The sequence below is a fragment of the Vulpes vulpes genome, chromosome 8 (genome assembly GCF_048418805.1).
Source record: "Vulpes vulpes isolate BD-2025 chromosome 8, VulVul3, whole genome shotgun sequence".
In the NCBI taxonomy this organism is placed as follows: Eukaryota; Metazoa; Chordata; class Mammalia; order Carnivora; family Canidae; genus Vulpes; species Vulpes vulpes.
In genome coordinates, this window is record NC_132787.1 from 95,602,725 (window position 1) to 95,746,903 (window position 144,179).

The 144,179-nt window shown below is 38.8% G+C and overlaps 1 long non-coding RNA gene across 2 annotated transcripts; it reads left to right on the forward strand.

Moving 5' to 3' along the window:
• The first annotated feature begins 22,153 nt into the window (after nt 1–22,153).
• LOC140600025 (uncharacterized) lies at nt 22,154–110,701 on the forward strand. 2 transcript variants are annotated; one of them, XR_012003213.1, is made up of 5 exons: nt 22,154–22,319; nt 28,319–28,402; nt 98,372–98,483; nt 103,148–103,197; nt 105,112–105,933. It is a non-coding gene; the product is annotated as an uncharacterized lncRNA (long non-coding RNA). The 2 variants fall into 2 exon arrangements; XR_012003214.1 differs by lacking the exons at nt 22,154–22,319; nt 28,319–28,402; nt 103,148–103,197 and adding an exon at nt 108,112–110,701 and having other exon boundaries at nt 105,112–105,163.
• Nucleotides 110,702–144,179: the final 33,478 nt, after the last annotated feature.

Below are 144,179 nucleotides of genomic sequence, written 5' to 3' on the forward strand. Positions count from 1 at the left end.
TATGTATGAAATCTATACTCAATGTTTATGTAAGAGACAAAATTCATCATCCTAGACTTGACAAAATCCAGCTATATACTGTTTTCATGAAACACTGAAAACTCGACTTGCTTTTGGTGGCAATTTTGTAATGTATTTAAATACCAAATTACTATGTTGTACGTCTGAAACTAATATAATATTCTAAGTCAATTATTCTTCAATTAAAAAAGAAACCTAAAGTTCTTTGGATGTACAAAATCGACAAACCTTTGGCAAAAATAATCATGAAACAAAAGGAAAGAAGACAAATAACTAACATTAGTATATAAATTACAACAATGCAACAGGAGAGATTTTAACAGGTAGTAGTCTATTGCGAATTCTGTGTGTGAAAGAAATTGAAAATTTAAATTAGATGGAAGCATTCTAAGGAAAGTACAAATTACAAAATCTTACCTAAGAAGATGATTTAGGTTTGAATGATTCTTTAAATGTTAACAAAATTCTCAAGTAAACAAAAATAAATAAATAAAGCCATGAGGCTTTCATGGGTTTAGAGACAAGTTCTCATAAAATGTCAAAGAACAGATAAGAGTAACAAAGATACTTCTGTATTTTTACACATTTTCAAAGAACACACACAAAAAACTCCCCAACTTGTTATGAGGTTAGTAAAATCCTGACATCAAATCAGACAACAACACAAAAAGGAAAAATCCACAAGCTGACTTCATTTATGTAATTAAATGCAAATTCCTAAATATATACCAAGTTCAGCAATGGATTAAAAAATATATAATACACTGGGCAGCCCCGGTGGCTCAGCAGTTTAGCCCTGCCTTTGGCCCAGGGTATGATCTTAAAGACCCAGGATCAAGTCCCACATCGGGCTCCCTGCATGGAGCCTGCTTCTCCCTCTGCCTGTGTCTCTGCCTCTCTCTCTCTCTCTCTGTGTCTCTCATGAATAAATAAATAAATAATCTTAATATATACATATATATATTACACTATGATAAAATAGGGGACATCCAGAAAAGTAATTTTAAAAAATTATTAATGTAATTGCTACACAATCACATTAAAGAAGAAAATTCATATATAATCTCAAATGCCAAATTATATTCAGAAAAATTTAATGCACACTCCTCATAATAAAAACAATGTTTAGGGAACTATGAATGAAAGAAACCTCCCTATCCTGACTATCCCTAAAACCTTTAAACAATGAAATAGTGAAGAATTCCTTTTTAAAAGGCAGGAGAAAAACAAGAATACTTACTACTGCCCTTTTCAACCAACAACTTCAACTTTGGTTGCAGTAAGACAGAAAGAAACTACAGAAATAGACAAAAGAAAAATATATCATTATTGTAGATCATATTGCTGTCACATAGAAAGCCCAAAAGAATCTAGAGACAAACTATTAGTATAAATAAGAGAGACCATTATTAATTATGTTTCTGGACACAAGATAGATATATAAAAATCTGTGCACTTTTGTATGACAACAGTAAACAGAAAATGCAAATTTCACAAAGATCTCCTTTTAAAATAGCAACCAAAATACAGGGTACATGGGAATAAATCCAACACAAGATTATGAATTCTTTACATAGAAATTTATAAAACAGTTTTAAAAACTATAAAAAACTTATGTAAGTAAAGATAAATGACATATTCATGAATTAAAAAGTGTGAAGATTTTGCCCAAATTGATCTATAGCTGCACTGTAATTCTACTCAAATTTTCAACAAAGACCCCCAAAATAAAATATACACACTTATGAAAAGAGCATATATGAATTGGGATTGCTCTTCAATTGGATAGGATAGATATTTCTATTAATTTTGTTAGGAGGGGATCCCTGGGTGGCTCAGTGGTTTGGCGCCTGCCTTTGGCCCAGGGCACGATCCTGGGATCCCGGAATCAAGTCTCACGTCAGGCTCCCGGCATGGAGCCTGTTTCTCTCTCTCTTCTCTCTCTCTCTCTCGCTCTCTCTCTCTATCATGAAAAAATAAATAAAATATTTTAAAAAATAATAATTTTGTTAGGAAAACTGTATTCAAAAAAAAAAAAGGAAAACTGTATTCCCATATATTCAAAAAGTAAATCCCTACTTTTTGTCATACCCTGATAAGTTAAAATATTTAAACGTAAAATATGAAACTTTAAATTATTTAGAAGACTAGTAATAAAAATAGTAGAGGCCATTTTTAGGAAACAGGCTTGACTGATGATGAAATGTAGAAAGGCCCACAGAGACTCCCTGGCTGACCAGACAGCCCCAGCAGATGACCCACCTCAAAATAGCCATAAGCTCTAACTAACCAATGGGCTACTTACCACTAGGAAGAGTCACCAAAAAAGGGAAGATTCCATACATCTCCTACCTCCTCTTTCCCCTTTAAAAACAGTCCCCACCCACTGCCTAGGGGCAGACAGCTTCTTCTCTGCTGTCTTGCCCACAGCCTCTTTGCACTATATTCAATAAACTGTCTTGTTTTGCCGCAGATGAATTTTTTCATCGTCAGCACCACTGGCTTCCAACACATAGTCTCCCACACTTTGGGGCCCTCATCTGATTGAAGACATCCCATTTAGACATCACAAAAATACATTTATTATTTCAGAGTGGTGAGACTTTCTCAAAGAGAAAAAAAAAAACATAGACATTATTAACCCTAAAGGAAAAGATAGTTAAAAAATATATTTGACTATATGAAAATTGGTGATCAGAAGAATGGGGATTATATCCATGCAAGATGGCATTTTATGCCTTCCTCTGCACTCTTAGTTTCACCCTGGTCTCCTTGTGCCTTCTCACTGGTGTCTTCTAGCTACGGCTGGCCTTGGGTTGAGTGCACGTGGCAAGAGGCAGAGTTGTTCAATCTTATCCTTGAGATGTCAGACTGTTTTCTAAAGTACTTTATCAGTTGCCTTCACACCAGTTTGTATGCATGAGCATTTGCACTGTTCAGATCCTCACCAATGCTTTGTATTTTCTGCCTATAAAACATCGGGAAGGTGACTAATCACCAGCATCAGCCCTAAAGAAAGACATGAAGGGGGTCACATCTGTCTTTCATTTCCACTTTTCCCTAAATGTCATCCTCAGACTCCTCTCTAGACCAATACATCTACTTTTAGGTAATCGGTGTGTATACACCCTTTTCTGTCTTGAAAAACTTAACTACCGGGAGTGAGTAGGTTTTCAGACCTTTGTATCATAGGGTAACTGTGAGCCTGAATGTGGTACCCTCTGCTTGGATACAGAAAGACAATGAAGGAGACATTAAACCTGTTTCAGAAACAGCTAGCCCATAGCGGAGAAAAACGTATCTTTCCATTTCTCTGCTTGGAGCACAATTTAGCATTCTGAATCCAGACACAAAGCCTGGGTGAGACTGAAGAGGCTTTTCACCTACTTCTGCAATCAGCATTTAGTTGAATCAGGTGTTTCATTTTATAGTCTAGTTTTATACACTACAGAGTCAGATAATTCTCCTAGATGTCATCAACAAGTCAACTGTCAGTTCTTTGTGTTTCTGTGGAGAGTTTATCTTTGTTGGTGTCTTCCTAGGTATTTTAGTGCACACAAGAGAGAGAAAGTCTACATCAGGGGCTACAGCTCCCCACGCTCCCTCCTGAAAGGAAGCTATCAACTCAAAGAGATGACTCTTGGACTATACAGATTAATCCTCATCCTAAAATCAGTCTTTGAGAAGAACAGAGCCTCAGGGTCACCTGCAGGTCTCCTCCCCTCTCATTGCTCTCAGTAACCATATGATATTAGTCACAGGCCTTGTTAGAAGGCCATAGGTGCCCCTGATTCGTGGTCTTCACACTCTAAAGAACTTAAAATGTTTGGTAGACCTTGATAAACAGGGCACCTAGATCTGTTTTTCTCATCTGATGAATACCAAAACCCTTGTCAAGGTGACAGAGCTATTAAGTGTCTATTCACACAGCAATCAGAAATTGGAGCATCAATCAGTAATCATAAAGTCAGGGGCATTTTCTCACAAAGTCAGGAATTCAGAGGGCTTTCATAAGCTAATCAGCAGGCATCAAATAGACAATCAATCTAATTAGCTGCTCACATTCGGATGGCAATCAAAGCAGCACAGTGCGCTTCATTAGTAATGATATTGAAAATGGTGATCTGTGCAGTATTCAGCTAGCAAATGAATATCCTTTTTTGCAAATAGGTAGGGAGGATGCGGCTGTACTGTATGCACCATGTGCCAATTCAAAGATGCAGATTCCAAGAACTCAACCGATATCTACTTTTGCTTTTCTGTTGGTCTAAAAGTTAAGGGAGCAGGATAGGGTCATTTTTTGTTAAGTCTGACAATAGCACATTAGCAAACCGTGTGTGACAGGACCCACCTCAGAGGAAAAAAGTAGTGGAGCAATGTGAAGGGGAGGTCAATAATTCTGGAAATGTACATTTCTTTATGAAAACACCATCGTTTAGCTCCAAATTCAATCCCTCTTTACCCTCAAAGTCTGTAACTTTTCTACTAGGAAACCTTCCTTGAATGACATGGGCACCAAAGCACTCCAAGGTAAATATCCTAAGAATCATCTTTCTTTAAGGTAAGGTAATAGCACTTCTCTCCTTGCAAAGCAAGCACCAACCAGAAAGCTGCAGGCTGCACTGGTTGCAGAAGGTCTTCTGAGACAAACCCAGTCCTTCATGACCCAGAATGACAACTGTGTATCACATATCCTGCCAAGCATTTTGAAGGCAATGAAAGGGACAGACATGATCACTCTTCTCCAGGAGCTCATCTTATCTTTGAATAACACTAATGAGAAAACAACAAACATTTAAAAATACCATGTTAGGGGCTAAATGGCTGCATTACAAATCTTCATATTTTAGGATTTGAGAAAGGAACAGAAGGAAGAACACTGATCTTCTGACTGTCAGAAAAGCCTTCTGGAAAAAGCTAGAGGCCAGGAGCTGGTTGCTTTCAAAGTGGTATATTTCTGAATTGCCAGCATTTCAAGAAAATTGATTGTCATTTTTAGTGAAGGTTAGAATATACTTCACAAGGCTGGTACAAAATTGTCATATAATGGAACTTGAAGGAGAAAAAAAATCTTACAAATAAACTCCCACATGTTCACTTAGTTTAGTACATTTTTAAGAGCCACATTTCACTCTCTATGAATCTTCTTGGTCCATACATGTTTATGAGTGAGAAATATTAAAAATATTCAGATTCTAAGTCCGAACATCTGCCAACTGGGCTTTCAGTTCCTTAAAGGGAAAGTGTCCTGTCCCACACATCTTGGGGACAACTACATCAGAGCTGAGAGTGGAGGCAAGGGGGCCTGATGAAATGTCTGTAGGTCAGGTCTCTGCTCCACAGTCACCTTCTCTAAAATGTCCCCCAATTCTGTTCCTCCTCTGTTGGTATCTACTTCTAGCTTTCACCATACATCTAACTCCACCCAGACCTACAATGCTTTTTTACATATATTTATTTACATTTTTTAATCTCTTTGTTAGATTAAAAACCCCTTGAGAGCAAATAATGTTTCTGATTTCACTTTGCAATATCATCCACTGATATGTGTCTGATGATTAAATTAATGAATATTTTCCAATTAGTTTTGGTTTACGTGAAAACATTTGAGTTTTATGGAGGGAAAGTGCTTTAGACATTGAGAAAGCCATTAGAGGAATTTATTAAGAACACTTAGTGCCCAAAAGGCTATGTGTAAGATATAAAACCTCATGTCTCTGTCTCCAAGGAGTTTGTGTGCCTATGTATGACAGATCACTCATGGATTCACTCTGCAGGAAGTTTAATATGAGGGCTGGAGAGAACAAGCATTCAAAGAATGAAAAATCTGGTTTATGATCAAAAAAAAATCCTAAGAGGTGTTCAAGGGACTTGTTATATAGAAAGAAAAGTTTAAAAGGCAGGGAAATAAATGAGGACATGGTATCTTAAGGGAGAGAACAGGAGCAGGCCTTCCTTTATACAAAGAACACCCGCATCTTAGAAAATGTATAGTAATTCCATTGAAGATATTTAAGCTTCTACGTTCCAAGAGAAAATTTGGGGATGAAAAGTGCCATAAGTGAACTAGGAAATAAAAATCCCCATGAGTAAAGTAATCTATGTGTTTCATTTGTTTTCTCCCTTTTTTGATGTCTCACCACACACAGCACTTGATTATATAAAGCTGGGCTCCACTGCACCTGACAATGCCACTGAGCAGCGGGATACTAGAGCCTGGAGCTCACAGGCGTACCAGCTGTAGACCCCAGTGAGTATCCCCCACTGAAGGAGGTGCTTCAGGGTCTGCGCCTGGTTTGGGTTTGGATGCTGAAAGGCTTGTCATTACAATACGTCCTGAAATGAGTGACAGTTCACTGCTGTTCTGCGCAGGAAAACCTGGATGCTCTGCAGAGGGAGGCATGTTGATGAGCAGTGTCTGGCAGATATGGAAGTGCTATTGCAAAAGGCCTTCTGTCTGGTGTGCGTATTAGTTTGCTAGGACTCCATGACAAAATATCACAGACTGGATGACTTAAACAACAGAAATTTGCTTTCTCACAGTTCTGGAGGCTAAAAATTGAAGATCAAGGTGTTGAAAGGGTTGGCTCTAATGAGGCCTGTATTCTTGACTTGCAGATGGTCTCATTCTCCCTGTCCTCACGTGGCCTTTCCTTTATGTGTGTGCAGTCTTGGTGTCTCTCTGTGTGTCCTAATCTCCTCTTATAAAGCCATCAGTCATATTAGACTAAGTTCCATCCTAATGACCCTATTGTAACTTAATTACCCCTTTAAAAGCCCTACCTTCAAGGCACTAGGGATTAAGAATTCAACGTTGGAATTGGGGGTAGGGTAAATTCAGCTTCTAGCAGGGAGGAGTAGTTGGCCTTCAATCTCCACTTGCAAAATTCACTCAGCACTCTTTCTACTCTCAGAGATATATTCTTTCACTGCCCCCCCCAAAAAATAAATAAAATAAACAAAACACTAGCTAATATTTTGGGAGGGTATACTATTGCTAGGCACTATTCTAAGCATTCGATATGGGTAACTGATTTCATAATCATAGTAATCTTATGAATTGGTCTCATTTATTTTGTGATTCATATATATATACACACATATATGTATATATGTATATATACATACAGGCATATACATATATATGCATATTTTTACTGTTGTGCACTTTTTAAAATAGCTTTTTGAGGTATAATTGATATAAACTGCCTATAGTTAAAGCACATCATTTGACATCTTTTGATGTACATACATATCTGTGAGTTCATCTTCCAGTGAAAAGTCTTTTCCTGCCCTCTATAATCCATCCCTCCTGTGCCTTCCCAAAACCTACTAGCCTCATCTCCAGGCAACCACTCATATGCCTTCAGTTACTTATAGAATTGCCTACATTTTATATGGGTAGAATTAACAATATGTACTTTCCTCTGTCTGACTTCTTTCCCTCAACATAATTACTTCCAGACTCATTCATACTATTGAGTATGTCAATAGTTTATACCTTTTATTGCTGAGTAGTATTACAACGAGCAGCACCATCTTACCACTACAACATAATGGATCAGCAACGCTCTTTTCTTGATCTTGAGAAACATATTTCATCTTGTTTGGGATCCATTTTATGCTATCTTCAAGTTTTATCTCACTGTTTCTTAGAAATTCTCAATAAGAACATCACAAATCAAAAAATTGTTAGCTCTACTCCTATCAGTTAATGCAGTAACCAGTAATCAAGAGGGCCTATGTTGCTACTTAGTGTGTTTTCAGTCTTCAAATATCATGCAGGAGTTATGGAGTGAAAGGACTTGGTGGAGTTTTTATATTTACACACTTCTATTAATGACCTAAAATCCTCTTCTTCTTCTCCAACTCTGTTTAAAATCACTGTACTTTTCTCTTTCGATCTGCAGTGTAATTGAATTATACAGAGCATAATTCAATTGAGAGGTGTGTTTATAGCACATGAAACACAATAAAGCATGATGAAGTATATCTTAAATCATTTGTAAATGAATGGCTGCAATATTCCCAGGGTGCTCTCTGCTCTCCCACAAAATAAAAGCAACTGTGGCTATTTATTAATATATGGATCCCAAATGCCTTCTTGAGACATTTGAAAGCTGGATGAGATGAGCACAACCTAATGGAAAATCACAGGGAAAGATACTGAATGTAAGATGTATGCTGAGACTGGGAGAGAGTTTTCAGGTGGAGAATAACAGATAACAGCTCTTATCTAGATATAAGCAGATGAAGTGGGAAAAAACGACCCAGGAACCTCAGAGAAGGTGAATGCGATGGCCAAAGTTAGATCCAGGACTAATACCCAGGTCTCCTGACCCCACAGTCTATGCTGCAGTAGAGGGTAAGAGCTTGAGAGACAGGAAAGTTGGACATCTGCTCTCTTGGTTCACAGGTACAATTAGGAGCCAGTCAGTCCTTCATTATAAGGAATTACTCTTCTGCCACATTAACTCTCTCAAGTACTTCAAGTATTATATTTTCCCCCTAGTAGCTGTTTTCATTTTAAATCAAAAATATATTTTCCATTATTTCATTTCTTTAATGCAAGGTTACTCATATTTCTAATGATGGTAAAACATCTTTCAACATTTCCATGTAAATAGTTCTTTAAAAATCACCTTAAATGTAGTTCTACCTATCAGCTACATAAACACCCCTTTCACCTCATTAGAAAAATAAGGATAAAGATAATTTTATAATCTCATACGGCACAGAAAAAAAATATTTGACAAAATTCAGCATCCATTTATAATATAAAGTCCCTTAGCAAGCTAAGAGGGAAACATAACATAATTAAAAATAAAGTGTATAATAAAAATCATGCAGCAAGATCAGAAACAAAACAAGACTTTACTCTCTTCCACCTTCTATTCCACATTTCACTAAATGTTCTGACCAGGACAAGAAGCCAAGAGACAGAAATATAAGACAGAAGGATAAGAAAAAAGAAACAAATCCATCATAATTCACAGGTGATTTGATTTTATTAAAATTGCTACTAAGTGAGTTTAGCAAGATTTCTATATCCAAAACTTATTTCTACTTCAACATTAAATGTAATCAAAGATATTACATATAATATCACTATAAATATGAACTATCAAATATATAACCAATGTGCAAGTTTTCTACAAATCCAATGATAAAACTTTACTGACATGCATAGGAGAGTTAAATAAAGGAGATGTGTGTTGATAGGCTGGTAGAGTTCACATTTAAAGTTGTCAGTTCTTCCCAAATATAGACTCAGTGTACCATCATCCAAAATCCAACAAGTTTCTCCAAGTGTGTAACTTAACAAAGTGAATGGTACAACTTTTATACAAATGCAAAAAAAAATTTAAAAGAAGAAAGAAAAGAAATGGCCAAGATTGACTTAAAGAACAAAGTGGGAAGATTTGTTTTCCAGATATCCCATTGTATTATAAAGCTTTGATAATGAGACTAGGTAAATAGACCAATGGCAGAGAGTAGAGTCTTAAAGAGATCTGTCTCTCCATGCACATTTAGTTTCTACAGGGGTAGAACTGCAAAGCTGTAGGGCAGAGACAGATTTTTTTTTTTTTTAATAAATATTTCTGGGACAACTGGATAAACCACAAGGAAAAGGAATAAAATTAAAGCTTGCTTCATACATAGAGAACATGTTCATTTCAGGTAGATCATAAACTTAAATGTGAAAGGAAAACAATAAAACTTTCTGAAGACAATAGAAAAGAGTATCTTCATGAATTTAGATATAAGATGATTTCTTAAATAACAACGTGGTAACTTTAAATATTGATAAATACCAATATTTTAAAATTATCTACTCCTTAAAAGATACCTTAAAAAGAGAGAAAAAACAAACCAGAGAATATATTTGTCATACATATAAACAAAGGACTTTTTAAAAAATACTTAAAGCTTTCCTACAAATCAGTAAGAAAAAGATAGACAAGAAAGATAGGCAAGAGATGTGAAAAAACACTTCATTAAAGAGGAAAGCTAAATGACCAAGAAGACTGTGAAATTCTGTTTGACATTATTAATCATTAAAAATATAAATTAAAAAATATACATAGATTAAAACAGAAATGTAATACCACTTTACATTCAGCAGATCAGCTAAAATGCCAACTGCTAATAATGCCAAGAGTTGGTAATGACGTAGAGGAAATGGAACTCACTCATGATGAGTTTTTTCAAAATTGTTTGAATTTGGAAAACTGTTGGATAGTATCTCCTAAGGTTGAACCTATGCATCCCCTGTGATCCTGTAATTCTACTTCTTAGTATATAACCAACAAAGTTATATATAGATGTTCACCAAAAAACATGAACAACAATTTCATGACAGCATTATTTGCAAGGGCCAAAACGCAGAAGGAATTAGTATACATAAATTGTAGCATCCTCATTGAAAGGAACACAAAATAGCAATGAAAATCAAAGAATCACAGCTACACACAACCAGCATGGATAAATCTCATAAATACAATGATGAATGAGGAATTAAGTTATAAAATAATATACACAGTACGAATACATTTATATAAAACTCAAAACCAGACCATGTTATTTAGTGATACAAGCTTTTATGGTAAAGAAAAGGTCATTCTTAACCAAAAAAAAAAGAGATGAGGAGGAAATAGTGATTGTGAAGGGGCCTAAGGCTTCAGGGTAGATAGTGTTCTATTTCTTGACCCAGGAAATGATTACAAGAGAATATACTCTGAGTTGTATGCTTGTATGTTATTAAATAATATTTTAAAAGTTTAAGAAATCCTCTGTAATTCTCATCAACAATCACTTTTGACCCTCAATACAGAGTTTAAGAACCGTATAACTTGTTCTAGGCTATCTACTTTAAAAGGTCTGAGTCATCTGCTATTCTGAATGATGTGTCTTGCAACTCATATGGTATATTTATTTCGGTGAATTCTTGGGCGAAACTGCTAATTAAGCTTCATGTTTCATTTATTCATATAATCAAATCTCACCCAATGGGACACAAGCTTTTATTTATATTACATGGAGCACAGTGATTCTTTTGATCTTCATTCTTTGGCAGTTTATTTTTATATTTTAGTTCAAGAAAGACTTTCTCAATCTTTTGATTTGTTCCAATTGTTTTTGACTTCTTTTCCAGAAGTAATGATCATGTTTAGATTAGATCTTGGATCACTTATTTATTTTCCATCTTCTCTCATATTGTCATTTATTCATAAATTTCCATCTAATTTAAGAGGACTTCCCAAATGTATAGTCCATTATTATATCTGCTTCCATATTTTATCTCCCTCTGTGTGAATTTTGTCATTATCATTTGGATTTTCTCATAATTGTTCCTTGCTCTCCCACCTTTTTTAAAAAAAAATTCTAATTTCTTGTCATTTGCTGTCCATATGTTACCTCTTTTTTGTCTTCAAATACAAGAACAAGATTGCCAGGTTTTGATGCATTTGATTGAAACATTTTAAACTATTTTCCTTCTGTTTCCTCTAATAAAAAAAATCTTTAAAAGTAAGTTGTTAATCTTCAGAATGATCTTTCTTTCCCGGGATATACAGTACATTGTCATAGGCTCCTTGTTGGTTCCTTTCTGGGTCCTTATCTCTGATAAGAAACTATTCTTCCTAGATTTATTATGTGCTAAAAATCAGAATACATGACATTCTCCTTGCTCCTGAATTGCTGAATGTCCAACTGGATGGCAACTTTATGTAAACATCTCAAGACTTTTCCTAACCCCATTACTACAGTGTTTATTATGCTATATATTGGTTCAATATATAGCAAATGAAAATCCCCAAATGCATTACTATCAATGTTTTTCCTAACTTAAAGTGGTGCTTTTTTTTTTTTTTGTAAGTTTGTGACTGCCAAAATTCAGCGTGCCACTATGAGCCCTTCCCCTTTCCACCTACTTCAAGGCATTGTATTTTGATGATTTTGGGCTTATACAGGTGGTGAAAAAGAAGCAATATAGGTGTGAGTTGGAGATGGAGTTGGGATACAGGGGCAAAGTGGGAAGTGAGAGAGAATAGCTTTTTAGCTATCATGGAAAAGGAAAAGCTGTCCTACAGCAGAGATAAATATTATTGCTTAGTAGAGAGCTTGTGTTTCTAATCAGGAGGATAAAGAATGCATGAATAAGGGAGGGATTTTTCCAACCACATTGGAATGGACAGATTTCTCATGAGTTTGAAAAATGGACAATCAATTGCACTCTTCAATCTACTTCAATCATCCTAATAGTAGAAATTTCTCCCAGTTTTGGCAACAGATTTATGGTCAGTCTTAATTTATCCTATTGTGAGTTATTTTAGTAGTAATTCAGACAGAAGCCAGAGTCTCTTACCTTAAATATTGTTTCTTTTTTTAAAAAGATTTTATTTATTTATTTATTTATGAGAGACACAGAAAGAGAGGTAGAGACATAGGCAGAGGGAGAAGCAGGGTCCATGCTTCATTCATTCATTCACTCATCCAGGATCCCAGGATCATGACCTGAGCAGAAGGCAGACACTCAACCACTGAGCCACCCTGGTGCCCCTTAAATATTGTTTCTTACTAACATTCTCATTTTTAAAAATGTCAACTGACCTTATAGGATATGATGTTCTAGGAACATGGTGGACTCAAACCAACAAAGAAAAAGTCCTGATTCTACACATAGTAAAATGTTGGTTTGATTACATATATTCTATAATACAACTTATATTTGAGCTCAAAGAAAAGAATGTGAAATTCCTATGTATCATACAAAAAGAAAAAAATGTAAAGCAAGCTTGGTAAAGTAAGAAGCCAAAACTACAGTGGCCTAAGAAATATCACATGGTATACTGGACTGTTGGATGTGGGACCAAAAGAGCTGGGTTTTTGAACCCACATGAGGACAGGGTATGTGATATTTTGCACATGTATATAGCAGGATGCTGGAACTGTGAAACCTCAGTGATAGTGACAATAAAAGGACTATACTCACTAACCTGGACAACAACAAAAAAATGTGTCTCAGGAGTAGTATGTAAAAATATAAAATATGGGGAAAAAAACCCAGCAACATACAAACCAAAATATAATTTTACAAGATCTATAACCAAAAGGCTAACATAACCTCTGTTAAGTAAAGCTGTAAACCCTAAATTTTTTATGCCAATATGAAATTCATATCTCTAGAGTGATAACTGAATCAAAAAATGATTGTAGATCTATAAAGCCCCCAGACTACCCAGAAAAAAATGTTTTTAAAGCCAAAAAAAAAAAAACCATTTCAAGCAATATGTCCATAGGAAAGGTTTATGGGAGCGAATACCCTGGGAATAAAACAATTATTTATGAACATAAGTTTATCATTAAACAAACACAAGAGGTAATGATCCACCAAAAGAAAAATCTGAATATCCCTTAAATAATCCCAAATAACCTGATAGTAGAAAAACTAGGCTTCATAAATAGCATATTTAAAATGAATACAGAGACACGAGAAAAACTATAAGGGAAAGCTATATTTTATAGGAGATTATGGAAAAGAAATAGCCCCTCTGACAGCAAAATTTGAATGTTCTAAGAATTACATATATAAACACCATGTTTTTCTGAGAAATTAAAGGTTCATCAATAAGCAGAGCTGAATACTAAATTGGGGAACTGGAAATTCCTCACACTGATTAAAATATGGGAAATATGAAAAAAAGTTTAAGAACTGTAGATGAAAGAAGAAGACATCCAACATATACTTAATGACTGTTCTACCTAGAGGTTAGAGAGAGCACTGAAAAGTCAATACTTAAAATAATAATAATATCTTGGGGCACCTGGGTGGCTCAGTCGGTTAAGTGTCTGCCTTCAGTTTAGGTCATGATCCCAAAGTCCTGGGATGGAGCATCCAGTCAAGTAGTGCTCCCTACTCAGTGGGGAGTCTGCTTCTCTCTCTCCCTCTGCCCCTAACCCTGCTTGTGTGCTCATGCTCAATCTCTCTCTAAAGAAAATAAATAACATTAAAAAAATACCATCTTAGGATTTTCCAGAACTGGTAAAAAGTAAGACTTCTCTGTACTAAACGAAATCAACATATTTTTAAAAGAAATCCAGTTACACATGTTGCCACTAAATTGTAAAACCTTCAAAGACAAGCAGAGAATCCTAAAGAACACCCAGAGAAAAGGTAGAATGTTTACAAGGAATTAACAGTTACACCTACCATTAACAAAAATAGAGATTAAAAAAATAAATTCCTGGGACCCCTGGGTAGCTCAGTGGTTGGGCATCTGCCTTCGGTTCCGGGTGTGATCCCAGGATACAGGATCGAGTCTCACATCGGGCTCCCTGCAAGGATCCTGCCTCTTCCTCTGCCTATGTCTCTGCCTCTCTCTGTGTCTCTCATGAATGAATAAATAAATCTTTTTTAAAAAAAAAAGTAAATAAAATAAAATTCTATTAATAAAATAGTATAGGAAAACAATTTATTTAGAAATTGTATTTCCAGATTATCATTTAGGAGAGAACAGAGACATTTTCAGACTGCCTTAGTAATTCACAGAACTTCACTGAAAGAATAAAGAAGGTAATTCAGCAAGAATTAGATTGAATCTAGGATGAAGAGTTTGATAAATATCCCACTATATTTTCTTTCCTATTAACCTACTAACAAATTTATGGGTAGAATAGTAAACCAAATAATATATGCAGAGTACTTTGCTCATAATAAGCATTCAATTAATGTGAGCTAGTTAGCAATATTTTAAAATAATGTATTTTCAAATGCTGGGGGTATAAAAATGCAGGGGATTTTTTTTTCCTAGTGTTGGCCACACTGTTAAGCCCTCTTATTATTTTTAATAATTTAACTGCTGTTTCTGATAGACTTTGCTGAGCTATAAATTGGTATGGCTTAAAAATGAAGGGGATATGATTACTAAGAGGTGGATTTGTCTAGGTTGATTTCAAGGGTTCTGGGCTGATTCAATAAATAGCAGGTATGCCAAAAGTGGACATGGAAGGAGAATTCTAGGAGGAGTTGACATCATAGGGCATTTTTGCGAAATATCTGTGTTGTCTATGTTTTGTATCCTCATCCAAAACAGGAATGTAATGATGATATCTACCACATGAATTTGTACTACTTTGCTAGGAAAGGTCCATCTCCTTTTTTATAGTCATTTCATTGTCATCAGAGTGCCAAAGATTTAAATTTATTAAGCATCACATGGCACCAAGAACAGCACCAACTCTTTATCATACAGATCACTTAAGGAGAGCCATCAGAAAGACTCTGTGTTCAAGTGTCAACCATAAGGGCCATAATTTGAGTTTGGATTTAACTAGCAATTCCTTGCAAATAGATTAAAGCTCTCCTCATCTGTCACTCTGTTGCTCTGCAGGATGTGCCTGTGAATACAATTAGCAAGCAACCCTTAGCCCTATATCATAAATAGCAAAGCAAAATGTCTCCAGTCTTAGACATTAGGATGGATCCCAGAAGTCAATAGCACTTTTGCCAGACTAAGATTTCACCCCTACACCTGTTCTTGCAAGAAGCTTTCACTTCACACACACAGCCTCTAAATGTTCCTGAGTGACTACACAGGGGTAGGTACAGCTAAAATCCATTATTCATGAATATTCAGCCTATTTCTCTCTTTCCCTTCTTGATTACATTTTCAGTATGAAGGGAGACTGGGAGCTGAGATCAAAAGTTCCAAAAGTATCCTAATCTCATGATTAGAGATCTAAAGGATTCTTAAAGTCACTTAAGCCCTCCTCCCAGATGCCATCCGCTGGGCCCAGGCCATGAATCTTCTCAGGTAAGATCCTTAGGCATAAAGATGGTGATCTCCAGTGGCTTCTACTCACATTGCTGGTTGCCTTCATGCCAGAACCTTTTCAGAAAATATAACCCTTAGGCCAGGTGTAAGCCTCTGTTATCCAGACAACTAGAACCCATGGTGACTATATTCTTATTTTCTGTAGGACGAGCACTCCAGCACCATAGTAGGTCTCTGTGAGATTTTCTACTTTGCAGCAGGAAGCTGTGGGAGGTTTCTGGCTCTCTGTTTTCTTTCTTTGTGGTTTTAACTATAGCATCTGAGAAGAGGCTTGAAAGAGAAGAGGCTTGAAGGAAACAGGGGACATAAGTGGAATTCTTTACATTTTTATGCACAGACCCTTCCAAATTGCCGATAAAGTACATATTCCCCAGAAGAAGCTGTCTATCAGCCAGTGGGAGAGGAATCAACCAACTAAGCCTTGTGGTTTGGAGGATAGCAGCCTCTTTCATAAAGATGTTCCCTTCTGGTGCCTCCCAAACCAGGATTTTTAGACATCTTTTTAGCATTCTTCATTGTCTGAAAATCCTACAGATGCTGCAACCAGCACCTTACAGTTAACAATTATACAATTAAAGATACTTGTGCTCCTTTCCAGATATGAAATCTTATTTCCTTAATTCCACCCAGGTAGGATGTGGTCAGAGATTCTTAGGTTCCCTTTCTCTATGTTGCCCAATTGGTAATAGTAACACATCCCATTTATCTTTCAATAACCCCTTTTGTTTATTCAATGGTATTGTCACTCTAACACCTTGCCTATCTACTAATGGTTATGGCTAATAAATCCTGGATCCTGGATGAGTGATAAGGATCAAAAGCAAATTATTGAAAGCCATGTATCTCACCCTGACTAAACCCAGCAAAGCAGATGCTGATTTTCTGGAGACAGAGTACCACTAAGAAAACAAAATTCACATCTGGAGCCACTGGAGAATCATACATAACCACAAACAATATAATTTTTCATTGTGGGGGATCAGCTCCAGAAGCTGTAGGATTTTCAGACTATGAAAGACAGTGATAAAGGATGTCCAAGAATGTTTCAAGCTGATGTTGAAAGATGGGAAATATGTGGAAAATCAGAGGTGACAGGTGGGCAGGGGGACAGCAATATGTGCAAAAGGAAGCGATCTTGTGACTAAAGACTGGTCTATGCTGCTACTTTTCCCAGAATGTTATCCTAAAGGCCTCCTGTGAGAATGGGGAAAAAAAGAGCATGAGTTGTTCCTCATCCTCAAGAAGAGCTCCCACTATCACACAGCCTGCCGGCCGCATGCTATTCTGCATGGGGCACTCTGCCACGTAAAGTAGAGCCTGAGGATGTCATGAGAGCTCTGGGAGTCATACCATGAAAATGTCTGGCCTCAGGGACCGCTTGCCTATGTTCTGCCCAGCACAACTGACAGTTGAAAGTGATTCTCAGCTCCCTCAAATATGTAACATAAACACTTCATATAAATGAGTTTGCCAGGGAAGATCTTCCTTTCATCTTCTATCTTTATGTTAAAGTCGTTACTTGGAACAACCATGAACTGGGGTCTCAAAGTATCAATTTAAGCATTTTTATCTCTCTTTAAGGATGTTTCTACGTAGATGTTTTAGGGAAGGGAATTTCTGGAGGCAAGGATACCTCACTGGTCACAGCAAGTATAAACCTTTCTGCTTGTAGACAGTGTTGAGTGGCTCAGATGGCTATAGCAGAAAAGGAAATCTGAACAATGACACAGATTGAAATTGCCCGTGGAACTACACAATCTCAGAGGTTTTCTCCATCTCCTGTGGAGGGTTATTATGCCCAAACTCCTCTCTGCCATCTAGTGGTCATCCCTTCTCTGGCCTGCTCCTCCTCTTTTTCATAACCGTTGGCTGACCCACGTGGCACCAGCCTGGATAAAGAAACACACACATGTTCCCCTATAGGTCCTTTGGTTAGGACTCCTAGAAAGATACAGACTAGAGATAAACATACACTTTCGACCATATTTTGATCTTGTGCATTGCTTTGAAACTTCTTTCCATTCTAAGTTATCTGTTAAACTGTAGGTTTTATAAGGTACCTTGAACAGTGTTTTGTAAGGCACTGCCATGAAATTTAATTGTTTGAGTTATCATTAAAAGGGATGCCTCTGAAACAAAAATTATTTTCATCATCTCTTCTCCAGAGTAGCTTATCATCTGTGGGCTTAGCATTTGCTTTAGATCCGGAGCTCACACTGAAGCCAGAGTCTCCTTCCTCTAGCAAAATGCCTGTGTGAACGGTGTTTACCATAGCAGCTGATGTACATTCTTGGCCCAATAAGATGTTTACATCCATACACCATCCCAGATCCCTATGAGATTCCTGAACTGGATTTAGATGGGATTTTTTTCTTTCAGACTCTGCTTTCTTTCATTATTACTGACAGCAAGATACACTATGAATTGGAGCGCTGGATGGTATCCAGATTTTTTATAGCAACCAATTTCTAGGATTCTTTTGGAAGTCATTGTTTTATTTTGTGCCACTTAACCACTCTAAGAAATCAGTCCCCATCAGAGAGAAGCTCTAAAAACTACAATACACGTGGTTGAAGAAGTAGAAGGCAGGTTTCTAGGGAGGAACGGGGAATGGTGTGACCGAAGCAGGGTGATAGAGGAAAAGTGACTATGGATCACCAAGTGATGAAGAAGACTGAGGGCATCCAAGACCAAATACTGACCTCAAAACTCTGCCCTGAACCAGTTCGGATCCCTTTGATTCGTACCTTAAATTTTCTTATGGTCTGCCTTCTTAAAAAGATGCAGTTCTCAGGTTTATCTTTGGCACTCAGAAATGATGCTGTTTCCAGAACACACATTCTAGTTTAACACCTACTCTGTGTGACCTTGGACAAAACTCTACCTTCTTATTAACTCACTGTTTCATTAAGTGTTTCTGAGTGACCACCTGTATCAGGTCTTTGTTGAAAATGCAGATTCTTGGAGCGCTGTCACAGACCAGCTGCATCAGAATATTCAAAAGCAGTGCTCAGGGAATGTGCATTTCTTTTACAAATAGGTAATTCTCAAAAACAATGAAAATTGGCAAACCACTTGCCTAACTTATAAGGACACTGCCACTTGTAACATCTAAACGATCTCAAAGTATCATTTCAACTGAGACATTGGAGGAAGTGCCATGTTGCCAATTTTACTAAAAGTCCTTCTTCCCAGGTAAGCTTTGTTAGAACAACCTTGAAATGACAACATGAAAACCAAAAGTGCCATTAGGCCCCATTTATTATCTGCAGTTACTGGTTAGTTTTATGGGTTTTTTTTTTTTCAAGCCATTGCGTACAAATTATATTTTCTAATGTGTCAGCATTTTTCTAATTCAAATTTCCACTAGTAATCTGTTTTGCTGTGAATACTGGGTAAACTTCATGCCCAGCAGCTAAAATTTCTGGATGCAACAACTCATTTACAAAATTCTCATATATTCATCAAGGAATGAAAGCATGATTTTGCAGAATTGAATTTTAAGAGCTCTGATGCAACTGAAAATTATATGGACCAATTTCCTCATTTTAAATTAGAAGCATTAACATGACTTTTCTCTTCCCATCCCCATCTCAGCCCCCAACTCATCATAGCTTGCCTAATTCTAAACATCCTCCGGCTCTAATGCCATACTCTTAGCCTTGCCAGATCTCCCCTTCTGTGCTGTGTTAGTACTTCACCTCAAACCCTCTATGGAAGGTAGTACATCTGATATTAAGCATCTCTCTCTCTCTCTTTCTCTCTCTCTCATGAATTCTTGAAAACAGAAACTGTATCTTCTTAATCCCTGTAACTTGTAGGCAGTAGCAGGTACCCAGTGGGTGTTTGATAAATTTTAATTGGGAAAAACTTGGCATAGGGCATACTGGGAGGCAGTAGAAGAATTAACACAGTCATTACTATTAATTGCAGACATTTATTTAGTTCTTGCCATGGATGGGTTCTAAGTGTTTTACAGCAATATCACACTTAGTTCTCATAACAACCACAAAACCATACATTATTGTTTTCCCATTTTAGTGTAAAAAAAAAAAAACCTGAGGTATTGACAGATCAAATAACTTGCCCTTGATTATAAGGCTAGAGAGAGAGAGAGAAAGCTGTGATTTGTAAAGGGAAGTGTGAATCCAGAGAGCCTTCTCATTACCACAACATACTGCTGCTCATAGTGGCACATGAGGGTCTTCTTCCCACACCCATGCTTTCCCATCATGCACACCCCACCATGGTCAAAGATGGAAAACTCGACATCATGAAAGCCTGATGTTCAAGGGAATATTCTTACAGGTTAGAGTGCCTGAATTTCACAATATGGCCACAGAATTGAGAAGTGTCAAGAACAAACAATCAGAATGAATATATTTTTAACATCTTTAAAGATTTCTCATGATACAAGCTTATGAAGCCTGAGATACATGAAATCAGCCCATCAATAGTTGTTAAAGATATAAAAATACATAAATACTCATTTTTGGTCCCACTCCAGCTCCTAATTTAGAAGGAAGAGTCTATGCATGAGAGACCCATATGGAAATGCCAACATCTTTCTCATAATAAAACAAACTAGCAAATGTGTATGGAGCGGATAGGAAAACAACACAGAAGGTAGGTATGTGTTCACCCTCTACATAAACTATTACAGTTCTATGACTTAATTCAAGAACTCTGTTAAGAATTCTTCACTAAGGATTTCAGTTGTGTTCACTTTGTTTTCATCAACTGGTATGCCACATGCACCACCCTTACCCTGTGGCTTTTTGTGTACCTTCATCTGAATTGTTACTCGATTTTATGTCTTCTTCCCCTCCAAATATTAAATCCACCTCACCATCAAGTACATGTAGGTGGTAAATTAATCCAATTAATCAGAAACCTGAGGTTACCTGATTTCTCTGTGACCCCATAACATGCTAAATCACATTTATGCTATCCTCACTAGAGGGTATCACTATCATTCCAGGCTTCCTTGACTCTCACTTCAGCACAACTCAACCAACCAAGTACATTAAACTCTACCACCATTCTTGTCTAGTCCTTACAGTAACAATTTTGTAATCTTATTCACCCTACAGGTACCTTTACCTACATTCTTCCTTTTTCATATTCCTTATTGGAGAACATCACAGTATTGGTGATTTTGAAGATATTATAAGGTAACTATCTGTATGTCTGTCTCTCTCAGAGAGAGGCAGTGTGAGCTCCTAGAAATCAGGAGCAACATTTTTTTTAACTGCTCTTCCCCACAGGGTGCCTAATATAGAATCTTGCTTAAATAACTTGTTAATAAATATATGCTAATTTAATAAAACAAAAAAGATATAATAAAGCAAATCTTTCACTTGAATGCACAGTGTTTACTTCTAGCACTGGCACCACTTCCAGTAGGTTTTTCTTTTTTCAAGGGTTTTGTCATAGAATTAAAAAAAAAAAACCCAGAGTCTTTCATTACTCTTATTGGCCACACTTTTTGCAATGTGTTATAATGTGATGTTGCAGCTCATTTCATCAAGAAGTGGAGTTTATTTCCCCTCCACTTGATTCTAGGCTAACTGTGTGATTTGCTTCAGCCAACAGAATTCAGCAGAAATGATGGTGTGCCAATTCTGGACTACCCTTCCAAGACCTCGCATGCTCTGTTTGCTCTTTGGAACCCTGGAACCACCATGAAGACAAGCCTGGCTGGGGCTGCTGCAGGACTGGAGACAGTTGTCATAGTCATCCTATTGCTCCAGCCAACAGCCAACCAACCCTAGAAGCATCACTGCTTCACTGACCAGATACAGAAGAGGGGATCTGTACAGTTGACTGCAGATACAGAAGAGGGTCAAGATGAACCCAAAATTGCCCAACTGATTCCAGCCTAAATTATAAACTAAATAAATGGCTGTTTAAAGCCACTAAATTTTGGAGCGATTTGTTACACATTAGTTACAAGTTCTAAGTGTTGACATCTAGTGATTTTAATCTCCATTTGTAGTAAACAAGAACCTACAGCTGAGGCCTCAGAGGCCCTAACTACAGGTTGGACCCTACCCTGGCTTTTTTATCAGCCCTCTGGTATAGGGTGTCAGATTACCAATGCTCCTCACTACTTTGGCTTCTGCTGTTGCTCTCCAGGTTTGCTCAAACTTGAGAGTTTTAATCTCATGTTAATAAATATGTGGCTGTTCAGGCAATTTGTTTGGGTATAATTATGCCAGTCTCCTAGGAAATTACTGCCACCTAAGTTATTACAGATTCACCTTGGAGACACTGCATCTGGCTGGTTCTTGTTCAGTCAAGTGCTCCCTTGCCAGAGACCAATACATAATGCTCTAAAGCTCTCTCTGCTTAAATTCCTCTTCCTTTTTGGCATGATTCTTGCTAGCAACTCCCTGCATAAAACACAGCTCTGGAGAATCAAAGGAACTGATATGTCCAGAGGCACACTGCAGCAAAGAGGTAAGAGATTTTTAAACTTAAAAAGACAATGCAAGCTTGAATTGCAGTTTTTATTTTTCTTTCCTTCTTATTGTTTTGAGAAAATGAGGCTATTTGTGCTTCTATGGAATGGCCTGTCTCACAGAAGAACTGACAAAATTTCAATGTCCAGGAGCTAGACATCTTTGATCTAGGGATTTTGTGGAAGTTCCTTCTCTGGAAAGTCTATTTCTGTTGGGTCCTTTAAAGAATAGTGATCTGCAGCTATAATAAAGTAGATAACTTAACAAAAAAAGATCTTTGTGCCTCTGAGCAGTAGCACATCAAGGCCAGAGATGTCTACCCCAGGTACAAGTAATAAAAGGGAATATTATCTATGGAGAATTTAAGAACAATAATGAAATGGACCAAAAGTCAGTGTGCTTTTTATTATTACCATGAGTCAGCACTTCTAAGCAATGTCAGTGATAAGCTACTGCTTTTTGTGTATGTTCCATCAAAACTGACCTCAGTGCACCTGCCTCCTTATGTGTGCTCTTCTCTTCAAAGGAGCCCTGTAAGGAGGCTGCAGACTTATCTCAATGATTCTGGCAAGGCTTAGACCATTTCAGGAATCTTCCTACAAGAGCTGCCTTCAGGTGTTCTCTTCAATTAATAGTCTCAATGATGATAAATACATATTCTTACAGGTTGGAAGCCAGACTGTTCTTTGCCACCCCATCAAGAAGCCAGCATAAGGATTCTTGGCCCTCTCATGCATGGGAGGGCAAGGATCGGGAACATAGCTACCTCAAACCACATGTTCTAAATCCAGAACTACATATGTGAAGATATAAGAAATCTCAATGAGAAAAGGAAAATACAAAAATCAAAAGGAATTAAATAAGCAAACTGGAAATGAAAAATACAACATTAGAAATTAAGACTCCATTTGATGATATTAACAGTAGACTGATAACAGAAAAGAAGCAAAGAACTATAACTGAAACATATAAGTAATCCAAACTGAAATACAAAAGAAAAAGTAGTGTAAAAATACTGAACATAGCATTAGAGATCTGTAAGACAATATTAAATAGCTTAATATATGTGTAATTAAGTCCTGAAAGAAAAAAGAACAAAGATCAGTAGAAATATCTGAAGAGCTGCTAGTAGAGAATTTTCAAAAATTGATGAATGATTTCAATCCACAGATTAAAGAAGCTCACTGAATCAAACAGGGTAAATCAAGTCAAAATAATGCATAATATACTTTCAAAAACTAAAGCTACAGAAAAATTATTAAACGCAGCTAGAAAAAAAAAGATTATGTATGAGTAAAACTGATATAATAAGAAGTTGAGGTGCCTGGGTGGCTCAGTCGGTTAAGTGTTCAACTCTTGATTTTGGCTCAGGTCATTAGTGATCTCAGGCTTGTGAGATAAAGCCCCACATCAGGCTCTGTGCTGGACATGGAGCCTGCTTGAGATTCTCTCTCTCCCTCCCCCCACCATCTTTCTCTCCCTCTCTTAAAAGAAAAACAAAAAACAAACAAAAAACGCTATCTTATCACCAAAAAAAAAAAAAAAAAAGTCAAAAGTCAAAGAAACAGAAGGTGTAAAAGTTGAAAGAAAAAATCCTGCCAATTTAGAAATCTATCATTAAAAAAAATGAAGGCAAAATAATGGCATTCTAGACAGAAAAAAGTCAACATGATTCAATTTCAAAAGATCTTCACTCAAGAACTACTACTAGGAGAATTTCTTCAGGCTGAAGGGAAATATAATGGATGGAAATTAAGATGAGCAAAAGTCATGGTAAACTTGAATAACACTAATATTAGATAACAGTATTTATCGATGTTAATTTTTTTCAGTTTGGTATTATACTATGATTGTAGAAGATTTTTGTATTTGGATAATTGGGATACTTTCTTTTATTATTTTTATAATTTTCTGGAAGTTTGATAACATTAAATAATATTAAAAAGTATATTAAAGGAAGGAACAAAGTTAAAGGATTTATAGCACTTGATTTCAAAATTTACTATAAGGCTACAGCAATCAAGAAAATTCTGGTATTGATACGTTATGGATAGATCACATCTATATATTATAGTTGATCAATAAAATACAATGGAGAGTCCAGAAAGAGATCCCTACAAATATGCTGATTTATGACCAAGGTACTGAAGCAATTTAATAGGGAAAGATCGTCTTTTCAATAAATTGTACCAGAACAAGCAGATACCTAAATAAAAAAAGAAATTAACCATAACCTTTATTTCACACCAATCATAAAAGTCCATTTAAAATGGGCACTGAGGGGGGCACTTGATGAGATGAGCACTGGGTGTTATATGATTTGTTGGCAAATTGAAATCCAATAATATATATATATACTATGAAACTTCTAGAAGGAAACCGAATAATTTTGAAACCTCTGTGTAGGGAAAATTTATTATATGGGAAACTAAAAGCACAAACTTTAAAATAAAACAATTAATAAATTGGACTTTACCAAAATAAAAACTGTTGCATTTTGGAAGACACAGACAAAAAAAATGAAAAAGCAAGCCCCAGACTGGGTGAAATATTACATATAGAAAATATTATATGTATATGGCAAAGAATTTATATCCAGAATATAGCACTCTTACAAATCAGCAATAAAAAATTTAACAATGCAATAAAAATTTGGGCAAACACTTGAACAGACACTTCATAAATAAAAGATGCACAAATGGCCAATTTATAAACACATGAAAGATATTCAATGTGATTAGTCATCATGAAAATGCAAATTTAAAAACTGAGATATCATTTATGACCACCAGAATGGCTAATGGCTAAAAATAAGATGGAGGATACCGTATGTTGGTGAAGAATTGGAGTAATGGGAGCTCTCATAATGGTGGGAATATAAAATCATTCAATATCTAGGAAGAAGTGTTTGGTAGCTGTTAAAAAAGTTAAGGAAACATGTACCCTATGACTCAGCAATTATATATCGAAGTTTGTACCCAGGAGAACTGAAAATACATGAACACAAAAGACATGTAACAGCCTTATTCATAATAGGAAAAAACTAAAAACAAGCCAAATGTTCCTCAACAAAAACACTAATACATAAATTCTGGTGTATTCATACAAGGGGATACTATTAAACAACAGAAAGAATAAACTAATACATCTCTATGGGTGGATTTCAAATACATGTCAAGAGGGGCACCTGGGTGGCTCAGTGGTTGAGCATCTGCCTTTGGCTCAGGGCATGATCCCAAGGTCCTGGGATAAACTTCAGCATCGGGCTCCCTGCATGGAGCCTGCTTCTCCCTCTGCCTGTGTCTCTGCCTTTCTTTCTGTCTCTCAAAGAAAGAAAGAAAGAATTTCTTTAAAAAATAAACATATTAAGAGAAAGAAATCAAGCTCAAAAAGTACATGCTACTACATACAGACGAAATCAAAGAATGGGCAACACTAAAATGATGGAATCAGGAAATTGAGAGCCTCTGGACTGGGAAGGAACACAAGAGAGTTTTTGGAAGTAAAGAAAATATTCTAGATTTTATTTTGAGCACTGGCTACATGACTGTATGTGAATGTCAAAATTCACATACAATATGAACAATTTAGATAAGTGTGTTTTATTGTATGCAAATTATACCTCCAAAAACTAAGGACAAGGAGGGGAGGAAAGACGGAGGAAGAGAGGGAGGAGGGAATGGCAAGGCAATGAAGACAGAGCACATGCTAATATCTGAGGTAAAATATGCCAAATTAATCAAAACAGACATTTAAAAATTCACCGTAGCTATCCTAGATCTTTCAAAACAAACAAACAAACATTGTTACACATTTTTCAAGTTAACCTACCATTACATTTCCAAGAAAATTAACAATCCAACTGTAAAATCTGCTCTTTTCACATGTGGATAGAGTAGAACCCATAGAAACTGATTTTTGTTTTAATGCTGAGGTCTTAAAATCAGATTGCTGGGTGAATTTCATGCCAAAATGAGTGATTATTTCAAGGTTTGAAGTTGTACACAGCAGGCCCTATGCCCTCTCTCTCTCAGGTATCCAGTAGATAACAGAGCTTCTTTCTATACCGCAGCAGGATGTAGAAAGTTTCCTCAAGAACATAAATTCAAAAGTTTTATTAAGAAGCTTCTGGAAACATCCTAGTCTAAGAATTAAAATTTCAGCTTCGGCAGGCTCTTTTATTTCATCCTTTCTCCATTTAAAACAAACAAACTGCACACCTCAACAATGAAGATCTGATGCTCTCAGAGAGGTTCCTATTTGAAAGTAAATATCAGGTATGTTTATTGGTTTAATTATTTGGAGATCATGTATTTAAACTTCACCTTTAGCAGATGATATAGGGAAGTTAGGGGAAAATCTGCTTGAAAAGAACAGGTGGACTAGTATAGGAAATAATGTTAGGGTGTTCTTTATTCTAACAATGGAAGTACCACCTATTTCTCCAGGCTGTGTTTTCTTTTTCCAGTTTAAACTTTCCAGAGATGACTATAATCAATTTCTGATCATCAGATCTGAAGATTCAAGCACTTCTGTTATTTTTCTTTAAATTTGTTTATTCTGATCATCAGATCTGGAGATTCAAGCACTTCTGTTATTTTTCTTTAAATTTGTTTATTCCATCTTTCAATCTCTCAGGGAGAGGAAGCAGGAAATCCTCCTCCTCCTCCTCCACCTCCTCCTCCTTCTCCTCCTCCTCCTCTCCTTTTTCTGATAATGTTCAAGTAAATGTGACATTTTATTGATTGATTGATTGATTTATCTATCTATTTATTTATTTTTGGATTTTTTGGAGAGACAATGTCAATTAAAACTCCTTTCCCTCCCCATCTTTTCCCTGGAATAACAGCTAAATTCCAGGGGACTTTCTCAGTACCTAGAGATAATTAGGGGAAAGAACTCTCATCTGAGATTATCCCACGAGCTCAGTTGGAAAGCCCTAAGATATAACTTATCTCATCTGTCTTTGACTGTAGATATGTCTAGTTCTCCAAAATTGGCATGCCAACAAACACATTTTTTGAGCCAGCCCTCATCTGCCTCTGCACTCACTGTCTATACTACCAGTTCTTGGCTGTGTCCCTTACCCAGTTGCTAAACACCTTTAAAACACCAGATCTCCTTCTCAGTTATTTTCTGCACCTGCTCAGGGGTGAATAAAACTAGTTTGGCTGTGGGGTTTTTTTCCCCTTTGTCATTTTTCTTCAGGGGAAGAAAAGGGTCTTTTTAGTTGTGTCAGACTTGTGCTATAATGATGGGTAAAGTGATGTAGTATATAAAAAGGACAGAGACTTAAGCTCTCAAAGATATAGAGTCACTGTGATTATAGGATTTGTCAAATGAAGTTTATTGACTGAAATCACGGTGCCAAATGTGTCACTTTTCAAATATTACTTACTCATGCAATACATATTTATTGGATGCACACTATGTGCCAGGTGCCAAACTAGAAGCTGGGGCCACACAGAACAATGATAAGAAAGACATAATCTCTGCCCTCTTGGACTTCAACTAGAAAGGGAAGCCAAAGAGTGGATAAGTACCTCCAGGTTTAGCATCAATTTGGGGAAAGAACCAGGGGTGCCACAAGAGCACATGAAATAACCCTAACTCTTAGGAGAAAGGGGAATATTCAACAATGTTCTCTCCTGGTTTTTCATTACTTAATTACTAAATATTTTTATACTCTATATAATGTACCCAGAATTACACTAGGCATTGAGATTCTTAAATTTGAAACTCAGGAGTCTTACCTTTCTACAAAGAAATGGTGATCCTAATTATAATATAAGTGTCAATAAGACTTTAATTCATACATTTGCTAATGGCTATCCCTGCTGTTCAAAAACAAATACAAATGTGATTTTCTCTGCTCAATTGCCCTCTGTTCCACCTTTCCACTGAGATTTCTCAGCAGCATCTACTTGTGACACTCACTCAATAAAGAAAGAGTTGACAGCAGTGAGAAGTTGGACTAATCTTCTAATCTTGTCCTAGCCAGGCACAGGAGCCCTCCAGGTTCAGACTCAACCAGTGGCCAGACAAGAGTAAGCAGCAGATCAAAATGCAGCAATCCCAAAGGTAAAGTAACCACCACTGCACTCCCCCCTCCTGCTCTCTGAGATGGTAGTCTGCTTCCTCAGCAGAGTCAAGGTTATTTTCCCATAGTAAGACCAAGACAACTCCTTTTTGGTGCTCACACTATTCACAGCTACCGCTGACATCCCATGGTGTCTGCTCCAGAGGTCAGGCTGCAACTTTTGATTCACACCATTTGATTAAAAAAATCAGAGATGTGTTGCCCTTGGAAATAGGCTGCAGTAAAAATAGATCAAAATATCCAGTGTCTCCAGGAAAGCTCAGGTTATTGTCTCTTTATCCAATTTTTTTAAATTTGTAAAGGCAGGAAGAGCTCTAGGTCTCTGAAGAAATTGTACAGCTAAGAGTAGATTTAATAATATAAACTTTTCTCCTGCACAATAAGAGTGACTCACAGAAATCTGAACTCACGAAGCATTTAGGGTTGTGACATCCTGGGGAAAAGCAAGGAGTTAGAACTCATATTTATCTTTCCATAATTAGAATTTGCTCTAGCTGTCACAAGGAACATCGCAGGGCTCTGAGACACCAACAGCATTCAAATTTAGAGTAATACTGAAAATGAAGGCATATTCTACTTTCAAGCAGATCAGTTTGGGGAAATATCCCAAAAGAAGACGTGTCATTCGGAGTGTTATTTAAACTCCATGGTTTCTCTGGAGTTACTTCTACCTCCCAGGCATACCCATCTACTTGAAAGAGACACTGGCTGCACATTAAATATCTCCAAAGACCTTTTTGGAAAGAGAGATTAATGTGAGTGGTCATTAAAAGCTGTGTCAGGGCCTCGTAAACACAGGCACCATGCAGAGTTTACAGAGCAATCCATCAATCAACAACAATCCTTGAGGGCCTATTCCAAAGGCAGTGGGAGCCACAGAAGGTCCTTGACCAGATGACTGGCATATGGAAACGGCTCTCTGTCTTATGGAGATGGTGGACTGGCAGTAAGGGCAGCTGGAGGGGAAAGCCAAATTGAAGACAGTGCAATGGGTAAGAGCCATTTGAGAGCCTAACCTGGGTCAGGAATAGTGAATATGAAATATTTGACTATAAGAAGCCTCAGAGGTGTGAAACATCAGTGCCTAAATAGGTGGAGGTAGGTCTGGAATCCAGATAACTGTGTTCTGGAAATGAGTGAGGCAGTGTAAGCATCAGATAGAGAAAGGTCAGAACACAGAGCAGCCTCGGAGGGATGAAGATGCTGAAATTTAGGTAATGTTGGAAGAATCTGAAGAGCAAAGAGTCTTCAGGAGTATTTGAGAACAAATTACAGCTGAGCAGCATGGAGACCACATCTTGACTCTTCCCCACTCCCAAATTCCATAACCACCCCCTCCATTGAATTGCTTTCCCCTTAGTAACCACAGGTCTCAAAGCAGCTTCTGTAAGCCTTATTCTAATTTTTGGCTTCAGGCTCCCGCATTGAATCTAAGGCAGGGCAGAGGAAGTCTGCTGTGCACAAAGCCATCCCTATCTACATATCCCAGGCATTCCCAAGGGAGGAAAAGCACAAAGTGTTTTGGAAACATAAGCATGTTAAGGGAAAAGTCTTCTATCAAGGCCACAAGAAGTATTGCAGATCCATGAAGGCACAATTAGCAGCTACAGAGATTACTGCCCCAGTAATGTAGCATAGAGAGACACTTGCAAAGACAAAGGGACGTGGGAGGAAAATAAATCAAAGAGGCAAAGAGGAAACTTTACCCTTTCATAATGAAGCTCTTTTCCCTTAGAGTTGGACAGAGCAGATGAAAAAGATATTTCAGTTAATTTTGTGTTGCTTCTTTTTGGTTGGCAAGGTCCCTGAGAACTTCCCAGGGATAATCTGAAACCAGCCACCATATGTAGAGGGTAGGGAGAGACCAAAGAAAGAGGCCGGGCCACTCCAGACTTGTATGTGATAGGGGACTTACGTATAAGGCTTGTCTTGGGCAGCCACAAACTTAGTATCTCCAAATCCACCCACCACACCTTAAAAGTTTATACTCTACAGAGACTGTAACTGGGTTCAGTCATGTATACCATCCAGATGTTCTCAACACCACATCACTATCTCAAGGCTATATCCTTAAAGTAGCCTTTGGAAGAGGGAAAGACAAGCAGAAATCATATTCCAAGGACAGGGGAGGAGTAAGGAGGCTGTAATTCCTCAGGTCTAGCTCATGGTTCAACCAGTAGTCATGTCTTCTTGATGACCTCCTCCAACACTGCTAGAATCCATTTAATCCTCAGCAGTGTGTAACATTGTCTTTCTCTTATGCTTATTTTGTCTATTGTCAAGTCATTGCTTTTGTTTAATGTAACAAATGTTCATTGAATGTTCTGTGTTATATAGTACTCTGCTAGATGCTAAAGGGTGTCAGGTTAGGGCAGAAGGTGGCTAAAGCAAAGTGGGAAAATGGTATATAGGAGGAGCCACAGGGCTATGGAGGGAATCTTGATTCAAGGTTCTAGACTGAGTCCTTGATGTCAGGATCGGAAGAAGTCAATTCTTAAAGTCCATCATAGCAGTCAAATGGATGACAGAGAAACAAGCAATGGTTAGAGGGCAGGAGAATAAGCTCAGTGAAAACATCCCACTGGAAAAAATGCAGAATCAAATAGTTGGACAAGTTCTGAAGATCTTCAGAGATCTGTGAAAGTGTTCCCAGAACATGCAGTGCAGATTGCAAGTAACAAAACACTCTCATGGTAGAAAGGGGCATAGACTGAGATGGACAATATCCCCAGCTTCTCTCATCTGCTCATATATGACCTTAGCAAAGCTCCCTGGGCCTCAGTTTTTCCAAATATCCAAGAAGGAAGTTAAGCTGCATACTTCCTATCACGCCAGTATGGCCCTGCCTTTTACAACTCTGTTTTGCAGTGCAGTGGGGCTCTGTTCTTCCTAACAACATTTTTAGTGACATTCATTCTCTATTCCCCATAGTTCCTTTTCATCTCATCCTAAAGTTTTTTTTTCCCTGATAAGTGAAAATATCATAGATTCTCTATCTACTCCAGGTCCTACTGGAGATCACTCATAAGCAAAATAATAAATTAAATCCACCCTAAAACTCCCCTTCATTCTCCTTCAAAAAGAGAATCATTGCTATCTAGAGTGAGTATGCATCCATAGCTTCATAATGCAGGCTTCCTTGGCTGTGTGTGGGGAAAGAGGAAGCAGGGGAAATAAGGCTACTCCTTAGGTGGAAGCCAGAGCATGTTAAATCAGATATGACCTACCTTTGCAATATGTCATTTCTGAATTTGTTTGCACATATTAGGAGGGAGCAGATTTTCCTGATGTTATTTCATCATGAACATGATGACAGAAACCTTAGAAATGAAACAAATATTCAAAGGGCTCTCTGACTCCCTAAAATCCATCGGGTCAGGCTCGATCTTTTCTCTGTGCCATCCTATATGTAATTCTATTAACTTTATCAGTCTAATGCAGTTGTCTTTCTGCACAAGTATTTCAAGTATAGAGATCACATCTTCTAAATCACCTTGGTATTGCCAGTGCCTCACACAGTATGTGGCCCTGGGTATGTGCCCAATAAATACTTCTGTAGGCACCCAATGAAAATGCAAATGAATAAACATGGCAAGTGGGTAATGTCCTAGTTTTAATAGGTCACCAATGGCTCTTTACAGCTTCAAAGACATGTGCTATTGGATTACTCTCTGCCAAAGAACTCATCTGTGTGCTTCACAATTATTCCTAAATAGTGTATGTGTGTAATAGTAGAAGCCATGATTTGAGCTTCTCAGCGTGCCAGATCGTGGGCTGTTAGCTCATTTAATTCATGCAACAACCCTGTAGACTCTATCATTATTGTTATTTTATAGAGGAGATAACAGACACTAAGGGAACTAATATAACTTACTCAAGGTTATTTCATGAGCCTGATTTCAAAAATCCAGAGCTAACTCCAAATCCTATGCTCTAAACCATGATGAAATATGTCTCTCTAGAGGCAGCTTAACAGACGACGTGGTCAATGTCCCAGAATATGTTACCTCACAGAAGATTTTATGTTGATGAATCAGAATAGCCAGTCAAAAGGTCACTAATCCAGCATATAATCCAAAATCTCCCACTGACTTGCTAGGTGACTAGGATAAAATGCTTACTTTTTGGATTTAGGGCTACTTGTTTGCAAATAATGGGTATTAGCTCTGAAATCTCTTTCTAGAATATATTATGACTCTAACAGGCCATGTGTTTTAACACATTTTTCCCTCTAACAGCTTTTTCTCATTGGCTACATCTCTTGTCACCATTCCTTGCAAATGCAGACGTACTTTTCAGTTTCAAAAAAGAAGACAACAGTAAAAACTTTGGGCTAAGTGGAGTATGAAAATGCACAGGAAAGGATTGTTAACTGAGTTTGACGTTGGAGGTGACATTGCTAATTTCTACCACCTTTTCTGTCTTTATGAAATGTACAGAATGACAAAATATCTGTCAAGGAGTGGCATGATTCCCTGTCTTATCACAGATCTGTGCAAATTTAAAAGCTATGCAGAAGGTCAGCGAAAAAAGAGGAAAAAGGAAGGGTAATGTATGCCAAGTAATAATTGAAGCCAAAAAAGAAGGTTTAGTAGGTTTCTAAGATGCAAAAGGAAAAATTGGGAAACATAAAATAAACATTCATTTAGAAAACAAGATGTAATCACCCCCTTTGGTTGACAGGAATTTCAAAAATAATGGTAAATGAGTGAATAGCACTGGAATTTATTTATGCAATTCAGCTGACTGGCTACTACAGTCACTCTTCTCCTATGTGCAAAGTACTGTGCTGGGTGATACTAGGAGAAACTCTGGGAAAGTATCAGCTACAACCTGTCCTCTGGGACACCATCTCATAGCACAAGAACAAAACATGAAATAACAAAAAAATTCATAAAATATATGATGTAATTATTCCTAGACCCAGCACTTCACTTGACAAGAAATAAATATTCAAACAAGGATTTGAATGGAATTGAAGTGAAATGGAAGTCTCTGTAGTACCAATCCCAACTGGTAAAGATCAGAGATGAGCTGGTCTAGACAGGTTTCATAGAAAAGATAAAGTCATCCTGGGCTTCAAGGACGGGCAAGATTTTTTTTTAAATATTTTATTTATTTATTCATGAGAGACAGAGAGAGAGAGAGAGAGAGAGAGAGAGAGGCAGAGACACAGGCAGAGGGAGAAGCAGGCTCCATGCAGAAGCCTGATGCGGAACTCGATCCTGGAACTACAGGATCACACCCGGGGCCAAAGGCAGGTGTTAAACCGCTGAGCCACCCAGGGATCCCATGGATGGGCAAGATTACAGATCAATTGATCTTCAACATATTTAGATAAGTACCTCCCAGGATTTATAGCATCTTTAAAACTGTGGTCAATAAAACTTAGAAATTTTTCCCTCTCACTGGATATCCAAATTGTATCTAACTTGGGACACAATGTGAAATACTGTGTGCATGACTGGTCTATAAGAGCTGGGTAGCAAAATGCAGAGGCAGATTTCCAAGTCACTTTTGCTTAGAAAGCTTTTAATACAGATTCTTTGTGGACATTCAGTAAATAGTTGCTCCTGAAGGAATGAATGATTCCTTTCAAAATGCAGTACTTCAGAGAGTTGTATACCAGCTTATAGACAATAGTGGAGCCAATGTAACTCCTTGAGTTGGCCCCTCCCACCTGTGACCTTCCACTGGAGGCTCCTGAAGCCTCCAGGCCTAACTGTGGCACAAGCCCAGCCAGGACTGCATGTAGAGCAGTAACTCCCACTCTAGAGCCCCTTCTAAGAACTATACAGATCATCCCTTCAATGGCAAGCCTGATTTCTCATAATTTTCAGCTAGGAGAAATCATTAAGCCCCTCAAATTAACTAGGAAGAAGGCTTCAAATGATTCCCTTTATTCTATCTGTATCAGTTACTATATTTCTGAAATGGGAATAACAGAGCTGTTGGAGGGAACAATTATTAAAAGTGATTATGAAGAACTTTGCAATATAAAGTGCTTGTTAAAACCGAGAAGTACTCAATGTACCCTTCCCAATTCCCCCCAGACTATGAAAACCCCATTTGTAGAAATATCATAAGCTTGCCTAGACAGCAAGTATTTTGAAGCTTATGCTTCACCATTTAAATCTGTCATCTTGCAAAGTAGCTCATTATTTTAGAAATATGAGCATTTTAAAGATGCTGCTGCAGTTCTCAATCATAAGTTTTCACTGCTTTTATTCAAAATAAGCCACCTTGAAATTGGTCTCCAAATCTATGTCTTTGCACATAGGTCTTAAATAGTAGTTACGTGTGTGCACATGTGTGTATATTTTGAATGTGATATCTAGGTGATATCTCTTTTAATTATCCCTGATAGAATGGGCTTTCTCCTTTAGAATTCCCATTCCGTTGAACAATAAGTGGGAGAATTCATTTTCTTTCGTACACCTCATTGAAATGAGCTTTAGTGAGAAGTTAACTTAGCTAATTTGTTTGCTTTGCATAATTATTATAATCACCCTCTAAGTACTACCAGTGAGTAAGCACTAATATCCTAAACGAACATTACAGGCACTTCTTACAAATCTTTCCTTTTAGTCCAAGGAATGTATTTTTGCTTCCTTCCCTATTACTGAGAGACAAAGGGATTGAGTGAAAGTGATGTCCAGTTAAAACCCTGAGTGTAAATAAAGTCACACTTCCCTGTGAGAGAGTAACAGCAAGTAGAAGGGTAGAGATGACAATGTAAAGAAAACAGACTGAATGTGACAGAGGAGGCAGTGGAACATAATGCATAATTGTCTGAGCTCTGGAATCAGTGTTTGGCACTAAAACTTAACTGCATAGGCTTGGGAACATTACTTAATTTCCCTGGTTCCCAGTTTCCTCATCTGTAATGGAGGTAATAGTGGTTCATACTTTAAATTTATGTTGTTAGGATCAAATGGGATAATAGGTATAGAGCACTTATAAAAGTGTTTGACTTATAAAGAAGCGCTCTAGAATGTCTAGCAAGTATGAATGGCAGGCATATATTTGGAAGGACTCCCAGGAGCAGGCACCTGGACCCCTTCTCAGGAGGGAGCTACAGGAAGAGCATCAAGCCCACCCACCTGTGCCAAACGCATCTCCCACCTCTGCCATCACGGAAGGCAGTAGGAGATGGGAGAAGCATTGTCTGGGAGTCAGAGAACTTGGCTTGCTTTCTAGCTCTGCTACACACTATGTTCTTATTATGTTCTAGACACCATGCTAGTCGCCCTACACTGAGACTTAATTTCATAAATGTAAAAAAGAGAAAATAGTAACTCTTACCACAGGTTTGTTGCAGGGCTGAATGGTGAGAATACATGTGAAAGCATTTTGCACATTGAGAAAAACCAGCAGCTACAGATTGAATGGTATTAATGCTGAATACATCTGGCTGTGTTTATTTTACTACATAGTCTAGTTTCAGGTAATTCACAACTGCATTTGACAATAAAGTAAACGTTTTTATGGCCAATATTCCTAAGAGTATTCACAATAAGCTATTTCATCCAAGGGCAGAGTGTGACACTGGGTGTTTGGAACCTTGCCCCCAAAACCCCTGCCTGCTGCTTTCCCTGCAGAGGTCTGACGTGAGGAAGAGAGATGTCAAGAGAACCTGTCCTTGCTTGTACCAGCTAGATGGAAGCTGTCAGAATGACTCCCATACTGCTGTGGGGGGTAGACATGTAATTTCAAAAGAGCAAAGGTGTGGGAATTTCAGAATATTCATACACTGTGGTGGTCTTGTTTGCCATTCACTGATCACCTTATTCATTGTCCTCTCTGGAATGGCTGTGCCTGGCTCTCCCAGAGATGTGTGTTCCAATACTATGGGTAAGGAAAGGGCTAATGCACCATTTTATTCAATCAATATTTGTGACATAACTTGGATGTACAAGGTGCTATGCAAAGATACCAGGGATATACCTGTGAGCAAAACTGAAACATGCCTTGTCTTTTATTCACGTATTCATTTACTGAGGATGTTTTGACTGTAAGCTATGTTCTGGACAATGTTTTAGGAACTAGAGCAGTAACAGTAAAGAGACACAGCTCCTCCTCTCTTGCTTCTTAGAGATTACATTTCAGTGGGAGAAAGTGATAGTAGACTGATTGTGTAATTGAATATTTCATTACAATTATGGTTCATGCTGTGAAAGAACAGTACAGAGCACGACAAGAGCATTTTACAGGGGAACTGACCTGGACTGAAAAGTCAGAGAACGCTTCTTGGAGAAGATGAAATTTCATCTGGGATCCGAAGGCTGAGTTAGGGATAGTTGATCAAAGAGGGGTGAGGAGGGAGACTTCAGGAAACTGAAAATATGTATAAAGTCTCTGATTGCAGAAGCATCATGGAGCTTCCAAGAAAGTAAGAAGGCCATTGTGATTGGAGTGTGGAGAAGGAGTCGTGGGATGATGTGTGAAGCTGGAAGCTTTATCATTCTGGCCACATAGGACACATTAGGGATTTTGAAATTTATGCCATGGAAATAAAAAATATCTAAGAGTTTTATAAGGAAAATTACTTAATAAAATCCGTGTTTTAAAACAACAATGCATAAATGGAAATTGACTGATAGGGGCGATACTAGATGTGGGAGAATTATTACAAAAGAACCAGCCAGAGATATTGTCGAGTAAGACCTAACAGTGGCTCTGAATATTCAGGCAAAGGGAGAAGTGACAACATTTGAGGGATGTTTAAGTGCTAGAATTTTCTGAGTTAATTTATAAATGATTGGCAATAAAAAGACAATGATGTCAAGGATAACAATATTCTTGGTTTGCATACCCACGTATACATAGTGATATGCCATTTACTGAAATAAGGAATTGTGAAGGAGATGTAGCAATAAGAAATGATGAGCTTACCGCCTTTTGTAGAATTTTAAGCATTTGTGGACTTCCTCTGGGAGAAGTCCAAAAGGTGGGCTGGAGCTTAGAGGTGAAGACAAAGCAACAGATGGAGATTCAGGGGTATTATCTGTTGAATTGTGTCCTCTCCCCTCAAAACATGTTGAAGTCCTGACCCCTAATACCTTGGATTGTGACCATACTTGGAAATAGGATCATGGCAGACGCAATTAGTTCAGATAAGGTTATATTGGAGTAGGGTGGCCTCCTAGTCTAATATAAATGGCTGTGTCCTTATAAGAAGAGGAAATGACAGTGACACAGACACATGAGGGGAGAGCATCATGTCATGGTGGAACAGAGAATAAAGTACAGCAGCTTCAACCCAAAGAAAGAGACTAGAAGAGAGACTACAGCATGAGAGATATCTTAATTTCAGACTTCTAGAACTTTCAGACTTCCAGAACTGTGAGAGAATACATCCCTATAGTTTTAAGGTATCTTCCTTGTGGCGCTTTATGAAAGCAACCATAGGAAACTAAGACAAGAAGTCATTGGCAACTGATGTTCACTGAAATTAAAGTTGTGGCAAAATCACCTACAAAGACAACATGGAGCAGAGAGGGAGGGTCCATGTCTAGGAAACCACTCCTTAGGTAGAAGACTGTGAGATGACAAAGAGGAGAAAGAAGCCATAGATTCCCAAAAGGTGTTTGTGGTGTTTGGCATACAAAGTGACAAAGAGTTAAACTTGGAGGTTCAGCCAACTGGTCCCAAATCTCTGTGCATCACAGGCAACAGGCAGATGGAGATGAAAGGCCAAGCCCACCTACCATAAACCTGCCGATGTCCACTTCCTGAACCTTAAGCCAAAGATGGAAGAGAGCAAGTCTTCTTACTTTTGACTTTAAAAAGATCTTGCTTTTAGCAGAGAATTAAAATACAGAGTATATATGTCAAAGTTTAATATCCAAAGTTAATTTGAGGATTAAAATTCTCATCTCATTAGTAACACAAAAATATGAATTATTTTCAGTCATAATATTGAGACTTCCAGCAGGTGAGAAGAGGTTATCAATCCTGTCTCAAAGAAGATCTGTCTGCAATGTTTCTTTAAAATATCAATTCCTGGAGCCTAATTCCAGAGAATTCTGATTCATTTTTGTGTCAAGCAGGACTGAGGTATCCATGTTCTTAAGGCCTGCTGAAAGGATTGTCCTTTTAGCTAAGGCTGAGATCTACTGGAGAAGAGTCAGGGGACCTCCCCTCTTCTATATCAGTGAGTTATCTCTGTAATCTCTACACTAACTGCCCTTAGCCCTTCCCCTTTTTCTTACAGTGAAATTAAGCTGTATGTATGTATACCTGCACATTGGTACGTCTGTTTGTTTAGATGGTTATGTCTATATATAGGTGTGCGTATTATACAAGTTCATTGATTTGTTGATTTATCCAGCAAACATTTATTAAACGTCTGTAAGGTTTCCAGTATTAGGAAGAGTGTTAAAAATAAGATTTAGACCTTCATCCCATGAAACTTGAGTCTGGGGTAGAAATAGGATGAGAACTGGCTATAAGTGATGATTTACTGCTTTCATAATATTAGGATGAGACTAATTCTGAAAGGGTGGAAACTATGTCTAAAAGCCAATCAGCAGCATGTTCTGGGCAGGGTGTTAGGCAGAGTCCCAGAGAAGGCTGTGCTGCCTGGACCTCTCCCTCCTATCTCTTAACTGCTCACCTCCAGCAAAACCAATTCCACCCAGCACTTGGTTGTGCTCCAACTATGCCACACGTGTTGGCAATGCAGAACCCATAATTAAACACAGGCTTGCAAATCAAACAGATGCAAGTTCAAGCTTCAGTTCTGCCACTTCCAGGTGAGGGGCTGCAGCAAACCTTAAACTCTTTGAACCTCCTTTGCCTCTCTGAATAAGTGGAATGACTGTTTTGATGGGGAAAGTAACGGAGTTAGTACTTGCTCTTTGGGTTACAATAATTACTATTTCAAACTAAACTAAAACCCATAAAGGACAATACCTATATCTAATATTCTTCTGCATATCCATAAAACACAGTAGTAAACTTGATAGGAGTTTAATATATGCTTGTCAATGTATTGACCTGTTTACAAAATCTGTAACATGAACCTATTGGAAGGTTGATTAATATGATAATATGTGCTTATCACATATAAATCCTTGTGGGGAAGGGATCCCAGGGAAAGACTAATGGAGAACTCCCAATCTTTCATCCTTTCCACTACAGAAATCCATCCTCTGCCCATCTCATTATGTAAGAGATAATGGTTATATTTTGTTTAAAAAATGATGTTGGGGGACAAGAGGAAAGGTGGCATCTGGATTACCTAATTATTGTAATTGTTTTATGTAGTTTAGGGTCATGCCACAATCACATGGGGCTTAGCTCCCAGCTGTTGGGCAAGTCAGCTGGGGTATCTCAACTTAGCCCTATGCTTAATGGGTTGCCATGAAATCCTGAACACTTTTTAACCATGATATGCCCCCTAGACAAGCACCCTTGGTACACTGATCGCTTCAGGTCCCTTACCCTTCCTTTACTTCCTGCATGTGAAAGTGTTGTTCCAATGAGCCCGGAAGCTAGTGACTATTAAGGCAAAGGTGCCCCAAGGCCAGCACCCCACAGTAGGGACTGCAGAGGAGGATGGACCCAGGAAAGAAAAGAAGAGACAGGTGTTTCATTCAGCCAGTGATGACACTGCTCACCCCCCTGTACAATCTAGATGATGAAGGGGCTGCAAATGGACCCATTTTGATCCTTCTCCATGAAGAATTTCACTGTCTCCACATGATTTGTTTCTCCCTGGAGGGCCATGGTTATTTTTATAAATTTTGACTCCCTACTCACCTCTCCTCAGTGCCCACCCCCAGGAGCTTGTAAGAGGGAGATCACTTTAGTATGTCTTTTTAGTTTTAATTTGTTCATAATAATCATGGAGGACACACTGGCATTGATGAGATTTTCTCCCAGAGCTACTATTGATCAGCTTGTTTGGCACAAAATGTGGGCGTTATTAAAAGGGCTACATGAGAAATAATTGCATCCAGGGGGGATTGCACGTACTTTCAATTTAGCCATGACCTGATGCAGAAATCGGCCTATTTTATCATTATAATAGCCAACAAGCCTGGCTTCTTAACTGAAACTGGATTTCAAATCTGGACATATGGTTATACATTTTTAAAAGTTTTACTCTCTCAAGTTGAAAAAAACTCAGGAAATGCTAAAAAGAAAAAAGGATGTAACCTTTAAAATTATTCATGGGAGCAACCCTTTGTTTCTGTGATGCTGGCAGGGAGGATGAGATGGTAATGTATAGAAAAGGCTATTCTCTACAGAAACTCCATGATGGATTCCCTTCCATTATCAGCATAATGCTCAAACTTGGGCACTAAAATGTTTTGATTCCTAGTCATGGAATAAAAAGTGCTGGATTAGCTTTTACTCTTATGTATAATTGCATATGATGCCATCTGGACTGAAGTCAGAGCAAGAACATTTTGAGTTGGAGGGCAGCTTTGACCCAAAGACTATAGTTATGAGTCATTTAGAATATGGTGAACACATTATTTTAAAATGGCTATTTCTGTGAAAATCCACTGGCCTCTAGATTATGAGGCTTCAAATTCAGTTCTAAATCTTACTTATTACCTGAGGTAAGATAATAACAGTAGAAACAGACATCTCTTAAAACAATGAATATGTATTTAAAACTAAAAGCTAGATAGATGTGTAACAGAAGCCCTAAAAATCACCATTAATATCATAGAAAATACCAGAATGCCTACTATTTCCACACTGATCTTTAAACAAGGACATGCCAATGCAATTAGGAAAAAGAAAAAAACAGCAATAAAGGTGTACAGTTAGAATCAAGAAAAGTTTCCATTATTTTGGGGATGACAGATGGTTGTTATTTTACAAAACTCAAGAGAGTCCAGATAAAATGGTTTAAAAAATTTAACAAATTTATGTAATTGACATTAAAATTAAGTTTTCTTATATATAAATTATAACCACGGGAAGATATAATGGAAGAAAAGATTTAATTCAGAATGCCACTCCCAAAAATAAAATAGCTTAAAATTAACTTGAGAAATGCATAGGATCCATATGAAGCAAAATGTAGAACTACTGAGAAACATGACTTAAGATTTAATTGCGTGACATATTCTAACATAATAAAACTCAATATTGAAAAAAATGCAAAGTTTCTCAAAAACTAATATACAACTTTCACACAAGACAAAATTAAAATACTAATGAGATTTTTTTATTAGTAACAAGAAATAATGCCAAATGATTTTCAAGAAGAATGAATATAAAACATTACCCCAGAAAATTCTGAGAAAGTATAGCAATAAAAGGAATCAAGTCTAAACACATATTAAACAATATTATGATATTCTTATGATTAAAACAGTTTGGCACTGTTTTCCATATTGGAGTTAATACATGAAAAATTATATTAGGGCACTTGGCTAATGCTTTGGGGGAAAAAAGCTCTTAGCCTTTGTATAATTCCTTAAATCAATCAAATAAAGAAATACATTCCTAAAAGAAAGCACATATGTAATTACTGTAAGCCCAGAGTCATAAAAGTATTTCTAAGCAGGATAAAAACATTTAGAAGCCATGGGAGAAAATATTGTTAAATACTCGTACTTAAAAATGTATAACTTCTCTACAGAAAAAAAAAAAAGGATCAAAAATGAACTGAACAAATTCACATACACCAACAAGGCAGAGAAATTCTTTAACTTAAAAAAGTTTCATAACAACTGATGAAGAAAGTAAGCAAAAGAAAAAAATGGACTATATATATATATAAATATATATATATATGGACTATATATATATATATGTGTATATATATATATATATAAAGAGAAATAAGAATGGCCAAAAAAGACAAAAAAGAAAGTATTCAAATCCACTTATGAATAAAGTAATGTATATCAAAACAAAATACCATTTGCAGGATACAAAATCCACCTATAGAAACCCAGTGCATTTCTATATACCAATAATGAAGTAGGAGAAAGAGGAATTTTTTAAAATCCCATTTACAATTGGATCAAAAGTAGTCAAATATTTACGAATAAATTTAACCAAGGAGGTGAAAGACCTATACTATGAAAACTTAAAACATTGATGAAGAAAAGTGAAGATGACACAAATGGAAAGACATTCCATGTTCATGGACTAGGAGAACATATATTGTTAAAATAGCCATGTCACCCAAAGCAATCTACAGGTTTAATGCATTACTTATCAAAACACCAGCAGTATTTTTTACAGAATTAGAACAAACAATCCTAAAATGTATATAGAACCAAAAGGACCCTAAATAGTCAAAGCAATCTTGAAAAAGAAAAACAGACCTGGATGTATCACAATACAAGATTTCAAGATATATTACAAAGCTGTATTAATCAAAACAGCAAGGTACTGGCACAAAAACAGATATAAAGATCAATGGAACAAAATAGAAAGCTCAGAAATAAACCCACAATTATATGATTAACCAGTCTTTGACAAAGCAGGAAAGAATATCCAATGGGGACTGTCTCTTCAACATATTATGTTGGGAAAACTGAATAGCTACGTGCAAAAGAATTAAATTGGACCACTTTCTTACACCGTACAAAAATATCTCAAAATGCGTTAAACACCTAAATGTGAAAACCTGAAACCACAAAAACCCTAGAAGAGAGCACAAGCATTAATTTCTCAGACATTGGCTTTAATAACAACATATTCCTAGATATGTCTTCTAAGGCAAAAGAAAGAAAAGAAAAATAAACTACTGAGACTACACCAAAATCAAAAGCTTCAGCACAGATAAGGAAACAATCAACAAAATGAAAAGACAACTTACTGAATGGGAGAAGATGTTTGCAAATCGTGTATCTGATGAAGAGTTAGTAGCACAAATATATAAAGAACTTCTACAACTCAGCATCAAGAGGCAAATAATCCAATTTAAAAATGGGCAGAACACATGAACAGACATTTCTCTACAGAAGACATACAGATAGCCAACAGACATGTGAAAAGATGCTCAACATCACTCGTCATGAGAAAAATGCAAATCAAAACCACAACAACAAATCACCTAACAACTGTCAGAACAGCCAAAATAAAAAACACAAGAAACAAGTGTTGGTGAAGATGTGCTGAAAAAGGAATCCCTGTGCATTGTTGGTGGGAGTGCAAACTGTATATGTGTGTGTGTGTGTGTGTATATATATATATATATAAAATAAAGGCATGGAAAATAAAGTTAAAATCTATCTATCATCCTTTTACTACTTAGGGTGGGTTCCTCCGAAAATGTGTATCTTTCTCTAATTTGCTAAGTGTATATATATCTATATTATTTGTGGGAGATCATACTTGCTATTTTATAATCTGTTTATATTATACATATATTTCCAATATGAATTATTTTATCACTTTCAATGCCCACACAGATTACATTGTAATGGTTGTTCCATAATTTATTATTTAATTATGGAACCCATTTTAAGCTAACAGAGCTCTGTTATCCAGAGAAACAGAATCTGTAAGCTAACATATCCCCAAATATACTTGACAATATAAATATTCTGAAGTTAGGAAACTCCATGAGGTTTTGTCTGTATTTAGTATACTTTCCACCATGTTTACCTGAAATACAATATTTCTTCACAATTTTAAGTCCCAGATCATTTGCTTGCCATTGTCTTCAACCATATTTTCTTTTATTATTTCAGTTCTCCTTGTTTATACTCTCTGAAATCCCTGTTATATGTACATTTAAGTCTACTAATTTTCATCTGGGTCTTTTTCTTCTGATTTTCTAGAAAATTTCTCATATATGATCTTCTAACTCACCAATTTGATTTGATACTGTGTCCAATTTGCTATTCAGTGGTCCCACAGGCATTTTTAATTTGCTAAGTCTGATTCTCATTTCTATCCAATCCTTCATGGTGTTCATGACTTTTTCTCTCAATGTTATCATGGTTTCAGTGAACTCTAATCTTGTTGAGAACACGCATTTTCCATCTCTTGCAGTAATATATTTCACTTGAAGGCCATTATTCTATTTTTTAAGACTGACTTGTTTTCCATTTTGTTCTGTTTTTAAATTTGTAGTATTTGTTTGATAGATCTTGCTTCCCCCTCTATGCCATTCTCTCTTTTCCAAAGAGAACCTAGTGCATTCATTACCAGTTTTTAGCCAAATAGGAAGCGGGTTGGCTCCTGTCAGAATTTCGTGTCACTGCTCTAGAAAAATTGAGGAAAGTCACGTTACAAAATAAATTATAATCCTCCAGTACAGCTCAAGCAGCCTCAGCCCAGTATAGAGCTGGGCCTAAAGGAGCACTGACTCCCTGTGAAGCATGTCTCTATAGTGAAAGGCTACCCAGGAAGCACAGACCTGGCATTTCTAGGCCGCTACAGGGTTTAGACAGCAATACTAGAGGCAACACTTGGAGTTGTCCCAAGCTGCAGGTGCCAAATGCCCTGGAAGTTAGCAGATGTGGGAGGTAGTTGTACTGCCTTGTCTTCCAGCTCTTTCTCCTCTTAGATAAAGTATGAGGTGTTTCCAGCCACCATCTCCTCTACTTCCTTTCATGATGCTTCTGTGCTTAGAAAGGAACCACATATTCATCTTCTAAATTTTAGTATAGTGCCATGTTTATATTATTTCACAGAAATTCCTTAAATTCCTGCCATGTAGTTGATATATTTTCCTTGATTCTATGGCTGGTAAAGACTTTTCATAATTTGTATATTTTCTATTGTTATTTTAAGAGAGGAGGGGGAAGATATGTCATCATGTCTTGAACGTGAATGACTCCTCTCCATTAATTCTCAATTTTCTCTTCTTTTTCATTTTATTGCCATCAAAAATAGAACAGTCATAATTATCTTCACTCCTCCCTCTGCCCATCACTTATTGGCATCACTTGAAAAATCTCTTGTCTTGGTGAAAGAATTGTCTTTTTTTTTTTTTTTTCACTTTCATTGAAAACACCCTGGGGATTTTCCTCAAATAATTGATTAAACTGTACTTAATATAAGTTACCCATTTCATTTATTCCTCGCTGTTTTTGATGCATCTAAATTTCCTCTTAGTTTGAATTTATATTTGGTATTTTAGTATCTTTTAGTAATTGCATCTACATTTGATGAGATGTGGAAGAAGCTTGTATTTATTAGATTGTAAATTATTATGCACGTGCAATTTTGATTAGCAAAGTGCACCAGAGTGTTGTTATGGATTAATAAGGGAGAAAATGTATGGTATTACCCAAGAGAAATGATTTGAAATTTTAGTTCACAAAAGCAAAGGGAAAAAATGGCTTGATTGTCATATATGTTAAATTGCAAAAAGAATTACTGCTAACATCTCTGTACTATGGTAACCTGGCTCTTGAGAATACTTGAATGGTACTTTTTTTTTTCCCTAGAATATGTAATTTATAGCTAACTAAACCACCTGTACCATTTTTCCATTAGCTACACTGAATGTATATTTATTCAAATATATTATATATATTTGATACACACACATATATTTGGCTATGAATGCAAACATATACACAAAAGAATATAAAAATAATGTTTCTAAGCATGACTTAATATGATCTGGGCTTGGTGAGTTGGAAATGGGGTTAGGGATATTGTTATGAGTTCAGCAGGGCAGTAACCGAGTTATAAGATAATTATTCCTCTTCAATGGCTCTCACCATGACAACTCAGTTCTGAAATTCAACTATTATTCAGCTCAAATTATTGTCAAAGTTTAAAGCTTGAATTTTATTGACCTCCTTCTGATGTCTATGACATCTAATCATCTGGGTATATGAAACCAGATTGTTAACACTAAGAGCAGCTCAAAAGATTCTTTTCTGTACACACCTGGACAGTTCCTTTGTTAAGCCCAAATGATGATTCAGTCCCTAGGCTCTGTTATACATGTACCACCTTGGGGCAGAAATGGAACATGGCATTCCCATCTTCCTTACTATCAAGCTGCAAGCCTTTCCCAGCCAAAACATCACAGTTTGTTTTATAGACAAATATAGGGTATCTTGTAACATAAACTGCAAATCCCTGTTGAAAGAAAGAAAGAAAGAAAGAAAGAAAGAAAGAAAGAAAGAAAGAAAGAAAGAAAGAAAGAAAGAAAGAAAATGCAAACAGAACAAGAAATATATAGGAGTCACTAGATTTTAGTGCCAATAACATAAATTCCCCCTCTCCCTGGTTTAAAACTATATGGCAAGTATCCTATCCATTTAATCCATTGTCTGGTTGTAGACCCATCTCTAGAATTAAAAGAAAGGTGTTTTCAAATGTCAAGTCCAAAAGAATATTGCTCCTCAACCCCCAAATCTGGTCAGTGGCAGTTAAACAGTATATGTTTTCTAGTGCTGTTATAACACACCACAAACTAGGTGGCTTAAAGAACAGAAATTTATTTTCTCATAGTTCTAGAGACTAGCAGTTCAAGATCAAAGCATTAGCAGGTTTGGTTAGTTTCTTCTGAGGTGTCTCTCTTTGGATTACAGGCCATTTCCTTCTCTCTGTATCCTCACATGTTTGCCCTCTGAGTCTGTGTGTTGTTTGTGTCCTAATCTCTTCTTCATAAAAAGACACCAGTCATATTGGATTAGAGTCTACCCATATGAGCTCCTTCTACTTTAATTACCTTTAATTTAAAGGTCCTGCTTCCAAATATAGTTATCTTTTGAAGTACTGGAGATTAGGACTTGAACACATAAATTTGGGAGGGGTGACACAATTTATAAGATTACTAAAATAACCAAAAATAGTTTTATAATTTTTTATAACTACTATTATAAGCAAATACTATTGGCCATATAAAAATACACAGACTGAATCTCTAATAAATTGACAGAGTCATGGGTGAGATCACATGTACATATGAGAAAGATTAATAATTAGAAAGTATCCCAATGAGTGTTGAGAGCTATGGTGCTACTCAGCATCTCCCAGGGTAACATACACCCAGTCTCTGTCCATAGCAAGCTTACTACCCAGAAAGAGGAAAGAGTTCCATAGATTCTATAACTAAGCCTGCCAATTACTCATGATATTTGAGCAAAATGCTGTGGAAACTCAAAGAGAGATACATCTTCTGAGTTGTTGAGGAAAGAAGGAGGGGTTAGAAATGTTTTGCCAAAGAGGTGATGGGGTATGTGGTCATTAGCTAAGAGAAAGTCAAGTCCTATCTGGTTTGGAATAGTATGGTGATATCGAGGCATATTATTGTGTTATCATGAGTAGAGCTCCTAGTGTTTAGGCCATTGGGAATATAGGTGTAGAGATCAGAAGAGTGGTACCTGGCATAAAAAAAATTATTCATGGAATCGCAGTCATACAGCAAGATATGGGTGAAGTAGCTATTGGCAAGAATGAAGGGAGTGTGAAAAAGAGTAGCACTGAGTACAGACTTTTGGGAAGCATTCATATGCAGGAGCCAAGCAGAGGTAGACAAGCCAGTGAAAGGGACTCATCAAAGGGACACAGTAGAGGCAGTCATGCAGAGCACAGCAGATGTAAAAAGAAGCCAAAGGCAAGGAGAGCAATCACTTGAGAAGTAGGTGAATTATACACTGTAAGCAACTGAAGTTGTTAGGTGTCCAAGGCTTCAGAAAGATCAAACAGGGTTCCCACCAAGGAGAGACATCAGCTTTAGCAACTAGGAAGTTACAGGTGATCATACAGGCTTGGTTTAAAGGAAAAACTAGGCTAGAGGCTAGACTGGAGGGAGTTAGGAAGCAAATGGTCCCAGGAGACATGGAGGCAGCAAAGTCAACTCTTGTAAAGTAGCAACACTGAAAAGCGTGAGTGCACAGCCAGAGGTGGGCAGCGAAGCAAGAAGAGAGGGATAAGAAGTAGGAGTTGGTGATCTCCAAACAGATCCAGATTCTGTGCAAGAAACTATAAATATGTCCCCTCGGTTGGTCCTCCCAACAATCTGGGACCCTGATTTGACCATGAGGAAACTAAAGCTCAGAGTGTCTAAGTTTCAATGATTGGTAAATGGACAAATTGAGACTCAATTTTGAGCTGTAGTTGCCAACATTTTGCTTCTCTTTGTCTCTATTAGTGGAATTTCAAGTGCTGGGAGAAAAGGTTAATTAAAATATGGGGGATCAGACTCTTCTGAGACTCTTAATAAACCACCTGACAAAATAGCTATCAGAGGAGCTTAGAAGCAGGGGATGCCCCGACATGTGGAAGGAATTACTCTATCAAGTTTAGTGTCCGAATCAATGAGTGTGCGTCTCCAGGAATCTGAGGTTATAACCACCAAAGTGATGTGATGTGCACTGGTTAAGACAGATCCATCATCAGTGATGGACAGGAGACTCTGGACTCCAAGTGTGACCTGCTGGATGCTCTGATGCTACAGATCCTTCCAGGTGATGCTCAGATGGTGGCTCAAGGGATTGGTGGAGGAGGACCACATTCTCTCTGTACTCCCTTCATTTCACCTGTCATCAGGAAGAGACAGCATGGAGTAGATTTAAGGGACTTGGCTTTGGGGCAGCCTGGGTGGCTCAGCGGCTTAGCGCTGCCTTCAGCCCAGGACCTGATCCTGAAGACCCGGGATCAAGTCCCGCATCATGCTCCCTGCATGGAGCCTGCTTCTCCCTCTGCCTCTGTGTGTGTGTGTCTCTCATGAATAAATAAATAAAATCTTAAAAAAAAAAAAAAAGGGACTGGACTTTCAACCAGATTTCCTGGGTTCAAGTCTCAGTTTTGCCACTGTGTGACCTGTAGCTTGGGCAAATGATTTAACCTCTCCTTTTTTCCCTATTAAATAGGGATAGTGCTATGTAACAGGGCTGTTATGATAATTAAGTCTCCTTGGTGTTTGTGAGGGGCTAGTGCATTTGTTAAATAAATAAGTCTGGGACTGATAATGGTTCAACAAACTTCTGCACTTATGACTTAGCAGAACATAAGGAATAAGAATGCATACATTTTAACCATTTGCAAATATGTTTTCATAGATTTCCCACTAAATTACTACAGAATTTTGTTATCCTTATTTTTAGATGAAGAAATTGAGGCCAAAACGCCAGGTGACATGCCAGGAGCAATCCAAGCAAGTATTTGGGGGAGCTTGGCTGAGGCCTCCTGACTCTTCTTCCAGAGTTCGTCAGCTCAGATGATCAGCTTCAAAATCTCTCTGCTGCTTCCTGCTGAGCTGGCGGTGTCTGACTTTTCTATATAACCCACTGGATGGAAGGTCTTCAAAGCATAAATGCTTTGAAGCGGTGTGGTGGGTAGAATAATGGCCCCCAAACAGGTCCATATCCCTAGAACCTGTGTATATGTTGAATATACTACCTTACATGGCAGAAGGACTTCACAGGTGTGAATAAGTTAGAATCTTGGGATGGGGAATATTCTGATACCAACACCAACTGATAATGGGATTCACTGCAATTCTGTTCTGGCACTAACCACCCAGAGTTAGCACAGACTCCACAAGTGAAAGGGCACAGTACACAGCAAGACTGCCCTCACTTCAGACCAACTAGCTACAAGTCCAGGGACTTCTCATGACTCCCTCAGGTTCAATAATCTGCTAGAATGACTCACAGAACTGAGGAAAGCATTCTACTTGCAATTATAGTTTTATTATTAAACCCATTTTAGACTTCTGCCCTCCAGGATTTCAGTAAGGTTGGGCTCCTGAAGCCTCTAAGTTTGTAGTAATTTGTTAGAGCTGCAAAAGCACACTCTAACAGTAAGCATGATGCAATCATTTGGAGCACAGGTACTGGAGCCAGACTGCCTAGGCTTGGATTCCGATTGTTCTGTTCACCAACTCTATGGCCTTGGTCATATAACCTCTTCTTTTCTCTCCTCAGTATCTTCATTATATTCCATAAAACTGTTGTGATGACTTAGTTTTTACATATACAATGCTTAGAACAGTAACTAAAACTTAGTAGATATTTAGTATTATTTGGTGTACAGTGTCTAAAATGTGCGGAATTACTTACGCAGACTTCTAAGATTTTCTAAACTTCCCTTGGGAATTCGGGTCCTGACCAACATCCTCTCTGCATTTTGGCAGCCTAAAAGCCCATTCTGCTGGAATTTTGGTTCACAGTCATTGTTAAATATCAATTAATCAATGTTTCTTCCTCTCCCTCTTTCTCTCTTCTTTCCTCTGTCTGAAAAAGAGCCAGGCAAGTCACCAAGTATGGCAAATCTCTGCCTTTGGAGTCTGGCATCCCTGGCTTCACTTCTCCTAGGTGACCTTCACATGCACTCCTGTCTCTGCAGTGTACTCTGCTTTGCACTCATTTAGGCTATGGCCTAATGATAGCTGAAGTAGCTATATGCCCTGGTCCCCAGCATTGTCCTCTGGGGACAATGAGGACAATGAGGACAATGATGCCCCCTCTGGGGGCACTGAGACTCTGAATAGCTATCAACATGGCCAAAACCTCCAATGCTTGCCCTCTGCTGATTTCAGCCATCCCTTAGTGGTGTACACCTACTGGAGTGCAAAGGTCCTTTTCTGGTGACTTCAGATGAAGTTGAGTTTCAGGAAGCAATAGAACATGGGAGAAAAGGGGGCCTTAAAGTTCACGTTGGCCCACCATCTCATTATACGGGTAAAGAAAATATAAACTTCTGACAACAACAGACTTAATCTTGAATCACCAAAATTGTTTTTTGGTCTAAGTCAAATATAGGCACTGGTTTAATTCTCATTTTATCACCTGCCCCAAGTTTGAGCTTTGCAAGAAAGCATCACTAACCTTCCGGAAAGGTTGTTCTAGCAATCTTTACAGTTTGGCTCTCACACTGGTGGCCTGTGGAAACAGCAGAGTGGGGACTGATTCTTGACAGCCAACCAAATATCTCAATCTGGTCCTCAGGCCACAAATGTGATGGGCAGCCAGTACAATCAAGGGACACAGCTGGAAGCATGGTAAAGCAAGGTACGGGGCATCTGGCTGTAGAGTTTAAGTAGTGAAGACTGAGTTCTAACTATATATACATAAAAAATAAATAAATAAAATTTGGAGCTCCTAAATTTGATTTTGATTATAGGATTCATCTCAGGACCAGCTGCTGCATGAGTTGTCGGTATGCTTTAGCAATAGGAAATGATAAAGCAGCACATGGTTCTCAGACTTCTGCCCTGAGAAGGAGCAAGCCTGTCTCTCTTCAGACACCTGATAAGTAAGTACAAGTTCAACAGGGGTGATCTGCTGAGACTATAGAGAAAATAACAAACTCCCTCGGGTATCTCTGCCAGTCACATTGATGAGAGAACTGAGGCATAGAGAGATCTGCTATATCGCACCCTTCCTTATGAACCCCCACTGGCTTCCTACTGACCAGAGGATAAAAACAAAACAGCTTGTTAGGGCTACAAGCTGAAACCTTCTCAGTTGGTTTTTTCACTTTATCTTCTAGCATTTCCTCTGTACACATTCCCTTCAGCCATCCTAATGAATGACCATTCCTGAAACTCACCAGGACCTCCACCTTCCCGGGGCATTACCTATACTGACTCGGCATCTCAGAATGTCCTCCAAAGACCAGATTCCCCTTTTGCTCACCTACCTCATACAGACCAACTTTCATGAGCCAGGTCAAATGAAAACCCCCCCTTGAAGCCTTCCCTGATCCCTTGAGGCAGTCAGTGTCCCATCTACTGTGATTCCAGTTCTCTCCCTATTACTGTTTGCTCATTTATGCCATTGCATTATAAAATTACATGACTTAAAAAAAATAAAATAAAATAAAATTACATGACTTTTTAAGCTCCCAAAGTTCAGGGAATACACTTTATTTTTCCCTTTGTAACCCATTTCTCAGCATGGGGTATGTTCCTGATCTGTGTTTACTGAATGAATAAACAAGCAGCAAAAACTAATGTTTATTGACTTCAACCATAGTGACACACTGTGCTAAGTACTGCACCCACATTCTCTCCATCACAGCATGGACACTACATCTGGATCATTCTGCTTTAGGCCAGGCCTGAGCCAGCAAAGCCTCTTTCTATTTCTGTCATTACTTTCCCAGGATCACTAAAGAGTGAGGGATAAGAGGGATGGTACAACACCATTGCCCAATTCTGACAACTCACAAGATCTCCCCAAGAACACAAGTACACATTGCTGTGACCTCCTCCAGGCCACTTATTTCCTTAAGGTGTGTGTTTATCTGCCAAAATGTATTCTTTCATCACCAGAGCAAGCTAACCGCACTCCCACCTGCCCCTGCCCTCCCTAGGAGCCCTGGGGTGTGGTCTGGTGTGTGCTCCTGGCTGCAGGCTGACTCCTGGCTTGGGGATACTTGTTCCAGTCTTCATCCATGACCTTTCACCTCCAATTGCCTGGCTCTTCCTGTCCTCCTTAAGGCTCTGCATTTGTTTCTTTTCAATTTGTCTCCTGCTTCCCTTACCTACTCAGAAGTAAAAAGTTCACGATTTTATTCATTGTGAGAATAAATAACCCAAAATGAGGGTTTTAAACCCAAAACTTTAACATTCTACAATATCTAAGTAGGATGCCCAGCATTCATATCACCTGAAAGATATTCCTAGAACCAAGGCTGAAGTAAAAGTGAAGCCTCACCAGGGGCTAGAGTAAGGGAGGAGAGTTCTAATCTTAACTAACTAATGAGTCCAGGTACCCAATGGTCTTGCCAGTTACTGTACTTTTACCCATATTTGAGAAATTCAAAGAACCTCAAAATTGCTGCTCTGAAATCTCCCTCATCATTTTAAGTAGGAGATTAAGAGATTTCATGTTGTTAAAACACTTTAATGGAAGGAATCTTAAATCACATTATCTAAATTAGCAGAAAACTGCCTTGATTTCCATTTCCACCAGCCACAGGCTTGGGGAAGAATGAGGAGACCCACAGCCAAGGTCCCCTGAGAGCTGACTGACAACAGTGGCTGTATCTAAGGACAGCCAGCCACCGCAGGCAGATACTCAGGGTGCCCAACCTCATTGATTTTTATAACAGGTCACTCCCATCCAAACTTACTGTTCTTCCCCCTATGAACATATAGGCCCAGGGGGAAAGAGGTCTGCATCATGTTTCAGTGAGCATCACCTGAATCCATATAAGCATATGATTCTATCTAAAACTCAATAATTCACTGAACTAGCATCCTTTTAGCATCTCTGCAGTCAATGCCTCTCAAAGAACAGCATTACAATTGAACTAGAAAATTAGAGCTTTTAGCTGGACTCCCTGGAGGTGCATATGTAAAACAGAATAATAAATGATCGTCATTTCAGTTCAGAACATAAAATTAATCATGGTAAAAGAAAGAGTCTGGAGCCCTTTGAGAAGGGCCACGTGGGTCGCTGGTCATCATCACTTGCCAGCAATGAGGTCAGCAATGGAAGAGCCCATTTTCTTTGTTACCTATCTGTGTGGAGTAGCTGTAGTTGCATATAACCTTTAGAGAGCCCACCAACAGGAAAATTATTTCCCAGTATTTTTTTTTTCTGCTGAAAAATTCAAAAGCCCAGCCTCAGGCAGTAGAAACACAACCAGGCTACAAACATGATGAACATACTTGTCTCTCCAGCAGGGAGGGTGGCAAGAAAGGCATCCCAAGGCCCTCAGGGGGCAGGTGTATATAAGCAAGGCAGAGACTGTGAGAGCTTCTAGAAGCCTATCTTTGACCAGAGAGCATCAGTCCAGACTCTTTTAGGCAGAGAAAACCTAACAGCCACTGGCAACAGGAATGGTGATGCATTTTGAGAGCCAGTTGGAGTGTGTGTCTATGGGTATGTCGGCGTAAGAGCTTGGAGCCTCTGATGCAAAAGCAGTTAGATCCTCACAACACAAAGTGGGGCTCTTGGTGTCTGCATTAGCTAGAAGAAATGCAGAACCTCAGGTTCCAACTTAGTCCTACTAAATCAGCACCTATCACTGGGCAATGTTTGTACACAGTGAATTGTGTTATAGCACTGGTTTACAGCACTGTTTCCTGATCTTTGAGAGACATTTTAGAGTTGTGTTGGTATTTGCCCAGATGAGCCCTTACTGAGGCAAAAGAGAAATGTGTTTTGCCAAATTAATGGTTGTGTATTGCAGAGACAAGCCTCTGATCTCCTAAGCTTTGTTTGGAATAAATTTATATAAACACAGGACTGTGGCCTATAAGTCATTGTCATTGGAAGGAGGTGACCCCTACTCCTTAGTCTATCAAGAACAGCTATCTTGGGACACCTGGGTGGTACAGTTGGTTTGGTGTCTCACTCTTGGTTTCAGGTCAGGTCATGATCTTAAGGTGGTGAGATCCAGCCCCGCATAGGGCTCTGCCCTCAGTGTGGAGTCTGCTTAAATTTCTCTCCTTCTCCCTCTGCCCCTACCCACTCTCTCTCTCTCTCAAATAAATAAATGAATCTTAAAAAAAAAAAAAAAAAAGAATAGCTCCCTAGAAAAGGGATTTGACTTGTAACTAAGTATTAAAAGAGGCCAGGTTGGGAGCCTCTCTAGAGGGATGATCCTAGATTACAAACATTTGAAGCATCCTTTGGGAAGAGGCTACATCTGCAGGCAATGGATGATAAGTAGAGAGCTCCTCCAGGGGAACACAGGGAAGCAGAGGAGATACACATTTCTAATTGGGCCTCCATATATCTTCTGCTCTCAGAACCTTGTTTTGTCCCTACTCTTAGCCCTACCTCCAGGCACTGCCCCTCCATCCCCCTTTCCCCCTAAACCCAAGCCTTCTCATAGACCAAAGTGACCTTCTCCTCTCTACTACTAACTACTACCCCACCCAGGCTATAAAACCTCCTCTACCTCTTAAAGTCATCACATCCCACACCCCAACCCCACCCTCTCTGAAAGACAGCAATCCTAAATCAGGGAGATGTTATGGGGAAGTTCTGCTTAAAACCCAAGAATACCTCCCAGGGGCATTCTAAGTTTCTCCCTCCCCCACCACATTGCCACCTTCTTCAGCTGGTAAGTGCTACTGAAGCTGAATTGAAGGGCATGCAAAGAAAGTGAAAGAGACAGAGTTGGCTCTGCATGCCCAGACTTCAAGGGAAGAGGGTCCCTGAGAAAAGGAGAGTGCCCCTTGCTCATTGATCAGCCTTTCTCCTGTATCCACAAACAAAGGAAAGTACTTTTCAGACCTCATCATCTGTTTGTAATATTATATTCTCAGGACTAGCAGGTAAGAAAGGCTGGAGGGTTACTATTGTAGACTTGTGTATAACCAAATGTGCTTTTATAATCTCCAACAGTCTTGATGCTTTGGACAGCACTTGGGGTAAGATAGACTGAAGTTTGAGTCACATCTTTACCTTCTATGAGCTTTGTGACCTCAGGCAAATTTTTGAACCTACTTTTGTCCTTAATTTCTCCTTTGTAAAATGGAGAATAATAGTGATCCCATAAGGTTACTTAGATGCACAAAATAATATACATTTTCTGGCATATCAGAGGTCAGTAAAATTTTATTCAACTTATCATATCAAAAGGATATCACCAAACTATTTCCTATACAATGGAAATAGTTCCTAATCTTAAATGGTTTTTAAATACTTAAGACTAAAATTTGAACTTGATACTTTATTGGTTGAATGGTAGGGATAAAGGTTGACAATGACTTCAAACTTTAGAATCAGACCATTTAAGAGAATTTTTCGTCAATATAAATATTGATTAAAAATAGGGGCATCAGAAGAATCAAACCTGGCTGAGAAGTGAGAAGAATCAAACCTGGTTGAGAAGGGAGAGGAGAGGTGAGAGGGAACAGAAGCTTTTGTGACACTGTGTTTAGAAAATGCCCCTAGAACAATAAGAACCAAAGGAAATCCAATAGTAACATCATGAAACAGCAATAACATCATTAATGTCCCTCTTTTTGCATTTCTATTATCAAAGCTAGGTATTTTGCTTAAAGGTTAATAACACATTATTTACTGATTTTAACTCCTGGGTACTAAGTGTTGTTCCTGGTAATACAAACATAATTTTCTGAAATGCAAACATATTTTCATATACCACTAAAGTTGAATTCCCTAAAAAAGAATTTTCCTGCTTATATCAACACCTTTGGGAATTGAATCCTACTTTTAACACTTATGTAAGTCATCTCTCAGCTATACTATTTATCATTATTTAGACTTCAGCCATAGTCAATACAGAGGTTAAAATATTTATAATCAAATGTATCTTCTGTAATAAACAACTAAGAGTCGATCTAAAAATCAAGCATTGTACCTGTGCATTCACAAAATGAATAAAATGTGACAGTTGAAAAGTATATTTTGAAATGTGTATATATATATATATATATGTATATATACATCTTGAAAACAACCCGAAGTTCAAACATCATTCTTTACTGAGTTCAGCTCAATATCAAGAAATGTCACACCAAGAGCGTCTAATTTTGGAAAGTTTTCACCTAAGGGGAAACAGGGTTGGTCTGAAAAGAAGTTTGGATGCATTTTCCACTACAGTGTTCATTGCTGCCAACATGACAGCAACATGTTGGAATTTAAGAAAAAGAATAACACAGAAAGAGAACATGAGAACAAATTCATCTAAGGGTTTCTTAAAACCTATACAATGTCACCAGCAGCAATTTTCTCTTAGAACACAAGGAGACAGACATGCTCTCAACCTGTGTCTCATTAAGAACCCTGTGCTTCATGCATGAAAATCACCATCTTCCAAAGGGCTCTGAAATATACTGTGTGATGCCTCCAGCTGGAATGCACACTAGTGGATGGGAGGAAAGATACTGAAGAATACCTCTGGGAGATTTGGGGCAACCCACTTAGAATATGCCAACCTCAAATATTCATCGAACGCTTAATCTCTAAAATGAGGTCCTGAGTTTTAGGGAGCAAAGAAAAGAGAGCACCCACTGTCTACAGGAAACATGTGAACAAGTAGCTGATGAATTCTTTTCCTCACAAATTGCATAATCAAAGTGAATTTGTAGGTATTTTGTTAAGTGGGCTAAGTAAGTGTATCTTAGTCCAAGTGCAACAGATCACTTCATTAGTTACCTCTGCAAGAAAAGCAATGCTAATAGTCACCATTAATTAAGCTTCAGCCATCTTAGTTCCTGAGAGTATCATTATGCCATGTAAATTAAATTCTGGTACTTCTTCAGAGGGTCATGGGGTTTTTTGGGGCAGGTAAGGTGTATGTTGGTTGAATTTCAGGCAAGATGAGTAGGAAAACCTGAGATAAGCTCCTTATTTACAATAAGGACAAGGCAAAGGTCCTGACTGGCTTTTCAGAAGCTTCAGCCAGCCCTGAGCAAAGCAGAAGCCATGTGATCAGAGGCTCTCCACCAACAAGGCTTGGACATTCACACTGAGCTCTTCGTCCCATGGCTAATCTGAAGACTTCTGACCACTCCATCTGTCCCATGTGATTTTTAGAATAAAGTCACATGGTATTGTTGGACTGGGAGGGGCTTCAGATACTATTTGCGATAGACATCTTTCCAGGAACAGGGGATGGTTGTTGATAAAGACTGCTTTCACCCAGCATCCCACTGCCTCATTTTCAAGTCTGGGGGATGGGCTATCTTTGGGTAATAAGCACTGCTTTTTCTCTATTTGCAGCAGGTAGGTCACCTACAGCACATTGTGCTCGGTGCTGGAAGGAAACTTCGGATGCACACCCAGTGAAATTCTGTATCTGGGAGGCTGGCTGTACTGCTCCACCTTGGATCCCACGATCCTTTCTTCAGGTCTCACTCTCAATCTGTCCCAATCTACCACCATGATACACTTAACTCACAAGCCTAGAGAATCAAATTTTGCCTCTGCATTGAACTGCCCTAACATAATCTCTGGTAGAATTTAGTAGACCTGCAATACAACCTAGGATGTCACATTTTACACAATTTAAAAGGATTTGTGTTTTATTTTTAAGTTGAAAGGGGACTTTGGGGTACCTGAGTGGCTCAGTCAGTTAAGCATCTGCCTTCAGCTCAGGTCATGACCCAGGGTCCTGGGATCCAGCTCCAATGGGCTCCATGCTCAGCAGGGAGTCTGCTTCTTCCCCTGCCTCTCTCCTGTTCAAGCTCTTTCTCATCCTCATTCTCACTCACTCTCTGTCTTATGCTCTCTCTCAAATAAATAAATAAAATCTTTAAAAAATTTTTTTAAATAATTTAAAAAGTAAAAGGGACTTTGCAAAGCAACTATTCAACTTCTCATTTTATTAATGGGAAACTGAGACCTAGAGATAGGGTGACCTGCCATGACTGTCAAATCACTGGAAGCTGTGAATCCTAGTCTAGGGCGGTCTCCACTGAATTCAGAGACTAATAAACCAAATGATTCCTCAAGATCTTGTATAAATAATAAGATGAACGGATATCATGAGGAAAATAGTAGCTAGAAGCCATTCTGTTTCTAACATGATGGCTTTAATTTGGAAATTAAAGACTTCTCACTACCATCTCTATAGGATATTGGCCTCTCTTTCTCTTTCTCTCCTGCTTTCCAAATGCCATGTGAATGTCACAACTTGGCAGATTCTTCCCTAAAAGCCCAGGAAAAGGAGAACCTGTGCAATGTGGCTTATAGCTTCCACTCTGGACGAAAGAGGTGGTGATGTTGAGCTGACAACAGATGACCCCACACTGATTAGTTCATTGGTGTTTAAAAGTGTGATAGGGCAGGGAGTCCATGACTACTTAAGCAAAGGGGATTATTAAGCTGTTAGCCAATTAACCAGAGAATTTATTGATCAGAATTAATCTTTTTATAAATCCTTTCTCTCTCTTGCTTTCTCTCTCCTCTCTCTTTCTCTCTCTCTCTCTCTTTCCAAAAACTACTTTGCCCAAAATACTTAGAAAATCTCCCTCTTCTCAGTAGAGATCATGTTCAAGGGACAAAACGTGCCATTTTGGAAGTTAGAAGCTATAGTGGGTGCTGACAGTCATCCTCTGGAAAGGAAAAATGCTGGGATGTAGGGTTCAGATGGTGATGGAAGGCACAGTGGAAGATTTAAGAGACTCCCACCTTTGTTAAGTGAGGGCAAACCAGGAGGAGGGGCTCTGGACTTGGATATAAACTGATTTCAAATTTGCCCAAAATGAATGATATCTTCTAATCAGAGATGTGCTATGTTGCACATTATTCTTCATAAAAGGCAAAACCAAATCAATGGACATATTGTTAATCTTACAAATTCCCAGATGGTAGGTTTTATGAGTCTCTTAAAATAATTCATTCAATCTATATTTACTGAGCACCTACCTCATTCCAGGCCCTGGACTAGTAAAAAGAAATGCATAGATGAATGAGACAAAACTCCTGCCTTCAAGGAACTACTAACCTAGTATGGAGACAAACTTTTTTTTTTTTTTAAGATTTATTTATTTTAGAGTGAGCAAGGGCAAGCAAATTAGCATAGGGGAGTGGGATGGAGAGAGGAGAGAAAGAATCTCAAGGAGACTCCCTGCTGAGCAGAGAGCCCTCACCTGGGGCTCTGTCCCACAACCCCAAGGTCATGACCTGAGCTGAAATCAAGAGTCAGACACTCAAAATTGTGCCACCCAGGCACCCCAAGGTGTAGACAAACTTAACAGACAAGACTGCTACAAAATACACTAAGTGCATTTTGACAGAGAAACAAAGGACAATCAATGGGAAACAGGAAAGAGTAAGTGTCTGGCTCCCTCTGAGAGGGACAAGCTTAGCCAAGAAGGTAATGTCTGAACTGAGTTTTGTAAAATGAATAGGCTTTCAATAGGCAGAGGAGCGTGTGACAGGGCGTGAGGCTTCTAGACAATGGGACCAGTGTGTACAAAAGTAAGTAGACATCGCATAATAGTTCAATTTTATCAGTTAACTTGACAGGGCCTATGGTGCCTAGTCTTTTGGTCAAGCACTAGTCAAGATGTAGCTGTGGAGATAGTTTGCAGATGTGGTTAACATCACAATCAGCTGAATTTACATAAAGGAGAATACCCCTGACACTGTGACTGGGCCTCATCCAATCAATTGAAGGCCCCAAAAAGCAAAAACTGAGGTTTCCTTGAGAAGAAATTCAGTCTCAAGACCAGAACATAGAACCCCTGCTTAAGTCTCCAGCCCACCAGCCTGCCCTATAGGACTTGCTAGTGAATCTATGAACATAGATTCCTATTGGTTCTTTTTCCCTGAAAGACCCTGATGGATACACAGCAGGTGCATGATGTGCCTAGGCAAGAAGAGGAAAGACATTGTAGCAGAGGTACGAAGAGTGGTGGCAGATGGAACCACAGGGGAGGTTAGTGCCATTATGAATAACTTACTGCAACATGCTCAGTAATTAGGATTTTATCCTATAAATGAATAGTGGATTTTAGGCAAGGTCTGCCAAGCCTTTAGAAAAATTCCCTGGGACCCTCCAAATAGAGGGATGGCCTCATAGACACTATGTCTTTGTCAGTCTGGACCCTAGGATTTAGCCTATCACTCCCCTTTTTCTAAAAAAAAAGATTTTATTAATTTATTTGAGAGAGATAGAGCACAAGCAAGGGGAGGGCAGAGGGAGAGGCAGACACTCCACTGAGCTAGGAGCCTGACACAGGGCTTGATCCCAGGACCTTGGGATCACAACCTGGGTCAAAGGCAAATGCTTAACCAACTGGGCCACCCAGACACCTTTGGCCTATCACTCCTTTGTATCTATTCACTAGGTCTCTGCAGCTTCTTCACCTTGTTTTTGTGTGTGCTAGGTGAGGTATATGAGCAAGCCAGGTTGTGTTGGTCGCCAGAATTTCAGGTCATCCACCCCTACCAAGGGCCTCAGTGAAGCCCATGAACACAGACGCTTTGCCCGTCGCCTGCTTCCCTGGCCTATCAGTATTGCAATTGTCACCATCCTGAGTGACACCCTTGGAAATTCATCACCATGTCACATTTGGCAGCTGAATCAACGGGTGCTTTTTATTTATTTATGAAGTGAGCACTGGGGAGCAGTGAAGCTCTGTCTCCAGATCTATAGGGCTGCTGATTTTGAGAGAGCAGCATATTTATTCAAAACCATCCTCAGCTGCGTGAGACCTTTACACATTTGTAAGTAAATAGACCGGGATTATTCATGCTTCTTGTGCAGGCCCCCATTCATTGCCTTCCCTAAAGGCTGTAGGCGGCCGGCAAGTGAGAAGGTTCCAGCCAGTCAGCAGGGCAAAATTCATCACCAGGTGATTTGTTTACTGCCATTCACCTAAAGGACTCCTGGCTGCATTGTAGAAAAATCACTAATCTGCCAGAAAAATGTGGCCACCCTCCTATCCATGCTCTGGAGACAACTCCCAGCAGGTAGCACCAGGGATTGAGGCAGGGAGAGAATTCAATACTTGCCCCCAGAGAACAGCATCACAGAGAGCCACCCCAGCTTTACTTCATACTGTCAACCCAGCACGCACAGCTTTGCATGTTCCTAACCCAGAGAATATACAAAATCTAAAGTGCTTCTCCTTGATTCCCAAATGCTTAGCAAGTCTCCACAATGCCTTTCTTCACTCTGAGGTCTTCAAAGAGATGAGGCCAGTCTAATTGGATTTAGGAGCATGGAATACAAAGAACTCAGTTTAAAATCAGATTCTGATGTCAAGAAATATTCAAAATGTTTGGGGCTTGTATTTTTCTCCACTTAATCTCCTAAAAGAAGGCTTTTGTAGTTCTCTAAGGATTAGGTAATCCAGCAAAAATCCAAATCTTTTTTTTTTTTTTCCAACTATGTCCAAGATGCAAGGAATGACTGAACTGGGATATTTGAAGGAGCTGGCCTAACTAATACAAAAGAGGGAAAAGATCACAGGGTGCCAAAAGTGTCCCCCAAAGATTCAAATACCTTCTGTTTTCGCTAATGGACGCTCAGCAACTGAAATTTCTAGGAAGAGAGGTGGTCTAGAGAGGTGGTCTAGAGTGGGCTTCATATGGGAGAAATTTCTGCAGAGATCTAGTTTGTGGTTAAATATTTGAAATTTTGCTCTTGTCGAGCAAACAGCAAACCCTGACTCAGGTCCTTTGATGAAGGACGTAGTAGTCGAGGCAGCATGCCCAAAACCCCTGACCCTGAGCCCATTCTAAAGCAGCAGTCTGACCCGATATGCTCCAGCATTTCAAAGAGAAGAGAAATGTGGGGAAGCATGGAGATCTGCAAAACTCTGCCTCTTGCTCTTCAAAGCCCAAGATTGATAGCCAGTGTTTCAGTCCAAGACTTCCTTGTGGGAGAATTGCTGGCTGTTTTGTTTTAATGACCTTTTGCATACTGTTTGTTAGTGTAAACTAAAAGCAGTGCATGAGTGATGCTAGGTGATGGTTGACAAGCATTATGCTGGCTCTCGGTACTTTGTCTTGGAGACGTCATTCTCTCTTCTGCTCTAACCTTCACTGCTCCACTATTGATCTTTACCCAGACACAGCTCCTGCTTTGACCACAAGCCCAGAGAATACAAAAGCATAATTGATACAGATACTCCCTTTGCCTGGGAAGAGGAAAGACCCCTGTCCTTCCTCAGCCACTTGCCCCTCCACTCGGTAAGCTATTTCTATGGCACTTATTTTTAAGTGCCAGTGGTCAGGGGTTGTCAAATAAATCTTATTGCACAGATGCCATAATCTGCATATTCACAAAACCTTTTTAAGACAACACAAAAATCTGCCAAAGTATACTATGTTTTGAAAATGGATTACTAATAATGCAAATGATAAGGCACTATTTGTAAGCATAATTAATTGTAAGACCCTCTTCTTTCTTAAAAAAGATTTTATTTACTTATCCATGAGAGACACAGAGAGAGAGGCAGAGGAAGAAGCAAGCTCCACGCAGGGAGCCCAATGTGGGACTTGATCCCAGGACTGCAGGATCACACCCTGAGCTGAAGGCAGACACTCAACTGTTGAGCCACCCAGACGTCCCAATTGAAAGATCCTCTATAAGGTACATGTGAGACATGGACATCTGAGATTTTGCCTTTTCTTATTATAATAGAAACTGAAACTATTATACAGTTTCCATATTGTGACATTTTTTAGAGTTAATATTACTTAAAGTTGCTTATGATCCCTGCAAAGATGAGGCCAAATTAATTAAATCAATAAGAAAATAATTTCAGAAAGGATAAGCTGCCATTCCATCTTAAAATTATCACTGTATCTAAGACTAAAGAGAAGATGGTGAGATTTGAAGGACACAGCACCCTGCACCAAGGCAACCTCCATCCTTATCCTCATCAAGCCCTGCATCTACTTGACCTTAGCCATTGGCCATACCTTATTCATTTGAGACAGAGGGAGTTGTGCCAGCAGTTTCTTTAAAGAGCAAAACATTAGAAAAGGAAATTTTTGAGAGGGTAAACTCTAAGGAAGAGGCAAGAGTGGCTGAAGGAGACATATTCCTGAGACCCATTTCTTGTCAGTTATTGCTGAAACCTAGAAGGCTGCGACCTGACCTTAAATAGTGGTACTGGTCACACTGGGAAAAGTTGTGCCCCAGAGCAACAAGGGGGAGATCCCTGAAAATTGTTGCATCTGGCTAAGACACACAGGCTCTGGCTGGCACAGCAATTGGATTTTGTCTCCTACTTGGCAATCACTGCTATTGCTGTGAGTAGCTTGGGGGTGATGACTAAAATACAAGTGACAAAGAATTCAGGGGCAGTTTTTTTTTAAGATTTTATTTATTTATTCATGTGAGACACACATGATAACTTGGTATGTGACTGCAGGTAATCTGTGAAGGAAAGAATTTGATAACCTTTATGTTTCCAGCCAGTGGGGGAAGTGGCAAGGGCTACTGAGAGGAGGGCAGTGGAAGGACAAAGAAGAGCAGACCCAATAAAGATGGTGCCACCTTACACAAAAGTGACTTAGGATAATCAAGAAGAGGTATCCTACAGGCAACTGGGTCAAGGAAATGAAACTCAGGAAGACAGTCTATTTTGAAGATCAGGATTTGGGAGCTCTCAACTTATAGGCATTGTTTGAAAATGAAAAGTCAAGCAAACCTAAGTATACACAGCTTTGCCTAATGGCAAAAACTGGGACAGTAGCTCCAGGGGCTCAAGCCCTGTTCTTTCTTCTCCCTGCACTGTGAAGATTAAAAGAAAATAGTTCCCCTTGGGTAGGCAGAACAATATTATCCCCAGTGATATCCAAGACCTAATCCCCAGAACATATATTCGGTCATATGGCAAAGAGGAATTAAGGTTGCTAACCAGCTGACCTTAAAAGAGAGATTATCCTGGATTATTTGGATGAGCCCAGCATAATCATAGGGGTCCTTATAGGTAGAAGAAGGAAATCGAAGAGAGGGTCAGAATCAGAAAACAGGGTGAGGATTCCAACCAGATCATGATGGCTTTGAAAATGAAGGACTCGCCATCTTGATGGCTTTGAAAATGAAGGGGCCAAGAGCCAAGAAAAGCAAGTAGCTCTAGAAGCTTGAAAAGGCAAGAAAATGAATTCTCCTTTAGAGGCTTCAGAAGAAATGCTGCCCTACCAACATCTTGACTTTAGCCCACTTAGAACTGCTGATATCTGGAACTATAACTCTCTTTCTCTCATCTTTTCTTTCTAGGACTTACATCCTTTCCACATTTCTTTCTCTCTCTCTCTACCTTCAATGTTCCCCTCTCCCTGACCAAGTCCCAGGAGGTAGCTGCCAAGATACCACCATTCGGGGACTCTTCTGAGAGGAACAGACCCTGGCCTAGAAGGAACTCTCTTGGAAATATCTCTTGGGAGCCATCAATGACAGGGAATCCTGCTGAGAGAACGTGCAGCCTTCTCATGTATCTACCCAAACTGCAAGGTGCTCTCAGGACCAATATTTGAGAGGGAGGGAAGACAGCAGAATTGACCAGAAGGATATGATGCAGTCACAAAGGCCTGAGACGGTCCCCTTGTAAACTCAGCAGCTGGGATGGTCCTGCAGGGCTGTCCTGAACTAGGACAAAGCACCAGACATTCTAAACTCTGTATCAATCATTCACTGGATGGGGGCTACTCTCCAAAAAGGGGACTAGGCAACGCAGCTCTCTTCAGCTAAAAATAATTGTAGAATGGGGTGAGTCTCAGCCATAAGCTGTCAGGCATCAGCATTCTCATGGCTGAAAAACTGAGGGCTTCAGCTCTTCAGGAATGTTGGGTAATCGGCATCCCCCCCCCCCACATCACGGTTTCTTTCAGTCCCTTCCTTTTTACCCTCATCTCCAAGACCCAAACTACACACTACCACCCCACTGTACCCCTTCCTCAGCCACAGGGCTCTCTCCCATCCTGTAGACCCCAGTGGACCTGCACTCCCCTCACTTGGAATTTTACTTGACTTGCTGCCTCTGCAACTTACTGACCACGATCCCTTCCCTACCTGCACCAGCTCAGAATACTCTAAAGGATTCCCTTTGCTATTCAACCCTGACATCTTCTGATCTTCATCTGCTCAACCTGCCTCCCTACTGCAAGACACAAACGTACACACACACACACACATACACACAGCAATACATTGGTCAGACCATACAGCATAAGGCTAACCATACCAATATGTTTTTTTTAAGATATTTGATTGATGCATACAAGAAAGAAATGGTGGTAGATTTAATTCCTCAAACTAGGGGAATGAGCTGGGGCAACAGGTACACAGATTTCTAGGATATGTGATAAAATTCTCCTGCTTCCAATACCCAAACTGTAGGAAAGCTGCTATTGCTTCTGACCTAGCATAGAAATCTCCAGCTGTTTTTGCTGCAGAATGATCACAACACTGCTGGATGAGCAACAAACTCTAAAACTCATCCAGTACCAGACCAGAGCAGTTATGATATAGGACTCCTGAGTTTGTCCCTCTTCACTTCCCAGCCATTGTCCTTCCAGCTAAATTGCCTCTCAATTATATGTGACATAAACTTTCAGGTTCTTGGTTCCCTATTTAATAGTCAGACAAATAATGGTCTTAATTGCTCGTGAAAGACCTATAAGATTTTAGAAGGAAAAGCTAATGAAACGGGAAAAGAATAAAGCTGCTCTTGGTTGCACTATCTGAATAAAGAGCCCCACTGGCTGATAGCAGGTGACCCCTGATTTTTGCTTTATCTTTCTTACCTTTTCATTTCGTTGGTTATAGCCACAGGGGTGACAGAGCAGAGAATACCACTTAGTGAGCTGTTATTGGTCTGAAACTGTCTTATTGCTTTGTGGAAAGAAATTGCAGGAAGCATTTTTAGATATTGATATCTGTTTGTCAGAGAAAGTACAGTCATTCATAGAGGGTTTAGACAGGTCAATTTTGCAGAGAGAATCAACCACCTGGAATCTGCACTTTCTTATTTTCAAACATTGGCTTCACCCAGGGTTCACAAAATGGGCCCTAGAATCTTTGACCATCTTGTCCCCCCACCCAACCCTGCCCCAAATTTGGAGGAAACAGTCCCATTGGATTTTGATCTGTTAATCACTCATCCTCCAATTTATTTCATTTGTAAATGGGAATTTAGCTGATTTTATTATTCTGCATTATTAAGCATCGTCTGTTTCCAGATGGTCTGCAGAGCAGGTCTGAGCTGAGAGTGTGTGTCATTGGACCTTTGCTAATCTATCACTGGGGGCACATGTTCTGCAGGCTTCACTTTCAATAACTGGTCTGTGTTTTTCCAAATGGATTTACATTTTTATGTTCAACTGATGACTTCTCTAGAGACACATAACATGAACGTCTGGCTCACTATTATTACATGTACAAGTCATAAAGCTATATAATAAGACTCATAAAAACATGCAAATAGTACTTTTCCAGGGAGGAAAGGAACATGATCCCCCCTAAAATCAGAAGCTTTGCAAAGCTGATTGCTCTGCTGGGAAATGACAGGAAGGAAGGTAAAACTTCCTTTGGGACGTCCCTTCATAGATAGATGATAGATGATAGATAGATACATGATAGATTAGATAGATAGATAGATAGATAGATAGATAGATAGATAGATGATAGATAGGCAGACAAGCCCAACAACTACAGAATTTTGTGCGGCTGGGGAGCCAGCTCCAGGGGTCAGGAAAAGAGGGCCCCAGCACTGCCCTGCTCTCAGCTAAAATGTATTTTCCCTTCTCCCTACTATGAACCCCTGTGGGAGCTCCCTCATTCATACTCTCTACCCCTGGGAACTCCATCTTGAGGCCCATTTAAAATCCTTTCCTTTGTGGGATGCCTGGGTGACTCAGTGGTTGAGCTTCTGCCTTTGGCTCAGGACATGATTCTGGAATTCGGGATCGAGTCCCACATCAGGCTCCCTGCAAGGAGCCTGCTTCTCCCTCTGTCTGTGCCTCTGCCTCTCTCTGTGTGTCTCTCATGAATAAATAAATAAAATCTTAAAAAAAAATTCTTTCTTTCACTCAGTGGCTCCTCTCCACCAGAGCCCTCTCATTCAACACCCTTAGTTCTTGGTTTTATAATCTGCCTGTGCTTTTAATCTGTAGAAGTTTCCTGACTTTATCTCTTCAAAAGTATCACAAACTCTTCAAGAATATGTATTTCTAAATAATAAATAAATAAGTAAGTAAATAAATAAATAAATAAGAGAGAGAATATATATGTCTTCCTCATTCACTCCCTCCTCCAACATGGCCTGCATACTCTAAAGTTCATCCAACAGCTGCCTCAATCAGTAGACACTAAATAAAAGTGCACACTTTAGGTATTCAAAGCATATTCATGAATGGGTCTATGCATCTCTTCGTGCTTACCTTCAATCCTTTTCCATGCTGCAGACACAGTGGATTTTTCTAACGCGGATCTGTTCATATCACCCACCAACTCAACAACCTGCCTGATGAGGCCTTCCAAGTCTTGCCAAGTCTAGCTCTTGCCTTCTTAGCCAGCTCCCCTTGCTCCAAACACACAAACACAGCTACATCCAATTCCTCACACACCAGGGTTTCACCTGCTTCAGGCCTCTCCGTCAGACTAGTCCTTCTGTGTAAAGTGCTATTCTTCCTTCTTTGATAGTTAACATCTACTAAATGGCTTTCCTATCATTCAGTTCTCAATTATTAAGTATTTCTTCTCTCTGGAAGTCTTCCCTGATCCTCTAAATTCACATCGCACCGGATACTTCTCCTTTGCAGTATTTTCCACAGTTAAAATTAATTTATATAATTACCGAACTAATTTCTATTGACCTGTGGAACCGCTTTATAATGACTGGGACTTGACTTCACTTACCGCTGCAGCATAGAGCTCCGCTAGGATCCTGGCATATAATAGGCACTCGAGAAACATTCTTTAATAAACAAGTAAATAACCACAAAATATGATACAGTTTAATTTGCCTCTTTATCCCCGCACCCCCCCCCCCCTTTTTTTTTTTGCCGAGGCATCTTAAGTATTTGGTAAAATATAGGTCACAAGTATCTCAAAACACACCACCAAGATGCATAATTGCCCCAGGGATGTCCAGATGATTCTCAGTCCCTGATCCTTTATAACTTCCCTCAGTCACATAATTGAGCAGCAACAACAAAACCAAAAGAACCTGGAGCAGTGCATGGGAGTGAAAGACAACATTGCTGAGAAATCTGTCCTTCCTGAATGTCCTCTCCCTTCAGCTTCCAGGCTTCCGTATTCTCTGGAATCCCTTCTCCCTTCTGACCTTTCCCTCTTGGCTTCCTTCCCAGGCTTATTGACCTAGGTTTGTCCCGTAAATGTTAATGGTCTGTTCATGGACCTATTTTTGGAGCTTTCTCTTCTCATTCTGAGTTTTAGATTTATATGTCCAGCTACCTCCTACACCTTGCCCTCCTCCCCCAGAAACCTTAGATCATGTAAAAAATAACTTTTCCTCTTTATTCTCCACTCTCAAACAAAAACAAGATAGAACAAAAACCTTCTTCCTTCCCCTGGTTCTCCACCTCAGAGAATGACACCACTTTGGGTTCTTTGTGATTCAAGTCATGCAACTTTGAGTAATCCTTGACCATGTCTCAATCCCTACAACTAATAAATCACCATGTCCTACTACTATCACCCTCTAAATGTCTCTCAAACCTGCCCACTCCCCACCACCATCACTGCCACTACTCGGTGTCACCATCTTTCTCCTGGACAACTGTAACGACTTCTTATTTATGAAGATAAGAAGATATCATATCTTCTTATGCCCCCTTTTTTTGCTCTAACTATAAGCCAATTTCTACCTTATGGCCAGAGTGATATTTCTAGAATAAAAATCTGACCCCGCCATTTCCCTGTCCAATGCATCACTGATTCTCCATTGCTCTTTATACTGTATCCAATAGCACAGCCTGGCATTCTCCCTCTGCTTCTTCCCATAAACCTCTGTGGTCCAGCTATTCTGAACCACTTGCTTCCTCAACATGATTTCTGTTATCTCTGGGGTTTACATGTGTTCCTCTTTCTGCCTCTCCATTCCTACTTGATTGTCAAGTGTTAACATAAATATTAACTTTTCTGTAAAGATTTCCTGATTCTTCTTGGGTTAGGGTAGTCAATCCTCCTCTGCACACAGGAGGAACAGCAACTCATAGCTATCAGCCACCTGTGTTACACCAATGCTCCCTCTAGAGTACTCATCTCTTTAATCTCTTGTGATCTTCGGCTCTCATGCCCTCCCCTCACTGTTGCTAATTATTAACAGTTCATGTTTTTTTGAGTTTACACTAAACACATGATTCCTTTGCTCAAAAAACTTCAACCTTAAACTCTTCAAGGTAAAGAAGTCAAACAAAACTGACCATATGTAAAAGGGCTAATTCAAATGTCATTTGTACCTTATGTTTATTCAGATTTAGAAGATATGAGTACAGATCTTATTTTACATGGGCAGAGAGGAAAACAATAAATTATGATTAAGACTTTGAAATGAAAACAGATATTAAACACAATGCTCGGGGATCCCTGGGTGGCTCAGTGGCTCAGCGGCTCAGCACCTGCCTTCGGCCCAGGGCACGATCCTGCAGTCTCAGGATCGAGTCCCATGTCGGGCTCCTGGCATGGAGCCTGCTTCTCCTTCCTCCTGTGTCTCTGCCTCTCTCTCTCTCTATGTCTATCATAAATAAATAAATCTTTAAAAAAAAAAAAAACCACAATGCTCAAGGCATGTTATGTGATCCTCAAGGCTATTAGTCTGTGGAAGGGCCCATGTCCACCTTGCTCATCACTGCCAGCCCCAGTGAAACAGTTGTTGAAAGAATGGGTTATAACTATAAAAGCTACATATAATCAGCAAAAACCAAACTGCAGAACTCATTGTTTGAAATATCTCTTTCATTGATGATGTATGTCATCTGAAACAAGAAATTTCTTTGATGAAAGATGGACATATTAAGGCATCTCTTACAAAGTCAACTGTGTGTATGGGTTGAGTATTGAGAGAGTATAGAACTGAAAAAGGAACAGCTGCACTGCAGTAGATAACCACTAGACTGGCACTTAGAAAGCTCCACCCCATGGGACCTTCACAAGTCTCCTATCCTTTCTGCAACTTGGTTTCATTTCCAGAGAGTCTGGGATAGTCACACTTACCTTGGGAGGTTTGATGTGAAAGATGAAGGAAATAACATTTTTGAAATCACACATCTCATAACAGATACTCATAAATATCAGTTTTATTATTTATTTCATAAAACAAGACTCCTCTCCTTGGTGAACTCAACAGTTGGCAGGAGAGATAAGCACATACATACATACATACATACATACATACATAATAAACAAAGAGGTCATGTGGGATGGAATCTGAGCCTCCAGGAAAGAGAAGTACTTTCATGGAGTGGACTGTCCTAAAAGTAGAAAATAGTGTATAGTGCTACAGTGAAAGCCTGCCATCTCTCAGGTACTCCTCTCCTCCTCTCTACTCCACTGGTGGCTCCCAGCCCCTGACCTGGGCTGATGAGCTTCTATCGGCTGGCATCTCTGATTTGTTAAGCCAAAAGTACAATATACTCCAGGTGAAACCATTGGAAGCCTTTCTGCTGTTTCTAGTTGTAAATATAATAGTTGTAAATATAATAAATATAATTTTATCTATAGTAATAAGGCCAAATGAAGAGGTCAAATCATTAAATATAACTCAATCCCCTAAGTCTTCAGGTGATTTTCTTTTGAAAAGTTCATTTCCTCAGAAATCTATTTTTCCCTCTACTACCTTTCCTAATTCCCCATCCCCTCAACTGTCCTTCCAGGCCAGATACCTGGCCTTCAGTAGAATGGGAAGCACACCCTTCATTCCAGATTATGTGCCTTGTCTTCCATATAAGTTAGGTGCTGGGCAAAGAAAGAAGTTTATGCACTAGCCCTAGCACTACCCGAGCTGGGCAGGCACCTGTAGGCCCTTGCCTTCTCTGATCTTTTAAAATGAAATGTACTCCCCATATTGCATATGCCCCCATTCCCTAGCATTCACCCACCCAAATACACACTCCAACTCCATTCAATGGATTTCTGTTCATCTTTTAAGACAGAACTTATCACCTCTTCTGAGAAACTGTCCCAAATACCCTCTGAGAAATATTGTTCATTTTGGCCACTCTTTATGAGCCTGTGGGTACACACTAGTGATATTCACAGTAATGTCTAATATGTTGTTTCCTCATACTACCATCTACATGATGTAGAAACTCAGCCCCTGCCAAGAATTCCCACAACAACCTTCTGGCTGTTCCCTATGTCTCACAGTGCCTCATATGTGCTCTTGGATAAATCTGCCTCCAGTGGAAACCCAGTCTCCACCTCTGTTCTGGAAGTCTTTTCCATCATGCTCTACTGCTTTTCCCCTGAAAACTGTGGTCTCTCTAGTGTCATCTCATGATCTTGTGGACTCCACAGCCTGGAGATACTCTAGAGACACTGTAATCTCCACAGGACTTGTTCACTACCTCAGTACCCCAATATACCAACACTAATGTATTTGAGCAATATTCCCAAAGTGTTCTCCCAAGATGGAGTTTTATAGAATACCACATATGTTCTATAGGTTTTTTTTAATCCTGGATTCCATGGTTAAGTAAGTCGAGGGATTCTATTTTCTTTAAAGATTTTATTTATTAATGAGAGACACAGAGAGAGAGAGAGGCAGAGACAGGCAGAGGGAGAAGCAGGCTCCATGTAGGGAGCCCAATGTGGGACTCAATCCCTGGTCTCCAGGATCAGACCCTGGGCTGAAGGCAGGGCTAAACTGCTGAGCCACCTGGGCACCCAGTTGAGGGATTCTAAACTATTGTTTCTCAAAATGTGGTCCTTAGACCAGCAGGATCAGCATTCCTTGGTATCTTCTGAAAAATGTAGAAACTCGGCTCTACCCAAGACCATAATTTTAACAAAACCCCCAGATGAATCATACACATTAAAGTCTGGAAAGCCCTGCTCTAAATCAAACAAAATTAAGCATGTTTCTTTATGTAAATTCCTCAGAGCCTTTGATATGCTAGTATGCAGTATAAATTCCAAAAAGTATGCAAGGCTAGTGTTTTGCAGTGCACATTTTGAAAAATCTTGTATTAAAACTTCAACATGCCCAATAGTACTGTGGTCAGGGACTGCTTTGGAGATAAAATTTTCTCTTTGACCTTGTTGACTACTAACATTTTGTTAGTGAATGCTGATAAATGTTTACTAACCAGCTCTCCAGGGGACAAAATGGCTCTTATCTGCTTGACAATTTCCATGGTGTAAATATTCCAACCATGGCTAGTTTCGAGCTACCACAGTAATGGCACTGGAAAGAGATGAATATGGACAGCTCTTATAAGCCATTATTATTTGGCATGAGAACTCCACTGGTTAGGTAAACACTCCAGCTGTGCAACCTGCACCCCAATGATCCATGCATATTTAAATAGAACATGTAGTCCAATTGTACTTCCCTCTTCCACTCACCCATTGGTGACAGATACCAGACTGTAATTAGAATTATCTTTCCATGACTAAGGTTTTCTTAGTGGGACCAACCCCATCATGCCCTTTCCTCATCATTCTTCTCTCAGAATGAGCTCTCTCATGAGGGCCCTCATTCTTCCATTTCTGTAGTACCTCTTTCCCCATTTCTGCAGTACCAACTCCACCAATTTACCAGATGTGGTCTAAAAGTTTGCCTCTGGCTGAGAAACAAATACACAGAGCTGGCGCTCTCCCAGTACCTTGTTGGGGCCTTCCTGAAGCAAACATCTGATGCATTGTGTTATAACTGGTTGTACTTCTCTTTCACTGGTACACCATGAGTTTGTTCAGGAGAGATACCTTACATGGACCAGTTTTCTATTTGGTGCCAGAACCTGGCCCAGGAAGGTGCTTGAGGAGTATGAATAAATGCAAGACCACATCCTCATGGTACAACCTGTACTCTTACCTTCCCTATACCTAAATTTCACTCCCCTGCCCATTGTTTCAGCCCTAGACCATTACAACTAATTAAAGAAAAAGGAAGTTATGCTTCCTTACTCCTGGCTACCTGAAGTGTGCCTAAAGACTTTTTCCCAGCAGGCTGTGTTGAAGTCAAGTGCAACCACAGGACAGACATGGTAGAAACAGAAAAGTTCATTTCCCTTTTTGTCCCAACCAGTTTGGAAATGACTTCTGATTCTGGCCTGCACAGTTCCTTCTTTTCTGAAACATTTAGCATCTCTCTTTCTGTTGGCTTTCTTAAGTTGTTTTAACTGCAAAATTCACAAAGTATTTCAATACAGAGAACCAAGCATATAGAGAAAAACTCAATAGGGAAAACCTTCCAAGAGCCGGACTAAGATAATTCCTATGAGGGAATGGTCTGTAGTGCTCCTTAAACTCCATACACTCTGACTGTCCCAGGGATCTGAGATCAACCATAGTGTCTGGGAAGTGCTGGTCTGGCTAAGACAGCCTTAAACAAAAGGCTGTTTTCTGTAGTGAGAGAACCAGATCTTAGCCTCAACACTAAGACTCCTGAGTTGCCTTCTGCATCTCTACGAGGACTTGGGCTTATACATATAGTACTCAGCTGGACCTAAATTTCTCTGCTAACAAGAATCTGCATATTAGGAACCTCTATCAGATCCAGAAAATGATTACATGGGAAGAAGCTGGAGATCCCTGGTCATAATATTGTACGATTAAAAATGAAAGGAGATGGTTTACCGTGTAGGTTTTACCTTCCATCCTGAGCCAGTATCTCAACTTTGTGGGCCATAAGGAGTCCACTCCTAACTCCTATTAGAGCCGTTCAACACACACTTGCTGAGCTTTTACTATGGATCAGACCCTTTGGACTACACTGAGATAAGTAAGAGTTAGTCTTATCCCATAGGGAATAGAGTGGGAAGTGGCATGGCCAGGTTCATCCAATAAGTAAGTGACAAGGTAAAGATAAAAGTATAGACTTCTAGACTCCTCAGCCCAGGGTTCTCTTCCTTTATGGATTGTTCTTGGGAGCTACCCCCTGTATAACTATTAATGCTTCTCAGTTTGAATGTCTGCATGTGTCAATCTATGTCATATTAGATTTTCCATAGTCTGTCTTATATCCTAAATAGTTGTGAATCGATTTACTAAACATATTTACTGCTTCCAGCCTTTTGATGAAGCTGAAAGTGAAATCGTATTACCATCTTTTTCACAGGAAGGGAAATTTTCATTCATTTATTCATTCGACAAATACTAAGTACCAATCATGTGTCCAATACTATCCTAGGTACCTGGGAAGCAGAAGTGGGGAAGAAAATGGAACCTCTGTCATTTGGTGTTTATACTGCATAAGAGTAAATGAAAATAAATAATAAACATAATTTAAAAGTTGTACATAATATCCAAAGAGGATAAGCACTATCATTTTATTTTTGTGACTCATGCCATTCTATCCTATTACCAGGCAATTTGCTTTCAAAGGAACCTTTGCAAAATGCAAATCTCACCATGCTACCCTTCTGATTAAAAACTCCTATTGTTCCCACTATCTTCAAACTAAAACCCATGGTTCTGACCCCTGCTTAACCCTCCAGCTGGGTCCTTATCAGAGATCCCTTTGACACCTAGCTGTAAGGTATACCATGCCCATGGATACATTATGCTGCTTTATGTTTTTCAAAGGATGTGAAAGAAAAATCTGTCACTCATTCCTCTGGTTCTGCATTGTACTCTATCCCTCATGAATCCTTTGTAAAACTTAAAAAAACTGTGTACCACCATGACTCAACCCCCTCTTCCATGTTGGCCCCTAAAAGGCAGGGATTATGTCTTTTTATACTTAGGATCTATACATAAAACACGTCCAATACATATTTTTTGATTGGGAAAACTAAAGAACGGGTGGGGTGCCTAATTGGCCAATCTGTGATCCAGTGTTACAACATGGGAGATCTTTAATTCCTGGCCAGTGAGAACCAGGAGGCATCTCATTTTAAAGGTTCTGTGTATTAGTTAGGTCAGGGACTGGTTAAATATGTCCTATAGGCCAAATCTCACCCAACAACTATTTTTGTAAATTGAGTTTTATTAGAACACACTCTCATGCATTTACATATTATCTCTGGCAGCTTTCACTCTAAACAGTAGAGTGGAATTAATGCAACAGAGACCATGTGGCCTCTGTTATTTACTTTTACGAAAATATTTTAATTTACATGTTTTTTAAATAAATTTTTATTTTACTATTTTCATATTTTTATTATTTACTATTTTACATTTTTACTTTCACTGTTTACATAAGTATTTACCTTCTGACTCTTTACATATAAAGTTTGCTGACCTCTGATACAGGCTATGCCAGACAGAGTTGGTTTGATTAAATTTCTAAAATGTATACAATTAGCATAACTACTCCTTGGTTAGTTCATAAATAGGTGTGGAACAGACATGCAATCATTGCTTATTGGGCAAATGAGTCATAGCATAGGCCAAAGGAGATCCATCAAAAGACACAGTGCTGCTTCATGCAGCTCTTTTCTAAGGAAGGCACTTTTTTTTCCTTTCTGACAGGATTTATATGATTTTGTTCAACATTAGAGCTTGATGCCTTAAATGAATAATTCTTTAAGGAGATTGTACCAATGGGCATATAAAAATATCATGGACAGGCTTCAATGCATTCAACCTGTATTTATTGAGCACCCACTACATAATAATCATGATGTATTATGATGATAATACTTCTTATACTAAGCTCAATATTTTAAAAAGTACTCCTATAGATCAAGTTAGCTGGGAAGTAAACTCTGAGATGAAGGTTAGCATACAGAAAGAATATTAGGCAGTGCTTTTAGGACTCAAATCTGTGGGAGATGGAAAGGGAGATTTCCGGAATGGGAGAAATTGGGTCACAATATAGTCACAACAAAAGCCTTTGCTGACTCCACAGGGAAACTAGAAGGCTGTATGTTCTTTCAGAATTCCCACAGTTGGGGTGAGGAGGCTAGTTTTTATGTCTCTGCGATGACCAGTCAGTCCTTGGAGGCATACTGTCTGTCTATGGGAAGGGGCATCTCTGTAGTAGATGGAAGTTCCTAGAAAAGACTGACAGTTGAGGCCTAGAAGCTACTTAAACTAACTCCTAAGAGGATCATGTAAATAGTGCAATTCTGTGTCAACAACACTCCATTGTTGTGCCTCACAGATTCCCTTTATATAAGGTCTGAGATCAGCTCCTCCAGGATTCTTGGGGGTCCTTATTCCCAGTATAAAGTTATAAAAGGAATGATAGTGGGAGAAATGGGAGCCTCTGTTGCTTCAGCGGATCTTTAGGCCTCAACTGCTACTAATAATCTCCATCCTTCACTACCTATCCTAGATGCCCTTTACTCTCAGCTTGCACCTCTCCTATCTAGATGGCATGACCCAGACCCCCTTGTCTAAGGGGTCTGACCTTTCTCAAGCCCTGGCTGCTATATTTGTACATTTACTATTAAAATTAGGCAAAGGGGTGATGAGAGAGTCCAAGTGCAAAACATATTTTCCCTGTCCCTATTAGGTGCTAGGAGCCCTATCTCTTCCTGATTCATCAAGTTCAGATGCTCCTGACATGATGGTAGCTCATCTCCTTGCCTGTTGGCCCCCTGGCTCAAGGAGCACAAAATATCCAGATATCAGCTGAAGGTCAGTGTTCAATGAAACTCTTAAGTTCCCTAGTGCAAGCTTCTCTTCAGGACCTAAAAACCTACAATGCCCAAAGTTGTGGAAACAGGAAACACTAATTCCTTCAAATGTTTTTTTTTTTTTTTTGGTTTTGTTTTGTTTTTTGTTTTGTTGTTGTTGTTGTTGTTTTGTTTTTGTTTTTGTTTTTTGAGACTGATGCTGAGATGGGCCAGTCCTCTTCCCTCTTGGTTCTCAGACTTATGTATCCTACCTACTGGGGACACGGTAATCATTTGCCTCTCTGACCTTACCTCATTATCACTGTTTCACCTTTTTCCTTCTGAGCATTAAGAACCACACCCTGGCCTCAATTATTTGGGGATCTTATCATCCCATTGCTATTAGTGAACATAATATTAAATTCTCCAAGTGTCAGTTACAGTCTTTAGAGAGAGCAATCGTGGAATTCCAGCGCCCTTCTTTCTAGTAAATTTCATTGCTTTGAGACATGGTGTGTCCTCTGGGTTCTTCCACTAAATACAACCAGCTGGTGAGTTTTCTAGCCTTACATGGTACATTTCTAGCCTTACACTATATTCTATCCTGCTTTTTTTTTGGGTGGGGGGGGACTTTTGATCCACCATATGCCATAACACTTCTGGTATTTTTGCCTTACTTAATTCAAGCCATCAGTATCTCCATGCTTCTAAGAGCTACCTAACAGCATATTAAAACCATCTCCTGGGGGTCTTACCAGGTTGTTAAATCTTTAAGATTTAACACAGAAGAGTGTATCTATATTGATAAGCCCTCCCTCATTCAACTCTATGTTCCATCCTCCTTGATTCAGCTACTTCAGAATCTATTCCCATATGTATGCTATTCTCCTATGGGTGCATATTCCTCCTATATTTGGTTATAATTTCTGTTGTCCCTCTGAATTTCCCTGGCCAGTTTATCTAGACTTTGGATGCAAACATTATATGAAGTCTGCCTCCAATGAAGGAAGCAGTAACCTTGGGAGAGGTGGCTCTTTTCTTGAGCCAAGAGCAATACCTGAAGAGAGCTAATACCTGGGTGTTGTCAACCAGTAGAACTCCCAACATTGGGAGGAATACGTTCTTCAGTAATAAAGGGGGCTGCTTCCGAGTGGCAAAATCTGATGTTCACTACAAGTGATTTCCAACACCTCCTCTATGACCACATGAAAGTAAGACCCATCTCCTAGGAAGTTAGTTCCTGGCAGCACCAGATCTAATAGATACAAAACTTTCCTAGGGGAACATGTTGCAATCAGAGTGTTTCAAGAGACACAGACATTAGGCTCCATCTTTATGTCATGATGAGGAAACTGAAGCCTAGGGGTAAGACTTGCCCCCTGAGTTCACTGAGATGACACTTTGGATTGATCCCAACCCCTGTTCCAGAAATCTCCTTCAAACAGCTCATTCTCAGTTTGCCTTTCCATACTCTCCATACAATCCCAGAGGTGATACATAAACCTTGAAATAAAGATTCTTGAGCTCCCGAATCTTCATCCAATAAACTGTAAACCAGGAGTGGAGACGGATTAGTCACCCACCAGCATGCTACTTACCAATGGCCCAACTACCGCAGACAACTGTGACAATGCCAGCCCCTGGTATGCAAAGTGCCAGCTAACTGTCCTGCAGAATAGACCTAGAAGGAACTAGGAAGTGACTCTATCCAATCTCCTCACTTGACAGGGCAAAGGACTTGTCCCAAATCACACTGTAAATTTTAACAGACCTGAGGACAAAATAAGAGACAGAAAAAGTAAAGTCCTTTCCTCCGATAGTTAACCACAAATGCTGGAAGGAGCACATCTAACTTCCATAATGGGAGGTAGCAGGAACAAAAGCCACTCCAAAGCATACCTGCAGGTAGAACTCACTGCTGTTTCCTGCCAGTTAAAATGCCCTTCGGCAGGACAGTTAACAGTTGCTGGTGGTACTCTGGTACTCTACAAAATGGAGGGGGGAAGAAGACACTAGATTAAGTTCAGTATTTTTCAGTGACCCTATCGCAAGATGTGTGTGTGTGTGTGTATGTGTGTGTGTGTGCGCGTGTGTCACTACCAGAAGCCCGGAGCTGCCTCTCTTCCCTGAGGTATTAGGTCTCATGCTGTCACATGAGAGAGGCCAAATCAACCATCCACAGCAAAGTCCAGATTTCATTTCACGTTTCCCAAGAACAGAAGGCCACCTTTAAGGTGACCCTGGGTACCTAGTTGGGTCTTGATTATTATACTTTAGAGCAGAAACATGATATGTTTGTAGGAAATCTGAGTATACTAATTAGGCTTTGAGTCCCCAGGATGGGGGAAGATTCAAAACCAAGGTCTTGATGAGAAACTTTGAGAAAACCTAGAGCTAAGTGGGTCAAGGGTGCTGCCTTCAATTTTCTAAAGAGTAGCCATCGAGACCTGTATATGGCTTCAAAAACTCGAGTTAGAGTTATAGGGAGGCAGCTCTCAGGTCTTCCTAACTTGTGGCTTCCTGATATCTCAAGCTATTTAGCAATGCTGAGTGGCATAGCCTGTCCTTAGGTGTATGTATTAAGTTTCTCAACCCTTCAAGTATTCAACAAACCATATGTCAGTAACACTGCCAGTGGGGTTTCTAAACCAGGAGAGAGTCTTCAAGAATTGGATGCCAAGGTACCTGCCAACAAGAGATTCTTCTATGCTGTTTGACTTGGTGGAGAAGCAGAAAGCCAAGAAGTGGCCCCAATAAATAATACACACTTATTTGGATGCCAGGAATTATAATATTCTTCTCTATCTCTGACCTGTGACTGGCACCTACCTGGGCAGCACTGAGCTGACAATTATCTGTGCCCCTGCTAACAAATCTCAGGAATTATGACTCTATCTCAATCACAGCATTGCAACAGTCCCCCTATTAACTTCCCTATATAAAACCCAAAAGTACCCCCCAAATTATCAAAATTTTCTATGATTTTTGATATATTAATTTACAGTAATTTAAATGACCACTCTCTTGGGGTACTTGGGTGGTGCAGTCAGCTAAGCATCTGACTTTTGGTTTCAACTTAGGTCATGATCTCAGGGTCCTGGGATCAAGCCGCACATCCAGCTCTATGCTCAGCATGGAGTCTGCTCAAGAGTCTATCTGTCCCTGTTTGTCTGTCTCCCCTGTGCCCCTCCTGCTCTTGCTCCCTCTCTCCTTTTAAAATAAAATCATTTATAAATAGTAAAATAAAACAAATAGCCACTATGTTATTTCCTCTCTCACATACACTGACTTGAGCTAAAAAAAAAAAAAAAAAAAACAGGGAATCCAGAGATCATATTTCAAGAGAGTAATATGTCCTGGCTTCAGCTGACAGCAGTCATTTTAAGCACTAGATGTTTATGAAGAGGAAGAACCAACCTTTAGAGGATATTCCAGAGTCTAAAGTTCCAGTTAGACACTCTCAGAGGGGAAAATAGTTGCACCCAGGAATCCAAGCCACTCTTAATCCCACTTCTCACTTGTAGGGGAACCACTTAAAAGACAAAAAAATAGCCAGTCATTCCTAAACATTAAAGCAATTCAGACAAAAAAAAACTCATTAATTAAGGAACTGGTAAAAAAGATATGTTCCTGGCAGTTTGAAAATTGGGTTTATAAGGAGAGATAAAGAAAAGACCAGAGTTTGGCAGAGAGCTAAATCCCAGGTTTTTACAGAGGTCTCACACACATAACCAATACTTGGTGTTGAGAGATGAGCTAAGCTATTCCATGTAGCTGCTGCCTCTATATTCACTTTGTGTGGCCAAGTGACCTGCAGGGACCTTACACTGATATTAGCAACTCATGCTAGTGCATGCCCTACATTGCAGCTAAGAGTCATAACAAATGTTAAGTTCATAATAGGCTGTCCATCCAACAGCCCTGTGAGCAGCAGTCCCCCTGCCTCCCAGGGTCTGTTTGTCTTATGTGCTCCTTAAATAGGAATTCAGTGGTGCTCACCAATACCATACACTTTTCGCTTAAATTCACCAATCTAGCCCCAGTCCAGGAACCCCAAAGCACTCCACTCACAGACTATAACAAAGGCATGAGCCTCAGGTACAACCCCCTCCCCCAGCACCCTATCTTGACCTCCTCATGCGGCCCCTCAAGGTGTGCCTAGTTCTTTTTTTCTAGAACCTCTGAGTAATCAACTTCTCTATTTCAATTTCTCTTATGGTCTGTTGTTGAACTGAGGGTCACCATCCAGCACCCTGTGCTCCACTTGACAAATGTTAATTTAACACAGTCATAACCTTGGGTAAGGAGCCAAAAGTGAATGCATTTGGGACCCAGATTCACCTGCAGTTCAGTGTTTCCAGACCCAGAAGATAAGAAGCATCTGCCATAGGCAGGCTGGCACCCAGTCTGGCAGTTTTATAGAAATATGGCTACTTCTTAGAGTCATAAAACACTCTGCGAAGGACTCTAAGAAACTCAGAGCAATTCCCTCATTTGACAAAGAAGAAAACTGCTTAGAGTGGTATGACATCTTGCCAACGTTCCTAAGGGAGTAATTGGCAGAACATGACTGGATCCCATTTTTTTCTGACCCCAAGGTCAGTTGTTTAATCCATCATAACACACCATCTCTCTAAGTGTCGCTTTGGGGAAAGCTGAAAATTTAGACAGCATTCTAAGGTAAAGCAAGAATTAAAATCATCTTTTACTGTCATGCCTCTCCTTCTGTGACCCTCTCCCACATACAGGACCAGCAGGACCTGCTCTGCCTTCTGGCTGCTTCCATACTCCCCCAAATTCCTTACAGACTGGCTCTTCCATGAAGCTCGTTTTTCTCCCTCTCTAGTCTTTATTAAAACATATTTCTTTTTAAAAAGATTTTATTTATTTATTTATTTATTTATTTATTTATTTATAACACAGAAAGAGAGGCAGAGACATAGACAGAGGGAGGAGCAGACTTCTTGCAGGAACCCAATGCAGGACTCCATCCCAGGACCCCAAGATCACACCTTGAGCCGAAGGCAGATGCTCAACCACTGAACCACTCAGGCATCCCTAAAATGTATTTCTTGAAGGCAACTGACCTAAACCGGGTGGCTCTAACAGTTTTCATTAAGGCGTACTTTTCTGAGCTTACACTCCCCTAGAACTTATTAATGCAAATGCACGTCTGTGGGTAAAATGTAGAACTATTTTTAAGCAAAGGCACTCCCTTCGTGGCCTCTGCCAATTCCACACTATTCCCGAATCACAGTGACCCAAGGTGTGACCCTTCTAAATTTCCCTTCCACAGTGCAGAGCATCTCTGCCAAGACCAGTGCCACCAAACAGGAAATTTGACTGAAAGGGGCCTTTAGAAGCCCACTTTTGCCACCACCAGCATGGGCCAGGTGCAGCCAGGAGCCAAGGAAAAGGAGTAATCAACTCACCCTCCCATGAGGTGACCGCACAGCAGTCCTGTCTAGAAAAGAAAAAAATGTCATTACTGCCCATGGGAGAGTGTAATGACCCAAATTATGGCCTGTCAGATGAGGCAATGCCTGCCCCCAGGGAGGCCACTGCAGCCAAGCATGGCTCACAGAGCAGGTGGGAAAGAGAAATGTGCTCCTGAGCAGTCTATGGGGGTGAGGACTTTGGCATCAGACTCCAGCTCTCACACTCCAAGCTTATGTGAAGTCTCCTGAGAGACAGCATCAGGGCACTCCAGGCTGGGTGAGGGGAAGGGAGGATGGAGGCTCATACCTAAGTTACCCTCTAAATAAGGCCATGTAACCAGTTTACCATCCCCCAGACCAGAATCCTTAAAGCCTTTTTTTTTTTTTTTACAAGACTTCAATTATGGAGGATAGAATGGTATAAATAAAATCCCTGCTACAAAAAAATTGTGAAGAGTGGAAGTCATAGAAATCACACTCACACGAGGGTCAGATAGGGCTGACTCTGTCTCATTTCATCTCTGGGTAGCCTTGGACAAGGTGTTTTTCTCTGTGAGCCTCATTCTCCTCACAATATTACTATACAATGGCTGAGGACTGGGCATTAATTCATTAAAAAATATTTTTGAGCATCCTTTCTATGTTGGAACACTCTAACAAGCAAGTGTTAGCAATAGTTATAGTAGTAATAATAGTAGGTATTATTGCAGTTGAAGAAATTGTAGAAGAGTAGTAGGAGTAAGCACATAGTAAGTATCAGCCAGAGTTGTAAGAACTTTACATTATTAACTAATTTCAGATCCCTAATAATTCCATGAGGGAGGTCTTAATGGCACACTGTTCTTCATACCTGAATAAATTCACAAGATAAGTAACTTATCCAGTAGCCATAACCAAACCTTCAAATAACTTATATCTTACAGGTATACAAGATGATAAGGAGATCATTATAAAATTATAATGGAATAGATCAAAATTTTTTTAAAAAAGCAAGAAAGAGACCTAATTAGGTCAAGTAGTCCTAGATAACACTGAAACTAAGGTAGAGGGATGAAAAAGCACTAACTATGAGAGAAGCATGGGATGAGGTAAGGGATCACCTAATATACTGTCTAATGCATAGAAGTTGCTTAACAAATGCTAGTTTGCCCTCCCTTATCAACTCTCTGTTATAGAAACTTGACTGGAATATCCATTAAAATGTGTAACTGTGTATTTAACATTGAAGAAGAAAGTGATGAAAATCAGAGTAGATTTGACCTTTGAGACAGAGAGCCTACCTGAATATATAAGACCAAAGCCCCATGAAAAGTAAAGAATATCCTGTCCCTCACCCAAAGAGAAGGACCCCACAAAAAAGCCTGACCTGGAACAATGACAGGAGATCTTGTGAATTGTGATAGTATCCACTATCCACAAGACACTTGAGAATAATAAAACCAAAGGACTTGGCTAATGGCACTCCTCTAAGGAATTCAGGACATTTGCTCTACAACCAGTGAGAGATCTTAACTCTTTATAACAATCTGGATGGATGGATGGGTGGGTGGGAGGGAGGAAGGGAGAATGGATGGCCTGTCTGACATTTCTAAGTGACTTATTCCAATCATCACCTTCCTATTAAGGAACAACCAATTCATCCTGACAGTAGCTAGGCTTAGAGTTTAATAAATACATTTTCTAGCACTCAGACAAGGGATCTATTAGGGTAGTAATGGAAGCTGCACTTTCAAACCAGCTATTTGTGGCAAAATGACTGTTCAATATATTTTGAAGCTCCTTGATAATCCATCTAGTGCATCTTCTATATTCTGTAAAGGCCCCAGGAAATACTTCAGGAGATAAGGGAAAAACTAAGATGGTGTTGCGAGTTACAAGAAGAGCAGATCCACTTTCATACATTTTATATGTTGGGGTTATATCTAAATTTTTTTAAATTTATTTATTGCTAAATCATGGATCCAATGTAGGTTAATATAAAGATTCTCCTCTTTAATGTAATCTGTGGAAAGTGAGTAATAATAAATCTATAATTAAAAGAATGTTAAAAAGCTGGGTCATTGTAAGTATTCCATTAATTATAAGCTGATTATAAATATCAAAAGCACAGGATATTTTTTGGTGATTAAATAAAAGTTTTAGAAGGTCTTAAGAACCAGCCAGTAATTTTATGTATTTCCCCGACAACCTCGTTTATACATTAAATGCCAAATCACTTTGAATTCTAGAGAATTTCTTTTTTTTTTTTTAATAAAGTAAAGAGTTCTATGAAGGAGAGATCTAAGCGTTTTAGGGAACAGAAATACAAGCTATTTGAGGTATGGGCTAGAAAACTGGACAGGTCATGGGCTAAATTAACTGAGGTATATATTTCAAGTTAAAGGAGGTAAAGTCACTATACCAGTAGGTACAATTTATGAAGAATATTAATAACCTAAAACATTCTCAACAAAAACGAACAAAATATTAAAGAATTTTAAAACTGTGACGTAAAAGCAAATGTCAATAGACCTAGAAAATTGGAGAGTATAAAAGAGAAGATTTAGAGAGAAATAGGATGATTACCTTGATATGTTCATATTTGTTCTTTGCCTAAAGTGAGTAGACCAAGGAATAATAAGAGAAGGAATAAAACTCTCAGATCTAAAAGACCTTGCTAGTAAGGGAGCTGTGTGGGTTTCCTTTCATAAAAAAGTTTGGGAATAAGAGCAAAGAAAATCTTAGACACAAAGCAAAAAATCATGACAATGGGTAAGAGGTTGAACTACAAAATGGACCCCAACATGCCAGTGTGAATTCACTGCTGGGCTTGTTCATAAAAATTATTCAAAGAGCTTGTTTTAAAAATATGGAATCAAGGTGGAGCCAAGGCATGTGGGTGGGCTGCATGCTGAGGAGAGAGTACATAATCTGATACGGAATATCAGAGACCAAGTGGAGAAAAGAGATACTGGCCCAAGGGAAAATTATGAGGAGGGCGGTGGAGGTGGAGGCAGCCCAATGTTGCAGTCTCAGCGGGGCAAGAAGGATATCTGGGGAGGGGAAACAGGGGCAGTAGAAACCCAGCTGCTGTGTCAGAGCCTGCATAGAGTGAGGAGCCGTGAACAGGGCAGTAATAGCAGCCTAAAATCTGGTGTTAGAGGCCAAAAAGGGTGAGGAAAGCTTCTGTGCAGCCTGGCAAAAGGTATCAGAGCCTGGCTAAGTGAGGAAACCATGCAAGAACAACAAAGAGGCAGTCATATGTGGAATATAAGAAATAGTGCAGAGAATCATAGAGGAAAGGAGGGAAAATTGAATGAGAAGAAATCAGAGAGGGAGACAAACCATGAGAAACTGTTGACTCTAGGAAACAAAATGAGTATTGCCAGAGAGGATGAGAGGATGAGAGGATGAGGTAACTGGTGACAGGCATTAAGGAGGACACATGATGTGATGACCACGGAGTGTTATATGCAATAGATGAATTACTGAACTCTATCTACATCTGAAACCAATGATGTACTGTATGTCGGCTAATTGAATTTAAATTATATAAAAAAAAAAAAAAGAACAGGGGGCAGTGGCAGCAGCTCAGCATGGAAATTAGGACCACAGTGAGAAGGGCATCAATCCAAGGGAATGGCAATGGCAGCAGTCTGGCGTGAGATATTAAAGATCAAGAGGGCCATGGGAGAATGGTGCCAGAGGCAGGATACTCAGCTGTGTACAGGGGTAATTTTTCAAATAAGGAAGTATTACAAAGGATCATGGGATGAACAAGTTTCTTCCAGTTGGGAAATGAAATTACAAATATGGAAAGGAAAAAAAAAGAATAACTATAATTAACACAGATGTGCTAAATTCTAATTGAAGCTTGAGGTATGAATTCATGGTTTTCAACATATATTTAATCATATATACAGAGAAATTTGTATAGATGTGTTTGTATACATGCATATATTCCCTAGCTCTGCCCACTGAGAACTGGCAACAGTGACAGCCAGTAACAAAGAACACACCTCGCACTGAGCTCCTGGTATCTAAACTACACCACTAAAAGAAGCCAGGATCCCCTGGAGAAATAGCTGAACCTAAAGCTGGATCAGGAAAAGTACAAGATGAGACTGGATAATCTTTTTGTGCCAGAAAATGAGGAGATGCTCAATGAATAATTGGGAACACATCAAAAAGGCATGGGGGTCAACTCAAAGGGGCTCTTTCTACCCAAACCTGGGAAAATTTAAGTATCAAAATAAATACAGTCACGGAGTGCCTGGGTGGCTCAGTTAAGCATCCAACTCTTGATCTCAGCTAATGTCTTGATCTCAGGGTCGTGAGTTCAAGCCCCACACTGGGCTGCACGCTGGCCATGGCGCCTACTTAAAAATAAATGAATAAATAAACAAGTTAGTAAGTAATAAAATAAATAGTAACAGATTATTACCCAATAAATAAAACAGGAATTCATGAGTCTATCCTGTTATATGTAAACAAATGGAGAGAAGACAAATTTTTCTGGGCAATGTCAATGGATAAATGTAGAAAGAATGATGCAGTTTGACAATCACTATATAGCAAACATCATAGCAGTAATTAATTCAGCCAAGAAATATCAATGGAAACTAAAACTAGTACATTAAAGTGTGATGAGGCATGTGATAGCTTCAAAATACCTCTCCTCAGAACACTTGCTTACTGGTTATAAAGGGAAGAAGAGTAAGTTTACAGTGGAAAAGCCTGGCAATCATCCACTTAGTCAAAGATCATGATGAATATCACCCAGTAGCAGGACAAACAGAAATCATGTAACACCTGGTGAAATGCAATGAAGACCACAAGCATCACTTATGTGACATTCCTGGGGGCAAAATGCCTAACCTAAACCTAATCGTGGAGAAACTTCAGACATATCCATACTGAGGGATAGTCTACAGAAACAACCAGCCTATGATCTACAGAATTGTCTAGGTCATGAAGAGTTAAGGGAAGTCCAAAAAGCTGTTTTGGATTCAAGGAACAAGACAATTAAATTTAACTTACCATCCTGGATTAAATGCTTTTCCTATAAACGACATTACAGTAAGAATTGGAAAAGCTCAAATGGTGTCAGATGATTATGTGTTAGTAATAAGTCAATGTTGACTTCCTGATTTTGGTGGTTGCATTGCTGTTATACAAAAAAAAAAAAAAAATATATATATATATATATATATATATATATATCCTCAACTGTAGGAAATACATGCTAAAGTTTTCTGGAAGTGATGGGGCTGTATTTAGGCAACTTATTCTCAAATAATCCAGTGTGTGTACCAAAGGAGGGGTGCTTTGTAATATTCTTGAAACTATTTTGTAAATTTGAAATTATTTCAAAATTTAAAATGGAAACTCCTGGACCTCATTATACGCCTACTGAAGAATGTGAATTTATGGCAGTGAGGCACAAGGAAGTATATGTTAAAAGCCATCCATATCATTCATTGCCAGATTTGGAAACCACTGGACTAGATCAGTGCTTTTCAAAATTTAGTGTGCATACAAATCACCCAGGGACCTTGTTAAAATTCAGATTCTGATTCAGTAGCTCTGGAGTGGGATCTGAGATTCTGCATTTCGAACAATCTCCCAGGTGATGCCGATGCACTGGACCACAGACTGAACTTTGAGTATATAGAACCTGATGATCTCTGAGAGCATACTGCCCCTGAAGATCTATGAGACCAGGATTCTTCTTCCATACTTAAAAGAATTTATGGCAGTAGAATTCATAAATTTGAATGCACCTTCATGAAAGACCCATTAAATAAACTGGCAACAGACTTTGTATTTATGGATGATATTGTTGATCTGACAAAAGAAAAATCTTGCCCCCAGAGAACACATTGTCAGGCTCTAGGCATGTAACAATAAGAAGCTTTTATATTTTTGCCAATATGATCAATATCTAGGCATTGAGACTTCACCAGAAGTCTAGAGACTCACAGAAAAAATATGGAAACTTATTTTGATAATATCCCACTACCTCTTATACCACTATTTGCTTGCAGTTGAAACAATATGTTGTTTAAATTTTCTTTTCCTCAAAGTACAGGCCAAAGGTGACTGTCATAGTTACTTGGTAAACTTTCAGTTCTTCTTTACATATATATCAAATCCCAACAAACGGATTCCTTTTGTACAGAATAGTCATTATTACTGAGTGCCACCATTAGCCTAGCAATGAACTTAGCCCATTGACTGGGTTTAATCTTTTTTAATTTTTTATTGACAAAAAAATGGGCAATTTCTGTCATGACTTTCCTGGGTCTCATAACAGGTTTACATTTTTATGCTTTTCCACATATGGACGCCCACAAAACTATATACAGTAATGTTTATGCTTGTTTTGAAGAGTCACTTAAGTGCTAACCCAGCGTACCTATCTTACTGCAACTTGCTATTTTCACTCAAAATTAAGGCATTCAGGTCTATAAAGATAGGCAGGTAGATGGAAGTACTTCATTCTATAAACACTATACCTTTGATCTATAGACCATTAATTTGCATTCAGTTTTTCATTATTCAAGCAGTGTTATATTAAGCATTTTAGTGAATGTCTCCTATTTATTTCACATGTGCAAGAGCTTCTAGGCATGTAACTAGAAGCCAAATTGTGGGTCAGAGGATGTGTACTGTCAAACATGCTGGATAATATCAAATGTTCCTCTAAAGCAGCTTTGCCCATTCATACCCCCACTAGCAGTCTAAGGGAGTTCTCACATCTTCACGTACATGCTAACACCTGAGATCCTCATCTTTTTAATGGTGTTGCTGATCTATCGATTGTAAAATGGCATTTTATTATTTTAACTTATATTCATCTGATTACTAGCAAAATCCTGTTTAACTTTCCCTAGTTAGGTTTCTTCTTTCATGCACTGCCGGTTTTTATCCTTTGCCCACATTTTAGGTTGTCTTTTACCTCATGGTTTGTAGAATATTTAAAATGCATTCTAGATTGTCAGTTAATACGTGTTGCAAACATCTTCTCCAGGCCTGTTATTTCATGCTTAGATTGTTCATAGCATCTTTGGTCATGCAGAAGTTAGAAATGTTGAACCAAATATATCAATATGTCCCTTTGTATCTTGTACATGTGGGTTTTTGCTTGAGAAAACTTTTTCTTCTCCTGGGATCATTTGAAACGACAAAAGTTTCTTCTAAGAGTTTTAAGGTCATCTTTTATTTAGCCTTTAATCTATCTGAAATTCATTTTGTTTATAAGAGATAGACATGAAGTTTATTTTTATTTTCATATGGAAAGCCAATTGTTCCAACCTCACATCATTCTTCCCCACTGACTAGGGAAGCGTTCCTCTATCATCTACCAGATTCCTATAGAAGCTTCAGTCTGTTTCTGGTTTTCCAATTATGTTTCACTCATCCACTTGCTTTCCCTGGTGCTGATGCTGCACTGTTTTAATTACTACAGCTTTATAAAATGCTTTAATATTCGGTAGCACAAGTCCAATTGGAAAGTTCTTCTTTTACCAGTCTGTTCGCAGATGATTTTCTTGGATTTTTTTAACTTCCTTTGTGACATAATGTATAGCTAATTTTCATGAATGCTCTATATGCCTTGAGAAAAATGCATATCCTCTAACTACTGTATCTTTAACATCAAGCTTGATATGTTATTCTAATACTTAAAATCTGTTCAAAGTTTTTTTTATATGATTGAAAGCTATGTTGATAAATACCTGTAACTGCTGTCCATTGATCTCTTTTCCCTTTTTCATTATGATGTGTCCCTCTTTATCACTATTGTGCTTTTTACCTTAACTTCTTTTTGGTAAAACTAAAGTATACTTTTAAAGTATGTTGTTCTTTTTCTGTCCAATCAAGCAAGTCTTCTTTATCTCTTCTCTTAAATCCTACTGGCATGGAGTTACCCATTATTCTAATTATTTATTATTACCCATTATTCTTATTCTCAGAGTTTGTCTTGGTATTTTAGCACACACATTTAGTTTATAGAAGTCTAGGGTATTTATTTTGACAGTGTTTTTGAAAACCCATTAAAATACCATTCACTATCACTACTTTTTGTAGGTACTGTGTATAAAACCATCACTGTGTAACCAATTGAATGTAAATGTCTTAGTACTCCTCTCTCCCTCCTTCCCTCCTCAATCTCTCTACTGTCTCACCCCACAATGGATGAATTCTGCTCTACTCCTACTCCCTGTGGCAAGTCCACAGGTTAAGGACCCAGGACCACAGGTATCTCAAGTTCTTCCTACTATAACAACAGATATGAGCACCTATTTGGTATGTCCAGCCTTCCTATGGTATGGTAGACTTGGAGGGAAATACTAGAAGATGTAATTCATAATTCATAGCTGCCTAATTCATATTCTCAAATTCAGACTTATTATTAATAAAGTTGACATTTTAATCTCCATTTCTCTGATTCTTTCTTTTTTCCTATTTTCTTGATTGGTTCTAAACTGAGACAAATAAGAAAGAAAATAAAATTATAAGCCTGACCTCCAAACCTGCAACCTGCACAAAGAACTATAGACAAATTTTGTCTATTCATTGGGATCTCCATGACACAGGACAGATTTCCTAACCAGGATACTAGAATTGAAACAATCCCCCAGAGGGTTAATGAAATTCTCTAGCTGTCTCTGCAGAAGCGTGGGCTCAAAGTCAACTGATAGAGTTCCAGTCTATGAACAAACAAGACCCCACATTCCTTACTCAAGACTCCATACAGATTATACGGGCTCTCAGATGATGCCCAGAGCCCCGTCTCCTTGTTCTAAGATAACTTCCTTCTGATGTTAAGTCTTCACCCCAAAGTAAAGATGGGATGAATGTTATATGTATGTTTGCTCAGTGTGGATGCTCTACCTTTTCTCACAAATAGTCATGAGTCTACTCACCCTTTTCATCAATTATGTAATTTCAACCGCTTTGATTACAAATACTTTTTTTCTCTCCCTCTTTGGGGAGGTGGAGTTGAGCTTTGCCTTCTCATCTTCTCACTTGGCTACCTCTTGAATAAACTTTCTTTGCTACATACTTGATGTTTCAGAGATCGTCTTAGCTACACATTAGGCTGATGGACTTGGGTTTGGTTACAGAACTCCAAGATCCACTTTGGATGATATTGAAAGCAAAAAGGGAAGTTAAAGGGAATAGAACAGCAGTTTGCATTCCCACCAACAGTCCAAGAGGGTTCCCCTTTCTCTACATCCTCTTACAATCTAGCAATCATACTACTAGGTATTTAACCAAAGAATACAAAAATACTAATTCAAAGATATATATACACCCCAATGTTTATAGCAGCATTACCTACAATAGCCAAATTATGGAAATAACCCAAATGTCCAGCAACTAATGAATGGATAAAAAAAGATGTGGTATACATAGAATGGAATTTCACTCAGCCATCAAAAAGAATGAAATCTTGCCATTTGCAACAATGTGAATGGAGTAAGAGAATATAAGCTGAGTGAAATAAGTCCATCAGAGAAAGAAAAATACCATATGATTTCACTCATATGTGGAATTTAAGAAACAAATGACCATAAAGGGAAAAAGGAGTGTGAGAGAGAGGCAAAAAATGGACTCTTGACTACAGAGAATAAACTGATGGTTACCAGAGGGGAGATGGGTGAGCAGATAGGTTAAATAGGTGATGAGGATTAAGGAGTATACTTTCTGTGATGAGTACCAGATGTTGTATGGAAGTGCTGAGTCACTATATCGTTCACCTGAAACTAATATTGTACTGCATACTAACTGAAATTTAAATAAAAACTTACAAAAATATTTAATGCAAAAAAATAAAAGATAAAATGAACATAAGAGAGACAAGGATGACATTAAAAGGCAGGTTCAGACCTGGCATCAGACCATTGATGTTGAAAAAGCCAGCTCTAGAGGAGACCAAGGTCCTCAGCTAAGTAACTCTTTAATTACTTTGTTCAAGTTTTTTGTTGTTGTTGTTTTGTGGGTGTGGAGGAGAGCCAATGGTTTCTTCCTGAAGATGCTCTCAATTCCCCAGGAGAGCACAAAAGCAATAGCTGTTGCTTCATTGACTGAGGTAGAAAACACACTTTGGAGTATTGGTCTCACAGCAGGGATATTCCAGGGGCTTTATTGTCCTGTCACTATCGCTGTGGTATTTCCAACCAAGATAGTGGAAGGAAAAGTAAGATGACCCACCATTCTTGGGTCAAGACCTTGCCAACCAGCTTCTCTCTGGTCTTCAGGCAGCTTGACTTTGGCCTCAGCTCTGCAGCAACTCTCCATAATTTCCTACTCACTGCATAGGCACTGAGGGAAAAAATGGTGTGGACAACCTCCCAGAGAACTAACATTTGAGAAGGGCACAGGACAGCAAGGAAACTGGAGGAAACTGATCCATACAGGAAGACAAAAAGGCACAAAGAATCTTCAATGACCACTGAGTAGGTATTTTTGTCCTGAGTAGGTATTTCAAATAAGGAAGAACTGGATGATCACTTTGACAATATATTTAGAAACCGTCAATCTCTCTGAGCTCACAATTGTACATTATTATTTATTACATTACAAATAGTCAAATTACATAATCATCCTGTCTCCTGCCACTCTGTTGTTTAAGTTTGAACAAACTGTGTCCATTACAGAAAGTCTTACGTAAAGACAAAGCTTGTTTTCAAGGAATATATTCAAATATTTTTAAAATGCAGAAAGAACCAGTATCATTTCTTAGGTTCATTCTTAGCTAATATTTATAAAGAACTTATGCATGATACATGTTCTAGAATTGACAGTAGTAATTGAACAGGCTTATATTGGATTTAACTTGCTCATTGTGAAAAGTCCTATACATTCTTATTAATGTCTTATAACGTTATAAGTAAAATGGTGCTGCAGAGAAGGCAGGATGGGCTTTCCCCATGTTTTCCAAAGGCAGCTTTAGCCTATACCAGAGAAATTCTGGGTTTGGGGTGGGGGTGGGGGGGACTGAGAAAAAGCCATGTGTGAGAGGAGCCAATGTTAAGTGAAATGGCTGTGTGGAGAGTCCCATCAGCTCCTTTGCAAATGGACAAGTCATAAACCTGCCTAATGACTTGGAAACTCAAAATTGCCCCTTTCATTTTAAAGAATTTTTAATGTTGTCCTCTCCAATGGGCACCATTAACAAAGAAACCCGCCATTCCTCCACATGGTTTCCCTGGTAGGCAGTGTGTTTTCAGTAAGACCAGAGGGGAAAAGAACTCTCAGTGGGGGAAAGATCTGTGTGGAGAGAGGAACACTTGCTAATTTCTCCAACCCACCCAACCCATTGAGGCGGAGAGACTGCAGGGTGTGCAAACCACAGAGAAAGTAGAATTTATCTCAGCTGTGATTGCATCCTCCAACCATTTTAATCTCTCTCTTTCTTTTGACACTGTATAATAATACTTTCTTCAAGGAATGTTCTTTAATCTTATAATTTGAAAACAAATTCCATTTCAGCTGTCCTTACAGTAGGCGACCTTTAATGGCTTTGCTATAGGTAAAACTCTGTCATTATGTTCTGCCTCCCTGCTCAGCTTTCTGGATATCAAATTGCTAAGATGCTGCAGTTTTTGTCAGTGATAATATTGCCCTTTCAAAATTTCTCTGTAAGCAGCCTGAAAGGATTCATTCGGAGCAGTGGTTTCATTAATTTATTTAAATGCATTTCTCAAACAAAGCAGGTTAGTTGTCTCGAAATGTCAGGGTCCAGGAGCAGATTTGAAAATATTCTTTAAAATACAACTGTCCAGGCTTTCCAAGGGAAGGAAAGAAAGCAGGCACGTATAAAGGAAGCTAAGTGATGAGTAGCTGCATGCCTTTCCCAAGGGCTCCAGTGGTCCTCCTCAAGATCAGCAGCATTCACCGCAGCCTCCATGTGGGGATCATGCTTATCAAGTGGTTTTTGCTGTAGATGATAGTCAGCACTAATCTTCCAAATATGACTTGCTCCTCCCTTAAGAGAGTTGTTTGGAGACAGATAGTTTTAGTTTAGCAAAGTACCTGGGCCCATTAGATGGGAACCAGGATGTAGTGACTCCCATGTGCTTGAATGTGTGAACTGGGGCCTAGGGAACATCAAGTTGGTGCAAACAGACAGCTCTGGACCTGGCAGGAGAAATGACAAAATGTGTGATGAAAATCTGCATGAAATATGAACAGGCAGCTTGGAAGTACTAGTTGGTATATGTCATTTAAGGAAGAATAAAATAGATCATCTTCAAACAAAGCTCTTATCACTCTGGATTTTAAATCACCCAGATGTTTTAGGTTTTTTCACTCCCTGCCAAAAAAGCAATGACTCCCCATTGTCTACTGAATAATATCTAATCTTCTAAGCATGACATTCAATACCCTCTGCAAGCTGGCATCAGCTTCTTTGAAATTGTAATTCCTTACCACCGCGTCCCTGTCCACACACATACACACCCTCTACATACTCTAGTGAAACTAGACACCTTTCCATTTACTAAACATGCCAGACACTTTACCCACCTTTATCCTATATTGACAGCTTCAGACCCCCTTCTCTTCTCAGGCATCCTGTCAGCCCCTTTGATTCTTCAAAGCCCAGCAAAAATGCCTGAAAACTCACCCCATGCTACAAGGCAGGTCTTTGCCTTCTGGATTTTCATGACACTTTGTAACTCTCTAAGGCTCCTAGTACAATGGACTGACCCTATGGTGTTCTCCATACACACTGCACATTCCCTCCAGAGGATGAACTCCCAGATGGCAGAACTAGCTCTTATATATCCTGCCTCCCCTCCAGTGGTTCTTAACCCTGCTACACACCTCAGTCACCTGCAGAGCTATGTAAAAGCATGAACCCTGGGTAGGGACACTTTGGTGCAATGGTCTGAAGTTGGGGTCTGGGCATGGTATTTGTTTGAACCTCTTAAACATTTCTAAGTGTAGAGTTCAGTAATGTTAAATATATTCATGTTGTATAACCAATCTCCAGAATATTCTTATTTGTAAAACCTGAACTCTATACCCATCAAATAACAATTTGCCATTCCCCCTCCCCTACCCTTGGCAACTACCATTCTACTTTCTACCTTTATGAATGTAAATGCCTCACATAAGTGGAATCATGAAGTATTTATCTTTTAGTAACTAGCTTATTTTGCTTAGCATAATGTCTTCAGGGTTCATATTTTAGCATGTGATAGGATTTCCTTCATTTTTAAGTCTGAATAATATTCTATTTTATGTATATACTCCATTTTCTTTGTCCATTCACCCATCAGTAGACTTTCAGTTTGTTTCTACCTCTTGGCTATTGTGAATAATACTGCTATGACTATGGATGTTCAGATCTCTCTCTCTGAGATCCTGCTTTCAATTATTTTATGTACCCAGAGGTAGGTTTGCTGTATCATATTCTTTGCTTAGTTTTTTGAGGAACCACCATACTGTTTTCCACAGTGGCAGCACCATTTTACATGCTCTATCAACAGTACACAAGCATTCCAATTTCTCCACATTTTCATCAACACTTATTTTGGTTTTGGGGGGGTTGTTTTGACAGCAACCATCCTAATGGATGTGAGGTGATAGCTCCTTTTGGTTTTGATTTGAATTTTTCTAATTTCTCTCATTAGTAGTGTTGCATCTTTTCATATGCTTGTTGGCCATTTGTATATCTTTGGAGAAAAGTCTATTCAAATCCTTTGCCCATATTTTAATGGGGTTATTTTTGTTGTTATTGAATTATAGGATTTTTTTATATATTCTGGATATTAGCCATTCATCAGATGCACAATTTGTAAAAATCTTCCCTCATTCTGTAGTCTGCCTTTTCACTCTATTGATTGTGTCCTTTGATACACAGAAGTTTTTAAGTCTAACATATCTCCATTTATCTAACCTTGCTTTTGTTGCATATGCTTCTGGTATCATATCCAAGTAGTTATTCTGAAACCCCATGTCATGAATCTTTCCCTCAGTTTTCTCCTAGGAGCAAAGTTTTAAGTTTTCTGTTTGTGTTAAGAGGGGCTGGAACCCTTGTTAAAGATCACTTTACCATACTGACCAGGATTTATTTCTGGGCCCTCTATTCTATTACACTGGTCTATATGTCTATCTTTATGCCACTTTATGCAATTAAAACCACACTGTTTTAATTACTGAGGCTTTGTATATGTTTTTGAAATCAGGGACCCTGAAGCCTCCAACTTTGTTCTTCTTTTTCAAGATTGGTTGGGGCTATTCTGGGTCCCTTGAGAATTTTTTTCAAAGATTTTATTTATTTATTCATGACAGGCACAGAGAGAGAGAGAGAGAGAGAGGCGGAGACACAGGCAGAGGGAGAAGCAGGCTCCATGCAGGGAGCAGGATGTGGGACTCGATTCCTGGTCTCCAGTATCACGCCCTGGACTGAAGGTGGCGCTAAACTGCTGAGCCACCCAGGCTGCCCATGAGAATTTTATGATAAATTTTTCTATTAATGCAAAAATGTCATGGGTGTTTTGATACAGATTGCATCAACTCTATAAATTGCTTTGTGTTCCGTGCCCTCTCAAAGTAATCTACAACTTCTATTTTATTAGAGGTTCCTCAGGAGTTTCCAATGCATAATCATGATTGGGGAAATACCATTTCCCCTCCACGGTGCCTTGCAAAGAGTCATTTAATGAGAATTTGCTTTAACTTATTAATCGGTTGTTTAGCATGTATTTTGTAACAATGTTGTCTAAAGCAATGTGACAGTATATTTGATTTGAAAGAGGAAAAAAGCCTAGAAATGGAACTATAATCAAAAGCACCTAGACACTGTAAAAGAGTGAGCCATGAAAGCAAACCACATCTGTAACTATGCCTCTTTCCTAGAAAAACATCCCTCACTCAGAGAAAAAAGCGTGTACCTTCAGTGAAATGAGGAGAGTGAGGAAAGGAGAAGGACAAGAGCAAGCAACATGAGACAAGAACCCATGTCTGGAGACATAGCCAGCTCATTCTCAACTCTCCTAGGGACTTCTGCAAATGAGTGCAAGTGTCTTGTCCTGAGGAATTCAAATAACATTTGTTTGATTTGACAGACTTATATATTATAAAATGATTACCACCACAGAGTTAGCTAACCCCTCCATCATGTCACATATTTAACATTTCTTTTTTGAGGTGAAAACATTTAAGATCTACTCTCTTAGCAACTAACTTTCAAGTGTATAATACAGAATTATTAACATCATCATGCTGTACATTAGATTCCAGAAATTATTCATCTTATAACTAGAAGTTTGTACCCTCTGACCAACATCTCCCCATTCCCCTCCCCCCCCACCACCACCACCAGTCCCTGGTAACCACCATTCTACCCTGTGTTTCTCCAAGAAACAGGGCTTTTTATATTTCACATATAAAGTCATATAGTATTTTCACTTCTCTGATTTATTTCATTTAGCATAACGCTCTCAAGGTCTAGTCATGTTTTCACAAATGGTAGCATTTCCTTCTTTCTCATAGCTGAATAATATCCCTATTCTTCACATCATAGGGGTCTACAATCCTTCCCAATATCCTCATGGAAAGAATTTTCCTGAATACTTCTAGCCTTCTTCTAAGCTCATCAGAAGAAATATGCAGCTATCCACAGTTTTGGTTTAAAAGTAAGTTCTCTCTCTCTCTCTCTCAATCTCTCAATCTCTTTATTTCTTAAAAAGCTGCCCTTTTTTTTTCCCTTAGCTCCCTATGCTTTCCTGAAGTTTGCAGTGATGGATGCATGATCTGTAGGTCATCTTTCAGAGAAACCAGCATCAATAGAGGAAAAGGCAGGGAAGAGGCTGGGGAACAGAGTGTTACTTAAAACTTCCCAGAGGAAGAAAAAAGTTTGCAAATACGATGACTACTAAAAGCACACAAACCTCTTGTAATTATGAAATATTATTGTACTTATAAATAGTAGGTTTCACTAATTTGAAGAGATACAAATACCCCTATGTTTATTGTAGCATTATCTACAATAGTCAAATAATGGAAGCAACCCAAGTGTCCATTAATAGATGAATGAATAAAGAAGATGTTTGTGTGTGTGTACACACACACACACACACACACACACACAGAGGGGAATATTATTCAGCCATAAAAAAACTTACCATTTGTAACAACATGGATGGAGCATATAACGCTAAGCAAGATAAGCCAGAGAAAAACAAATACCATCTGATTTCACTAATGTGTAGAATTTAAAAAACAAATGAACAAAGCCAAAAAGAGAGAGAGAAAAAACAAAAACAGACTCTCAACTATAAAGAACAAGCAGATGGTGACCAGGGGGGAGAAGGATGGGTAGATGGGTGAAATAGGTGAAGGGGATTAAGAGAACACTTACCATGATGAGCACTGAGTAATATATGGAAGTGTTGAATCACTGTATTGTACACCTGAAACTAATATACCACTGTACACAACCTACACTGGAATTTTTTTTAAAAGTGGGACAAAATTGGTACATTTTTAATCAGAAAAAAATTAAAATGTACTACTAATGGACTCAAATATCCTGCCCTTCTGCTGTGTTAATTGGACAGAGTTCTGGAGGTTCTGAGAATGTTCACTCGAGTTCACATGCACCTGGGAACACAGCTCCTTTCAAACCACCCTGACTGAGGGGAACTCACAGTTCACAGTTGTAAATAGCAGAACCAGAACAATGACACTCAGCAATTTGGTTGTCTTAAAAGAAATCCTCTTGAAAAACAATAACAGGCTCTCTTTTAAAAAGAATATTAGATTTTGGCTCAAAGGTAAGGAAGAGACAAAGAATGTGTCCTTCACTGAACGTGCCCCAGGTGGATCTTCAGCCATCAGTTTTCCTCCTAAAGAAGAGAGAACTGGTGTTAAGGAAATTTCAGGAACCTAGAGGAGTTAATGTTCTCTGGATAGGAGGTGATCAGTCACCCCATGCCCCAGAGTCTCAGCTTCTAATTTTGGAATCACAGTCCAGCATGTTCTGATTTGTGTTGTTCTGGCTCCACTCTCCAAGACCAGGGAGACAGCAGGATGGAGTGTATGTGAAAGAGTGTGGTATGAAGAAGGAGGGTGAGAAGAGGAGGGGAAAGGGAGAGGGGAAAAAAAGAGTGAAAAGGGAAAGAGAAGGAGGAAGATGCAGGGAAGAAACAAGAGATGTATCACTGTGGGTACTGCCTCCAGCACTTCCAAGCTGATCTTTGCAGGCTTTGGGACTGCTGTAGGGTTGGAGAATTCTACAGTAAGCATGAATGGAAAGTAGGAATATTGACCACATATTTCTTCTTTCTTAAAATATTGACAATTTTCACAATTTTTACTCCAGGCTAAAAAATCAAAATCAATTGGTTATCTCCTAAAAATCTCTGCACGTTCACTCATGTGGGGCAAATCTGCTCCCCTTACCTCCCTATGCATCCAGTCCATCCTCCCAAATGCAGTTCAGATTATACATTCTTGTTATAGCCTTTACTAATCACCCAGCATTAAGTAGTGATGCCACTCTGTTCCTTATTTGAATCTCTAGAGTAACTATGACCTGTAAAATTCACTTCATGATGAGTTATGTAGTATGAAACATCTATGTCATCGTTCTTGCAAAGACAAGAGATGAACATACGCCCAGGTTTTAGCCCACTGGTTTATGCAGGTTAGACCAAATTAACGATTAACAACACCCTCCATTTACTCTTACAAGCACCCCATGTGGGGAAGATAAATTGTGGCCAGCCTTTTGAAATGTTAAATCCTGTGGCATTCCAGATTCCCCAAGGAGAATTTAAAAGCTCCTAGGGAGCTCTGTCATTTTCCACACCACCCTGGCTCCTTACACACACTGCCCGACAATATTTTTATTGTGAACACGAATTATCCTATTCATTTTCAAAGACGAAAAATGAACAAGCCCTACAATCTTGTGAATATGTGGAATGTTGGGAGGGAAGTTTTAATTTAGCCTAGGTTCTCATTGTTTTTACTGTGTAAGGTCTAAATGTATCACATTCTGAAACTGAAGATGAGTGTTATTCTCAGATTTGCATCTGATTTTTTAAAAATCACAGTGAAGGAGAAAGTACCAGCTCGAACTCAAACATGCTGGTGTGCCCCTCTTGATACCCGAAGACTACTTGCCCTCCAGCAAGCTCAGGCTGCCTAGGTCTGCAGGTCACCTTGGGTTGCTCGGAAATCTATTTATTCAATTTCATTCTTACAGGAATATAAACGGTTCTGTCAAATAAAGTGAAAATTTCAATGACAAACATTCTGAAAACAACAGTTCAGAAAATGAAATCTCTTATTTCTTATTGAAACATTAAGTTCCTCCAGCTGACACCAAAGTCATCTCTTTTTTCATCCTTCTTCATCTCCCTCTAATGGGAAGAAGCAGGGAGATGATTATATTATCTTCCATCTGTTCACCTACCCATTGATCAATATTAAGTGTGTACCGTGTAAAAGTTTTGTGATCTGTGCTGGATGTGAGTGATGAATGAAATGGGCAGTTTCTGCCCTCAAGCAGCTTATAGTCTGATATACAGAAGAGGCATCAAATGGTGAAATATAAACAATGTCTGCAGTTAAGCACAAAGTTAATCTCAGCAAAATCTTGACAGAAATCCTCATTCTACTCTAGAAAATAAAAAAGGACCTTCCTAACAAGGGACCCTTAGACTGGAACCCAATTGGTGAACAGGAAACGGGCAAGGAAAGAAAAGGAAGAATGTTGCAGGCAGAGGTTGCAACTGGCACATATGGCTTCAGATGGGAGTGCATGCTGTGACATTAGAAGGGAAGAGTGTGCCAGCGTTCCTGAGCATGGTGGGTGAGGCAGCAGAGACAGGAAGGCTCCACTAGGCTCCAGGGTGTGGTTTCTTACTCTTCCCTTCAACTGGTCATCTGAAACAGTGACAAAGGCCAACAACCAGCAGGGAGCCGAGCGAACATCACAGTCATCACCACGTCTTAGGGACTTTCAGTCTGGCTCATATCATTTTGGGAGATGAAGGCTGAGAAGAACTAGGCTTGGTAGAACTCTGGTAGAATGCAGAGCTTTGGCCATAATATTACTTGAAAAGCCAGACATACTAACTATCATCACTTCTAAACCAGTTGCTTCATTTCTAAGCATTCCTCTCTTTTCCCAGTCCTATGTTCTGCTTCAGGAATGATCAAAATATTAGCTATCGATTTTCCTAAAGACCAGTCTGGATGTGGTTGTTACTGCAAAAAAAAAAAAAAAAAAAGTTATGCAGATAAAAAGGAAATAGGCAATCTCTGTCGTTGAGCTTGAAATGGGCTAAGGAAATACTGGGAATACAGTTCGGGTTGAACTGCTGACTCTGTCACTTATGAATCTTGTGACTCTTATACAATTATATTAACCACTCTGAGCCTCCATACATTAATTTGAAAAATGAAGATAATATCCATCTGCTTCCTAGAATTTCTGGGAAGATTGAATGAGGTAATATTTTTGGATATGCTGTGTATGTGTGTGTGTGTGGCATGTGCATGTGTGTGTGTGTGTGTGTGCGCGTGTGTACATGGGGGAGGGGGTGATCCAAGTGAAAAGGAGCAAAAAGATAAACAGAAATTGTCTCCTACTCTTATATTTACAGACTGAGATATAGACACCTAAACAAACAGTGTAAATCACAATATAAAAGTGAAATTTAACAATCCAGAAAGAGATCATGAGTGTCTGAACTGAAGGAGAGGCAGAGGTGATGTGGAGAAAGGGACAGAGTCAAGAAATATCTTAGGTAAATTTAAATTACATAGATTTGAAAGTGTGATATAAAAGTATTTATATAAAGCTTTGTTTTATACAGACAATTTGAAATAAAGTGAATTCCCTGAATGTAAAATGCATTAATGCACAGTTCTTTTCAAGACTATCAGGCCAAATATATTGAAGCTTTGTTTACACTCTAACCATAGGGCAGTAACACTTAAGCTGATCAACAGAAATGCTTGCCTTCCACAAGTTTTTTCAGCTATGTATGGTCTTCAGGAACTACATCCCTCCAAATAACTGCAAATCACCTTGCATTTAGGGTGGGGTAGGGGAAATTAAGACAATAAATAAATAAGGGGCAAATAATGATGTAAGGAGGAAGAAAAGGTACCAGCTGGCTTTTAGTTTCCTAGCTTATGTGACTTGGTACCTGACAAAGCCATTTAATAAGATCACTTTGACCTGAGTCAGAAAGAATTGAGTTCCCTATTGAGAAGTATGCAAGGCTATGGTTAACAATTGTATGCCCGAAATATTAATAATTAGGTTCATGTGTCTCATCAGGTATTGGATGAGAAGGCCACTAAGGCTCCCTCCATTCAAGAGACTTTAAGGTGAGGGTCTTCCCTATACTTGTGCTCAATTCCTGTAATTCTCAGTATTCCTTTTGAATTAACTATGCTAAATACTCTTCTTTTTTACTGTTTGACTGTTTAATATGTTCCAGTGTTGCCTCCGATGTGGGTTATGAACTAAAGTTGGTGGTGGTAGTAGTGTAGTAAGAGGCAGCAGTGGCAATAATGATAATATTTGTATCATGCTTAATATGTGCCAAACACTATTCTAAATGCTTTTCATATATAAACCCACTCAATCCCCTCACAGACCTTTGAAGTAAATAACAGTGTTATCCTCATCTTACAGATGAAGAAATGGAAGAACAGGGGCAGCCTGGGTGGTTCAGCGGTTTAGCACCGCCTTCAGCCCAGGGCATGATCCTGGAGACCCGGGATCGAGTCCCACATTGGGCTCCCTGCATGGGGCCTGCTTCTCCCTCTGCCTGTGCCTCTGCCTCTCTCTTTCTCTCTCCCTGTGTCTCTCACAAATAAATAAATAAAATCTTTAAAAAAAGACATGGAAAAACAGGACACATTTAACTTGCTCAGGATCATACAACATAGACATGATTCAAACCCAGAAAGTCTTTCTCTGCAATCCATGTTCTTATCCACCATGCTATCCTGCCTCTCCAACATGGTGACAGTTCACAGCCTTCAAGCTCTGCAGGTACAGCCTATGATAGGGGTAGAGGCTCTGAGCCACTGGAACCTGGCAATATCTTTTTCCAGGATCACTTTCCCCATAATAAGTGACCCTGGTAGTATTGAAGAACTGTTGGCTCTAGCAGAAATTGCTGGGGCCAGACAAATCTCTGAGGGGTTCTACTCTTCTCAGCCTTTCCTTTTGTGCCTCTAGTCTGTGAGGTTCCTGGGGTTCAGTGTTTAAAACTGCCAATATCTGCAGCTACAATGCCACTCCAACTTCTCTCTTACCCCTAAGACCATACAAAAAACAATATCATACAGATAGTCATTTTAAAAACTTATGTATATATTCTCTGCAGTGAGTATGATGATGATGACCGACCATTTAGAAAGGCCAGGTGGGTGTAATGTTAGCTCTGTGTAACAGCTGTAACATCTGTTGCACACGTGTGCTGGGCACCCTCACTGCTGCAACATTAGCAGAAGGTATTACTTAGAATTTAGGGGATCACAAGTGATGAAAACCCAACTCTCAATAGCTTAGGTAAAAGTAGAGATAGTTTTGAAATACTGCTGAATCATCTCAAGGAACTCAGCACTAGGCATATAGCTGGATTTCAGGAATAAATGGACCAAGGTATTGTTTGCGATTCATTTTTCAACTCATATTCCCACTCCTCCCTACACATCCACTACATATCTCTATCTCTTTATTTTGTTCTTTTTTTTTCTTTTCTTTATCTTTCCTTGTCTTTCTCTAGACCAAATTCTTTTGTTTCTCAAGTCCATGTGGAAGGACTCTAATAGTCCCTGAGTTGTCAATCTTACTGCTATAAGACAGAGAAAGAAGCAAACTCAACTCTCTGGATCCCAAGTCAATATCTTGGGTCAGTCCACTGTGTCTAAGGAACAGAATCACTGTACTGGCACAGTAACTCTTATAGTCACACTAAGGATGAACAAGCGCAAGGCAATCAGTAGAAAAGGGGGAACTGAAGAGACAGCTCTGTGAGTGTCTTCTACAAGAAGCCACCATGCCAATTAATGGCAGATGTCCCTCATGAGATAAAGCATGCCAAGGGACTCTGTCTCTTGTAGTGTGGAATCCGTAGCACCATGCCTTGGTAAACATGTGCACAGCATGTATACAGTTAGTGTTCTATAACAATAGTTAATGTTTATTACACATTGACTATCTGCCAAGAGCATTTAGGAGTCACAAAATCTTTATAAGCTAGTAATGTAGTTATCTTTATTTTACAGATGAAAAGGATCAGTTTTGGAGAAAAGAAGCAACCTGCTGAAGTTTATACAGGTAGTAAACTGCAGTTTCGGAATTTGAATGTGGCTCTTTCTGATCTTAGACTCAGCACTCTTGCCACTAAGACACTTTCTCTTTAATTCAGAAAATACGTAGCATGCACCAAGCCTGATGCCAAGGAGAAAAATTCCAAACACACATTCTAGGCAATTAAAAGAAAAAAAAAGTAAAACAGAACTACTTTTCTTGTAGATGCAATATTTCAACTTTGATTCCCCTCACCTACCCAAAATGAAGAACTGATACTGCTCACCTTATTAGCCTCAAATGACTCCAGATGGCATTCCAGAACAGATGTACAGCTATTCAGCAGCCTTAAGAAGAATCCAACACCATGAATCTTTTTCATGTTGACTTTCCAGGGAGGTCTTCCAAGTCCCTAAAGATCCAAGAGATAATTCTAAATGGCATAAGCTGTCATTTACAGACAAAGGTCAAATAGCTGCCTAATCCTATATGTGCCATCTATGGTCCTAGAAACACTTGGCTGGATTTGGAATTCTAAGCACATTCCATGACTAAACTCGGGTTTTGTTGTATTACTATTTTATAGGTGAGAAAAATGAACGCTGGAGTATTTCATTTGGCCTATGAAACTCTAGAATCACAGGCACCTCTCAGTTAAATAATTATATAAGAGATATCAGAAAATCCCCAGCTGAAAGATTTCAGAGGAAAGACCCATCCTTCCCTGCCTGACCCCTCCTCGTATCACAGAACCCTGTCCTGTCTCCTGTAGTGATGGTTATCAGACTACCCGCAAGGTGCATGTTTTTGTGACTCTTTCTCCTACTAGACTTTGTCTTCTTCACCGTAGTATTTCCAGCACCCAGCAACAGGGTCAACTACATAATAACTTAGGAGTTGCTCAACATGGAAGGAAGGAGGGATGGAGAGAAGGGGAAGATAGAGAGGGAAGCAGTGGAGGAATGAGAGGGGGAAAGAAACAGGAGAGAAGGATGGAAGGGGGGGGAGGGAAAGGGAGGAAGGGAAGAAAAGGGAAGGTGAGTACGAGGCTTGGGCGATGAACAGTCTGTATGTCTTAACATCAAGGCAAGTTCTTGAGCAAGTCATCTACAAACCTAGATGAGTATCTGTTAATACCTGGAGATCATTAGTCCTGCAAGGAGAGGATACCCTGAGTGGCTACTGGACTCCATCCATAATCCCTGGGCAGAGAAGAGCAAAGACTAAGTTACCCAAGACTGAGTACCTGTTTCCTTCTATGAGAGTAGAAACAACCTGGACCAACACTGTGTATAGGGAAATGGCTAACCTAAGATAATGGACATTTATCTCTCATTCTCAGCCTAGCAAGGAGATCATTCTAGTTATTCCATTTCTCATGTACCTTCAACTGATATCTTAAGAAAAACCTGAGCCTTCAAAGTAGGCACTCTGACCCTCACCAAGGAAATAGTGTTAATTGTGTGTCTTCAGGCTGTGGGGCTTCAGCGGTGTAAATTGAAAAAGTAAACCCAATTTGAGGAATATGCAAATGACAAACTGAAAGAAGAATTAATATTTAGCTTTGAAAAAAAACACAGCTCTCCTCCTCATTATGAAGGCTGTTTTTTCTATAACCAGAAGGAAAAATGAATTGTTGGAAGCTCCTCAAAATGTGCAGCTGAGAATGCCTTTATATTAATGAGAAAAGTGATATTGATTAATGAGTAGGCCAAAAGCAAGAAGGAAGCTTTCCTCCCTTCTGTCTTCCTCTTGGCCTGGGAACAGGTAGTCTACTAAGGTCCCTAGGCACAGCAAGAACACAGTCCCCTGGGTCTGCTGCTGGCTAGAACACATGTGGTCTGATCAAGCTTCTTTCAATTACATGAACAAACATGTCTAGACTTGAACAAATTGGCACCTGGGAATTAAACTGGTTATAAAAATCCACATCCTTTCGAGCCTCTGTGACCTTAATTGATCAGAACCCCTCTATTGTAGCCCACAGCTAGTCCAGGAAAAGATTTTCTGAAAGTTTAGCTAAATGACAATATTGATTTTTATCCTTCATCTTTTCTTATATTAATCACATTTCTTACATCTGCTTCATATATTACATATTCCCTTGGCTCTGTGGCCAGCATTATGTAATAAGTTCTTTAACACAGTCTAGCAAAGGATTACAACCCCAATTTTACAGGACAGAGTCCAAGTCATGGGGAGCTGGAAATACCCTAAGGAGTGAGAAGTGAAGTCTTCTGTCTCCTAGACTAGCATTGCATCTTCTTAATAATGGCTCTGAGCATCTATATGAGACAAGACCTTCTATTTGATTTCACCACCTTCAGAGTCACATAAGCCATAAGCCACCCAGGAATGAAAAAAGCCACCTACTCACCTAAAAAATCTCAAGGAAAACAGCTTTCTCTGCCTGGTGTATAGTCTGCACACTGGATACTCTTCATTCTTCTCTGGACAAAGAGAGGGCTTTGTACACAAGCCAGACTCTATAAGCCTCATGGCCCTGGGCACTGCCACCTGTGCTCAATTTCAGGCAGCTTTTCAAAGATTGATGTTCTATAGCTCATGAGACACCAGTTCATGCAATGGAGGAGTGTCCTAGACAAGCAATCTTCAGCAGCATGTGGAATCATACTTTGGTCAAGATCCCAGACTCGGGAAGAGTAGGTTAAATGAGGTCTTAAGCTCATACAATTTTGAAAGCCACTTTAAAAGGGAATTTAGAGTTGCAAGAACAAAAATTTCATATGAAAGTAAACATTTATAAAGACAAAATATATCACAATACACATCATAGAAAGCTGACAAATACATATAATCATAAAATCAAGAAAAATAGCATCATATTTGTATTAATTAAGCTCCTGTCATTCTTCTTTGGTATTTTTTCCTACACTTTGGGCTTATATGTCAACAATTTTATGGCATAGCTATCAAGGCTGAGAAGAGAATGACTCTTGTCTTTTCCTCTGCAGGTTCTCCTCCAGGGCCTATGGTGGTCCCATGATGTGCACAAGGCAGATTCACGAGGCAGCACAGCCTCCAGCCTTGTGTCCTCTTGCCAACTAGGCAGTTCATCTCAGCAGATGGCAGGAGGATCCTAGAAGCCGCTTCTACAACAAGACAGCCAACAACTTACGTCTTCAAAAAAGTAGCTGCCGACTACAAAACTCCAGGTTACTATAACCTCGAGGCAATTTCTTCTTAGATGGATCCCAAATCTCTGCAGCTACCCCACCAGCGATAAAATAATAGACATGTTTGGAGAAGTGGGAGAGAAAGAAAGAATGATATTAGCCAATAATGAACATAATATCTTAATTTTGCAAATTAAAAAAAAAAAGGATCATTTGAATATATTGCCAAGACCCCTACTACATCTTGAAAGGACATTTGCAAGAGTAGAAGGCTAAATGTAAGTCTTGCTCTTTCTCCATAAAGCCACCTCTGTGTCTACCCTCAACCCCTCTGCCCCAGCAGGAGTGGAGAGAGGGAGCCAAGAGGAAGTCCAGAGGAGATCTTTATGTCTAACACACCAGAGGTTACGATTCTCTAAAGCATCTAGACTCTAATCACAGTTAAGGCAGAAACTCTGACCCAAGCATGGTCTGGTCTGAACAGACCTTCATTACATGAGATTACCATCCATACATTGCATCCGGTGTACATCCTCAGCCTGAATTCCACACCACTTTCCCAGGTCGAAGTGGATTCAATCATCTCTCTCACATGGAAGGAGGAAACCTCGGAATGCATGTCCATATTTGCAAATTTCAAATTTTAGCTCCAAACTTGAATCTTTACTTGGTACCTGATGATAAATAATAACACTGCAGGTGCATGAAACTCAGCCCTAACGTTGGTCCACAGGCTCTACAGAAGATGTAACATACCAACACCAGTATGAACAAATATATGAATGTGTCATACAACATAGGAGCATTCTATTCAAACAAAGTAGAATCATCCCTTAAGGCAAGCAGAAGCACTTTTAGGGTTCTCGACCTTCCTCATAGTCACACGTGAATTTTGTTAAAGGCAGAGGATTTAAATAGCTGGACATCTACTGATATGCTTCTCTTTCATTTCTGTAGTTAGTTAACTGAGTGGTTCTCACACAAGGAACATCACATAGGATTGTGCTTTTAAAACCTTATATATTTTGTTAGTATAGAAGATTTTCATGTGTGGTTTTAACTATATATGATTTTCACCCTACTCATCAATTTTTGAACCTAACCCACAGAGATGTGACTTCACAGAATTTTTGTTCATTAAATTAGGAAAGCAAATAATTTTCTTTTTTAATGGATACTTACATGATAGACACTTTAGTGCTATAACCTGGGAGTGGAGAGGAATAGAATGGAAACAGTAGTGTGCAGCATCCTGATAAACTTCTCTAGACACAAAAGGAAATTGCATCCCTAATCTCCAAATCTGATTAAATATGAAAGAGATGGGGGTTGGTGAGAAAATGGCACATAATCTTAGGTAACTCTTGAAAGGAAAGCTTCTGAGCTCTATCTACATCATAGGGTTTTTAATTTGTATTCCACATTTTTCTTATAAATATGAACCTGTATATTACTCAAAGTGATTACATTTGGTTATAAACACTGAAAAGACTTGAGCTTTTATTTTTTAATATCTGCTTTATTCAGATGGGAATGAAAATCAGAAATTTCAAACTTGCAAATACTAGCTAGGAAGGATGCAGTAGGGACCCTAGAAATCAATGTTTATCCAGCTGTCTGGTCAAATCCCTATGTAGGCAACTCCCAGAGACCATTTTCTGCCTCCAGTCACTCTTTCCCATTCCTAACAGGTTCTAAACTCAGGTTTGTTTATTTTCATTCTGAATTCTTTTTACTCATGGTTTGTTCAGATGTGTGGGGTTTTTTTCTTTAATTCTCATCTGAAATTGTTCTACTTTGATGATTGATTTCCAACTTGATTTCATTCATTCGGTCCATCTACAAATATTAAGCACCTACTGTATACCAGATACGATTCTAGGCATTGAACAGACAACTGTGGGCAAAAGTCTCTGTGACATCCTATTACATTGAATTATATGAAACTGATACTTTTGTAGGTCAAAATGGTCAAGTATCAACAATCTCATGTGATTCAGCCCATGTTGAGAAGACAGAAAATAAACATAATTATAAGAACCTTGATAGTTATGTTAGAATCTCTTCTGAGGTTAGAGCCCTTGATACTGCCCTCTTATTACACTCACCATTTTGAATGTACTCTTCACTTTACCTCCTGTCCTCGCCTTGAAAACTAAAACTCCTAGTGCCCAGGAGTCAGCAAAAAGGTTCAGAAAAAAAAAAAAGCCTCCTTCAACGATTTCCCTTGCCCTCTAGCTTCTGCTTCTACTGAGTTTTTAGACTATGATAAATCCTAACTTTCATACTAGCTCAATGTGGGTTTAAAAACTACTTAACATTCTTTATTCAAGAGCATTAGTTATTTTTAATAGGAGTTTTGACCAAAAAAAAAAAAAAAACTGGGTCATTTAATAACATCTGAAATAAAATAAGCCATTAGTGAGTATTTGGGAGCATTTTCTTTTTCTTACTACCCTCAGTATAATCACAACCTGATAAGCTGGAATTGGCTCAGTTCTGATGCTTATGGCTTTTAGTGGTTTTCCTCTAACAGAATTGTGAAATAAAACTCTCCTGAGATTTTAGGCACTTCTATGACCTATTGGTGTACAAAGCTCTATGAACCTTCTGAGATTTACAAACGTCCATATACTGCCTAGGGGAAATTGTGTCTGGTACCAAGAGGCATCCTGATAATGGAAGAAAATGGAAAATATGGCTTCATAGAATTAACAGATATTTAGAGCCCTACGCAGGACTGAAACAGTGGGAAAAAAGACTTGAAGCTGGAGACAAGTATGTCTCTACTTATCAATATGTTAGCTTTGATACAGTATTATCTACCTGATTCTCAGTTTCCCACAGAAAAAAGTGAGGCTCCACCCTATAGACTGGTGAGAGAACATAAAAGCATAAGTAGAAAAAGTATAATTGCTTTATGATATACTATAGATTTGCTAATTGAATTTAAATAAAAATGGAAAAAAAGAAAGTATAAGTGCTTTATAAAACTATATGATATAAGGAAGGGCAATTTTTCAAAATGAGGAAACAAAATTAAAACAAAAAAAGAACAAAAAAACGAATTTATCCCAAGAATTAAAGGCAAAGTTACCAGATGGCTAGATAGAGGATTTCTAGACAGTTTTAGGGAAGGGAAGATCAGTGCATTTCAGCATGAATTCACTAAGAACAGCCTAGAACCTATATTTATACACTGTTGGTGTTTCAGGATTTATAATGTACCATGGCAAAATGGGAACATGACAAATGGAAAGAACACTGGCTTACTAACAGATCAGCTGGAGTTCACATCCTGACTCCACCACCTCCTAACAGTATGAGCCTGGGCAAGTTAAAGGATTTATCAGAACCCTTGTTTCTTATCTGTTAACAGGTAATAAAAGCACATATGTATTAAACACACTCAAATTCATAACGTGTCTGCATATATAAGGGGCTGTATGGCAATAAATTCCTTACTCCATTGCATACATTATCACAGGTAGTCCTCATGTCAACCTTGTAAGTTGGATTTTGTCTTTCTTATCTTAAAGATGAAGAAACTGGCCTGTTTCAGAAAGCATAGGCATAAGTAGCAAAATTATAGCAAAAAGCTAGCTCATTTCCAATACTGGCTCAGGTATTTCCACTACACTACTATCGTCTCCAATGTAACAGATCCAGGCCAGTATGGGCTAGTAAGAGTGAGGGAAGACCATTTAAAAGAGTAACCAGCTTTCACCCTTGAGCAGTTGAAAGTACATAGGCTGCCTGGAAGTGCCATCCAGATATTTAGATGATGGACCCCTGACCTCAAAGGTATAGACTATTGGCCTGAAGTCATCTTATACGTAGGATTTATTTGTTGCTCTCTGGCACATATGTTTCTCACCAACATAGTTTGGGTTATTGCTATATTTAACACACCAGGTTCAAACAGTATGATATTGTCAATGCACTGAACCAGCATGATCTGCCGGAGAACTAGATTATGACATATGGCTGGAGAGCTGAATGAGGTAGTATCATGAAGGTATGCTGTTGGCCTCACTAAATGGAAGCCAAAGAATTTTTAATGATTCGATAACAAGTATAGAGAAACAGCTATATATTAGGGCCAAGGAATGTGCTGATTTGCTCTAGGAATGAAACTACATTGGGAACAGCAGCTGTAATTAGAGTCACTACCTGATTGAGTGTATGATAATCCACTGTTGGTCCCCAAGATCCATCCATCTTCTGGAAAGCCAAAGAAACAAGCTGAATGAAGATCTGGTGAGATGCACACATCCTACCATCTCTCAGGTCCTTGGTAATGGCAGTAATCTCTGAAATCTCTCCAGAAATGCATTATGCTTTAAATCGGGAAGCTATACAGTATTGTTTCTCCCTTAGCCAGAGCTTACAGGACTTACAAAATCAAGGGTTTTGAAAATGAGAGTGGCTCCTTTCATTGATACTCCCAGTGATCCACAAGAGAAAGTTTTGCTTTATTCCCACTTTGGCCTTTTCTGGTCTATAATACCTAGCTCCCAAGGAAAGATGCTTCCAACAGAGGATGCAACAATGCTTTACTGACAGTGGTAGTTGAGCCAGCCACCAACCACTTTGAGCTCCTCCTGGCCGTAATTCAACTGGTAAAGAAGGGAGTTACTGTACTGACGGAGATACTGAGGTCTCCAAGATAATACAGAGTTGCCAGCACATATTGTAAGTAAAGAAGAGTTCATCCATGATTTACAAAAAAAAAGAGTTCCTAGGGCATCTCTTAACGCCAGGTCCTGCCATTAAAGTTAATGGAAAATTTCAACAACTCAATGCAGGCAGTTAATTCAATACCCCAGAACCTTCAGGAATAAAGGTTTGGGTCACCCCATCTGACAAGGAACCAAAACCAGTAGATGTACTTTGTTGAGGTACAGGAAATGCAAATACAGAACATGTAGTAGAAAAAGGTAGTTAAAAATACCAGCTATAAACCACATGCCCTGTTGCAGAAAAAAGGACCATCGTGATTTTAGTACTTCTTCATTATTTTAATATAAATGTTTCAGTACATATTAACCAACTTTTTTCCTCTTCATTTCTCTCATTCTCCCATTATCTAACATAAGATATGATAACGGTAGTTAAGTTTATCTTAGTACCTAAATTACAAGATTTCAAAGGGAGAATGTGATTCAGCAAGAAGAGGATTACACCGTACCCAAAGACGAATAAAAAGAATTTGTATTCACTTTTGGAAAGAGGATGTGTTCTCAGTTGTACAAGGAATAGATGCATTATGTTAAGCTGAAATATGGTCTATCAATTGTATTTATTTAAAAATTAAGGACAGTTAAAAGATGTATATACTGATGACACGCCGAGATGGTGTGTCATTTAGCTAAGCTAAAACTATGTTTCCCAGAATTCCCTTTCCTGCATAGCTTCAGAGTAGCCTGGGCTAAAGAAGAAATCTGCAAAGAGATTTGGAAAGCAGCATAAAGCAGTAGACAGAAGAAGGTCAGCACTGGCAGCTGTTGTGGCTCATGCACAGCGTTGCTGATCTGTGGGTTCACCTGGCTGCCATGGGGCAGTGGCCAGATCCCAGTAACTCCAACTCCCACCATGTCTCTCCCTGCAGTTTCTGACTCTTGAGCCAGGTGTGTGTTTATCTCTGTGAGGAAGGTGCCAGCTTCTCCTGTAGGTTACCTATATCATCAAAGATAGAGTACTGGAGGTAATGAGAGATTGATGTGTGTTCTAGCCCATTCTGTGGGCTCCAGGACATTCTCATGGGTTCTCATTTGTCCTTGTTCTTCTCTATTTAATACCCATATTTTCTTCCCAACTGACTATCCTGCTGCTTCAGGCCCTAGAAATATACACAGAAGTAACAGCCTTTCATACTGTTTATTCTACAACTGTACAGTTCAAATCTCTGCAACAAATCCTTTTATATGTAATTATATATATAAACCATTCCTAATGTTTCTGCTCTCATTTGCCCTAACTGAAGAGTACAAAGATGGAAATGGCAAAGCTAGAACTCCCATCTAGCTCATTTCTAATGCTGATTCAGGGTACTTTCCACTAAATGATTGCTGCTTCTACCATAATAATTCAAGATCATATAACTGGAGGTCATTGGTGGTTTAAAACAGCATGCTGGCCATCATCCTCCCTCTTGGGGAAATGGGAGAGGGATAGGCTGCATGAAGAGCTTAGAGATATTGAGATGATTGAATACCTGGTGCAAAGGTGCAGATTAATGAACTGAAGTCAGCCTGCAGAAGAGGTCCCTGGGAGCAAGTCCCATCCCAGGAGCTAACTTCAACTTTGGCCCAGTCAGCACTTTTAGCTATAAATTGCTTAATAAAGACAGAAGGTGTGTTGATCAAATTTTCAGATGACACAGGGCTGGGCCAGCTAGCAAATATGCTGAGTGACAGAATCAAGAATCCAAAAGATTTGACAGGATGAATAATGAGTCACAGCTAACAAGATGGAATTTAACAGGATGGATATCAAGTTTTACTTTCCACAGCCCTGCCCTGGATAGTGTAGGTGCCAACACCCTCCCTAGATTACAGGCTTGGGCAGAGCTATTACCTGAGCTCAGTGTGGGGAAAAAAAAAAAAAAAAAAAACCACATGATGCTGATGAGAGAGAAGTCTGCTTCAAGAGAATGCCCCTGAGTTCAAAAATCATCTTCGGAGACTTAGACAGACTTGGGTTAATAACAGCCTTTGTGAAAAAGACATTGAGCTCAATACTAATCACCACTGTGACTAGGTTAAAGGATTCATTAGTTACTTAGGCTTCATTATTCAAAGTATGGTGTTCTGATACAGACTGAAGATAGTCTTAAAACTCTGCCCCCCTCAAAACCACATAGCTGAGATTTGGGATACAATCCTGCAGGGCACACCTTAGTTACAAACTAGAATGTGACTAATACGGTAAAGATATATATTGAAAGTCATATGAAGAACCTATCAAGGAGAGTGATCATGAGACTTGGTTCCAAATAATTTAAGAGTTTTCACATAGGGGAAAAATAGAATTTTATTTATACTTCTAGAAGACAGATGGATAGAAACTACAGAAAGGAACACTTTAATCACTATGAAGAATAAGAAAATAATGGTTAAGTCAGGCTCTGGATCCAAACAACTGAGGTTACAGCTCAAAATACACTCTCCAAGCCATTTGACTTGGGCAAATTAATTGATTTCTTGGCTTCAGCTTTCTCATTGATAAAATAGGAAAGACAAGAATATCCCCCTCATACATTTGTTATGGGGATTAATTAAGCAAAAACAAATAGTATTTATCTCACCTAGATTGTTTTGAGTATAAATGGTGCAACATACTTAAAAAGCATCGAGAAGAGTGACATGATCAAAGATCAATAAATATTCGCCAGTCTTACTATTATAAGAAAGTATATTCTGATGCTTAGAGCTATCCCCACATAGAATGCCCTGGAATGTAAGGTAGCAGCATCTTGAGTCTGAATGTGCTTAAACTAAAACAGGGATATCTTATAGTGGTATTTCTCAAACTTTCATGTACATATGAATCCTCTTGATATCTTATTAAAATGTGAGTTCTGACTCAGCAGGTTTGGATTGGGGCCTGAGTGTCTGCATTTCTAACAAGCTCCCAGGCAAGCTAGGGCTACTGGTGTAGTTAGCACACTCTGAGTAGAAAGACTGGAAAACTCTTCCACTAGATGGGAAGGAAAGGTCCTTTCTATTCTAAAACATTCACCCTTTGTGATGTTATCAATCTGAGAACAATAACAATATTGAAGCTACATTATAACTGAGTAATCTAGAGCAAACAACTTAACCTCACACCTTGTTCTGATGTATTCTGCAAAGCACTTTTTAAGAAATGAGTAATTTTTACATCAAAATCCAAACTCCTCAGATGGAAGCTCATCTACTTCAGCAGAGGATTTCATTTCCTAATTGGCTAAACATCTGTTCCAGTTCTGAGCACAGATTTATCTTTATCAAACACTGATTGGTCTTTGGCTCCTGCCAGCTGCTTTGTCCTAGTGTGATGGGGAACAAAGCAGGGCAGCTGTGTGATGTCAGGAAGCCTCAGGAGGAAGGCAAAGAAGGGCCAGAGAAGCAGAAAAGAAACACTCACAAGCTACTGACAGGAGAAAAGCAATAGCAAACTCCACGGGCTTCAAGGCTGGATAGAACCAGATCTGATGCAGGAGGACCATTAGGGGTCAGCTGACCCATTCTTTTCACTTTTCACGTAGTGAAACAAAGTTTCTGTGACCGGCTCCAACTTTCTAAAAGTAATACATGGAAGGAGCATCAGTACTGGAAACCAGGCCCCACAGTTCCGAGACCAGTGCTCATTCTGCTCACCCTGCCTGCCTCCCATCTCCTCCTGGGACTCCTGCCCCAGCAATGTTGCTTGGTCTATTCATGGTTTCCTTCCATGCTTCAATTGCCCTCTAGGGTAAGGAGGTTGAGGAAGATTCTGAGAATACAGGTTAGAGAGCACAGAGTTAATTTCTTAGGATGAAACTGCTCCAAAAAAATCTGAAAAGTATTGCCCTATCATTTACATTGTTCTCTGTCCCTACTCTAAGAATATATTAAACAGCAAACGTAATGCAAAAGCCTATGACCCTGACAAGTTTTCAATGGCCAAGAGGCCAGAGTCAAGCACTGGTTCCCAATATTTACCCCCTAAAGATGTCTCAGCTCTCTCTTATCTCCTCTTTCATTCATGAATTTCCCTCATTGAAATAATAGTAGAATCAAAAGGGGACACACTTGCTTTCCTTTCTGTGAAGATCGGGGTAGGAAAACTCAGAAGCTTTGTCCAGGAGAGGAGGGAACTTGAAAAGCCACATGGAGGGGCACCTGGTGGCTCAGTGGTTGAACATCTGCCTTCGGCTCAGGTTGTGATCCTGGGGTCTTGGGATCAAGTCCTGCATGAAACTCCCAGTAGGGAGCCTTCTTCCCCCTCTGCCTATATCTCTGCCTCTCTCTCTCTGTGTCTCTCATGAATAAATAAATAAATCTTTAAAAAAAAAATCTTTAAAAAAAAGAAAAGCCACATGGAATTACTTCAAACCCCAAAACCCTCCTTTCTCCCGATTCTTATATATCTTTAGAGTAATTAAGAGCTCAGCCATTCTTGACAGAGGACTAAAGGTCATTAATTCATACTAACATGGAAATAACTAGCACCAGAGCTTCTCCTGAGTGGCTAGGTTTTAGAGTGGTCTCCACTTAACTGCTAAGCCTCTTCTCTTACCTGGGGGAGGTTGTCTGTTTCGATTTTCTACAATTCTTTGATCACCTGTAAGTGGAGTTTTCTCACTCTTGACCTCCGGCATCCTGTGCAGCAGTTTATTAGAAAGTGTCATCTCCGTATATGACCTAAGCTCGCTCTACCACATTGGCTCTATTTCTCTCTTTATAAACTTGCTGAAAATCATAACAGTATTAACCACCTATCACCTAAACAAGAGAAGATGTGTTATTTCTTGCCATAAACACACTTGTAGCAACAGATATATACACATCAGTAAAAAGAGAACTCCAACTACTGCTCTTGAGAGACTTCCCGGATCATGCATTTATTTGTCCCTGCTACACAGCATTGATGATCCAACCTCTAGCATGCAGCCAAAATCAGGAATTCAGGAACTGCTACTCAATGGTGAAGTGACATATGGTTCTCTGTACTTAGTTATTTGGGTAATTTTTCACTGTTTATATAAAATAAAAGGCTGCCATTTGTTTATAAATCTACCCAGATATACATGAGTAGGTAGCAAAGACAACTACAGGCAGCAGGAATAGCATTTTACCCAGGCATTGAAAACCAGAAAGGGTCTTGGAGGGAACTACACATTACTCATCTTTGCCTTTTGCTGAGACGTTTCTCCAACATTACTTTAGGTTAAAAACCACTTCCATGTTTAGACCAATGAATAGAAGTGGGAGAGTAAACATTTGAGCCTACAAGTTGTAACAGCAAATGTGTTAAGCATTTGAAACAGATTGTGTTGGCTATACAAACACAACCTAGCAAGTCCTGCTGCCAAACTGCAGTGCTCTGTTTATCAGCTCTCTTTGGACCTCAATGTCCACAACAGTAGGCAGTAACAGGGCCAGTGTCAGAATAAGTTCCCAGAGAGAGGAGAGATTCACATAGTTGATTTTAAAGGACTAAAGCTTTCCTCAGTATTTAGGCATTCCTTATGGGTATTTTTTAGGAAGCCCTGGTATCTTTCTTCCTGTCTTAGGGAGGCCAAGTCTTATAGGGCGACAGCAGGAAGGAAGACTGTATCGAATGATCTATGTGAAATGGCCACTATCGGTTTGCTTGTAGCTATAATGTTAGAACTGAGAGCCCTCTTATCCATATTTGCATGCAATTTTCTGAGTTTGCTTTAATGGATATGACATTTCATTAATTCTGGTTGTGTACTCAAGCCAAAACACATGCAGTTTAGTTCCATTTACTGACAAAAAATAGAAGCTCAAAAATTCTAAGTCAGAGTAATAACTGAAGGTGTGTAATTACTCATTACCCAATCAGCTACCAGGTTCAGGGGGCAAGAATGGTTTGGAGATAAATTGCAACTTTTGTGAGTGAATCTGACAGGCTGGGTTAGTAGGTGTGTTTCTTTTGATTAATGACACAAGGAAGAAAGGTTTAGGAAAGGTGTTTCCACTGATTCTGCTACTTCTAGGCTGGCTGACCCTTAAAATGTTTCTACCAGTTACCAAGGAAAACATAAATTATAGTGAGCAAAATGCGAATTTTGTAAAAACATACAAAGATGTTACATCTGTAACTTCTCTGTTATAATTTAAAATAAACTCAAAATAATAAGTCCTAGGATATGCCAGAATGGGTCATTTGGCTACAGATCTCAAATTTTTCAGAAAATTCACTTATTTAAATGGAGAAAAAACAAATACAATTAGAGTTATTCATTATGGTCGATTACACAGGAGTTTGAACACATTGCAGTTACTACACAGGTTTTGACATCCTTTAATATTTTCCAACAGATCAGATTTATGGATATAGAGCATATTTTTGCCTGGTTACTCATGAAATGGGTCCAAAAGATCCCTTTCCAGGTCCCTGCCCTTCATGAGCTTCCTACTTAAAGGAAGATAACCACACACACACACACACACACACACAAAAGAGCATAATCCCATAGTATCCAGTGAACTGACATAGTAAGGGGCACATATAGTGCTGAGAAACAAAGAAATCTTTTGATCTTGAAATTGTTTCAGAGAATTTCACAAAGTCCCCTACCTGGGGCTTGAAGGATAAGCTGAAATGGGTCCCAGAAAGAAAACAGTTTGACAAGGATGGTGGCAGAAATGATCATAATTTGGGGATGGTAATTATAACAGTAAGTAAATAGCAAGAAAATGCTTCTTCATACAGATTAGGTGGGGTCCTATTGAAGGGCGGAGGGAGAGATGGAAGGAGATTCTGATGTGAAGACCATTAGTTTAATGCAGAGCCATCAGAGTGTTGACTCCACGGACTGATATCCTACATGGTCTTTCAGAAACGCTGTCCCCAAGCACTCTTCATTAAGGATTGGAGTGAAGGAAAAACAGAGTCATAAAGACTTGTCATGTGTTTGTGATAGCTGGGAGATGATGGCAGCCTGAACTAGAAGGGTAGCAAAGGCAAAAGAGAATTGGAAGCAAGAAGCAATAAAAAGATTTGTCAGGACTTGGGGACTGGATAGGTATTTGATGTGAAGAAGGCAAATGATACAGATGACTCTAGTTGTTCAGCCTGACCAGAAAGTCAGGAAAAAAGAATCAGCTTTAAGGTAAGAAAATGAATTCTTGGCAGGAAGATATGCTATAGAGAATGGAAAGTATACGGTGGATATGCAAACAGAAATCTGAAGCAGGAAGCTGTGGATGTTTGTCTGGAGCAGAAGTGAGCATCCAGGTCTAGGTCTGGGGTATAGAAAATGATTAACTAGGTGAGACTAAAGTCCAGCACCAGGTACACTTCCCCCAGTGCTATTGCTGAAGTAAGTCCTACATATATTCTGCATGGTGGGAGCTCATTCTTCAATCCTTCCTTACTATGCAACTCTTGTCCTGATCAAGCACAGGACTGGTAATCAGAAAGGATGTCAGTACCCAATTGTTTTTTTCTTCCTCTAAAGATTTTTATTTATTTATTTATTTATTTATTTATTTATTTATTTATTTATTTTATTTTTTATCTGGCAGAGAGACAGTGTGGGAGAACACAAGCCAGGGGAGTGGCAGAGGAAGAAGGAGAAGCAGGCTCCCCATTGAACAGGGAGCCTGATATGGGGTTTGATCCCAGAACCCTGGAATCAGGACCTGAGCCAAAGGCAGATGTTTACCTAACTGAGCCATCCCAATTCCCCCAATATCCATATGTTTATGGAGGACTAGAAGAGCTATGTGTAGAGGCAAAGTGTCTCAGTCCATTCAGGCTGCATAAAAAATGCACCATACACTAGCTGACTTATAAACAACAAATTTTTCTTTCTCACAATTCTGGAGGCTAGAAAGTCTGAGACCATCATTCCAATATACTCTGTGTCTAAGGACAGCCCATTTCCTCATTGATGGTCATCTTCTCACTGTAATATTATAAGGCAGAAGGGAAAAGAGAGCTCTCTGGGGCCTCTTTTATAATGGCACTAACCCCGCCTACCTCCCAAGGGCCCCACTTCCTAATATCATCTTGGAGGGGTAGATTTCAACATATGAATTTGGGGACACACAAACATCCAGTCTATGGCAGAAAGAGTCCTATTAATATTCCGTTGAGGAACTCTAGCAGCTTGCTTGCTGGGGCAGAGGCTGGTTTAGGAGTCACTACAGTAGCATGTGATGAAAGTAATCATGAAATTTGAGAGTCAAAGGGCCCTGGGAGAGCATCTAGTAGGGTGGTTTTAAAACTTTTTACTGTGGAAATGTTTCTTAAGAGTGAAAATTTATGATCTAAAATGAGTCTCAACAAAATAAAATAAAATAAAATGAGTCTCTTGTAAGTGGCATATAGATGGGTCTTGGTTTTTTGTTTGCTTGTTTGTTTGTTTGTTTGTTTATCCAGGCTGATACCCTTTGTCTTTTGACTGACAGTAAGGGAGTGAAGAACCATTTATCATGCTAATGTACATCAAAAGAATACTGGAGTTGCCATCCTTATATCAGACAAACTAGATATTAAGCTGAAGACTTTAATAAGAGATGAAGAAGAAAAGTACATCATAATAAAGGGGTCTTCCCAACAAAGAAGATCTAACAATTGTGAATATTTATGCCCCTAACATGGGATCAGCCAAATATATAAATCAATTAATAATAAAATTAAAGAAACTCATTGATATAGTACATAATCGTAGGGGACTATAATACCCCATTCACAGCAATGGACAGATCATCTAAGCAGAAGATTAACAAGGAAACAGGAGCTTTGAATGACACACCAAACCACATGGACTTAACAAATATATTCAGAGTAGTTCACCCTAAAACAGCAGAACACATATTATTTTCAAGTTTACATGGAATATTCTCCAGAATAGATCACATATTGGGTGACAAATCAGGTCTGAACTGTTACAAAAATATTGAGATCATACCATGCATATTTTTCAGACCACAATGGTATGACACTTGAATCACAAGAAAAAAAATGTGGAAGGACCACAAATACATGGAGATTAAAGAGCATCCTACTAAAGAATGAGTGGATCATTCTTCAAAAAATTAAAGAAGAATTTTAAAAATACATGGAATCAAATGAAAATGAAAACACAACAGTTCAAAACTTCTGGGATGAGCAAAGGTGGTCTTAAAAGGGAAGTATGCAGCAATACAGGCCTTCCTCAAAAAGCAAGAAATGTCTCAAATATACAATCCAACTTTAAACCAAAAGGATCTAGAAGAAGAATGGCAAATAAAGCCTAAATCCAGCAGGAGAAATAATAAAGATTAGGGCAGAAATCAGTGATATAGAAATTAAGAAAACAATAGGACAAATAAATAAAACTAGGAGCTGGTTCTTTGAAAGAATTAACAAGATTCATAAACTCCTAACCAGACTTATCAAAAAGAAAAGAGAAAGGGGGATCCCTGGGTGGCGCAACGGTTTAGTGCCTGCCTTTGGCCCAGGGCGCGATCCTGGAGACCCGGGATCGAGTCCCATGTTGGGCTCCCAGTGCATGGATCCTGCTTCTCTGCCTCTCTCTCTCTCTCTCTCTCTCTCTCTCTCTCTCTCTCTGTGACTATCATAAATAAATAAAAAAAATTTTTTAAAAAGAGAAAGGACTCAGATAAATAAAATCATGAATGAAAGAAGAGAGATCACAGCCAACACTGAAGAAATACAATTACAGAAGAATATTATGAGCAATTATATGCCAACAAATTAGTTAATCGAGAATACATCAATTCCTAGAAATACATAAACTACCGAAACTGCAACAAAAAGAAATAGAAACCTGAATAGATCCATAACCAGCAAAGAAATTGAATTAATAATCAAAAATCTTCCAAAAAAGCAATAGTCCAGTCCAAAAAAGAAGTCCAATAGCTTCTCAGGGGAATTTTACCACACATTTAAAGAAGAATTAACCTACTCTTCTGAGAATAGAAATGGAAGGAAAACTTTCAAACTCATTCTATGAGGCCAGCATTTCCTTGATTCCCAAACCAGACAAAGATCCCATTAAAAAGAAGAATTAAAGACCAATATCCCTGATGAACATGGATGTGAAAATTCTCACTAAGATATAGATAATAGGATCCAACAGTTCATTAAAAGGATTATTCACCAAGACTAAGTAGAATTTATTACTGGCTGCAAGGGTGGTTTAACATCCACAAATCAATCAACATGATATACCATATTAACAAAAGAAAAGATTAGATTCATATGATCCTCTCAATAGATGCAGAAAAAGCATTTGACAAAATACATTATTTTTTCTTGATAAAAACCCTCCACAATGTTCAGTTAGAGGGAACATATCTCAACATCATAAAAACCATATACAAAAGACCCACAGTGAAAATCATCCTCAACAGGGAAAAACTGAGAGCTTTTCCTCTAAGGTCAGGAACACAACAAGGATGTCCACTCTCACCACTATTGTTCAACATAGAATTCAAAGTCCTAGTTCAGCAATCAGATAACAAAAAGAAATAAAAGGCAACTAAATTGGCAAAGAAGAAGTCAAACTTCCACTCTTTGCAGACATGATACTCTATGTAGAAAACCTAAAAGAGTCCATCAAAAAAATTGCTAGAACTGATACAGGAATTCAGCAAAGTCACAGGATATAAAATCAATGCACAGAAGTCCTTTGCATTTCTATATGCTAACATTGAAGGAGCAGAAAGAGAAATCAAGGAATCAACCTCGTTTACAATTGTACCAAAAACCATAAGATACTTAGGAATAAACCTAATACAAGAGGTTAATAATCTGTACTCTGAAAACTATAGAATACTTATGAAAAAAATTGTAAAAGACACAGAGAAATGGAGAAACATTCCATGCTCATGAATTAGTAGAATAAATAATGTTAAAATGTCTATGCTACCCAAAGCAATGTATGCATTCAATGAAATTCCTATCAAAATACTACTAGCAGTCTTCACAGAGCAGGAGCAAAAAATTCTAAAATTTGTATGGAACCAGAAAAGGCCCCAAATAGCCAAAGGGATGTTGAAAAAGAAAACCAGAAGTAGAGGCATCACAATTCCAGACTGCAAGCTCTACTACAAAGCTATAATCATCAAGGTAGTACAGTACTGGCACAAAAACAGACACAAAGATCCAGAACAGAATCCAGAACCCAAAAATGGACCCTCAATTTTATGGTCAACTAATCTTCAACAAAGCAGGAAAGAATATCCAATGGGAAAAAAGACAGCCTCTTCAACAAATGCTATTGGGAAAATTGGACAGCCACATGAAGAATGAAAGTGAACCATTTTCTTAAACAATATACAAATATAAATTCAAAATGGATCAAAGACCTAAATGTGAAACAGGAATCCATCAAAATCCTAGAGGAGAACACAGGCAGCAACCTCTCTGACATAGGCCACAGCAACTTCTTACCAGACATGTCTCCAGAGGCAAGGGGAATGAAAGCAAAAATGGACTACTGGGATTTCATCAGGATAAAAAGCTTTTGCACAACAAAGGAAATAATTAACAAAACTAAAAGTCAACCTATAGAATGGGGGAAGATATTCACAAATGACATATCTGATAAAGGGCTAGCATCAAAAATTGATAAAGAAGTTATCAAACTCAACACCCAAAAACTAAATCTGTTCAAGAAATGATCAGAAGATATGGACAGACATTTCTCCAAATAAGACATAGAAATGTCCAAGAGATACATGAAAAAATGCCTCACATCACTTGGCATCAGGGAAATACAAATCGAAACCAAAATGACATACCACCTCACATGGGTTACAATGGTTAAAATGAACAACTCAGGAAACAACAGATGTTGGTGAGGATGTGGAGAAAGGGGAACACTCTTACACTGTTGGTGGGAACACAAACTGGTGCAGCCACTCTGGAAAATAGTATGGAGGTTCCTCAGAAAGTTAAAAACAGAACTACCCTATGACCCAGTGATTCAAAGGGGCACAGGTACTACAATGTTTATAGAAGCAATGTCCACAATAGCCAAAATACAGAAACAGGGAACCTTGGGTCCCTCAGCAGTTTAGCACCTGCCTTGGGCCCAGGGCATGATCCTGGAGTCCCGGGATTGAGTCCCACATTGGCTTCCTGCATGGAGCCTGCTTCCCCTTCTGCATGTGTCTCTGCCTCTCTCTCTCTCTCTCTCTCTCTCTGCCTTTCATGAATAAATAAATAAAAATCTTTAAAAAAAAAAAAAAAACAGAAGCAGCCCAGAAGCAATGGTGTGTCTATATGTGATATGTGAATATAATGGAATATTACTCAGCCATCAAAAAGAATTATATCTTGCCATTTGCAACAATGTGGTTAGAACTAGAGAGTATTATGCTAAGTGAAGTAAGTCAGTCAGAGAAAGACAAATACCATATGATTTCATTCCTATGTGGAACTTAAGAAACAAAACAGATGAACATAGGGGAAGGGAAGGAAAAACAGAATAAGATAAAAAGAGAGAGGGAGACAAACCATAAACTCTTAACTATAGGGAATAAACTGAGGGCTGCTGAAGGGGAGGTGGGTGGGAGGATGAAGTAACTGGGAGGATGGGCATTAAAGAGGGCACTTGATGCAATTAGCACTGGGTATTATAGGCAACTGATAAATCACTAAAAACTACCCCTGAAGCTAATAATAAACTACATATTAATTAAATTGAATTTAAATAAAACATTTAAAAATGAATAAAAATAAAAATGAAAACTTAAATGGAATGTGAATAGCTAAGCTATCTCATGGGGGAATTGGGAGTAGAGTCTACAGAAATCCAGGAGACACCTTCAAGAATTTTGTGCTAGACTAGTTGCCTTATTATATACATTTTGGTACTGAGGCCCAGATCAGGATGCCCCAAAAACAGCTAAGTTGGGACTGTGACATAGGGCTACAGGAGCCCAGATCAGGAATGCTATGCTGCTCTAGGGAAAGAGAAATAGTCCCAGTTCTATTCTATATCATCCATTGTTGAAAGTATCCTCATAAAATCAATAAAAGTACACACTGTATCTTTACCCAGCATCCACCCCTACACACACATATACAAAATGGGCCCATCTTCAGTGATTAGGGAGAAGCTGTGAAGAGGAAGCAACAGGTAAGGGCAGCAGCTCTATAGTTCAAGCCTACCTCCAGTGCTAGACCAAATGAAGCCAACATTTACAGAATTCTCAGGCTGCTCCAGGCAAGGGCCATGCCTCCTTTTCCTTCCTTAACTCCAGCAGGTAGTTTTCAGCATTTAACTAACCCATAAGTAGCCTTTACACATTTCACAAAAGATCCCGCCACGCAGAATACCTGCTCCAAATTTCATCCCCACAAAGTATTCTACAGAGCTAATGCTACACAGCTCTAGCTTCAGGGACAGGTTGCCTAGGGCCTTATCCCACTTTGAGAAGAAAGCAAGAGTCTAATTTGCTGTGAACTGTCATGAGCAATAAAATGTTCATTAACTTTAATTGTAAACACTTTAAGTCCCAATAATTGTAATGAAAGGATAAATTGAAAAATCAAGAGTTAAGTACCCTTTAAAATTTCATATCTTCTATATTCACCCGGTGTCTTAAACCAGACATAGTCAAATTAAAGAGTACACTGGCTGAATGCCCTCCCCAATTCCACCAGATAAAACCTTACCTGTCTTTGAAGGCCTTGCTCAGCTTCTCTGATCCTCCTCAGCTGCAAGGAATCTACCCACCTATGGTACTCCAAAGTACTTTTCTCGTATTCCTGATAATGGCACTTCTTTTGATAAAATTTTTTATTTGTCCCAAGCATACTGAGTTATTTGCCACTTAGTATCGCATCTTGAGCGTCCCTATCATTTCAGCCCCAGAAGTAGTGTTTCCTGCCCAAGAATTCTCCAAGATAATTGTAGGTGGATTGAATCAGTGGTTTAAATCTTTTTGAAAAGCCAGTGAAAATTCATTATCAGAAACTCAAAGATGCATTAATTTGTTTAGCCTATATCTGCAATCGGGTTATACATCATATTGACAATTCTAATATAACATACATCATTTTGCTATGCAATTCCATACCTAACACTGCCTAATTATCTTTATATTTGTTAGCTGTGATACATACTGTTGTGGAGTATCTGGGTTAAGATGTCTGATTTTATACATTAACTTAAAGTTACCTTTAGTGTTTCATATAGTAGGTTTCAGAAAAAGTCATGATCTATGTTATTGAATAAAAAGATGACTTGAGATAAATGTTTAAATTTGTGTTTCTAAGACAAAAACATGCAAATTATCAGAAAAGAAATTCATTTTATTTCATTTTACTGTTCATGAAGACTAAAAACATCAGAAAGTTTACAAAACCTCCGTTTCTGCCATTACCATTCAGTGGTTTTGGGGCTGAGTCAGCTGGCAGTTTGTGGGCTGCCTTAGAGTAAGCCCCAGGTCAGGCAGTTGGCCAGCTTTCTGAGAAGTCCCTTTAGTCCACATGTCCATGCCTACATCCTTTAGAGGACAAGGTACAGGGTGCAGGTTTTACCTTTGGCCTCTCAAGATGCTCATCACACTGACACAACTGAGGAATCCCCAGGACCAGTGAAAGGTGACCTAGACTCTACTTAAGGTATAAAAGAACCCCGGAGGATCAGTCTGAAACCCTCAGAAAAGTGGCACATCAATCCAGCCTGAAGGATGCATTTCTGGACTGTTTCTTCTTGCTATCCCTAAGAGTTATACAAATGAAATATTGCTTATGATAGAGGGCAGAGTGGAGTGAAAAGAAATTCATTTTAATTCCTTTCAATGGGAAGAGTGGGAACGGGCCCAGGAGCTAGGGTCTTTGCCTCTCAGCCAAATCAAAAGGCACAAGTCCCATAATTCTGGTTTTATTCTTACTGTGGTTAGAATAGTAATTAAAAACTGTCTGTCTATAGGTTACAATGTCTTTATTTGTGTAAATGATGACTCTGACTTTTTCTGCCTGAAACTATTAAGATTAATTATCTATCATGACTAGACTGAATGATCCCTAATAAACCAGCTTGTTTTTTTGCTAGTGTTAACTGGTCCTATAAAAGTGGAATTGTGACTTCTAGGGAAGAAGGTAGAGGAGGAAGATCCTGAACTCACCCTCTCCCCTGGATACCACTAGATAACACCACATCAGTGTAATTAAATCAGAAAATGATGTGAAAACTGACAGAACAGACTCTCCACAGCTAAATGTAGAGAAGAGGCCACATCAAAGAGGACAGTAAGGGCACAGACTTGGTCAGGAACCAAACTAATCCTCAGGACTGTCCCCAAGAGGGAGGGACACTGTAAGCATGGAGAGGGGAGTAGTAGACCCCACAGCACGCACCCAAGGCATTGGGGACCTGTACTGGGAAGATGAATCCCTATAACATTTAGCTTTGCAAAACAAAGGGCTTAAGTTCTTACAACCAGTGGTGCTTAACACCTGAAACTTTATATATCAGTGGGAACAGCTCTGGAAGAAGCAGAGGGCAATAGGAAACCGAGTCCTCACTCTTAAAGAGATAGCATAACAGCCCCACTGAGACACAGCTTAGAAGTGGCAGTTTGAAAAATGCCCGAGATATAGAGGAAACAGATTTCTTTACGATTCTCAGAGCATATGCTAATGAGGCAGGGATCTTTGAAAGACTTCTCTGAAAATAAAAGAGCTGGTGAGTGCTATTTCCCTCCACCTTCCTCCCACCTAGATACATTGATAGCTGCAGGAACCAGCAGAGCTGCAAATAGCAGCTACAGGTGCCCTTGCACAACAGACTTGCACACACCTTGAGGACAGTGGGTGCCCTGACCCCATGTCCTCCTGCAAACCCTCCCCCTCCTACCTAGTCCCAAGGAATCCAAAGTGGTGCCATAAGCATGGCCGTGTGCAAGCAGCCCCAACATGAGTCTGTACCACTCCAAAATGATTCATGCCCCACGGAGACTGGAAGATAACTTCATATACTAGTTCCTCTGTGACTCCAGCGTTGGGCTAAGGGCAGACATCTGATCTGACTGCAAGATCTGCCCACCAAAAAAAACTTCTCAGGGAACAATACAGAGAGAGTGTCCTGTAGTTCAGTGCAGTGCAGCTCTGGCAAATGCATAATATAACCCAACTCAAAACCAAGGCAACCCAGAATGGGGCAATAAAAACACAGGAACCAAATCCTGTCCATAATAGGTAAAAAGAGCCATTGCAGATGACTGTAGGCAAAGGCAGCTCAGCACAATATTAGGGCACAAGCAACACACATAGGACCAACCCTGAAGTGCCAGGTTCTAGAGAAAAAGGGACTGTTGGACGGTAGGCACTAAACCTCTTCTTCTACCTTCAAGAGCAGGAGACATAGCTGCTTTTCCTAACACCTTGAACAGATACAGAGTTAGATAAAATGAGGAGACAGAGGAATATGTCCCAAATGAAAAAAACAGGACACAATCATAGCAGGCAACCTAAACAAAATGAAAGAAAGTAATATGCCTGAAGAGAATTAAAGTAATGGTCATAAAAGTACTCACTGGAACTACAAAGACCCTGAACAGCCAAAGCAATCTTGAAAAATAAAAACTTAACTGGACATACTATGAATCTATATTTCAAGATATATTACAATGCTACAGTAATCCAAACAGTATGATACTGTCCCAAAAGTAGACACATAGATCCATGGAACAGAATAGAAAGCCCAGAAATAACCCCACAATTATATGTTAAATTAATTTTCAACAAAGGAGGCAAAAATATTCAATGGGAAAAAAGATAATCTCTTCAACAAATGGTGCGGGAAAACTGGACAGCTACATGCAAAAGAATTAAATAAGACCACTTTCTTACACCATATACAAAAATGAACTCAAAATTAAAGGACTAAAGATAAATGTCAGACCTGCAGAGAGCACAGACCGTAATTTCTGTGACATTGGCCATAGCAACATTTTTCTAGGTATGTCTCCTGAGGCAAGGGAAATACAAGCAAAAATAAACTATTGGAACTACTTCAAAATAAAAAGTTTCTGCACAGTTAAGGAAAAAATCAACAAACCTAAAAAATCTAGTGACTAGGAAAAAAAGACATTTGCAAATGACATATCCAATATAGGATTAGTATCCAAAATATATAAAGAACTTGCACAACTCAACACCAAAAAAAAAAAAAATCCAATTAAAAATGTGTAAAAGACATGATCAGATATTTCTCCAAGGAAGTCATACAGGTGATCAAAAGTTATATGAAACGATGCTCAACATCACTCATCATCAGAGAAATGTGAATCAAAACTTCAGTGAGATATCACCTCATACCTGCCAGAAGTGTTAAAATCAAAAACACAAGAAACAATAAGCATTAGCAAGGATGCAAAGGAAAAAGAACCCTCATGTATTGTTGGTGGAAATGCAAACTGGTGTAGCCACTGTGAAAAACATTTGAAAGTTCCCCCAAAAAATTAAAAATAAAATTACCATATGATCTAATAATTCCACTACTAGGTATTTACCCAAAAAATATGATAACACTATTTCCAAAAGATATATGCACCTCTATATTTATTACAGCATTATTTACAATAGCCGAATTATGGAAGCAACCCAAGTGTCTATCAATAGATGAATGAATAAAGAAGAAGCAGTATATATAAAAATGATGGAGGGCAGCCCATCATAGTGGTTTAGCACTGCCTTCAACCCAGGGCATGAGCCTGGAGACCCGGGATCAAGTCCCCTGCCGGGCTCCCTGCATGGAGCCTGCTTCTCCCTCTGCCTGTGTCTCTGCCTCTCTCTCTCTCTCTCTCTCTGTGTGTGTGTGTGTGTGTGTGTGTGTGTCTCATGAATAAATACATACATACATACATACATACATACACACATACATACATCTTTTAAAAAATGATGGAATAATACTGAGCCATAAAAAAGAATGAAATCTTGCCATTTGCAAAATAAATTATTTAAAAAAAAACAATATGGGTAGATCAAGGGGATATAGTGCTAAGGGGAAAAAGTCAAAGACACATATATTATTTCACCCATATGTGCAATTTAAGAAACAAAACAAATAAAGAAAAAAGAGACAAAAAAACAACTCTTAACTATAGAGAATAAACAGATAGTTATCAGAGGGGAGATGGGTAGGATGATGGGTAAAGGGGATTAAGAGTACACTTATTGTGATAAGAACTGAGTAATGCATAGAATTGTTGAGTCACTATGTTGTACCCCTGAAAACTAACATAACACTGTATGTGAATTATACTGGAGTTTTTAAAAATATGGCTGTTGCATGTTATTAGAATGATAATTGTGTCACTTAGAAAAAAGGTCTTATGGTTTTGTGAAGTGTTGAAATAAGCAGGCAAAACTACATTTCCCAGAATTTTCAGGAGAGTCCCAAAGGAAGATAGAAGGGAGACAGCAATCTTTTTATAGCTTACATAGACTTTTACTGATGTGGTGATTGATTCACCTCTGTTGCAAAGCAGTATCATGATGAGATATGGGTGTTTAGGTCCAGGACTAAGGATTCTAGCCTCTGCAGGATACCTTCATCATAAATGTCAGAGGCAACAAAAACAGACTAAGGTTTCAGGCCATCCCAGTGAGAATCTAGGTATAAGACTTCAGCCTCTTTGTGATCTTCCATTCCTGACTACCTACCCTGTAGGCTTTAAGATCTAGCATCAGAGATGGAGACAACTTTATATGGACTGCTTAGCAAGCCCTACTACTGTATGAATAATTTCCTGTAATACATTCATAGTTCAGTAATAGGTAGATGACTAATACATAGATCAATTGATTTATCAATCTGCTTCTGGTTCCACTGATCTTCTGATTAAACCTTGGCTGACACCTCATGCTCATGATGACCATAGGGAACTATAAATGGGTATACATGGTGCTGGTTATCTTTTTACACAAACATACAAAGGAGAATATGCTATCAGAGAGAGAGAAAAGAAAACTATTGAAATTCTACCTTCCTGGTTGATATTAAAATTCTATTTTCCTGATGGACTTTGCAGTCACTTTGGGATTCAAGCCCTGGTTCTGCAATTCTATTAATCTGCGTAACTTTTTAACCCATACCACTTAATTTCTAATGCTCAGTTTTCTCATCAGTAAAGATAATAATTTTCTGCCTTATAAAACTAAAATTAAGATGAGTGCCACAGGTATATAAAGTTCCAAGTGCCCTTCGAGGATAATAGGAGTTTCCTGACCTTCTTTCCCATCTTTTTTTTCCCCATCTTTCAAGTCCCATCTATTGTTTCATTTGCTGCCTAAAGCCATCCCCAATAAATGCAGGCTTCCTTGGTCTCCCCCTACCTTTCCTTCTATTCCACTTCACTACCAATGTTAACATCTTCCTTCATGTTGTATATGCTATCCACTCTATCAGCTAGATTTTATGTTTCCAAATCAGGAAACAAGTATTATGCTCCCATATTAATAAAAAAAAGAATTGCATTTGCTTAGCACTTCACTCTTACCAAACACTAAGACATACATTTCCTCATTGGATCCCTACAGTGAGCACCATTAACACTCATGGATACAATAAAATGGCCACAGTCTGTAATCAAGCCGTACTTTCAAAATCATTAATTTTATTCCATTGCTTATAGTCAGGAACAATTTAAATGGCCATTAGCAAGGTAAAGCTACTAGTAGATGAGCCGGTTATTAAAAAAAAGATACAGGAGATTCAGTCAATACCTAACTTGCTAATAGAAACTAGCATTCATCCAGATTTGGGAAGGAAACAAATAATAAAAAGGTGTGGTAAAGACGACCTAGTGGAAGGATACTGCTGAGTTGCCATGTGACCTGCACCTGTTATAGGAAAAATTATGGAAGTGTTGTCTTCCATTTCCTATATTATCAATAAAAGTCCACCTGCTAAACCAGTATTTGTTACCAACTACTGAAACTAACACAGCCTTTTAAATAAAATCAATATTGCCATTCCAAGGCAGATATACCACCTATTTTGGCTCCTGAGCACTTGGTGTTATACTATATGTTGGCAAATTGAACTTCAATAAAAATAAAACAAAACAAAATAAATAAATAAATATATAAAATGCCCAAAATGAAAAGACTTTCTCTGAGTTTCAATATTCACTGATGCATGCCTTCTGTTTAAACAAATCCTATGAAATATATAGTTCTTCTAAAATAATTTGAATTAAAAAAATAAAATAATTTGATTTTTAGTAATCATAAATTTATCAACATTCATTTAAAAAATAGTAGATTGTGGATATGCAAGAGAAAAATTTTTTTTCCATCTATGGAAAATGCCAGAAGGGCATATGGATTTACAGACTCTTTGCTAAATTTTCCATGTCCTTCTGAGGTCCTCAGCACCCTCACTGGAAACCAGTGCTCCAAGGCAAATTACCCTGACCTGAGGTGACTAAAAGGGAATGACTGGAAATACATTTTTTAAGCCACTTAGAAGTGTTCACATCAAAGGCCACTGAAAATGGATTAACCCTGGGTTTGAAAGAATTGTTTGTCAGGGATCAAGAATTGGTTTTAAGACTGAAACATGTAGTGAGGATAGATGGGCAATTCTCTCTGCATGTAGGTATAAAGTGTGATATAACCAAGAGATCTGTACTAAATGCAAATCTTATTTAACATGTTATGAATGGTAATGAAAGAAGAAATTTAATAAGATCTCATATTTCGATTGACTAAACGTCTTTTGGTGTTAAAAGAAAAAAACATATTCCAAGGCTTCTAGAGTAGACAGAGTGTCGACAGTTAAATTTAGTGAGAGAAGTATTATGTAATACAATCAGAGAAATTATCAAAATTTGCTCTAAAGGGTGGTGACTCTTAAACATCAGCTATATCTCATAACAAGAGCCTGGAAGTTTCTAAAAAGCATTCCCCAAAATCCATTAGCCTTACAGACAGCTCTAGGAAAAATGGTTGATTAAATGTTGGGCACTGTCATAAAAGGGCCTGGAATCAAAACAGAAAATAGACACCTGCCCAATCTGAAGTGTCTGAGGCATTCACACCTAGATACTGTAAGTGTTTGCTGTCACCACATTAAAAAAACTAAAAATTCTAAATCAGATCAGGTCAGAGGAAGGAGCCTAAAAGTTTTAGTTAGGCAGAAAAATCCATATACATTAGCCCCTTCCCTCACTGGTATAATATATCCCATGGTTTCACTATCTTAATTTGTATTAATACACATGAAATGAAGATCTAACCAAGGATGCATTTATCAAATGGTGGCTAAAACCCCTGAAAAGATGATTTGGTTTTGGGCATTCCTGTTTAAATACAGGATTTTTTTTTTTTTTATGTCCTGAAAAAGACTAGACTTTCTACTAAACCTCAATAAGGAAGGTAGGTCTCAATTCTCTCTTAGAGAAAGATCTGCACTGGGAAGATTATTTATAATTCCCCTGAGTCTTAACTTTCTCTTTGACAAACACCCTTCATTAAGCCTTTGTTTCCATGGGAAGTACTTTGTGTCTCATGGCAGACGGAGAACAAGGCCTATTCAGATATGGAAAACAATGTGTATTCAAATTCCCATTGAATATAATCAAGAGGCCTTGTTTCACATTTCATAGTGATGATTCTGAACCAACTAAAAGATATTTGGGGCATCTTCTTAAACATACTCAAGACATGTGTGGTTTTGGAAGAGCTCATTAGATTACCCAACTTGACCTCTCAACTTTCTCAGTGAGTACTCAAGCATAACTCAATATTAGTTATTTTAATGGCTGCTATTCTCCTCCCCAGACACTCACTGAGATGACACTGTATGCTAGTGGCAAGTTTGGCTGTTAAAATCTCACACTATGGCAAAAAAATACGTTAACTGACAAAAAGTTGGGAGCTAATGTAATTTAGTCCCAGTCTGTGTATTCAGAACTATGTCAGGGATTAGAAAGTTTAGAGAGAAAGTGGGGTGACGGGAGGTAACAGAAGACAATTACACATAAATTTCATATCTCTATGCCTGTGAACACAAAGGCTGTCTATAAACTATAAAATCCTCTTCCAGATTTCTGAAAGTCCCCAGAGCAATTTGGAATCTAAAAGTCTTCTCATCTAAATCTCTAAGCATTTTCACCAGCATCAAACATTAATCATTCAAATGCAAAGTTCAGGGCCAGAGGCCACCAGAGGAAGGACATGTTATTTAAGCTATCTTCAGAGGAGTGATTATACAGATACCACCACTGCCCCCCTACCCCAGAAGCAGACATCAGGGAGATCTAGTGGTAGAAGTTCAAGAAGAGCCACAAGTGGTTTAGATGAGCCTTGTTGAGACCTATATTTTCCTTTGGACAATGTTTTCAGGAGAAAATAAAAGAGTGGATAACATATTCAACAAGCACACTTGTCCCATCAAGTAATTTCAGGATAATGTAATCTTGCAGGAAAAAAGAGGTCAGTGAAGTATGGCCAGAAATAGCAGAGGATGGGCTTCTTTGTTTTGCCTTGGTGGTGGTGAAGAGAAGTAGGATGTGTATTATTGAGGGTGTCAGCCTATAACAGATGACACAATCCAATTAAGTAATTAAAGAACAATTAATAAAGGAACCATCTGCAAGAATGCTGGCAGAGTATAGGGAAAACACACAGGATGGTGCTGGGCCTAGTATACCAGAGCTATTGAGAAAGATCCTTCCTTCCCCTGGGCCTGAAGCAGCAAGAGAAAGGAACAGGGTCCATAACCTGGAAAAAGAGGCTATGTGGAGAAAACTGTCAGGCAGGATCTGTGACTTCTCAACACTAACCAAATCTAAGATGACACTAGAAGGCAGAAGGGGAATAACACTCACATTACACACTTTCCTTCCTCCTGCAGAGCTCCTTCCAAGGTCCCCACTGGCTGAACCCAAGCCTAAACCAGAAAGTATGGGATCCAGTGGAGGGAGTCTATGCAATCCAGCCTCCAGGAACCCAGAGCAGGAACAAAGAGGGTAGAGAATACATTTGACAGAAGAGTTAAATGGAAGATATTCAACCTGGAGACTAGGGAAGGCCCATTTCTAAAAAATTCTCAGATAATAATAATAATCGGCCTATGGTTATGATGACAACTAAGATTTATGCTAGAGCAGTGTGCATTGTATTAGCTCATTTAGTTATTTTTTTTTTCTCTTTTTTTAGCTCAACTGGCTGAGTTGCCACTTTCTCCCTAGATAATCCCTTCTCTGAAGTGGCTAAGAACCCTCAATACATGGGACCATATATCTATCAGGCAGAGGAGCCATAGCTACAGATCAGAAGTGAGCATCACATAGCCACAAATGCCTGCAGGAAATGAGTCTGCAACAACCATTTTCCAAAGCATCAGATCTAATGCAGAGAGACAGCTCTATAAGGGAGTGGTGGTTTAAAATCTCCAAACGTCTGCTGCCGCTGTGGAGAATGTATTTGCTCACTTTAGCATAAAAAAGCTGTTCTAGACCAGACTTTTTACTCACTACTTTAAACAGTATGTTCTAAGCCACAAAGCTCCAGAGAATAGTGACAGGTAGGTTAGCCAGATTGTGTGAGCTTGGCTTCTGGGGATACAAGAGTAGTGAGTAGGCACCAAATGCACACTGCACAGTTGGAAATTGTGATACACCGTAGATCTCTAGCAATTATAGTTGTAGATCTCTAGCAATAGAATCCTCATAGCTTATAGTGAGGGCTGGAATAAAGTCCTGGTCCCTTTCAGATGCATGCACAGTGCCTAGGATACGGTAAGGAAGGCCAGAATAACAACTGATGCCGATCTCCAGAGTATGATTGGAGACTCTTCTAGTCAAAGTAGCAGATTCCACTTCTGATATAATCTCTAAAGGAAGATCTTAAAGTGATTTTACTAAAATTATGCAGGAAGTCAAAGAAAAGGCCACATTAATTCAAAATAGCGTTTATACTCCTTTATTTCATGAACACATTTTGGGATCGTGTAAGGGGCTAGGAGTGGCACTTATATACGACTAGAGACATGGGTTATACATATTATCCACAGCATAACCTGTGGAAAAAACTCTGAGAGACGTAGTATACATTTCTCCCCGAAAACTCTGGGCCATGTCTATGCCTATGTTCACAATTTTAATGGCCTGCATACTCCCTGAGTTACAGAATATCATAAATTTCTTTTCAAATAAAAAAGATCATAATTGTTCTCAAAACCAAATATTCAGCTCTGAAATTAGACTTATTTGACAATTTAGATGGATTTTTTTCATTGCTTTATACTTCGTTTCCATGAAAAACTTTCTAACATAATCTCCAGAGATTCCAAGCTTCACCATATTGCCCCCCAAATTATTAACATTTTAATCTTGCTTTAATTAACTCTTGCTCCAATGGGATAAAACTGACAGGATCTGCGTTTGCAAACCAGAAGCTGAAAATCTGGCATACTCGATTAGCAGCTCAGAACAACTGTGGAGAGCAAGGCAAACCTCTAAGCAAATGCAACCACAGTGGACATGAAAACTGTCAGTTCTCCTGCCACCATCTCCCCACCATCATCTCCCAAAGCCCTATTTTCCACCATTACGTATTTGAGGGAAGCCACATCCCCAAAATCTGAAATCAGGAGACATTCACCGGACAGGGAAGGCCATCAGGATGTTATCTATCATTCAGATGCTGAAGAGGCTAACACAGTTCTTCAAAATATGTAGAGTATTAAAAGAATTGACACTCTGTTCTACACTTAGCTTCCAGGACACCAAATATTTTTGTCTCCTACATCACTAAGCTTTCCCTCTTGGTCACCTTTGCTATTTCCTCCATTTGCCCTGGAGTTGTAAATTCTTAATGCTTTGTGTCCTAGAGTTTATTCCTTTGTTCCTTCATCTCTCTCTATATAATAATTCCTTGGTGATCTAAGTTTGTGCCTTCAGATAACATATTTTCTTTTCAATGATTTATTCTAGAGACAGAGAATGAGCAGGGGAAGGGGCAGGGGGAGAGAGAGTCTTAAGTGGACTCCTCGTTGAGCACAGAGCCTGACATGGGGCTCAATCTCACAACCCTGAGATCATGACCTGAGCTGAAACCAAGAGTCACTCACTAAATGAACTGTGCCACCCAGGAGCCCCTCAAATAGCATCTTAATATCAATGACTCCCAAATCTGCATCTTGAGCTTAGACAGTTCTCCCGAACTTCAGACACATATATGAGACTGTCTACTCAATAAGTACATTTAGATAACCAATAGACATCTCAGCATTCCACATGCCAGAAACTAAACCTTTGGACACCTCTCCTTCCCCCATCTTGCTCCACCCCTGGTTTTCCCCAACCCAGTTGATCCTTATGGCTTCTTAGGTCTGAAAACAAGGGAGTCATTCTTTACTTCACTTTCTCTCAATTTAAATTGTATATGTAGCTGTGGCTACAAAATATATCCAGAATCTGACCACTTCTTAATAAATTTACTGCTAAATGGTACAAACCATCATTATCTCTTGCCTGGATTTTCACACTCACTTCCTAAGTGGTTTTCTCTCCTTCCTACCTTGTTCTTCTGCTATTTATTTACCAAATTGCAAACAATGTGACTTTTTTGGGGGGGGGTATAGCTGATATACAATGTTATAGTAGTTTCAGGTGTGCAACATAGTGATTTGACAAGTTTATACATTATGCTATTTCACCCTAAGTGTAGCTACTGCCATCTGTCTTCATACACTGACTTATTCATTCTATAACTAGAAGCCTGAATCTCCCACTTCCCTTCATCAATTTTTTACCCACCCCCTCAGGTAATAATCAGTTTATTTTCTGTATTTATACACCTGATTCTGCTTTTTGTTTGTGCATTTGTCTTCTTTTAGATTCCATTCCATATATAAGTATATTCATATGGTATTTGTCTTTCTCATTCTAACTTATTTTGCTTAGCATAATACCCTCTAAGTCTATCCACACATCTCAAAAGGCATGATCTCCTTTTTATGGCTGTATAATATTCCTTTACCTATATTTGCCACGTCTTCCTTATCCATTCATCTATTGATGGACACTTAGGTTGTTTCCATATCTTATCTATTATAAATAATGTTGCAATAAACATAGGAGTGCATACATCTTTTCATATTAGTGTTTTTACTTTCTTTGGGTAAATATCCAGTAGTGGAATTATTGGATCATACAGTATTTCTTCTTTTAATTTTTTGAACAACTTCCACACTGTTTTTCTAGATATGTTTCCTAAGGCAAGGTAAATAAAAGCAAGAATAAACTATAGGGACTACATCAAAATAAAAAGCTTTCACACAGCAAAGAAAACTATCTACAAAACAAAAAGGCAACTTAATGAATAGCAGAGATATTTGCAAATGACACATCTAATAAGAGATTAATATCCAAAACACATAAAGAACTTATCCATAAAAAAAGAATGAAACCTTGCCATTTGTGACAATATGAGTAGACCTTTAGGGTACAATGCTAAGTGAAATAAGTCAGAGAAAGACAGATATATGATTTCATTTATATGTGAATCTAAAAAACCAAACAAATGAACAAACAAACAAAAAACAGAAACAGACACATAAATACAGAGAACTGGTAGTTGCCAGAGGGGAGGTGGTTGGGGGGGATGGGGGATGAGTGAAATAAGTGAAAGAGATTAGCAGGTACAAACTTAGAGTTATAAAGTCACAGAAATGAAAAATACAGCATAGGGAAGATAGTTGATAATACTGTAGTAGCATTGTACGGTGACAGATGGTAACTATAATTATCATGGTGAGCATTGAGTAATGCATAGAATCACTGTGAATTATTGAATCACTATGTTGCATACCTGAAACTAATATAACATTGTATGCCAGCTATACTTCAATAATTAAGATTATAAGAAAAAGAGAAAATTATAAGAAAAGAAACCCCACAAAAAATCTTCTAGAGCTATAAAAGGAGTTCAATTTTATTTCTAAACATTAACAAAGAATGATCCAGACTGAAATTAGGAAAACAATTTCAATTATGGTAACATAAACAAGAATAAAATATTTAGCACTAAATTTGAGTTTAAAATAAATACAAAACTGCACATGGAAAACTAAAAGGTGTCAGTATAAGAAGTTTAATGAGATCTAAATAAATGGAAAGATAGCTATGTTCCTGGAAGAGAAGACTGTCTTGTTAAGTATAGCAACACTCCCCAAATTGAAGTAGAGATTTGACCCCATCAAAATTCAAGCTGCCTTTTTTTTTTGCAGAAATTAATGAGTTGATTCTGAAATTCACATAAATACACAAGGAATCCAGAATAGCCAAAACAATCTACAGAAGAACATCTCCCAATTCTAAAATTTATTAGAAAGCTATAGTACTCATAGCAGTGTAGTACTGGCACAAGGACAGACATATGGATTGATGGAAGGGAATTGAGAGTTCAGAAATAAATCCTTAGGGATCCCTGGGTGGCGCAGCGGTTTAGCGCCTGCCTTTGGCCCAGGGGCGATCCTGAAGACCCAGGATCGAATCCCACGTCGGGCTCCCGGTACATGGAGCCTGCTTCTCCCTCTGCCTATGTCTCTGCCTCTCTCTCTCTCTCTCACTATGACTATCATAAATTAATTAATTAATTAATTAATTAATTAATTAAAAAAAAAAGAAAGAAATCCTTATACCTTTTGTCAACAGATTTCCAATAAGAGCCTCAAAATAATGGTGAAGGGATAGTCTTTCATCAAAATGTGCTAGGACAACAGGATATTCACATGCACAAAAATTAACTTAAAATTATAAAATATAACTTATATAACTTAACTTGAAATATAAAATATATTATATATAATATAAATATAAGAGATAAAACTATGAAATACAAAAGTCTTTAAAGAAAATATAAGTATAAATCTCATGACTTTGGATTAGACAATGGTTTCTTATAAAATACCAAAAACACAAGCAACAAAAAACTGCAAAACTGGATTTAAAATTAAAAATAAAAAAAAATGTGCTTCAAAAGACACTATTATGAAAACGAGAATGATAATACAACCCTCAGAATGGGAGAAAATATTTGTAAGATATACTATATCTGATAAGAGACTGGTATATAAAATATAAGAAGGAATTTTTACAAATCAACAGTAAAACCACACACAGTAAAAAGAAAAACAACTATGCTATTTTTTTAGTGGGAAGAAGTGTTTGAAAAGACCTTTCTCCAAAGATATATAAAAATAGCTGATAAGCACATGAAAAGATGTTCACCATCACTAGTCATTAAGGAAATGTAAATCACAACCACAATAAGATATCGCTAGGGTAGCTATAATAAAAAAGACAATTACAAGTGTTGTTGAGAATGTGGAGAAATTGGAACCCTCATGCACTGCTGCCGGGAATGTAAAATTGTGTAATTGCTTAGTAAAACAATTTGACAGTTCTACCAAAAAATTAAACAGAGTTACCATTTGACCCAGCAATTCCACTACTAAGTATATACCTAAGAAAACTGAAAACATATGGTCATATATATTGGACTATTATACAGCCATAAAGAGCTTGATAAATGCAAGCTTGATGAATCTGGAAAGCATTATAAGAAGCCAAATACAATAAGGAATATGCCATATGATTCCATTAATATGAAATATCCAGAATAGGCAAATCTATAGAAACACAGAATATTTATTAATGGTTTCAAGGAACTGGAGGAAAAGAGGGGATGGGTAATGACTCCTCATATGCACAGGAATTTGGGAGGGAGGATGATGAAAATGTTCTGGAAGTGGTGATGAATTATTATACTTTAAAAAGGTTAATTTTATGGCATATCATCAGCTTAGTATATCTATTCCCTTAAAGTGCTTGTTTCTCTTTTCTGTATCATTTATCACCTAACATATTACATTAGTTACTTATTAACTATATTAAAAGTAGTGCTTCTCTCCACTGCAGATACTAGAGAATAAGTGGTATAGGTGAGGGATTTTTGTCTGTTTCTTTCACTGGGTACTCAGTACCTAGAACGATGCCCGACATATGAGACCCTCAGAACTATTTAATAAGTGAATATGCTAAGTCTAGTTAAGGCCTTAAAAAAAATACTTGGCTTCACTCAAAAGAGAAATACAATGATCACTTCTCTTCACAAAAACAAGTTTAAAAAAACCTCAGCTACAGAAACATGTTAGTTGGGCTCTTAAAGAGTTCTTCGTGTTTTTTATTTCTCCTTTTATTTGGGGGGCGTTCTGTGAAATCCAGGGTACACTAGCCACTTCCCCTGAATATACAGGGCTCAACAAACAGGTAAGTTAATACTTAATCTGCTCTTTGGTGTGCCATATGCTAAGTGCTAGGGATGAAGAGAGGACTTCCAAACCAGAATTACGGTGGTCATTGTGACTTTAAAACGCCAGACCAGACTGTTTTCTCAGCTTTAAAGATCCTCTCCACCTCCCCATCTTATCCATTCTTCCATGCCGAGGCCCACTGCTACCTTTCCCAAGAAGTCTCCCCTGCTACGCAAGTCTACAGTGATCGCCCTCTTCTCTGAATGTAGTATTAATGTGACTTACAGAACTTAACATCAATATGTGTGTGCATGTGCCCATGACTTCCCATTATTTAATGACCCTCCCCCTACGGTAACCAGCAGTGAGCAAACATGCAGCAGGTCCCTAACTGATATGGATGGGTGAAAAAGTAGTGGAAGATGGTGATTTGTAAGTTTTGTGTTCAGACAGTGTTGGAAATCAGTCTTTTGACAGCAAAGGAAAAAATAAAAAGGAAAAAAAAAAAAAGGAAAAGAAGAATCTCCATGGTCTGCATAAAAGTGTGACTATTACAGGTGGCCTAATTCCCAGTTACTTTGTTCCTGACACCAGAGACCTGTTTTTCAATCAAAATCACAGCAGCTGTGAAGCTGTAAGGCTGGGCTGGCACCTGGGTCAGAGGTTCCCCATTAGTGCTGGCAGATTTTTCATAATCAAGACACTTCTGAAATGCTGAACCCTACTCCGTGCCAAAGGTTAACGATTCAGTGTGCAGGGACTGAAGCGCAAAGCAGGGCAGCAGACAGCTCAGAGAGAGATGCCACCAGTGGACCTGCTCTGGATGCTTTCGTTACATTCTTGAATCTATTGGACGTTTGCCTTCTTGCTGAGAAGCCATTCAGCAGAGAACATTCATTAAGCAGACTGCATTAATCCTGTTTCTCTAACCCTGGTTCATGTTTACGCATTTGACAGCCAACGTTTTTGAGCGGTCCCTCTATCCACCATTGAGTCTAGTTATGCAGAAGCAAAGAGAACTAGAAAGTGAAAGGGTCACCTACTGAGTTCAGTGTACACAGGCAATCGGGATAATTCTGCATAACAATTACAACTTGCTTTCAGTTGCAAAACATTAGTAATATATGAGAGACTTCATTCCACCTCATTCTCACTAGCAGGCTCTTTCAGATCATGAATACAGAGCAAAATAAGCTAAAATTAATTTTTATGAAAATCTGCTAGCATTCCTTTAAGAAAACTGATAATCTGTAGTGTCAGAGATGGAGATAATGGTTTTAAACAACCAACCTATCTGTAATTGGTTAGACTTGTACATACTTCTTTTTTCTATTCAAGGAACATTACTGAGGACTTTTTATAGGTCACTCCCCACTCCTGTTGCATAGCTTGTTATTGTCTCAAACTCAATATATTCCAAAGAGAACTGACCAATCTTCTCCTTCCTCCACCCTATAACATTCCTGGCCTTCTATGTTTTCCCATATCTGTCAGTAATCTATCTTTTAGTTTAAGAGCCTCTGTTTCCCTCATCCATCATACCAGCTCAACCTTTCATGTCTAATAAAAGTCTGATGGCTTCTACTATAATGTATTAGGGAGTCTAGAGTCTCTCTAGAAAAACAGAACCAATAGAGTATATGTTTTTGTGTGTGTTGGGGGAGGGGGTAGATTATAAGGAATTGGCTCATGCAATAAAGGAGGCTGACAAGTCCAAAAATTTGGAGAAGTGGCATCTCAGTTTGAGTGCAAAGGCCAGAAGTGGCTGTAGAACCAGGATGAGCCAACGTCCTAGTTGGAAAGCAGAATTGTCTCTTATCAGGGAGGGTCCGCTTTTTCAGTTATATTGGGCCTTCGGCCTACTGATTTAAATAGGTCACAGACACATACAGAATAAATTTTGACCAGGTATCTGGGCATTTCATGGTCCAGTCAAGTTGGA